Source organism: Lynx rufus, unplaced genomic scaffold, assembly GCF_022079265.1.
Source record: "Lynx rufus isolate CCGP_SWC_20201006 ecotype Redwood Valley unplaced genomic scaffold, mLynRuf1.p SCAF_1, whole genome shotgun sequence".
Taxonomy (NCBI): Eukaryota; Metazoa; Chordata; class Mammalia; order Carnivora; family Felidae; genus Lynx; species Lynx rufus.
Window position 1 is genome coordinate 100495379 of NW_025814823.1, and position 144179 is coordinate 100639557.

Here is a 144179-nt window from a genome sequence, read left to right on the forward strand (position 1 = left end):
CCAATGCCTAATGCCAAGCTCCCAACATGAAGCCACTGAACACAGAGTTGGGAAGAGGTGTGCATCCACAGTTGGTGAAGTCGAGGCAGGCCGGGTCCAGTACTCCTGAGGTAGCCCGAGGCATATGGGGCGACGGTATGGAGTGGAATGATTGGCAGCAGAATTTATGAGTAAATACAGTCGAGGGAAAGTAGCTTGTCCCCAGAATGGAGCATTGTGATATATTTCGCCAACAGAATTCATCCAGAAAGTGAATTAATGCCAGATTACTTGAGCAGTGTGTTTCGGTGCCATTTTTCTGTCCTTGCTCTGTCACTCTCCAACCATACTTAGGACAGAAATTTTTTCCTAGCCTTCTGTGCTCAGGGTAGTGGGGAGGTCCCCTCATCACTTCCCAATTGTCAGAGTGTTTCTTTAATCAGTAGTTTAGAGATTTGGTCCTGGACGTAATGCCTGTGTTTCTAAAAGTGTCGTCTTCCCTCCCTGCCTTCCTCCCTTCCTTCTTTATTCCCTTGCCTACTTCCTTTGAGAGTATTTTCTGTCATCTCTTTTGTAAGGTCAGTAACAACGCCATGAGGTCATCAGAATCAATAATCGTATTCCTGCTTTGTTAAAATGGTAAAGATGCTAGAAAACTGATGTGCTTCATGAACGTGACTTGGTACCGTCACTGGTAACTTGTCATTTTCTTACTTGGAAATCCTCACTATTATTCAGATATGCTACCTCTTTGATTTGGAGAGGGTCATTTCAATCTCTGGCCCCCTTCCCTTTGCTAACACATATTTAATTTTCTTCTCTCCCATGGTTGTTGAAAACTATACCACATCGTATCCAGGAAATTGCATTACAGTAGCTATAAATAGATTTCTGAGAATTTTTAATTAGGTGGTGATACCTAGAACTTCTGCAATCTCGTTATATCCCCGGAGATGATAAAACAGATTCCTCTTGGGAAGCTGTTGTGTTTTCTGCCACCCATCGCTGGAGCAAGCAGGACTCTGTCACAGACCATCTCAGAATTGTCCGGATGATACCAGTTCGTGTTCTACCCTTAATCAGTTTTGTCAACATAGTGGATCAAAAAACCCAGGTCTCCTCACTAAAAAGTCCTCCAAATGCCTAAGGACTTCAGCTTTGAGGAGGAGACATTTGAGAGGACCAGGTTGCTGTTTACCATGAAGCCATCTGCGGACGTCCTTGAGATCACCGCTTGTGCCGTTCTAATCCTTGTGAGCGTTGTCGGAAACGTGTGTTTATTTTTTTCTACAAGGAGATGTAGCCCTGGCCGGTTACAGACATCCCATCTTCTGATGTTCAGCCTTCTATTCGTCCACCTCGTTAAAAACGCGGTGGTGAATGTCATGAAAATTGTTTATTCTTCTGGTTTCGTGTTGGATTCAGCTGGCTGCAGAGTCCTGCATTTCACGGCAAGCCTGACCACTTCCCTGGCCATCTGGTTCATGTTACACTTTGCCTTGTCCTACCACCGGAAGCTTTACCAGACTGTCCACCCCTCGAGTGAGGCTGCCAATCTGGAAAATCAGAAGCATTCTTTGAAGGTGGTGTCCGTGCTTTGGGTGGCTGGTGTGGCAGTATACGTCCCCGTTTTGCTTTATACCAGAAAATCCGAACACCGGAGTGCAGGAAATGATACAGACCCCTTGTCTCCCAACAGGATTTACGTGGATTGTCTCACAGACTTTGGAAACAAGCAGGTAGCCTTTTACTATGGGAAAGTATTTTTGGTTCTGATTGACACTCTTCCTTTAGCCACCTTAGTCTTTGTCTGCTTCTGGATGTCTTTCCTCCTCTTGGAAAGAAAGAAAATGACATATGGCGACATCTGGATTGGAGATGATGATTCAGAAACTGAAATCCTTAGAGGGGCCAAGTTCAGTATTTTATTAATGTGGCTGATCACTCCACTTTGGATTTCTCACTTTATCTTAGTCTATTTCTTAAAAGACTTGGCAGCCTGTGTCTTTTTTCCAGCTGTTCTCACAGCACTCTCTTCAGGTTTCTCGGCTCTCAGTCCTTTCCCGCTTATGTTGGTGAATTACAAAATGAAGTTGGTGTCCCTCTGTGGTCCCAAAGAGGAACAGCCTGCAAAGGTTACCCTTCCTCCATATGCTTAATGGAAAAGAACTCAGTTGTTTGTTTGTTTTTTTTTTGATTATGTTTTTATTTTGATTCCAGTATAGTTAACGTATAGTGTTGTACTGCTTTCAGCTGTACTGTGTAGTGATTCAGCATTCCATACATCACCCGGTGCTCATCACAAGTGCCGTTCTTAATCGCCATCATCTATTTCCCCCACCCACTTCCCCTCTGGTAACCATCGGTTTAAAACACTCAGTTTTGGGGCGCCTGGGTGGCTCAGTCCATTAGGCGTCTGAAGTTCATGATCTTACGGTTCGTGCATTGGGGCTCCGCGTTGGGCTCTGTGCTCACAGCGCAGAACCTCCTTGGGATCCTTTTTCTCCCTCTTCCTGCCCCTCCCCCACTCTCTCTTACTCTCTCAAAATAAGTTAAAAAACATTTTTAAAAATCTTTAAAAAAGCTAAAACACTCAGTTTTAATAGCGGGGAAGCAGGCCCCAGTCCTAGAAGGTGCAGCCGAGGCTTCCCTAGCCCTCATCCTAGACAGTTTCTGCAAGGGGGCTGAAAGACCCCCTTCTCCCCGAAATCAGAGCTCTGAGGGAAATGGTAAGAAGATACACAAACACTTACTTATTAGAAGCTGAAGAAAAATAGGCATCCTAACATTTGTCCTTTGGGACAATGCCAAGATTTTGAATATAGAAATTCTAGAGTGACTCAACAAAGGAACATAGTCTGGAAATAAACTCATTGTAACAATTAATATATAAAGTATGTACTCTCTGCAAGGCGTTGCATTCAAAAACAGCGTACTGTTGGGGTGCCTGGGTGGCTCCTTTCGTTAAATGTCTAACTTTGGCTCAGGTCATGATCTCAAGGTTGGTGGGTTCGAGCCCTACATCGGGCTCTGTGCTGACAGCTCAGAGCCTGGAGCCTGCTTCACGTTCTGTGTCTCCCTCTCTCTCTGCCCCTCCCCCACTCATGCTCTGTCTCTCTCTCAAAAATAAATTAACGTTAAAAATGTTTTTAATAAAAAAAACAAAAACAAAAACGGCATATTATTGACACTGAGGATGATACTTCCTAGCGGAATTCCTGAAGGTGCTTGACAGTAACCTTGTGTTTTCATCTCGTGTTTTTCTTAACATGCTTTGCCACGTATTGAAAATCATTAGTTAAGCATGCAGCGTTCAGTTTTTGCACTTTTAGTCATAGTACCTCATCTCAGCAGGAAACAGACTGTGTTCATTTTCCTTTCTCTAAGTGTCTTTAGTAAATTAGGGATAGATGAAAGCATTGGATCAGAGAATTAGTGCTTGCCAAATCATAGTCTGCGTGTATGCACAGACATGCAAATATTTGGTTGCTGAGCCTACCATGCTTGCTTAATTGCCTACATATCAGAGAGTACTCTTCTTCAGGAAAAAAAAAAAAACATTTATCTTATGGAGAGTTTATTTCCTCTTTTGGTTATTAAATTGGTACATTCTAATTGGAAGAATTGATAAAATCTTCTCAATAATCTGGTTTCTGGACTTGGAGTCAATAAAAATAAGCATAGTATAAACATAATTAAAAATACATGGCCAGGATTTTATTTTTCGCAGTTAGCCAGGACAGCCATTTGGACTGCTTCAGATTCAATGAGTAATTATTTTAAATATCTTCTAATGCATACATATTGTATAAGCATGGAATTTTACACTAATTCTCATTAGATTTTTGCATTTTTTTCATTCTCCTCCTTTATTAGTAGACCTGGGATTTATAATACTGTAGTTCTAGTGACTGGATATCCCTATATTGAGATTCTTGCTCTAAAAAGGCTGCGTCTAAAATTATAAACCTGGATCTCATTAACAGGAGAAACTTAGAACATCTTTGTGGCCATAAAGTGCTATGGAGAAGAGAAATTTTAAAGTAACCAAGGCCTAAATTTTGTAGAGTTTCATAGGCCGGCATCTGTCCCTTGTATAGCATTGGGAATTAAAACATACATACACACACACACACACACACACACACACACACACACAGGCTTAAGACCTCGTAGTTTTCTGGGTGGTCTTCATGGGAAATGCTTACTGGAGTCCACGGAGGCAGTTTAATCAGAAGGGCACTCGGCATGGATCCTGTATAATGAAGTTAACATCTGTGGAGGTGGGGGAGTGGGGAAGAGGTCACCATCTTTTAATTAAGTGCAGATGTAGCCAGGGCTGGGATGAGCCATTGATCTTAGGTAGCAGTTCTCAAATGTGGTTCTGGGACCAGCAGAAGCAGCGTCGCCCAGGAACTTGTTAGAAATGTAAATTCCCAGGCCTCCCACCCAGGCCTTTTGAATCAGAAACTCTTGGGGGGCTGGATCCAGAAACCTGCTTTAATAAGCCTTCTAGATCATTCTCATGTGGGCTGAACTTTGAGAACACTGGTCTTGCTTGGTAGTTTAATCTTTACAAACACTGGAAGGTAGGAGAAGGAAGCCAAGATAACAGGCCTGATGTAGTCCGTAATGCTCTCTGTGCATAGTGCTGTTGCGTCTACTCCTGTCTAAAAGGGAATTGAGATTGTCATCTGTGTTCCATACATTCTCGATAATAATTGCCAAGCAAATCCACTCTAGAAATCAAACAATCTTTGCAAAATCAAGAGTGAAGCATGACCACTTCAGGTGCACCAGAAATTTTGGAACTTGGAATTGGATAGTTTCCTGTACATAACTGAGTAGGGGATCCAGTTCCAAAATTATTCCATAGTTCCTTTCCAGAAGCCGGTGCAAGACACGACTGGCTACGGTCCAGGCTCTATCTCCCAGTGCTAGAAATGTTTCCTTTTTCTTCCCAGATATTTTCTTTTTGTTTGGGCCTCATTAGGTCATAGTTTTGTCCTTGTAGAATTGATAAGTTTTCATCTACCACAAAGAGTAAATCATATTCTCAGTGAATGAACAACATTCCAATTCCCTTTTAAAAACTATTTTTCTCTTTAACTCTCTCTCAACCTCAATAAGTCATTCACATTCCTTGTGGGATCAGGGTGGCAGATGAGACAGGACTGTCATGGAAGGACCCTGGAGAGGGGTCAGAGATGGTCAAGACTGTCCTGAGATCCTGGTTTGATTTCAGGGGGGTTCCCACTGCCGTATCAGCCCACACAGAATCTTCGTGTTAGGAGATCTTCTGTTCCTCCTTCCAAATGCAGGATTCCCATCTTTGGCTCCTGGAGGATCCTTCCCAACTTCTAGATGAACAGTTTCTTGCTGGTGTGGTTATGATCTCAAAAAGCAGCCCTTTCCACTTAAGCCCATTGCAGTCGCCATTGGTAAGAAGTCTTCTGAAATGGGTGTTTCTGAAACTTCCTCTAAGATCTCCCCTTGGAGTCGAATCTTCCTTTTACATGGTGGCTCTTTATAAAATTATGAGAGGGAGAGGATATTCTCTTCTCCAGCTTAGATATTTCCTTAGCGTTGCCACATGAGACTGAGTTTTCCGACCACCGGCTGTCTTGACCTCCTTATTCTGTCTCAGGACATAACAGCTTGCCTCTGGCCTTCTTAAAGGTGGCATGTAGAACCGAATATGTTATCACTTTCTTGTGTTTATGTGTGTGTTACTATTTTTTCTATTATACATTATTTTGTCTTGGGCAGCTACTATAAGCATAGATTTCTCTCCTTCCTCTTTCCAGAAAGAATTTCAAATATTAAATTTCTTTTTATAATATTTATTTACTTTGAGAGATAGAGAGTAGGGGAGGGGCACAAAAAGAGGGAAAGAGAATCTGAAGGAGGCTCCGCGCTGTCAGTGCAGAGCCTGATGCGGGACTCGATCTCACAAACCATGAGATCATGACCGGAGCTGAAACCAAGAGTCAGAAGTTCAACCAACTAAGCCACCCAGGTGCCCCATCAAATATTAAATTTATGTTAAATCTCTCTCTCTCTCTGTCACACACGCATGCACACACACACACACACACACACACACACACAGATTTAAAAGTGCCTCTAGGCTTAAAAACTAAGGTCTTATCAAGCTCTTAGGTTCTAGTGTAAGTTCATTGTCAGCCTTTAGATTTTAGAAATAATGAAATGATCACCCAAATTATTTGCAAGAATTTTGAACTATAAGCTAATGCTCAAAACTACAAAAAGACCAATCTTTATGAAGATTTGTCAGAGCAGCCCTGACCTCTGGAGTTTCTCCAGAGTGAGATTCTCCAATATCTTACCTAGCCTTTGAATAAGACATAAGGAAGGATCATCATAATCATTTCCTTTGAAGATGAAGTCGAAGTATTAAACCAACTAGCTATGCAATATAATGTTTTATGGACCAGTTCAGGGATCTCTTTGGGTAAGGGATGGTAGGTGGAAAAAGATCTGTACCCTTTTCTCTCATGATGATGATCATGCCTGCTATTTTTTCTATTTAGACTCTGCTGGAGAGGAGAAAGGGCAATTTGTTTGGCATTGCAGTTTGTGAGCACCCAAAGTGATACAATTAAGGGCTAAGGATGTGTGGGGAACTCTGACCTAGTTGGTTCAAAGACATGCCCATGTTTCAGAGCAAGCCGGAGGGCAAACTAGAAGAGTCCCAGAATTAGTAGGAAATAGCTTGTCTGAGCTGCCTTTCTCCTACTTAATACTACTTAATTTTGGCCAAACTATTCTTGTATTTTCCCATCTGTAAAATGGAAAGGATATGATTGCAAACCATGATATATACCCTCTGCCTCCTCACAGAGTTGTAATAAATAAAGTCAGATGTAAAAAAAAATTAAAAGTGACTTGAAAACATCAAATGTCTGGGGCGGCTGGGTGGCTCAGTCAGTTGAGCGTCCAACTTCGGATCAGGTCATGATCTCAAGGTTGACAAGTTAGAGCCCCAGGTCGGGCTCTGTGCTGACAGCTCAGACTGGAGCCTGCTTCGGATTCTGTGTCTCCCTCCTTCACTCTGCCCCTCTCCCACTCACGCTCTGTCTCTGTCTCAAAAATAAACATTAAAAAAAAAAAAGAAAACATCAAATGTCTGATACAGGCACAGTTTAACACTGCAGTTTTGGCAAACTGGGAAAAGGGAGAAAAGCCAATTGAACATCAACAGCCCCGGCTGTGTGTCTATGAGGCAGTTATAGAACCTCTCTGAGCCTCGATTTCCTTATCTCCACAAAAGAAATTCTAAAGATATTTGTCTTTCAGAGCCTTTATGAAACATAAGTGGGAAAGTAGATGTAGAAGCACCCAGGCCCTGGGTGTAAAGTTTGTTCCAGACCGAGCACCAGACCTAGACCCCAGTGCAAAGTTTTGCGTCACTACTGTTCCTGTGGGCAAACAGGAAGTATCAGCAGCCCTCCTCTAGGAGCTAGAGCAGCCGGGTCAGTTTGTTATGGTGAAGTCTCTTGCTTGATGGCAAACATTCACTTGTATTTTCTCCAAGCATGCCAGAAAATGTAATACTCTAAGAAAATGTGCTGTGTTTACACTCCAGCTTTGGAAATAATCCCCTGACCACCCCAGCTTACCCCTCTGCCCTTCACCCTTCAAGACCCCTTTTTTTTTGGAGCACAACAGCAGTAGGTGTTCAGTTGGTGTTCTCCATCTTTCTGGAAATTCTGCTCAAGAACTCTCCACCTTTGCCCACACTGTAATCACTGCCTGGGACACCTACCCCCCCCCCCCGCAGTCCTACAGCTCCCCTCACCATTCATACCCTCGTTCCTCAGTGTACAGCTTAGACCTTACCCATCCCAGTCAGACTGCCTCATCTCCAGGGTCTAGGTTGGCTGTCTCAGGATTCCTGTGTATTTATTTCTCTCAGCAAGGACTACATTTTATTGTCAGGAATTGTTTGCTTCTCTGTGTCACCTTGGACTGCGTGCCCTGTACGGGTGTGGAGAACAGTGTATTATTACCCAGAATTTACCTACAGGGATAGTTCATAAATGAAGAAGTGGATGAAATCTCCAGAGCTCATGCTTTCTGCCTTAACCCCTCGTGTATACTTCTTGGCTCTCCTTCAGTTGCCTCTTTCCAGTAGAAATTTCTTGCCTCTATCATTTTTCTCCTTCAAGACTGGGCATTTAGCGACTGCCATGCTTCTGGCCACTGTTGAATCAAAGAGTCAAAGAAACTGAATCCAACATTTGGAATGAGTTGCTTCCTTGCCAACCAAGCTACTGAGCCAAGTGGGGACGACATTTCATATATTTCACTTTTTTCCACCCATGCCTTCCAGTACTTAGTGTATGATTTGGGAGGTGGGGGGGAGCTCTTGTTATAATAAAGGAAGTAAGTCCAGTATCGAATGTGCAAGCTTTCAAACTGAAAATGTATCCCAGTACAGATTTGGCTCTGTGTGTGTGTGCGTGTGTGTGTGTGTGTGCGTGCGCCCGCACGCGTGTGTGTAGGGATGTAGGCTGCTATGTTTTCCCAAGTACTGGTGAGTTAAAGAGCAAAGAAAGCAGCTGTAATGCAAATCGAGTGAGGTTACCTCATCCCCGACAAAGCACTCTGCTCATTTATTTTGACAAGCCCAACTTGGGTTTAATTACCAAGCCTTGTAGCAAACTGGTAAACGGAGCAGTAGTGACTTTGGCAGAAAAGGAGAGATCTGTGTAACGTGAGCCTCCAGAATGAGTCCATGCTGACTCCTTGTAAAATGGAGTGAGGCAATTCATTTTAAGAAGAATTTCGGTAGAGCAGTTTAGGTAACGTGTGACTGTAGTCACAAATCCGTGGGTCTTTTATGAGCCAGGCACACCGGAATGTGTCCATTAAGTCAGGGTAATTTCTCACAGAAATTCTGTTGGCCCTTCCAAGCTTTTTCCACTGATGATGCCATCATCCAACAGACTTTTGGAAGCCTTCATTTTGAATTACTTTTAGAGCCTGTTTTCAAGTCACAACCAAAAAGTTAAAAATATCACCTGAAGATCAGCACAGTACTAGAGTGAGGGAAGGCTTTTTTTTTTTTAATAAATTGCTTGCCTTTTATCATCCAGTTGGTCTTAGTTACTTTGAGCTCTTGCCCCAGATTGAGTCTTCCCTCGAAGGAAACAGTTGGACCATCCCTGAGGTCCCCTATGAGAGGGTGACATGGTGTTGATAGACCCATTAGGGCCATGAGCCCCTCTGTACACTTTAATAGGCACTTGGAGGGACTTCTGTTCCTGGCAGATTATCAAAACGCCATGAGAATAGAAAAACTCCTTCCAGACATGGTGAACAGTTGGTGCTCAGAATGTTGTTCTTTATCTCCTCTAGCTGAGCAGCCACTCAGAGTTTGGGTGAAGTTTCTCCCACTACTTTCGGGGAAGTAGTAAAAGAAGGGGGAAATGTGTCACCAACAGGTTCTGCACAGCCTCCAGGTCCCAGCCACCTAGGCTCGTGTCTCCACATTCTACTATTTCACTTCTTTTTTCCCTCCTGTAAATTTTCCTACGGAAGTTGGTAGCCCTCAACCATTAGAACCTGTTTCCTTTACCTTTCTCTGCTCTGTCACTCACTGACTACCTTCCGTCTTCCATCTTTCCCCAGACCTTAAAAAAAACTAAGCACAGAGCCTACCTGCCTCAGTGAGTAACAAACTGAAAGTTGCTGGCACTGATAAAGAGAAATGAAAAGCCCGGCTGAGACTGAAAGGGAATGATTTCAGCCAGTCAACAGTACCCAAGACGGACAGATCTTGTAAGAGGTGTGTTGGGGCGCTGCTCAGTCGGTTAAGCGTCCAACTCAGGTCATGATCTCACAGTCTCATGAGTTCAAGCCCCACGTCGGGCTCTGGGCTGACAGCGCAGAGCCTGCTTGGGATTCTCTCCCTCCCTCCCCCTCCCCCACTCACATTATCTGTCTCTCTCAAAATAAAGAAATAAACGTAAAAAAAAAAATATTAGGTGTGTGGGGTGAAGGGGGACAGCATTACAAAAGAAAGCCCTTAGGACCTCAGAGAATCTGGGACAGGTGACTGCCGCTTGGAGGGTGAGGGCTGATGGGGAGGGGGAACAGAACAAATTTATAAATGACCGGGTTTTGAGATCTCACAGGGGCCCAAGGCCAACTATGATGCATAGCAATAAAAATTTCATGTAAAGGATTTTAAGCTCGACTGCCCTTTCTGGGGAGGCTGAAAAATATTTTTCACCTAAGTGCAAACCCACTCTGGTCAGCCCTGCATAAGGTTAGCTCTCTTGCATCCAAGCTGCTAGCCTGGCCAGATGGAGGGTGGCCTTGGTTTTGTGTGTGTGTGTGTGTGTGTGTGTGTGTGCTTGCACTTGACACAGCTGGCACCCTTGCCTCTGGTCACAACAGTGAAGTGGCTCCCCGTAAATCTCACGTAAATCTCCAACACCGATTTCAACAAAGCAAGAACCCTTCCTTCCTCCGGGGTGAAGTGAAGGAAACATAGTCCCCACCTTGCAACATTTTATGACCTTGGTGGAGGTTTTCTTTCTCTAGACCTTAGAGCAAATGGAGGCTCCACAAAAGTATGAATCGTAACAAGCTGGTAATTTTTTTTTTTTTGTAAGAAATTGTTGCTGTTGTGGCATGAGAATTTAAAACAATCTCAGAATACAAATTTGATCTTGGAATACAAATGAAATAAACATGATTTGTCAGGAGGCGCTAACAGAAAGGGGTGGTGATGGTCCTTATTGTTTCAAGCTGAATTCCTTCCAAGGATCACACACTCAGATGCCCCCAAGGCCAGGCAGGGCTCAGTGAGGAGAGCAGAAAAGGGGAGCTGGTGAACTGGGGAGCACAAGCCTGTCTCTGAGGCAGCTCAGCTGTAGCCAGTTGTTGTCATGGGGAATATGGATCCGTGTTGGCCAGAACTTCAGATATTTTTAAAGCAAAGCCAGAAATCCAGAATTTTATGTGAAATCACCCAAGGTCTACAAATTGGCAACTAACTCGGTTTTTTTAAAAAACATTGCTAGGGCCAGACACATCACATCTGTGGGCCAGACTCCACTCACGGGGGCATCCTGTGTGTGTCCTCTGTAGCTGTGTATTCCCTTAGAGCATGTGGTCAGGAAAGGGGGCCCACTGCTTTCCACTGTGGGCTGGTGTGTGCGGTGGGACGGTGTCCCTAGAGCAGGATGAGAAAAGCGCCCGCAGCCCAGCTCCGTTTCCTTATCGTGTTGGAAGACTATCCGCAGCTGCTCTAAGCTGACCTCATCCCTTCCCATCTCATCCCGAATTCCTCGGAAGGGAGTGTCCAGCCATGCCAGGTGCCCCGTGGAAGGGCAGATGCAGAGGGCGGGGGCAATGTCACGATCCCTTGGGACAACTGTAGCCTCGATGTCTACTGAAAAGGAGCAATGAACTTTGGGAACGTGGCCGGATCGGTGAACCATGGGCATTTCTGCACTTTTACAAACGAGGATGTAACACTTCCAAGGTGGCCCCTGGGAAGAGAGAAGCACTGAAACCAGACAAGAGGAACTGGGAGGTAGAGAAAATAAGGCATCTTAAGGAGATGACTGCATTTGGAAGCCCATTAGGAGTAGAGAAGGGTCCTGGATGCCTTGACCCCTTGATCTGAGTCTGGACCACCCAGCCCATTGAGATAATTATGTGCAGTGGCTGAGGTCTTCCTCTCATGAGCTGGAACTCTTATAACTTGTGTTCTGGCCTACGGAATAGAGAATCTCACTGCTGGGGCGCCTGGGTGGCTCAGTCAGTTAAGCGTCCAACTTCAGCTCAGGTCATGATCTCAAGGTTTGTGAGTTCGAACCCAGAACTGGGGTCTCTGCTATCAGCCCAGAGCCTGCGTTGGATCCTTTGTCTCTCTCTCTCTCTCTCTCTCTCTCTCTCTGCTCCTCCCCCACTCTCTCTCTCAAAAATAAATAAACATTAAAAAGAAAAAAAGAATCTCACTACCATCTCCAAGTGTAGTGTAAAGATTGTCTGCTTTAACGTCATGCTTTATATCATCCACTGGCTGTGTCCCATTAGAATGGCTGCACTAGAGTAGATATTGCTCTTTATATCATCAGAACACCTCAAATAGGGGCTCACTGATTACTTGTTAATTTGCTTCGGTAAGACGTGTTCATATGCGTTTTATATGTGGTCTGTATTTCTAGGTACTTAGAGATCCACTCTATCCCTGGCTTTGATGCATGGTTTTCTGCTGCTTCTCCCCATGTATCCATGTTTCTGGTGATATGCTTTTGTCTGTGTGCCGTCCTCACCCCCACTATTATCATGTGTTCACCAAGACCATAGGATTAGAGTCCGTATGTCAACAATTCAACGTGGAGCACAGATGTAGCAAAAAGAAATTAGACTGGAAGAAAATCTGTTAGCTGACGAGCTAGAATCCAGATAGCCTGGGTTGTCCCAGAATCCACCAGAATGGAAGAGAAAGTTATTTTGTGTAATTTGCAAGTATGAGTGTGTATATTTTTCTCTGCACATCTTTGTGAGGATTGAAGTGATATATTTTTGTACCAAGCAATTTACTTAAGGACCTCTTTTAAGATTTCTTATAAACATTAAGATTTCTGGATATGTATATATCTATATATCTATATATACATATATCTGGGATATATATATATAACAAAATATTATATTACTAGATATAATATATAAATATATACTAGCAGCATGTATTAATAGTCATTATTTAATGTCCATTATTTATTAGGATAATTAACATAATTATTGTGAAATTATTACAATTTTGTTAATATTAATACGTAATATGTAACCTTGATTTGCAATATTATATATGTATATAACAAATACAAATTAATTTTCTTTTCATTTTCATTTTAAACTTTAATGTGATTTCAGAAGAACTTTTAGGGGTACCTGGGTGGCTCAGTCGGTTAAGCATCTGACACTGGCTCAGGTCATGATCTCATGGTTCATGGGTTATAACCCTGCGTCGGGCTCTGTGCTGACAGACAGCTCAGAGCCTGGAACCTGCTTTGAATTCTGTGTCTGCCTCTCTCTCTGCCCCTCCCCCACTCATGCTCACGCGCTCTCTCTCTCTCTCTCTTTCAAAAATAAATAAACATTAAAAAAAATTCTCAATGGGTAATCTCATTTGAACATGGTAGTAACATCCTAATCCTTTCTTGGATCAGCTCTGTATCCATTATAATTAAAAATATGTGAAAGGTGCATGAGTGGCTCAGTTGGTTAAGCATTCAATTCTGATTTCAGTCAGGGCAGGATACCAAAGTTCATGGGTTCAAGCCCCACATCGGGCTCTGCCCTGACAGCAGAGAACCTGCTTGGAATCCTCTCTCTCTGCCCCTGCACCTCTCATTCTTTCTCTCTCACACACACAAAATAAATAATAAATAAGAGAATACATAAAACTTATAAATAAGCTTAAATATATATGTAAAAATGGTATATGCATGCGGGAAGAGAAGAAGAGGAAATACTGAGAATTAAATCAGCTGATGGTTCTGAGTTATGGATAGCAAGTGATTCCCTCCCCCCATTCATTGTAATTAAACCATTTGTGTAACTTAAAAACAAACAAAAACAACAACAAGAATGCCTCAAAATGAGAAAGCAATGCCCCCGGAGTAAGAGTTCCCTTTTCAAAAACAGGCATTTTTACACTCTCAGTCTTACACTTATGAAAGCCATTTTTATCAGCCTGGATTTATTTCCACTTTCCAATAATGTATTCCTTAGTCGTCTTATTTCTTGGTCTCATCAAGATACCCCTTGATTAGAAAAACGAACGAGGGAAAAACTAAATTATTTCCGACGCTCCAGTCTGCGTACCTAAGATAGTTTCTGTAATACCAAAGACAAGTTCCTGGAAATGCGGTCTTTTTCCATCTCCAAGGCGGCTGTGCGGGAGATGCTGTGCACTAAGGCACCGCCAGGAGATCTATATTTCTGTTCTTGACATCTGTAGGTGCCACTGCCACCGCCAATGGTGATGATGATAAGTGATGGGAAAATGAACTGGGAGGTGATGTATCTTCCTTGACAGATTTAAAGGATTGCCGCGGGCAGCCCCGAGGCAAGTGCTGACTGAGGACATTCTGGCGCCTGCGTGGGTCACCGTGGCACAGACAGGCAAAGCTGTGAAGAGCTGGGAGCAGTGCGCAGGCTCTGTGCTTTCGATCTCTGCCTGGATCCTTTTTGTGCATTGGGGGTGTGGGGGGTGGGGGAACTGGACATTGTACTATAGACTCTGAAGCATCCGTTGCTGTGGGTTAGTTGGTCTCCGTCGTGTACTTGGGTCATTCCTGTGGGGAGCCGGTGTTGACGGCGCCGTGTGCAGCTTCCAAGGCTATGCCCGCAGTAAACAGGCGAATAGGGTGAATATCCTAAGATTTTGAGGCTTTCACCCAGGGTGCGGTAAGTGCTGGTTGTGGGCTGGGTGCCTCCTAATATTGGTCAGCGGGGAAGTGTCTGACCTGAGCTATGGCTCTAGCAAACCCAGGCAAATGCAGACCTAGGTGAAACAAAGGACCCTGGCTGCTCCCTGGGGAGCCTGAGGTGCTGTGCTTCCTGCTTCTGGAAAGCCAGGCCTGGGGTAATATCCAAAGAGAGGAAATGAGCTAGCACCCAGTTACCCTACTCATTTTTCTGGTTTAAACAGACCTAGGATTTTTGGTTGCAAAACAGCTAGTAACCCTTTGGCTTTTCTTTTTTGCTTCTGTCTTTTCCAGAGCTTTTATAAACATTTGACTTTACTCAAAATGTGCAAAGAAGAATAATGGAAGCCCCTGAATACCTGGATTTGGATGAAATTGACTTCAGCGATGACATATCTGTAAGTCGTACTTCTTGCAAACAATGCTTCAGGAGGTTCTGCCTTTACCTGTAATCTGCGGATCCTGAACTCTTCCAATCGCGTTTAGCAGTTGATGGCAGATGGAATGTGGCTTTGGGGTCTCCTGGACCAAGAAGCGAATCTCACTTAATTGTGTGTATGGCATGGTGTGTGTGGGGGCGGGGTGGGAAAGGCATATGACCTCATTGAGCTCCCCCCTTCCTAATTGTTGTCGAAATTATTCACCGAGAAAATTTATAAAATGCCTGCAGAGAGCACATATCAACCCTATCAGTGATAACTCCCTTTATAGGACTGGCTTTACCGCAGCCAGCTTTCTCTGGAGCTCACAAGGACACGACGGCCAAGTTGTTCACTGATGAACAAACAGTAAGAGGAATCCTTCCAGGCACTGTAGGTGTCAAAGCACAGGTTGGATGCTATTGGGGAATACTGGGAGTCATGTGTTGATGAGGACTGGGCCAGCTCCTGTCTGAGGCCCTGTTTAATCCTGTGAAGCTCTGAGCTGATGAACTTCTTCATTGTCAGGAGCCACCACCTTCTTGCTGCCTCCAGCCTATCTCACCGTGGCTCTGAGGGGTCCTCTGTACGCACCCTGCCTAGAAGTGACTGTGACTTATCTCAGGCCACACGGTCATTTCTGCCTCCAAGGCCAGCCAGCAGCCTTGTTGACTGCTCACAACCCCAGATAAACCGGCTCTCAGAATATGTGATGAGAAGGTTGCTCTTTCTAAACTAGCCATATAACTTTTCTTCCCAGGACCTCCGTGGTCACAATTGCTGACCCTACTTTTCATCACTGTCTCAGGGCATGGAGCTTTGGGTCACCACTAGAAATGGTGTCAAAAAAGATAAGCTTCTTTTCACACACCTCTGGCAAAGTTATTTCTCTACTCCGCTATTCGCTATTCACTTTGAAGTAAAACTTGCATACTGTACGCAAGGATTGGATTCCTCGGGTGAGTTTGATGAATGATCTGCTTTATACAACCTTGGATGATTCTTGGTGTGCCAGGGAAATGTGAATGCCGCCTCTCCCTATTTTAGCTTCCAGACAATCTTTATTAATCCTCATTGAGACCAATGCAAAGTGAGTTTCTTCCTTCCCACCTTATCTTTCTGTCTCTTTCTCTCTTTTTTAAGTTACTGTACTTAAAAGTGTTCAGAACATGGTTCTGTTATAGCATTGACCTTGAAGTATTTTTTTAAGTGTATTTATTTTGAGAGAGAGAGAGAGAGAGAGCAAGAGTGGGGAGAGGGCCAGAGAGGGAGAGGGAGAATCCCAAGCAGGCTCCAAGTTCAACACAGAGCCCAACTTGGGGCTCGAGCTCATGAGCACGAGCTCACAACCAGAGCTGAAATCAGGAGTTCAACAGTCAACCAACTGAGCCACCCAGGCACCCCTCACCTCGAGGTATTTTGAGCCTAGTGGGGAGAAGCAAAGAAAGTAAAGAATAATGTGGGGAGATGTAGGGAGTATGGAAGCTGTCTTAGAAAGAAAAACATACACTATGATTAGGAGTTCAGAGTAGCTCTCTTAGCTTTGATAATGAAGCAACATTTAAGGAGCTTGGGGTTTGGAAGGCCCCTGTTGGGCTCCAGCCTTGTTCTGACCTGTGCTGACTGGAGAGCAGTAACTTTGCCTGCCTCTCCTAGATAACCCACCAACTTTTACTGCTGTGTTGAGGATTGAGTGAAATAATAATATATGTGAAGCACGCAGCTTGGCACACTGTTAAGTTGCCCTTAAAAATGGTAGCTTTTGCTATTATTTCAGTGAATAATAGCAATAATATTTATATGGCCAATGGTGAAGAAAGAACTCAAGGGAAAAAACCAGGCATCATGTCAGGACTTTTTTTTTTTTTTTTAAATACAATAGAGCATTTGTACTTACAGAAGAATCATCTGGCAGCAGCCTATAATTTTGATGAATTAGGGATCTCCACTTGAAAGATAATAAACCACGTTAAGCAATAGCCCACGCTGTTTAGCAAATCGGGATACGGGATTATGTAATAGTCGAGCTCCTACAACCTGACCACTCTGAAACATAAATAAAGATTATCCATCTGTAATTGTGTAACTGCACTCAAACCTTCCCCCACCCCTTTAAAGATGTTCTATTGTTTGGATCTTTAACCTGCCATTTAAACTTAAATCAGAGGGGGAAAAAAATGATACTGCGTGGAATGGTTGAAACAATCACGGCTAACATTTGCCGAACACTCACTCTGGGAGAGGCGTTATCTTGCTTAATCCTCACAACAATCCAGTGAGGCAGGAACTTGTCATGATTTTCATTTTACAGACGAGGACTCTGAAGCATGGAGATGTTACCTAACTTATCCAGGGCCACCCTGCTAGTGGGGAGCCATCTGTCTCTGGGATACCTGCTTCAGGCTACAACACCTGACTGCCTCTCTAAATCTATTACAGTGGTCCTCATCAGGGTTGATTTTACCTACCCCCCAGGGGACCATTTGGCAATGCCTGGAGACATTTTTGGTTGTCATGGCTGGGGAGGTGTCCCCCCTGGCATCTAGTGTATAGAGATCAAGGATGCTTCTGAACAACATAAAGTGCACAGGGATCCCTACAGCATCCCTTACAGCAAAGAGTTACCCGGCCTAAAATGTTGGTAGTACTGAGGGCAAGCAATCCTGGTTTTTCTTAAACCACATGAAATTAAAAGAAGCTCTACTTTGGCAACCTCTATAATATGGTAAGTTATTTTATAATACAGTAAAACCTCCGTTTGCAAGCATAATTCATTCTGGAAACATGCTTGTAATCCAAAGCACTCATCTATCAAAGTGAATTTTAAGAGCCGTTGGTTCAGCTGTGATCCTGTGACATCCGGCATTGTGTACAACTCGTACTGCGAGAGATCGCTCATTTATCAAGTTAAAATTTATTAGAGATGTTTGCTTCTCTTGCAGAACACTCGCAGGACAGGTTACTCGCAATCCAGGGTTTTACCATAGTTCCATCCGATCCAGGTTCAAGCCCTTACATGTGCCAGAATCGTATTGTTCTTATATAATCACTTCTTGCAGAAAGCAGTGATGACCTCTTCAATATTGAGATGATATTTCTCAGCCTTTTTAGGTAAACGAGGAGCAGTGAATGTTACAACCGCTTTAAGAGCTAAATGGAGACGATTCCGATGCTGACGTTTAACAAGATGTGTTCAACTTGCTAATTCACTGGCATAAAAAGAATATAGCCTCCCATAAACATGCCTTTGCTTTTAGGATTCCATAACCTCCATCTCTGATGGCGCTTACACCTCTTTCCTGGTAAAGTGGCAGGAGTGGGGAAGAAAATGCTCAATACGTTTAAAAAAGATGCCCAAGTTCACAAGTGTTTTTCTGATTCTCTAGCCGTAGCCCTATTACATCGTCTGAGCTTTCTGTTTCCTGATTTTCCCCTCTGGTCATGAGCCTGGTTCTTGTTTTAATTAAAACACAAGCTCTATATTGGTTCAAAAAAAGCAACTAGAACTTTTTTGCCTTTACCTAATGAGACAAAACCCAGAAGGCAATCAAATTATTTTGAAGTTACCCAGACTCAAAAATAACATTCATCCTTTCCAAAATGCAGGGTTTAAACTAACTACAGGCTCGTCTCCCTGCCATGTCCAAGGAGAGAGCATTGCACATTCCCTGCAGGTCTGTGAAGGAGATGATAGGGCTTTTCTGTCTCTGCAAAAGGGTTTGCAGATTTCTTTCTTTATTCCTGCAGAAGCCAGATGCTTCTCCTGAAAAAGAAAAATGCACTGGGATATTATTTTACCACAGACTTCTTAGTAGCCACGGTGTATTTATTTTATTAAGAAAGGCCAATTTGCAGGGCAGCTGGGCTGCTCAGTCGGTTAAGTGTCCGACTTCAGCTCAGGTCACCATCTCAAAGTTCATGAGTTCGAGCCCCACATCGGGCTCTGTGCTGACAGCTCAGAGCCTGGAGCCTACTTCGGGTTCGGTGTGTCCCTCTTTCTCTGCCCCTCCCCTGCTCATACTGTGTGTGTGTGTGTGTGTGTGTGTGTGTGTGTGTGTGTGTGTCTCAAAAATAAATAAACATTAAAAAATTAAGAAAAAAAAAGAAAGGCCAATTTGCTATTCTTCCAGATAGTATATTATACACAGAACAAAACAAAGCAGAGGCCGAACTGTAGATCTCGTGAGGAGCATCCCTCCCAGCCCTGAGACACGGGCTCTGCCATGTACCACGCTCCACTCTGTGAGTCAGGGGTCTTGTTAAAGACTCCTATCAACTCTGCGGGGCAGGCCCTGTTTCAATACCCAGTCTGGCACATGAAAAAAAAAATTGACCCTTCGAAAAGGTGTATGACTTTCACAACGTTATGGATAAGTAAGTGGCAGGGTCAGGATTTAAATACAGAACTATGTGACCACGTTACTCTTCCCCTTCTGAGCGACCTGGTGGAGTAGAGACTCCGGACCAGTCCATAAAATGCCATCACTATCCTCCATCGGTACTGATGCAGTTGCAAATAGCTGCTTGGAAGTAATGGGGTTGGTATATATTCCAAATAAAATAAAACGAGTGAAAGAGAATGTAGGCAAACCTCTTAATTTTATTGCATGTCTGCTTTCCCATCTGTAACATGATAATTATCATCTCTACCTATTGCCCTGGACTTTATGGAGAAAATACAAGATTTTATATATGTATGTGTGCAAATACATGCCCACATATTTATATAATACACACATACCTATTTGCATACCTGTGTGTGTGTATGGACATACACATATACATGTAAATATACTCCCGCACACGCACACAGACAGAAGTGAGGACACACTCTGTTCCTCATCAGGAAGCTTTGCCACCTTTCTGTACCATTGTGACTACAACGGGTGAAGATGACATTTTTTTGACAGTCTATTTTTTGTGCAAGCCACATGAGAACATAATGAATAAATGCCGTTCCACCTCACTCTAACCTTTGACCCAAGCCCTTGAAGCCTAGACTAATAGCACGGAATGATATGGATTCATTTTCCTTGAGTGACTGAGCCACAGTGTGGTAGGAAAACAACTTCTGGTAAACAAGTCTCCTCTTAGTGGATTCTCACATTTTTCCAACCTTGCACTAGAATGCCTGCCCCTGTCTGGTTTGTGTGCACCACTTTTTACTCAATGCAATCCACTGACACTTCCGAGATTTCATTATGTTTCCACAAAGCCGTGTGCTGTGGTGGGAGGCCCCAAGAAAGGGCACATAGAGCTTATCAAGTGGACTCAAGCAGAGAGTTGATTGGATCAAGAATATAAGTTTTGCCTTGAGTTTAGGAGTGAAAAGGAGTGTACAGCTAATCAAGGTAAAGAGAACCTGGCTTGCCCCTCCTCTCTAGCAAGAAATCTACCTGAGCGAGATCCTAATATACTTTCTTGTGTGCTCCCCTACAAGGTTGCCAAGATTCTCACATGGCCTCTGGCCACCTCCGTCCCTTCTTCACTGTCCCGTCTATCAGCCCTGCCCTTCCTAGCAGTTGCTTGGTTGCCTGCTCTTAACTTCTTAGTGTGTCCCAGTATGATCGACTTTTATCGGGTGTTCACATGTTCTTTCTGCAAATGTCTTGTATTCAAGTCTACATTACCTTTCATTCCTTCCTCCTGTGGTGCCCGTTATCAAAAACCTCATGCCTTGTTCTACTATCCTGCGTCGTCTGTGTTCTCTTGTTTCGGTAACACCTGCCAGGGAAGGACTTAGGAATAATCTAGTCCAGACAAGATGAACGATGTGTTCATGTCCCATAGGTAGTATAAGAGCCCAAGACCAGAACCTGGGGACCCAGACTCAACATCTTGGATTCCATACCCCTTCCTGAGAATGTGGAGAGAAGCCTTATAGATAGAATGATTTCCAAGAATGAACAACTGCCAGATTTTTTCTTTTGCTCTTCTCTTACTCTGCAGATAGCCCTAAAATGTCTTATCTTGCTTATGAGTTATAGCACATATTAGATTGACAATGCAGATTATTCACACAAACTATTTACCATTTATGTACCAGATTTAGTGGTGATCTACTCAACAACATGCATTAAACAGTTACAGTGTTCCAAGAGCACTTCTAAGCTCGGGTGAATGACACAGACCGGATCTATGTTCTTAGAGTTTCCAGGACCCTTTAATAATAATTGAGCATATTGTGAAATGTCCAGTTGAATCCATAGAAGGTCAGATTTAATTACCATATCAAACTCTGTTCTTGACGGCCTTTATATTTTTGTGGTGATTGATAATTGGCTCACAATTGAAACTAGACCATCACTGAGGCTGAACAAGTATTATAGCCAGCCCTGGGTCCTACTGCAAGTTAAATTTCTTTTGTAATTTTTTTGTGACTTGGAATTTTTGCCTCAATAGTTGCCCTTGCTTTGGCTTCACTTCCACATGCTCATTTTGTATACTTGTTAATGTAAGTAATGGCTAGCATTTATTGAACACTTAGTGTGTATCAGACACTCTTACCTATGTTTTACATTATTAAATTCATAGTCTTCACAGCATGCTCTTGATATAAGCACCGTTATTACCCTGCTTTACAGGCGAAGAAACTGGTAGGCAGAGGTTAAGTAATTAATATGAATTATCTGGAAAATGGTGAAGCCAGGATATAACATGAACGGTCTGGCTGCAGAAACCATATATGTAACCCCCGTGTTGAAAATGACTGCTGCTGGGTTTGTTGGTTACCTGTGGTTGGCTCAGTTCATTGAGGTCTCTTCTCATCCATGATCACTTGTCCTCACAAAGGGGGACCACTCATTGCTGTGATATCTCACCACACTTGCAAATGTGGACCTTCATCTTTTGCCTAACTACACATATGAGCAATATAATGCTGTATGTGGTAAACTCTTAAAATGGGCAAAACAGTTACTGAGTTTTCCCAAATACCAGCTACAAAATATGTCTTAGCGTAAAATAATTTGATTATCTTTTTAAATTTTTTTTAATGTTTATTTGTTTTTGAGAGACAGAGAGAGACAGAGCGTGAGTGGGGGAGGGGCAGAGAGAGAAGGAGACGCAAAATCTGAAGCAGGCTCCAGGCTCTGAGCTGTCAGCACAGAGCCTGATGCAAGGCCAACCATGAAGTAGGACACTTAACTGACTGAGCCAGCCAGGCACCCCAAGAATTTGATTATTATTAATTAAAAAAAAACGCTCTCGATAGAATAAAAACAAGGAACAAGAACAAAAATCAAATGCATTTGAAAAGAGGATCATTTGTAATAATTTTCTTTCGCAAAGCCTAAATGGTAGAAGGAAATGTATTTAAAGCCATCTGGGATGAATGTATGAAAACGTAGATCGCCAGTATTTGTACTATGTAGAGATGGTCGTTGAGACTGTGGGCGTCTGTATGGCCACCTGTGAAACATGGAATGTGGAAGGAATAACATTCCAAGAACGGAACTGCGTAGAAGTATGTCCCACATGGGACGAGGGAAAAGAGGCTTCTATGAAAGAGACTGGGAAATCGTTTTCAGAAATACAGGAGGAATGCTAAGGGATCTTAAAAGGGAGAGAGGTATCTAATGAATTTAAAGAAGCAAGGGGTAAATAGCAGGGATTGGGTCATGATAAAAAAGAGAATGGTTGGATTTTCCAGTCAAGACCCATTGGAGGCCATAGTAAGAGCAGGGCCTTTGGGGTAGTGAACAGAAGCCATGTTGTGGTGGCTAGAAGAGCAAATGTAAGAGATGAGGGAGGAGAGAAGAGAATCACAGCAATTCTTGAAAAAAAGATGGCAGTGAACACAAGAGCAAGAAAGGCCATGATTCACTGAGGAGGCAGCATGTCTTCAGGTGGCAGAGCTGCTTGTTTGTCAGAGGAGAGAGCTGATGTTGAGAGGGTGACTGACAAGATGGAGGGACGAGGGATGATGGCAGAGCAAGAGACCTGAAGGGATGGGAGGGGAAGAGACGTGAGCACAAGTGGAGGGCTAGTGGCGAAGGGGTGGACTGTTAATGCCACATCCTCTGTGGGGAAGGCATGAAGTCAGGACACACCTTCCTCAATTGGAAGGGCAGGCCCCTGGAGAAGAGTTCCAGACTTCAGGAAAATACTACATTTCTGAAAACCTCGCTTCAGGGTGTGTCTGCTTTCACTGCCAGCTTTGCATGCACACACGGTCGCTGTTTCACTGGGTGTGTATTGAGATGCCTGCCTGAATTTTGGAAAGCTTTGTGAGAAGTCATGAATTTCAGGATGGTTGTTTGGATGACTGGCTTAATTGTTTCTTTTGGAAACTTAATGAGACCTTAGCTGTTTAAAAGTCTCTAGCTTCAAAAGGTGTTTGGGATTTTAGTTCTTTTATTCTTTCCCTGTGGCTCATTACCGCTTGAGTAATGTCTGCATGTTCACCCAACTGGCTCCAGCTTTCAGGAGTAAGGGCCAAAGCCTTTCAGTCTTGAACAATATCTAGGATGGTCAGAGATCCTTATGGCTTGGTGTAGAAATCATGCACTGTTATGAATCCCATGCACACTCAAACTGTTTTGCATGGCTGAGTGACAAAATTGACTGGCTCAGGCAGGGATGTGTAGGATTGTCTTGTGTCATATCAACTCGAGTTCGCAGAGGAATGTTTCAGTGTCGGCCCTTGGCCATGGACTCTCATAAAGGAGGAAAGACCAAAGAGAAGTTAAGTAATGTGCTGGGACAGGCTGGGCTCTCCTTTCCAGTCCCGGCTCAACCCCGTCTTCTGTCTCTTAAATTCCCACATCTGGATCAACTGAGCTTCAAAGTCAGGAGGGCAATGAAGATGATGAGGGAAGGGCTATGTGCACAGGTGGAAAACAGGTTAGGGAGAAGAGACAAAAACATTCAACATCGTTTCACGGCTTGTAAACTGACTTCACTTGCATTATCCACATATGATTATCTGTGTTCTATAAATAAAGAAAGCAAACCCCAGAGATATGAAATGACTGGTTTGTCCAGAACCTCAGTTAATAAATACCAGAACTTGGGGCACCTGGCGGGGTCAGTCAGTTAAGCATCTGACTTCAGCTCACGTCATGATCTCGCAGTTCATGAATTCGAGCGCCCCATGGGGCTCTAGCTCAGACCCCAATTTGTATCCTCTGTTTCCTCCTCTCTCTTCCACTCCCCTGCTTGTGTGCCCTTGCTCTCTGTCCCAAAAATAAACATTTAAAAACTAAACAAATACCAGAACTGGGGCTTGAATCTGCATCTTCTGGGTCCAGATCCATTGTTCTTTATACAGAAGGCTAAGGCATCAGCCAGTACCCATACTGTTAATCTATTAGAGGTGTGTTTTTTTTTTTTAAATATACCATAATTTCATGGCTAGACTTGTAATAATGAGGGATTTTTTAGGAAGATGAGTGCTATATAACTATTAACTATTACTATTACTATTTTTATTATTGCCACTAAAATCATGATTACATAGGGGAATTCATTTTATTCAAGTTCAGTAAGTACCCACTATCTTTGGTAAACACAATATTGTCCACACCCTCAGGAAGCAGAGAAAGCAGTGACATAAACATATAGGTGAAATATCATGGATGGATTCTGTAATGGATTTATGCCTAAATTATATATAAAGCAGTTGTTCTGAAATGTTAGCATGCATCAAAATCATCTAGTTGGCTTGTAAAAATACAGATTGCTGGGCTCTACCCTCAGAGTTTCTGGGATGGGGCCCAAGACTGTGAATTCCTAACAACTTCCTAGATGGTGTCTGTGCCCCCGGTCCAGACACCACACTTTGAAAGCTGGGATTACTTCCATCTGGGAGTGTGGGAGAAGATTCTATAGAAGTGATTCCCAGGCCGATCTTGAAAAATTAAAAAAGGTTTGCCTAATGAACTGGGTGGAATAGCATTCCAGGTCGATGGAATGGCACGCCTAACAGTATAGACAGGTAGAACAGCAGATATGGCATCCCTAAGAAATTTCATATTGCCACAATCAAAAACGAAGTGAACAATGGTAAGAGATAAGTCTGAGCTCATGGAAGGCTTCCTGTGCCATGCTGAGGCTTTGCCCTGTAGTCCGTGCAGAGCCACTGAAGGATGTGAAACAGAGAAGCACCTTAGTCAAATCTGCATTTTAGAAAGCCAGTTAATTGGAGTGCAAGTATGGAAGCATGGAAGAAATGCCCACTTACTACCTAAGTATGAAAGAAGTCCTTTGAAACGCTGTAATATTCTGCTGGGGATCCATCAAACGTGTGTTTGTCTTGGTATTCCAGTCAAATAGTTAATAAGCCACTGTGTGCCACGTATATATGCAAGTCAGAGACATCATCCTTTCCCTCAGGCAATTGTGGGAGCCAACACTAACATCTAGGAAACAACAGAGCCCAAGGCAAGGCAGTATTTTACCAAGGGCAGTAAAGAGCAAGGTCATTTAGGGCTGAAGCAGTTAGCCAGGGTTTCGTGCAGAAAGCACAGCGCAAGTTGGCCTTGCAGAAAGGCAGCTTTTCCCTGGCCAGAGGAAAGCTTTGCCAGCCAAGGTACAGAAGGTGGAACTAAACTTTGAATGCACACTGCATGCACCCTGAAGAAGTGGAGGCAACTGGTCAACCTGTAGAAGGGGCTTTTCTTGAGACCTGGAAAGGAAGTTTGAATCACAAAGGCTATTTCTACGGGACTAACCTCTGGAAGATTTTTAGAAAAAGAACAAGAGTGGCATAAAACCAGGAGACAACCATCTGCAACCCCCCTCTCTCTAATCACCCAAGGATAAAAGGCATCAAGGGAACAGAATATAAAGGCTGGGGTTGGGAGCAAGAGACAGGGAAGACACTTTGGACTTTGGTTCTGATAGGGCCAAAATGACAGTAGTTGTTGCCCAGGGAGTTGGCCACTGTCCGGAGAATGAGGTGGCTTGGCTATCAGACAGCTCCTTCTAAAAGGCCATCTGTCCTTTGTACTGGGATGAAGGGCTGGGGAGCCCTCCCTTTTAGCTCCCAGATGGTAGGACAATGCACTCACGTGAGAGAGACTTCCTGGGTCATTTGCTTATTCCCAAATGTGCAAATATGAAAATGTTTTCGCATGTTGGTTTTGTGAACTGTATGTTTCTCCGGCCACTCTTCCCTTCGTGACCTGACCGTACAACATTCTCTTAAGCTTCATCTCCTATCCAGAGAGCAGCGTTTGTGCTTACTGAAACAAACACCCAAACTGATTCTGTTTCTTGTGTCTTTATAAAGGATAGTAGATTCGTTCACAGTGTAGATTGGAGTCTTCGCTGAATTTGACATTCCACATACCCTTACGGTTCCCCAAAACTTTGATTGTCTGGCCAACACATCATCCTTTTCTTAGATGGCTGTATTTGTAATTTTCATCACCAGGCACAGCACATGACTTTTTCTTCCAGGTCATTATTCCCAAAGAATTGAGACGTATACCTTCACAGAAGTAACTTTCTGTACGCCAAGGGTGGAGAGACAGAGCTGCTGCGGGTTAACACAGGTTGAGGCGGTGCGTGGGGCTCCGTGAGGTTCATCCTCTGCCTGGTGCTCAGTCCCCACACCATCCGGGCAGCCTGTGCTGCTCGAACTTAAATGTCATTATGTTACAAGTTGCTGCACACTCAGATCTTTGAGGTCACGTAGGAAGAGCTGGGGGTAGAGCCCATAATTCAGAGATTCTGATGTAGCCGACTTTGGGGTGAGAGGTGGCGGTCAGGATGCATGTGGCTGAAAATGCAGGAAACCCCGCAGCCAGTTTAATCAAATACATATAATTAAGCCCCGTGAACAACCTTATTGAGTTTATCATTAACTCCATTTAAACACTAATCCATCTTTAGCTCCCTCTTTCTAAAATTTGCCTTGGGAGAACAACGAAACAAGACAGAAGGAGCAAGGGTGAGACTTTGCCAAAGGGTGCTTTTGTGGGGCGCATGGCCGCGGAAACAAAAGGCCCCGTTTTAATTGAATTGTAAACTGTGTAATTATTTAACCTGTACCAGCTGGTCTCAAGAAGCTACCGGATTCCTTAGAGAGCTTGTACTTGGCCAGGAACATAAGGCACCTTATTAGGAACAAGAAAAATGCCTTCTGTACCTATGTTACCCCCATCCCCCAAAGAACATACTGTAAAAGGGGAAAAATGCTTGAAGTTCAGTTTTGGTTCAAGACTCCCTCTTTCTGAGTATGTGAGTGGATTGACTAGTAGCATCTGTAGTCTCTGAGGACTGGCTAACATAAACAGGATGTTATTGCATCAGACAGGTAGGAGTAATTTCTCTAATTGGTCATTTGAGATTTCATTTTTCACTTGCAAGACCTGCAGATTTAATTTGTTTGTGACATGCGGTTGGCAAATTGACAATACATACAACTGCCCCCTCCCTCTGTCTTGCTGTCCTGCCATCGTGTGGAAAGCACTGGGGGGTCTCCATGTAGACCCTTGACTTCATCTGTCAACATCAAGCTCACTAGAGTACCTTCTTATTGACAAATGTACCCTAATTACACATTCCTCATTTGTAATGCTAGAATAATCCTAATGAGTTTCCCGTGATCATTTTTCTTTCAGATTAATTAAAGGTTTTTTTTTTTCTCATTTCCCCCCCGCCAAATTCTGAGTGAAGTCCTTTATCACACATTCTCATTCCCATAAGAACAGTATTCCCAAAGGTACAGAGCCAAATATTTGTAGGTAGCTGGATTTTATGAGTTAATGTATGATTGAAGATGGTCCTTTGATTAAAGAAATAGTTCATCCTATCTATTTTGTTTTAAAACATCCTTCTCTAAAGAAAGATTGATTGGCATCAGACAGAGCCCCCGTAAATCAGAGCTATTGATTTTCCATTTGTTTTAGCCCTTCTGGTTTTATGCCCCCTTATGTCGTAATTTGTTATCCTGATAGCTGGCCCCTGAGTCGGTGCCCGGTTGATCCCGGGGGCTGGTTTCTTTCAGTTCGGTCTAATCTATACATAAAACAGATTAGCTTCCAGACAGAGAACCAAGTTCCTCTTGCTCTTTATAACATCACCCCCTATGTTTCCCACGGAGCTCACGGATGCCACACAGTAAAACCTCTGGCAAGTGGCGACATGAGGGACGTTGGTGTAGCCCAGAGAATATCAGCACAGGTGAGGCTCCTGGCTACCCTGGGCGCTGCAGGAAGCTGGGTGCTTCTCCCCTTGCCCTTCACAATCGGACTCAAAACGCATGTATTCCAGACACCTTCCGGAAATTCCTCAAGGCCAGAAAATTCTTCCATCTTCCACAAGTCGCAGAAGCAACAAGAGAGAGAATGTCTGCCGGATACACTTTGCATGTTAGAGCAGGGGTACATAGCCCTTCTTGATGTACATCTGCTTAGATGTATACAGATAGGGCTTGGATCACTGCCAGATCACTGAGGAGCCCGTTGAGGATAAAATTCGACCTTTCTGGATCTACATGTTGTACTCAAGTGTCACTTCTCGTGCTTTGCTTTTTCTGGCCGCTTGAATGAATGCAATGCTCTTGTTTTAAATTGTTGTTTTATTCCCTTTCTCCTCCGGCTTCCCATCCAGTACTCGGTGACGTCGCTCAAGACCATCCCCGAACTGTGCCGAAGATGTGATGCGCAAAGCGAAGACAGATCAGGTAGGTCCCTCTCCTCATCCCTCTCCTTCTCCTGACTCTGAGAGAGCGGAGGGCTCCAGGAAGCTGCCTCTCCCTCCCACAACTTGCCCCTGCCTTCTGTCTTTCCTTTACAGCTTCTCCCTTCACCCCCCTACGCACACCCCCTCAACGAACAGATGTTAGGTCACCCTCCACAGGCTAACAGGACAGGGAGGCCCTAATGAGGACTCGGCTGTCTACAAATCAACGTAGGCCGTCATCTCGACAGCTCCAAACCACAGTATACGCGGCAATTTACTGAAAACCCGAGAAACCATTGGTGACAAAACATAATGATAGAGGCGCCAATGAAAAAATGTTGGATGCGTTTACTACCCATATGGCAAGGACCAGCTTGGGGGATGGTGCTTTGCCAGAATCTGAAACCCTATCAGGGATGCGACATGATAGGATCTGCAAGAAGGCATACTGTAACAGTTAAGATTAAAGCAAAGCTTTGGAGTTTAATAGTGTAAACTAAACAGAGAATTATGGCATACAGATGAAAACCAGCTGGTTGACCTTTTCTCCTTGCACACACCCCCACCCCTGACCAAAAAAAAAAAAAAAAAAATACATTCAGGGTTGTTTTTCCCTCTGTAAATCAAATTAAGTTTCTCTCCTTTCCTCTCCATGATGGGCAAAAATGAAAAAAAAAAAAAAAGGATGTTGATGGAAATGATACAATGACGTTAAACTAAGAAAGGATGTTTATTATTTTTCGAAGTAATTGCCCTAAGGTACCACCATTGATCGTGCCAAGCTCACCTCCTCTGATAGTAGCTAGGATCCTGAGAACCATGGGGAATGGAAGGTTCCAGATAATCCTCAGATGATGTGTATCGGGTTTCATAGAGGACCCTTACCTGTATAGCTACTGGAATTCTAGGCCTTTCTAACTGAAGACTTGCCCAAAGCTAATCTACTTTTCTCCTGGACGGCTTGTTTACTTTGGAGACTTTGATTAGAGGAGATGGGGCAAATAATTAGTCTTTCTAGGTTTGTTTATCTCTGTTTTTTGTGTGAGTGAAAGTAGTAATACTTCAATGTTTGGGTCAGAAACGCAGAGGATAGTTCTACATTCGCATAAAAGTCTTCATTTACCTTCAGAGTTTTGGGTTTTTCTTTTTCTTTTTCTTTTTCCTTTTAATTTCAAACAATGTCAGGTTTCTGGCGGGTTCAACAAAGGCTCTAGCCATGAGGCTTTTAAAGATGTGCCTCCTTACAAGCCATTGCCAGGCTCCAAGGTGGGATTGCTGACAGTGGGCAGTGACTTGAGTTCAAGTTAGGGTTCAGTGACTTACCCATATGACGTACAGCCTCAAACTGATTGTCAACAAAATAAAGAAGAAGCTTGTTCTGCCAATGTTACCAGGTGTTGTTAGGATTAGAGTTAGGTGAGGTATCTAAAGTTACTGTTTCTGTGCTAGCTACTGTTGTAAGCCCTTTCCTCACATTAGCTCTGTTAATCCTAAAGTCCCCATGGGTGGAGTACGTAGAATGCCAATGCTATAGGTGGGTAAACTGAGGCACAGCAGAGAAGTTAAATATCTTGCCTGCAGTCACGTAGCAGTTAAGTTGCAGAGCTGGGATTCAAACAGCAGCAAGTGTACCTCTCGAGTGGGTTCTTTTTCCATCGCGTAGGCTTCCTCTCAAATAGCTTGACTTAGTGGCATTAATTTAATTTTAAGATATTATCCTTTCAAAACTTTCAAAATCAGCATTTTTGCCTCGTAGACTGTGGTGAACTGCTCTTCTCTGTTTAATAGCTATTCTTGCTTACTGAGGTAAGTGCATTAACCAAAGCCGTTAAAGATCATTTTTCCTGGGGCTGATTCACTCCACTTTCTCCAGGTCACGTGTCTTCCCACCGCTTGCACAATAGGTGATGTTGGATATTTCCGCTCTGGTTGAGAAGGAGGCCAGTTTCAAGTGTCGAAGCTTTTAGACTTCACCCAGGGCAAAGACCCAGTGCTCAAGGTCCTCGGCAGTAATTAGACCTGACAGGAAATGGACGCATGTGGGCAAGACTCAGGCCTTTTACTAGCATCCCATGTAGGCCTCACTGGGAGGCTGCGAAACTACTTTCTACCAGAGCAAGAGTGATCCTAGAGAAAGAACATATAGAAAAATCCATCTATCCGTAGCATCACCGTAGATAATCTGTGAGCTCCTTTGAAAGGAATCTCAACATAGTAAAGAGTTTTCACAGCTAGTTTTTGACAGCATTGAGGCATTCTCAGTTCCAAGGGTATCCAGATATGGAAGTACCACCTCCTTATACCCCTCCACTCTTGCTCATATCAACTACCCACGAGGATTTGGCTCCAGGAGGCCTTGCACATGTCTACCTTTATGGTAATCTTTTCAAACAGACGGCAGTCGAAGGCACACTGGCCTCTGAAAAGAGTCCACCCCTTCTTTTGGATGGGGCAGCCTCTGGGGAGACTCTTCCCCAAACCTCTCTTCGCTTAGAATACACTCCACCTGATCAAGGCTCTTTTGAAAACCATTTTTGCACAAACAAGTCCTTGACCAGGTGTTCTCGGACCCATTTGTCCTTTTTATTTATTCATTCAGCAAAAAATTGAATACTTTTTGTCATTGACACTCAGGACACGGGAACAAGTAAGATGTAGACAAGGCCCCCGTTCTCACAATGTTTTCATTCCGGGGAGTGGCAAGAAGGCAAGCAAACGAATTAATACCAGATCATTTCACACAGTGGTAAGAGGGGACGAAGCAATGTGATAGAGTAACTTGTAGGAGTTGGAGGAGGGCACTTGGTGGGGCAGGGGAGAGGGGAGGGTCTGGGAGTGTTAATAAAAGACCCGGCCAGAGATAACCAGTGCAGATTGTTGAAGGCAGAGGAGCTATATAGCAAAGTCCCTATGCCAGGAATGAGCCTCGCATGTATGAGGAAGAAAAATAAAACCAGAGTAGCTGCAGCAGGGTGATCGAAATGAAGATGAGGTCTGGGAGATGGTCAGAGTCAGACTCTGTAGGGCTCTATCGATCAATCACGTACGTGGACTTCGGCTTTATGCTAAGTGCTACGGAAAGCACCACCAGCAGGATTTCAATTTTTCTAAAATCTTGTGACTTGGAAAGAAGCCTCGGTGTGTAGAATCCTAACTCTCAACAGAAGGAACCCAAAACCTATCTGGTCTGCTAGACCGTGCAAGTGAACATGCAGGTAATACAGTAAATGAGTAAAATGTGGACAGTTGATGAATACAGATAAAAGGTACACAGGTGTTCTTTGTACTGATTCTTTTTAACTTTCATAAATGTATTTACAAATGAGAAAAATTAATGGCTTACAAATAAAAAGTTTTTTAAAAGGCAAAAAAACAAAATCATGTGGTCCAAAGCCCATCGACGGGGATCCTCATTATCCTTCCTGCTCATTCGAATGACAGAGAGCTCACGGTCCCATGAGGCTACCCATCCATAAAGGCACATTGTTTACTTTCAGCCCAAATAAGCATCCCTGAAATTCCATCCCTCAGTCCTGGTTCTTGTTCTGGATCCATGGAGAAGGGCCACACCTCCTGGACAAGGTGCCAAGGGTTTAGAGTTGGCAGGCCCTCCGGGTCTTGTCTTCTCCAGGTTGAAGTTTCCCTCCAGAGTTTTAAGCGTGTCCTGCTCATTCTTGTTGTCTCGCGGATGACTGCAAATTACCAGCACCCTCCTTTAAATTGGAGCACCCTGGGTGGCTCCACTTGTGGTCTGATGAGAGCCCGTCAGCCCCACGGTCAGCCTGCCAAGACTCACCACCCAACTCCCCTGCCTTCCCAAGTGAGCTGCAGAGACAACACACATGCCTGTCCTTTCTGCCTTTTCCTCTCAAGGAGCCGGAACATCAGAAGAGCCTGCTGGTGGCCTTGGAAGCCCTTCCATGAGACATACAGCCTAGAGCTCACCACCACCCCCCCGCTTCATCCCTAGACCCTGGGGCAGCCCCATGGTGGGCATTGAGAAAGGCAAATGGCAGAGTGTTGTCAGAGGCTTGGGGCGGCGTCCCACTCACTTCCACTAGCTCTCTGATGGGCATGACCGTGTCCTAGAGGTGCCCTTCTGTTAGCCGAGGGCTTCGATTCCTGTTGAAATCTACACTTTCCTCTGCCAGGAATAATATTTCAAACTATCTTCCATCAGTTACACTGCACTGTGACTGAGCTTCAGATTTTTGCAAGAAAAGAAGTTTTGAAAAGCCACGTGAAGGTACTGGAGGTCCCACAACAAGGTCGGAGGGAGGTGAAGTACTAGAAATTGCACCCTTCAGGACAGACTTGGCCTCTCTTTGGAGCTCCTTGGTGCTGTTGAGAGATCCAAGTTATTTCTTAGGTGTTCAGTGTCCCAGGTCCTCCATAAGCAGCTTATTTGTCCTCAGGATAATTCTCTGAGGGAAGACCATTATTATGCCCAATTTAATGGTGAGGAAACTGAGGCTCGTAGAGCATAAATAATTTTCCCAAAATTCTGGACCTGGCAGGTGTCTTTGAAACCAGCTCTGACTCCAGAGCCCTATGAAGGTGAGTCGACTGAGCAGGAATTTTCATCCCAGGAGCCATGGGTGGCTACTGGTGTGAAACAAGGATTAGCAGCAAGGAAGTTATGTGTGAAAACTTGCACCTGGGAAATGAAGTTATTGGTGAAACATTTGCACATATCCTCCGCTTAATCCCTGCTGCTCATGAAGGAAGAGAGGACAGCACAAGGCAGTGAGTGTTAACTCTGCCGTACGGTTTTCTCCAGATGATGAGTAATGTATGTCGACATATGGTGTTCAAATCAGACGTACTCAGTTTCATTGACTTGGAGTTTTCTTTAACTGATTGGACATTCAAATGCACACAGGTTTCAATGCACGGTGCTTTCAGTGTCTTGTGATTCTTTCCAAATACGCATGTGCTAAGCCCATTGGATAATTTTCTCATGAAGGAAGGCAGATAAATATTAATGCTGCTCTGCATATGAGAACTCAGAATGCACCGAGGAGAGAAAACCCAGTTATGTAACAGTAATAAATGGCCCTGGGATGTGTTTGACAACAGACTCTGAAATTAAAAATTTTTATTGTTTTATTTTTGAGAGAGACAGACGGAGTGTAAGCGGGGGAGGGGCAGAGAGAGAGAGAGAGAGAGAGAGAGGGAGAGAGAGTGAGAGAGAGAGAGACAGAATCTGAAGCAGGCTTCAGGCTCTGAGCTGTCAGCACAGAGCCCGACGTGGGGCTCGAACTCACAAACCGCGAGATCATGACCTGAGCTGAAGTCTGGACGCTCAACTGACTGAGTCATCCAAGCGCCCCAATCCTGAAAGAATTTTAAACCCTACATAATATGGACTACAATTTACATTACAGGGAGCAAAGGAAAGCCTTTCTTTTTAAACTTCAAATCTGGTAGATACTTGGTAAAAGGCACTGTGGTTTTATATTTAAACGCATTGCACATTTGCTATAGTTTTAGCCTCTCTGAGAGCAGATTTTGTGACAAACGCCGTACCTTAAAAAATATTTGGTTTTCATGGCACCTGGGTGGCTCAGTAGGTTGAGCATCCAACTCTTTATTCTGGCTCAGGTCATGATCCCAGGGTCCCGGACTTGAGCCCTGCATTGGGCTCCACACTGAGCATGGAGCCTCTTACCATTCTCTCTCTCCCTCCCCATCTGCCCCTCCCCTCAGCGTGTGCTCTCTTTCTCTATCTAAAATTAAAAAAAAAAAAAAAAAGGTGAGGGGAACTCCTGGGTGGCTTAGTCGATTAAGTGTCTGACTTCTGCCTAGGTCACTATCTCACGATTTGTAAGTTCGAACCCTGCATCTGGCTCTGTGCTGACAGCTCAGAGCCTGGAGCCCGCTTCGGATTCTGTGTCTCCCTCTCTGTCTGCCCCTCCCCTGCTCATGCTGTCTCTCTCTGTCTCTCAAAAATAAATAAATATTAAAAAAACAAATAAATAAAATAAGAAAATATGTGGTTTTTAAAGATTTTCAAGGATTTCAGCCAGCAGCAAAAAGAGTAAGTTGACATGAAATTTATCCCCCTGACCCTTCTGTAATGTAGCTGATGGTGCTAAATATATAACCCTTCTATCTTCAATTTTATTAAGGTTTAATGCTAAAAGCTTGTAAGTGAAGGTTGGTGGGGCAGTTTAAATTGGAAGGCCTGCTGATGACCGTATCTCATATGATATAATGCAAAATGGACTCCACAGAAGAGAGAAACGCATTTTCTAAGACCTCAGTTAAGAAAACGAACACTTCAATCCAATATGGCAAAGAATCTAACAACTATGACAAAAATCTCAGTTATCTAACCGCAGTAAAAATGTGCAAACAATAAAACATCTAGATGAGAATGTTAGTCAAGTAAAACAATGATTTTTATTTTTCTTTACCAAAACTACACTTATAAAGGTGATATAATCCATTATGAAAAATGGAAGATAGGGGGGTGCCTGAGTGGCTCAGTTGGTTGAGCGTCCAACCCTTGATTTCAGCTCAAGGCATAATCCCAGGGTCTTGGGATCAAGCCCCAGGTCAGGCTCTGTGCTGATAGTGCAGGCCTGTTTGGGATTCTCTCTCCCCCTCTGCCCCTCCCCCCAGCTGTGCTTGCTTTCTCTCTCTTTGTCTAAAAAGATAAAAAAAAAAAAAGTGGAAGGTAAAAACTACAACTAATCCTACCACCAAAACAAAATGTCACTCTACATTTGTTTCTAGCCTTTCTTTTCCTGAGGCCTTGTTATTGTACGGTTATAATCATAATGCAGGGAAATTTTTAGCTGCTGCTTTTTCCTGCTGCTACAGAATGGGCATGGCCATCGTTCTGAATGAAGCCCAAAACTTACCCATGAAAGTAGACCTGCCTCCCCATCCAGAGGGAGAGACCACCTCTGCCTTTAATCTGTTAACACTTAGCTTATGTTTCTGAGAGGAAGGGTGTAAGTCAGTGCGGGGAAAGATAGGAGCAGGGGGATGATGGAAAAGTTCAAAGTAAACCTCTGGTCATGTTGCAAATAACGAGTCGGGGCTAGAAGGAGCAGAGCTTAAATACATCACACGCTTGCCCCATCATCTCTTTCCATGAACATTTCTTATGTTTGCTTAGCCAGAGCTACAAATACCACAGCTCCCTAATTTTCTACATTTGACTAGCATTGTAGAATTAAGAAATGAGACCGAGGCGCCTGGGTGGCTCAGTCAGTTAAGCGTCCGACTCTTGATTTCGGCTCAGGTCATGATCTCATGGTTCATGCGTTCGAACCCTGTGTTAGCCCAGAGCCTGCTTGGGATCCTGTCTCTTCCTCTCGCTCTCTGCCCCTCTCCCATTTGTGGGACTCTCTCTCTGAAAATAAATAAACTTAAAAAAGAAGAAAAGAAAGAAAGACAATGTTAAAGGGAAAGAAAACTTCGGGGAAGGGGTCTCCTCTCTCGTGTTTTGGTTTATTTTTTATTGAACTCTAAGAAACGTATCCCCCACCCTCTACATTGATAAAGAAATCTTGGTAGAAGTGAGTTCATGGAAGTCTGTGGGAAGGAAGGATGAAACTTTGGAAGTAGGGAGATAAGCATCCTTTAGGCGGGAAGGGAAAGAAGAAACTAAGAGATAAGGAAGAAGCGATACAGAAGCCTCCAGAGTGCCTTGTCCCTTGTGCGGCCTCCACAGTTCCATCCTGTCATAAGGGAGAGTGAGCGGTTTCCCTGTCCCGTCTTCCCAATCCAAGGCACAAGTGTGAGCATGTGCAATGGGGTTGGGGAGGGGTGTGGAGAATACCACTTTCAGGGCTTCATGGCACCTCGGAGAGCTGCCTACTTCTTGCCGAAAACATCCTTTTTGTCTCCCGAAACTAAATGTGCTCCGTCTTCCCATTTAAAATGAGCCCTTTTGGGGTTTCTAGGTGGCTCAGTCGGTTGAGAGTCCAACTTCAGCTCAGGTCATGATCTCATGGTTTGTGGGTTTGAGCCCCGCAGTGGGCTTTGTGCTGACAGCTCAGAGTCTGCTTTGGATTCTCTGTCTCCCTCTCTGTCTGCCCCTCCCCTGCTCGCGCCCTCTCTCAAAAATAAATAAACATTAACAATTTTTAGGGGCACCTAGGTAGTTCACTGGGTTAAGTGTCCGACTTCAGCTCAGTTCAGGATCTCATGGTTCATGAGTTTGAGCCCCATGTCGGGCTCTGTGTTGCCAGCTCAGAGCCTGAAGCCTGCTTCAGATTCTGGGTCTCTCTGTCTCTCTCTGCCCCTCCCCTGCTTGTGCTCTGTCAAGCTGTCTCTCTCTCAAAAAATGAATAAGCATTTTTAAAATCTATATACTTTTAATTTTAAATGAGCCTTCTTTATTCACATACCTCCTTTGTGCTGACTCTTCCCCTAAAAAAAAAAAAAAAAAAAGTCATAAAAGAAACTCAAGTCATAGACACAGAATCGTAGAGTCTCATAGTTGAAGGGTCCTCAGAGAGAGTCAAGTGTCACCTGCAAAAGTCCAACCCTTCTGGGGCATCTCACAGCGTGGCCCAGGGCCAGGACCAGCACCCATCGGCATGACCTATGAGCTTGATAGAAAGGCAGGCTCTCGGACTTTACCTCAGACTCTTGAATCAGGATCTGCATTTTTAAAAAATGTTTACTTATTTATTTATTTATTTATTTATTTATTTATTTATTTTGAGAGCACAAGATAGAGCAGAGAATGGACAGAGAGAGAGGAAGAGAGAAAGAGAATCCCAAGGAGGTTCTGTGCTGTCAGCACAGAGCCCGACGCGGGACTCGAACCCAGTAGTGGTGAGATCATGACCTGAGCCGAAGTCCCACGAGAAGTGAGATCATGACCTGAGCCACCCAGGCACCCCTAAAAAATTTTTTTAATATATAATTTTGAGAAATTGTTAAAATACACATAAGCGTTTTTTTTCCCCCCCATTGTTGACCATAGTGCTTGTGAAGTGCATGGCAAACTGCGCCAGAAGACAGAACGCAGTAGCCCTGCCGTTCATTTACCCCGGGAAAAGCAACATTGTGTGCTTTGCTTAGTTTCGCTCCACCTGTCTGTTCCGAGGGCCATGAACTAAAACCTGTGGCCCAGGTGGGAGCTCTTGAGAACAGACCCCCCGCCCCCCAACCAGGCGGGCTGTGGAGAGAAAGAGTATGCTGCAGGCCAGCACTGGGCCTTCCTCCCATTTCCCCTACCCCCTCCAGACCTTAAACAGTGCCCGATTTCACAGACTCACCGCTTGGCTTCTCAGGGAAGATAGAATTCATTCCGCATTTAGCCAGAAAACAGTAGGGAATACCCTTATGCCCTGAAGACATAACCCCTTCTCTTTCTCTTTTTGGATCTAAAGCTATATTTCTAACGTAAGTACCTAGCTCCATTTTTAGAAATAAAATAATCGGGCATTTGGGGAGTCATCGGTTGGGCTGGGGAGTAGGGGGTAGCGTATGGATTTTCCAGCCACCACCCCTCCTCCATCTGCCTCCTCTTTCTCTGGAAAGAAAGCTCGCAGGAACCTGGTGTTCTTTGTCTTTGACTGTAGATCAGCACTGTAAAACATCGCCACCTTCAGTTAAAACTGGTGTGTGTCTGCACTTTGCAAAACCACACTGAGCTTCCTAACACTTTCCAGATACCACCCAGAGTAAGCTCTCCCTGGTTTCAGTGCTTCTTTGCTGGGTGAGCCTCTCCACTGTCCCTTGACATGCATGTCTCTCTCTCCAATTCAGCACAGGAAGGGAGGGAAAGAAAGAAAGGAGCCTGGAAGATGGACCTGGAGTGAATGCAAGACTTAATGCACTCACGAGGTTTTGCTAATGGCAAAGTGAAGGTCAGCATACTTTTTACATGACAGAATAACTCTGAAACCATATACTTTCTTCAGACCCACCAACTCCTGTTCTGAAACGTAAACTGTACTTTTGAAGCTCAAAGTTTTAAACTTGTCAAAATATTGAGTGATTTCCTGATAGAACGTGCCTCTTTGGTGAAGCGACTTTCCTACCTAGTGTAGTAAGGGCTTGAGTATTAAATGAGTTTTCACAGAACAAAGGGGTGGGTAGAGATAGGGCACAAATTTATAGGAGCAAGTCTTCACAGTCCTGGGAAGAGCTGGAAATAATGAAACATGAAACTGACCCTTTCAAGAGCTGCCTGATACCAACAGCCACTTGAAGTCAGAACTTTAGAAGCAAATCAATGAATCTTTTCCAATAGTATTTTAATGTCTTAATGTGAATAAATCTTTGGTTGATATTTTTATAATAAGGACATGCTCAGTATTTCCCCTTCAGACTCACAATACCCTCAATAAAGGGCTTACGGCATCAATGAAAGCGATGAACAAGCCACTCCATGGGAACATTTCAGAAACATGCATTCCTCACACGTGTGCCCCCCAATGTAAATGGCCCTACACACTTCTCCAAATCCAGAGTTAATGCCACCCTTGTTCTGGATCAGGTTACAGTCTAGTCTCCGAGGATGGTGTGGGGAGGAGTACCCAGCAGATTGTCCACCCTCAAGACTCCAGACCCCGTCTTCCTCTCGTTGTGAGATGGCATAAGTCACCTGTCACCCCTCCTTACAGAGCATCAGGTGTTGGCAATAAGCAGGCCCACAGCAGACTTCAGTTTACTGTGGGTTAAGGGAACTCTTGACTCTAATATTGACACCTCCAGTCTTTCAAAATGTCCCTCCCTTAAGTGTAAAAATAGAAGGAAGTGGAATGTTGGAGAACTTAGCAGCTATGTCCGTGAAGGTCCTCAGGCTTCCGGTAGCTATAGATGTAAAGCACACTGTTAGGCACATTTTAAGGCACTTACGAGTAAAGCTGACCATTGTGTTTTCCATGGAAGATAGAATTTAACTTTTAACAGTGAATAGTAGGGGAACACTATTTCATCCTGACCATTTCTTTCTCCTCTTGATGTCCAAAGCCAATTTTCTAAGATGGACACATAACTCCATATTTAGAAGAAAAATAAATGGGCATCTGGGGAGCCAGCATTGACGTTCAGCCTTGAAAATTGAATCCACTGTTGCAATAGCAAACTGTACATTATCTTCCTAAGAAAATACTAATTTATCAGTCCCAAGAGCCAAAGAGTTGTTCTGTGTCAGCAATCAGCTTAGCCTCATAATTATAAATTTGTAAGGATCTGTTGAAAGACATGGATCCAGAAGAATTATAGTGTTTCATAGTGAGTCACTTAGAAGAGAGAGCCCTGTTATTTGTAGACATTCCATATAGTCATAGAAATTTAGAGATGGATCCGGTCTTAGCAATCATATAGTCTAGCCCTTTTATTTTACACATGAAGAAATCAGGCCTTGGAACTTACTGTAGGAGATATATAAAAAGATTTCCATATGCCGCACATCTTCTAAATGTCTATCTTCAATACATCACTAACACCGCCTTTGGGATGTTCATCATGGTGTTCCCAAAATATGGCGAGATGGACTCATTGTTACAAGACTCTGATTTATGTACTATACTTTGCACCTTTGGTCTGGCATATTCCTTTCTTCCTTTTCTCCCTCCCCCCTCCATTTATTCATTCATTCACTAAGAGAGAGGCCCCTGAGCCCTATTATCTGTGAGATGCTGTGCTAGACAGATGGCCAGTTATAAACACAAGGAAGCTCATGAGCAATCTGTGCCTTAGAGGAACTTGTCGAGACAGACGGTGAGACTGATGAATGGGTGAGTAGTTGCAAAAGAGCTTCATAAATACCCAACTCTAGGCGTGGGCAAGTGTATCTCAGGGTGTTGAGAAGCAAGGGGCAAGAGTTTCCTGTGAGAGTCTGAGGAAGTGTACCATGGACGTAAGCCTTGAGGGGAATCTTGTCAGATGAGCCTTGTCTCAGGCAGAGAAAGCAGTGAGGGCTTTGCTGGAGAGGGGGAACTTGCCCAAAGGCAGGAGCACTGAAGGAGGAACATGGTGTATCCAGAAACAAGGAGTTTAGCAATGACAGTGCAGGAGGAATTGTGTGATGTGGGAAGATGAGTGTTTAGATGAGAAGATAAATTAGAAAATAAACACAGAGGCACCTGGGTGGCTTAGCTGGATGACTTCAGCTCATGAAGTCATGATCTCAGGGTTCGTGAGTTCGAGCCCCACATCAGGCTCTCTGCTGTCAGCACAGAGCCCACTTCAGATCCTCTGTCCCCATCCCTCTCTGCACCTCCCCTGCTCATGGTCTCTCTCTCTCTCTCTCTCTCTCAAAAATAAACATTAAAAAAAATAAAATAAATATAGGCATACCTCCTTTTATTGTGCTTCCTTTTTATTGAGCTTGTCAACTATTTCATTGTGTTTTTCAAGTTGAAGATCTGTGGTAGTGCTGTGTCGAGCACGTCTCTCTGGGCCATTTTTCCAACAGCGTTTGTTCGATTCATATCCATGTCACATTTTGGTAATTCTCACAGTTTTTCAGTTTTTTCCATTCTTATTATGTTCGTTATGTTATCTGTCATCAATGATCTTTGATGTTACTCTTGCGTTTGTTTTTGGAGCGCCACACTCCATGGCCGTAGCAGATGGTAAAGCTAATTGATAAATGTGGTGAGTGTTCTGACTGGTGCACCGACCAGCCATTTTCCCATCTCTCTCCCTGTCGTTGGGCCTCCCTATTCCCTGAGACATTCCAGTTTCAGAATTTGGCCAATTAAGAATACTACAAGGACCTCAAAGTGTTCACATGAAAGGAAGAGTTGCATGTCTCCACTTCAAATCAAAGCTAGAAATGATTATGACTTCACTCATCTGTGGAATTTAAGGTACAAAACAGATGAACAAAAGGGGAGGGAAGCAAAAATAATATGAAAACAGGGAGGGGGGCAAAATGATAAGAGACACTTAAATACAGAGAATAAACTGAGGACTGATGGGGTGGGGGTAGGGGGCAGGGAAAATGGGTGATGGGCTTTAAGGAGGACACTTGTTGGGATGAGCACTGGTGTTATACTCAGGGAATGAATCACTGGGATCTATTCCTGAAGTCATTATTGCACTAGATGCTAACTAACTTGGATGTAAATAAAAAATAAAAAAGCTGGAAATGATTAAGTTTGTTGGGAGAGGCATGATCAAAAGCCAGGATAGGCTAAAAGCTAGGCCTCTTGCTGCACCAAAAGGCAGTCAGTCATGAAGGCAAGTAAAAATTGTTGAAGGAAATATAAAGTGCTTCTCCAGTGAACACACGAAAGATTCGAAAGCAACACAGCCTTATTGCTGATATGGAGACAGTTTTAATGGTCCCTTCAGAACATCTCCTTAAGCCAAAGCCTCATCCGGAGCAAGGCTGTAACTCTCTTCAATATGTGAGGGCCAGGAGAGGTGAGGAAACTGCAGAAGAAAAGTTTGAAGCTGGCAGACATTGGTGCATGAAGTTTAAGGTAAGAAGCTTTCTGTCCCATAGAAGTGCAAGGGGGGACGGCACATGCTTAGGTAGAGGCTGTAACAAGTTATCCAGAAGATGTAGCTGGGGTCATTCACGAAGGCGGCTACACTAAGCAGCAGATTTTCAGTGTAGATGAAACAGCCCTCTAGGGGAAGAAGAGGTCATCTAGGACTTTTCATAGCTAAAAAGAAGTCAGTGCCTGGCTTGAAGGGACAGGTGACTCTTTTATTAGGGGCTAACATAGCTGGTAACTTTAAGTTGAAGCCACTGCTCATTTGCCATTTTGAAAACCCTGGGGCTCTTAAGAATTCTGCTACATCTACCCACCTTGTGCTCTGCAAATGAAACAACACAACCTGAATAACAGCACATCTGTTTACAGAATGAGTTACTGAATATTATAAGCCCACTGCTGAGACCTACTGCTCAGAAAAAAAGATTTCTTTGAAAATATGACTGCTCGTGGACAATGCACCTGGTCACGTAAGAGCTCTGATGGAGGAGTACAATGACCTGAATGTTGCTTTCTTGCCTGCTAATACAACATTCCTTCTGCGGCCTGTGGATCAAGGAGTCATTTCAACTTTCAAGTCTTGTTATTGAAAAAATATATTTTGTAAGGCAATAGCTGTGATAGATAGTGATTCTTTTGATGGCTCTGGGCGACGTAAATTGAAAACCTCCTGGAAAGGATTCACCAGCCTCGACACCATTAAGAACATATGTGGTTCATGGGAGCCGGTCAAAATATCAACATTTACAGGAGTTTGAAGACATTGATTTCCACCCTCATGGACGACTGTCAGGGTTTCTAGACTTCAGTGGACGAAGTCACTGCAGATATGGTGGAAACAGCAAGGGAATTAGCATTAGAAGTGGAGCCTAAAGATGGGACTAAATTGCTGCAAATCTCATGATAAAGCTTGAATGGATGGAGGAGCAGAGAAAGTGGTTTCTTGAGATTGAATGTACTCCTGGGGGAGATGCCGTGAAGATTATTCAGTTACAACAAAGGAACTAGAACATGACTTGCACTTAGTTGATCAAACAGTGGTAGGCTTTGAGAGGATTGTGTCCAATTGTGAGAGAAATTCGGCCGTTCTGCAAATGGTTTCAAACGGCATCACGTGCTACAGAGAAGCCATTAGTGAATCTATCAATGTGACAAACTTCATTGTGGTCTTACTTTAAGAGAGTGCCAGAGCTTCCCCCAGTCTGATCAGTCAACAGCCATCAACATCAAAGCAAGAGCCTCCTCTAGCAAAAAGATGGTAACTGGCGCTTTGCAGCAATAAAGTATTTTTAGTTAAGGTCTATATACTGTTTTTTGGGCATAATGCAGTTACACAATTAATAGAATACAGTATAGTGTGGATGTAACTATTATATGCACTGGGGAACCAAAAGATTCACTTGATTAGCTTTATTGAAATATTCCCTTTATTGTAGTGGTCTGGAACCAAACCCACAAAGTCTCTGACGTTATGTCTGCATAAAACTGCTGCATCCTATGCTAAGGAATTCAGTTTCCCAAACTTTAGTAATTTAAGTGTTAATTCCACCATATGTGTCATATCCAAAGTTGTCTTATGTTATTTTTGCTCTACCTTTATACTACTCATACTATTATCTATCTTACAGTTTCCTAAAATGCCTTACTTTGAAACACACCTGTTTTCAAAAGAAACTTCACATTAGTATTGTAAATAGAAAACCAGCGTCAGGCACCTGGGTGGCTCAGGTTAAGCGTTAACCAGGTTAACCTCGGTTAAGCGTCTGACTCTTGATTTTAGCTCAGGTCATGATCTCGCAGTTCATGAGATCTAGCCCCACATAGCAAACTGACAGTGCAGAGCCTGCTTGAGATTCTCTCTCCTTTCTCTGCCTCTCCCCCACTCATTCATGTGTGCACGTGCTCTCTCTCAAAATAAATAAACATTAAAAAAAAAAACAAGAAAAATCAACGTCAATTGCAATAAATTAAAGGTCATCATTAAAATGAATGTGATGAAAATAAAACGTTCCTGTTAAGTCTTTGCTTGTGAAAGTCTCCGAGCCTGAGACCTGCTGTCTCCTCATTTTTAAGGGAGATGATAAGTTTTGGAGAGGAGTTAAATTCATTGTAGCACCAAACTGAGATTCCTTAAATTAATTAGGAGGAAAAAAGGCAGTTGAATGGCATAAAGCTTCCTTACTTTCCTTTTTAATTTTTAAATGTTTATTTATTTTTGAGAGAGAGAGAGAGCATGAGCAGAGAAGAGCAAAGAGAGAGGGAGACGCAGGATCTGAAGCAGGCTCCAGGCTCTGAGCTGTCAGCACAGAGCCCATCGTGGGCCTCGAACCCACAAACCGTGAGATCACGACCTGAGCTGAAGTCGGACACTTAACCAACTGAGCCACCCAGACACCCTAAAGCTTCCTTATTTTCTAAGTCAGGAGTATTCATCATGGTTCCTGTGTGCCATCTTAGATACTACAAGGATATGCATGTGACATAGGGGGAAATGTCATAGGCAATACAGGGCCGTCTGAGGATTTTGAGCTAAGAAGTGACAAAATCACACCTATATGAAAGGGATAACTCAGGACTACAAAGGGAGACCAGAGAAGTAGCTAGAACTTTGCAGGGCAAGGGTCCCAGCGTGGACTAGTCAGTGTAACAGGATGGACAAGAGGGACCAGACTTGAGAGAAATTTGGGATCAGGCCACAGCCAGATTTGGTGCCTGGAAGGATGAGACCCACAGGTCAAGGGAAGTGAAAGGCCAGCGATGCTTTGCAGATGGATGGCTTGAAAGACTGCATGAGTGGTCATGTGACCCAGGCCAGGTTTACAAAGACTACGCGGTCGAGTGTGTGTGCCCGATGAGGAGAAAGGGAGGGAGCAAGTAAGGAAGGAGAGGGGTAAGACCTCAGCTTTGGAACATCTACCTGTGACAAGTATGCACCTATCCTAGGCTCACATTAAATGCTTGTGGCAGAAATGGCAACGTGTGGATGGCAGGCAATTGGAGGCCACCTTGCTGGAGCTCAGGGACATCCCCACTGCCAGTTAGATTGGAAGAGATCTATACTGGTCTGTAAATCAGCATCAAAAACATTTGCACTTACCTACCAACCATTTTAGAAAATTGGTGACATAATCAGGTAGACAGGTTTAAGGTGTATTAGACATGTTTACTTTCGTAAGATGTTCAAAATGAATCCATCCAACCAAGAAGTCATTAAGAACCTAGTTCTATAAAGCAGTTTGCTGAGAACTTTGAGCCAGAGAGAGATAAATTAGACACAGACCCTGTTCTCATAGAGCTTGTAAAGATCTAATAAGATAAGAGAAAAAATTTTCAGGGATTTAAAGCTTAACGTACGAATGCTTTATTCATGATTTCCAGAAAACCTATTTAGCCTCAAAATCTTGCTAGTAACTATAGTTAGTCTGAACTGTATTTCCATGTGTTTTAAGAAATTGATTATGGGGGCACCTGGGTGGCTCAGTTGGTTAAGCATCCGACTTTGGCTCAGGTCATGATCTCACGGTTTGTGAGTTCAGGCCCCGCGTCAGGCTCTGTGCTGACAGCTCAGAGCCTGGAGCCTGCTTTGGATTCTGTGTCTAACTCTCTCTCTCTGCCCCTCCCCTGCTCACGCTCTGTCTCTCTCTGCCTCAAAAATAAATAAAACATTTAAAAAATTTTTTAAAAAAAGAAAAAGAAATTGATTATGGTGTTGGGGTAGAACAATAGTATAAATGAAATTTGGAGTAGACTTACAGAACTGTAAGTTAAAATCTTTTCAATCATAAGTATTCCTTTTTCTTATGTTGTGCTTAAAATGCTCATTTTCCCAGCTTAGGAGAAACAATATAAAGTTTTGTTTTATGTATAGAATAAAATTTCCCTTCTTCCTCAGATGAGTATATATAGTAATAAATTAGAGCCGTCTCATGAGAGTCTCTTAAACAATCAGTTTTATGTAACTGGGATTTTTTTTTTTTCCTGGTCATCAAGACACAGACTAGAAAGCATAGAGTTCACCCTCCCAGCCTAAAAAAGAGTCATACGTTTAAATAAGAGGAAGGACAACAAGCCTAATGTTGATGCCTCTTCTTCAGTTGCTAGACCCTTCTGTGGAAAGAAGTGTTTTTATAAGACTCAGACAGAATTCATTTCCATAGAGCATTCTTAATGGCTCCTGTCAGTACAAAACAGCTGGGAAACATATGGTATCCATTTCCCTGTATCACTTGGAAAAAATTTCACATGTAAATAAAGCCAACATAAAAGAGTAGCCCTTTGAACCCACGACCTTATACAGTACATAAATGTATTGGCACAATGCACTCGTTGTATTGGTCCGCTAAGTTATGTGACTTTAAAGGTTTTTATCACATCTTGAGATGCACATTTTCAAGAAGTTTCAAAGGAATCAAGGTAATTGGCAAAATATTAGCAAATACCATGCCTAACAATTAGTATGTATTCCTGAAATGTTAAAGGATGCACACACATGTGCGCATGCGCACACACGCCACCGTATTTTAAGCTTTTTAGAAAAAATAGTGGATAAAATTAAAGGCATATTTACACATTGTAAATTCTGTGTCTGCTATCTCTCTGCTATTTTAAAGAAGTAACCATGTGTTCTTGAAAAGAAGAGAGAAAAGCTTGGCGGAAGTTTCTGGCAGACAATTTTTCATAGCTTCACATTTTTAGGGAAAAATGGACCTGTAAAGGATAGGAAACCTTTCAAATATATAATGGACCAACTGGAATTAGGCTTTGCCTTTGCATATTTACTTTTCATAAATAACTTTAGAAGATCCAACTCTTATTGGTGATTATCACTCCTCTGAGTTTATTAACGGGGCTTTCATCCCCTGTGATATTAAGCTGTAAATCCCTGAGAAGGATGCGCTTTGGGCACTTCGAAGGAGATTTAATGCGTTGCGCAAAGTGAGATTCAAATTCAAATACTCGCGTTTGTTAATTGTATTCTCTGTGCCAAGTACTGGGTACAGCTTAGAAGCAGAGCCAGCGAAAAAGAAGAGGTGCTGCAGCTTAACAGCATCTAGATACCTCCCTTCCCTCCTGGACCATTCCTCGTTAATACCTGTCCCTTACTGGACAGAATCCAGGCTTGTCGCCACAGCTCATAATGTTCTCTTCTTAGACGTTAAAAGTCTCAGAGCCATAATTCCGCTTAGTGCAGACCTTCTGAAAACCTGTGCGAAATTATGGTCTCTTTTGGAGGAAAGAACCATCCACCAACAGTTACATCGCATTCAGGCTCAGAACACTTTCTCTCACCTCCTTAACTTACTTCCAGAACTTCTCTGAATCCTTTTAGATATATCCCAGTAAGAACAAGAATGACCAGCGATCTAAATTTGGGGAGCTTTTAATGACTTGTATGCCACTTTCACCCAAGATTTAGTGGGAGCTGGGGACTGTCATAGAAGTTACAGACCTGAATACACCCCACCTCTTTAATTCTTTGGTTGTGCCCAGTAGCAAAGAACAGACACAAGCACATGCTTTGGGATTAAATACTTCCCACCAATTGTTCCAGAAGAGGAGAGAGAGAGCTCCTAGTTGGAAGGCATGTCCTGAAACCTCCCCCCTTCCAAGGGGGATGGTGTAAATGTAATGGAAGAGGAGGAGGAGGGGTCCATAAATCAGTGACCTACAAGTTTCCAAGAGCTGGTTCATCGGTCTAGTCAGGGGAGTGTCCCAGAGAGGAGGCAGGATCATCACAATGGAGGAGACTGGTGTCCTGTCACCCTGCACCACGAGAAGGCACGGGGTTGCCTTTCATGAGGCTGACTGGGAGAGATGGTGTTCTTATCTTCAACGTCCAGACACATTGCTTTTTCACTGGACGCTCCATCTCAACCAGACCCTCCCTCAAAGACAAACCATGCACTTTTTATCTGAGCTTCGCAGAGAAATGAGAAGGAAAAACAACAACCACTAACCTGCACATCTCACTCTCCCTTTGTAACTTCCTCTCCTCCTGGTTCTTCCCAGCTTTGTCAACAATGGAGGGCAGCTTTGAATCTTCCCGCGTGTTCCGTTATAAAGTACAAATACGTTATGTTGCTGTGTGCATATGCCAGAAAGCATAGTGAAATTACCCGAGCGACGGTTCGTTGGGATACTCATCTGTGGGAGAAAATCACCCAGTAGGTCACAGTTTGAGTTTGCCCAATATTAAATAACTTACCCCTTCTTTATATGAGACTTCTTAAGCTTTAAGGATGTGCATGTGTGTGTGCACGCACATATACGCATGTGTGTACGTTCATCCCTTGTCTCCCTAAACTAGTTTGGAAGTTTATTTAACATAGAGGATCCTATCTCCAATTCTGCTTCTCCAGGTGGTGACAAGTCTCATAATACTTCCAAAGAGGTATAGCCATCCAGGGAATGAACCTAAAAATCTGTCGGGGTTTGTTTGTTGTTTTGGCTGTCTCCTTTTCCCATGCTTCCTACTTGAGTTCATTTTGAGCCAATATGCCATCACTTTTATCACTCACTGTTTTCTAGTGGTAAGTATGAACCGTTTGTTTTGGGATATCTTGTGTTTGATTTGCCTTCTCCCTACAGGTGTCCCCTTAGACAAGGGCTTTCTTTGAACATAACCTGAGTGGTCCCTGTCTGGCCTCATGGCCAAGATACCTTCAGTGTTTCAATGTAATGCTCTCCTCTTTTATATATTTCAAAACAGTTTCTAGTTCGAGCTGGAATTGCAGTGTGTCGGCTCTCATCACAAACACGCAGAAGCCCACAGGCATCGCTGACGTGTATAGTAAGTTCCGTCCCGTGAAGCGAGTTTCCCCACTGAAACACCAGCCAGAGACTCTGGACAACAATGAAAGTGATGACCAAAAGAACCAGAAGGTGGAGTGCCAGAAAGGGAGTGATTCAGAGCCAGGCCCCCCACCTGAGGAGCTCAGCCCTGGAGATGGAGACAGTGGCCCCCAAAGTAAGAGCACCGAGCCCAGCACCTTGCTGGGTGAACTGGAGCATTATGACCTTGACATGGATGAGATTCTGGATGTGCCTTACATTAAATCCAGTCAACAGCTTGCCCCTTTTACCAAGGTGACTTCAGATAAGAGAATTTTGGGTTTGTGCACAACCATCAATGGCCTTTCTGGCAAAGCCTGTTCTCCCGGAAGTGCCGAGAGCTCACCGTCCACCCTGACACCATTCTGTGTTCTTTCTCCCGTGAAAAGCCCTCACTTGAGAAAAGCGTCATCCATCATCCGCGACCAGCAAAAGCTCTCTGCTGAAGAATCTGAGAGCTCACCGCCTTTGGTTAAGTGTGGCTCCGCATACGAGCCTGAAAACCAGAGCAAGGACTTCCTAAACAAGACCTTTAGTGATCCTCATAGTCGAAAGCGCGAGAAGGCAATGCCAGACTGCCAGCTCAGGGACTTCCATCCACAGTCCTCCGCAACAGAACCCAAAGTGGAAGAGCAGATCGGGGGTGTGAGCTGGACCAGCTCCCAAGGCCCAGAAGAAAGGAGTGAGTATCTGAAAAAAGGGAAAAGCATCTTGAACATCGTTAAAGAAGGACAGATATCTCTCCTGGTGAGTATGATCTAATTCGGTAATCTAGAGACTCCAGTTTTACCAACTCCTTCATGAGTAACAGAATGATGAGTGTTTGTTCCCATCCTGCCTTAATCTTTACTCGTAGCTTTAGTTTGATGATGTGCCTTTTGAAGTTTAAAATCCAACTTTAGATTAGTACCAGGGAAAATAAACAGCTATAGAGGGAGTGTTATTCCCCTTTAACTTTGCAGGACTTTGACTGAAATGGGACACATAATCTAAAACAACACAAGTCTAGGGGCACCTGGGTGGCTCAATCGGTTAAGCGTCCGACTTTGGCTCAGGTCATGATCTCATGGTTAGTGAGTTCGAGCCCCACGTCGGGCTCTGTGCTGAGAGCTCGGAGCCTGGAGCCTGCTTCCGATTCTGCTTCTCTTTCTCTCTCTGCTCCTCCTCCACTTGTGCTCTGTCTCTCTCTATCAAAAATAAATAAATGTGAAAAAAATAATTAAAAAAAATAAAACAAAAACACAAGTCCAGCACTTGCTTTAACATGACTCTTTATGTCTTTGTTTTCCCTTTTCAAATGGTCCCTAATGTTCCCACTCACTTACTCGTGGGCATGTGTGTGTTCCTTGTTGATGGCGGACCTGCCAGATCCATGAACAGAGGGTCTTCTGTTTTATCCTCATCATTATTCAGAAAAGTTGGACCAGGAAGTTTAAGAACGTTTGCAGATAGAGCTTACCCTAGAGCTTGGTTGGCCTCTGACCTACATGGGGCTTTTACTCAGTCCAGCTCTGCATGTCTAGGGAGTGCAAAGAAGCTTTTCCAAAGACTCTACTCACAGAGTTAACATGATGTGTAAGAAAAGCCTGTTCTGCCTAGGCTCAGAGAGAGCTCAGCCGAAATCACACCCCATCTGCCTGCATTGTTCTTTTCTGGCTTCCAGACTTGGATCAAACAGTAGCAAGCCTGGGCTGATACCATGATGTTAATTAAAGTCTCACTCAAGAAAATCATCATATCTTGGCAGTGCGATTCCACTTAGGGTAAAGCCATACAGAGATAAGTACAATGTGCTTGGTCCATTATCCCAAATCTCACTGTTATGGGATAATAGGATTGAATGGTTTTACCAAATAAAGTAATAAAAAAATGTTTTCCTGCTGAAAATAGGTTTTCCATTTCTCCTGGCTCTTTCTCTCTTTTTCTTTCTGGTTCATTTCTTCCTTTTGTCCATCCCATGTTTTCATGTTTCCCGAGTGATAATACCTCTCAGTTCACCCAACAGTCTCTGTCAACCATGGAACTAACACAGGGAACTGAGCTTCACTACAGGTGAGAAAATCAAAGTCCAGGTAGCGTCCAGGAGTCTGTCTGGGTGAAAGTATCTAGAAGAACCCCGTGGCGGCGCTAGTCATGGCAGCCATCATGAGGTTGCAATGAAAGCCAATTCTCTGTAGTTCAAGGCAGACGAGATGCTTGAGAGAAGTAGTTCCTTCATTCAACAAACCTACAACAGAGAATAAAACACAGTCTGGCTGTCAGCACGTAGCAGTCGAGTGGAGTAGACAGAGAGGGAATTTGCCAATTACCATAAATATCATTGCAGTTGTTTAGAAAGCCAGCTCGGAGTCTCCGCAGTCTTGTTGACCTATCCCAGTCTCCATGTCTCCCATGAAGATAAGTCTCTTGAGAATTCATGTTCTCAAGGGTAGCAGAGCAAACTCTGTAATGGGCAATCATCAGAATTGATGGTAAGGAATTTTGACTTACTACATCCCCAGGATTGGCACCAGAGCTTCTGGAAGATCATCTCTTCTTACCAGTGCCCACAGCAGAACCCCCACAGCATCTCGTTCTGATTATTGACTTAAGTGTTCTAATCTTAACTCTTTGTACAGCCCCACCTAGCTGCTGACAACCTAGACAAAATTCACGATGAGACTGGCAACAATCTCTTACACGTGGCCGCATCGCAGGGACACGCGGAATGTCTGCAGCACCTCACGTCTCTGATGGGAGAAGACTGCCTCAGTGAGCGGAATGCGGAGAGATTGACTCCAGCAGGCTTGGCCATCAAGGTGATCGGTTGGGGCTGCACCCTCCACCGCTAAAAGTCGGGTTGTTGAGGTTTTTGGGTTTTTTTTTTTTTTTAGGTCTTATTTCCATTTATTTTTGAGAAAGATACAAAGAGCAAGTGGGGGATGGGGGCAGAGAGAGAAGGAGACAGAATCCCAAGCAGGCTGCACGCTGTCAGCGCAAAGCCGGACATGGGGCTCGAACCCACACACCGCGAGATCATGACCCATGACCCAAGCCAAAATCAAGAGTCAGACACTTAACTGACTGAACCACCCCGCTGCCCCTGATTGTTGTTTTAAGATTCCTAGTGAGCTAAGTCAGACACATGAGTGTAGGGTGGGGAGGGGGGAGCACAGTATACCTAGTAAACGGCAAATGAGCATATGACATTTAAGATAGTAATCATTTCAGTTACTAACTGCTTTGAGATTTGGAGACTACATTCCAGTTTATTGTGCAATGAGGGTAAGCTTCGAGTCAGCTAATAAAGAGGAAGTAAAATGATCTATTGCAGTTCTCAGAACTTTTGTTACTGCTGGTGACTGCAATTCAGATTCTTAACCACACCTGGATTTATCTGAGACGGTTTCATTTTTTTCCTAATGTGAATATAATGAGCGAAACAAATGAGGAAAAGGTGTATTTTAAGGAATGATAGCTCTCAGGAGTATTTCAGATCATAAAGCAGGCTTCTAATGGATCACATCTGAAGTTTAAATGTCTTCAGGACCCAAAGTTGTTTAGAGGGTCAGTGCCGAGTTTGAGTCTAGCTCTTGGTGGAGCACAGTATGCTGTCTGTCAAAATCTATACAAATTAATGCCGACGGGGAAAGAGTTAAAACCTAGAAATTGTGAGTCAGGGAAACATGGTCTTTTATAGCACTGCAAGTGAGTGCCTCTGTAAAATATAACACATCGCTAGAAGGTTAGCTATTAAACTAAAATTACTTTTAAGATCTTTGGCAAATAAATGTAGAATTCAGTCATATTTATGAAGAAGCCAGAAGTGAAGTTCAGGGAAATGTAATACAGCCTGTGCTTCTACATATGTGTTTTGCTAGTTATGTCTTCTAAAAGCTGAATGATCATAATTTTTAGAAATGGAATTACTTTTGAAATTTACTAGGGGAACTTGCTAGTTAAAGAAATCTGTTTGTGAATTCACCGAAGAACATGTTACATTTGAAAAACAAGTGGTTGCTGGCCTGCCCCTCACATATCTTTTAAGCAAATCTGAATTTTGCATCGTTAATTTATTTACCATGTGGTAAAGTTTTACGTATTACAAGTTGCTTTCTGTTTTATTTAATTTTACTCAATGATAATGTACTATTGCAAAGATGCTATAGAAAATAATATTTTTTTTTATAAAATAAGAAATCGGGGCGCCTGGGTGGCGCAGTCGGTTAAGTGTCCGACTTCAGCCAGGTCACGATCTCGCGGTCCGTGAGTTCGAGCCCCGCGTCAGGCTCTGGGCTGATGGCTCAGAGCCTGGAGCCTGTTTCTGATTCTGTGTCTCCCTCTCTCTCTGTCCCTCCCCCGTTCATGCTCTGTCTCTCTCTGTCCCAAAAATAAATAAACGTTAAAAAAAATATATTAAAATAAGAAATCTATGACCTTGGTAGATATCGCTTTCCTTTAGTGAATGTTGCCGTGTCACATTAAGAGCGGAACTGAAGGCAGCCATCATGAAGAAAGAGAAATTAGATGCGAAGTCAGGGTGCATCATAGTTGAGTTCGACAATGTGTACCGAGTCCAGTAGGTACTATGTTAGATGAAGGCAATTCAGATTTGAATGAGACGTAGTCCCTTTTCTTAAGGAGCTGATAGCCAGATAGATACGGCAGGTAAGTTACCAGCAATTCAAGTGTGGGGTGGCGAATTCAGGATCTAGTCCTAGATCCGAGTCCTGCGGGAAGGCAGGGGTTGGGTCTGGTCATCAATGGACAGGAGTCAGTGATGAATAAATTATTGTTGCATGGCCAATAAATATTGACATTTGCCTTGCTGTTTTAGTGTTTATAAAATACAGGTCTTATTAGTTTTTCTAACTAATGTTAGATTATGGAGTATATCTTAGCTACATAGTTGGAAGAGAAAGATTTTTTTTTTCTTTGTTTCTATCCCTTCATGCTTGTTTTCACAGATTAAGAGTCTTCAGAGTAGGACAGTACAGAAGAAACTTGGTGGCATTTCAGCCACCTGGGTATAAACTCTTTCTATGGTTTCCATATTGTTAGTCCATTCTTAATAAACTGCTTCAGTCAACACACTGCTGTCATATAATCGGCATGGAAACTTAAGCTGCAGGGCATTTTGGGACATCTGGCTGGCTCAGTTGGAAGAGTGTGCAACTCTTGATCTTGGAGTTGTGAGTTCAAGCCCCATGTTGGGTGTACAGATTACTGAATAAGAAGAATAAGAGTAAGGGTAAGGGTAAGAGTAAGAATAAGAATAAAACTGTAGTGCATTTTGTTTTTTTATTTTAATGAAGAACACATATCAAACCCATAAAACTTGAAAGCTCTTATTTGCGGTCTCAGACTTTTCATATTTTTACTTCCAGGCAATGATATGAGAAAGGGAAATCTTCTATTTCTTCCTTTAATCTAGAATTCACAAAAGCAGTAAAGACAGATATTTTGTGAGTGCCACCCCCTTTGGAAATTGGTCCCGACACAAATCCTGCCTCAGTCCATTCAGTGTAATTTGACAGACGTTGGTGAAGTTGAGGGAGTTCTAAGAAGTCATCATTCTTTTGTTTTAGGACCTTGTTTTGAACACCAGTGACCAGCCGATGGTGTTTCAGCTCATTAAACATAGGTCTGAGAGCCCTGCTGTTATTAAAGAGAACAAACTCGGTACAAATGGCCAAAGTTGCTGAGATAATACGACTGGGCTGACAGGAAGCAAAGTCAGAGATAGGATATCACATAAAAAGATTACCTGAGGAAAGCGGCTTTGAAGGCTTAAGAACTCCTCTCCCCTCCACTTAAACTCCTTAGATGGAACGTAATAAATTCTTACCAGTTACATGCAGAATTTATTGAGGGTTTTCTGGGGAACCCAGCACTAAATACTGTGGCAGTTCAGCGCATTACTGAGTCCCCTTTGGGAACAGTTTGGCAAAAATAACTGGAAAGAAAGATTTCTATAAGGTGAGAGCAGTGTGTTTCTCAAATAGGGCCAACACGATACATTATTTTAGGAACTAAACAGACATGGAATGAAATACCCTTAATTTCTTTTTCATTTCTCATTCAGTCCTTTCTGATCAAGCTCAAAGACAACATGTTGGTCTGGTGAAAAAATGACTTCAGAGACATAACCTACTGGCACTCCTTTTTAACATCCAGTGAGTGACCCCAGTCTCAGAGATTTCAGGCAAACAGTCTCCTGCCAGAATGTAATAACATTTTGTTTGTTTGTTTTCTTGGTATTTCTATTTACGGCAAGTGATGCTGCGTTCAAAATCATAGTAGCAATATGTTTCCTTCCACCTTTGTGGCTGCATTTTGTCACTTAATACATTTATTTCAACATCACCTTGTGGAATAACTAGACCTAACAGACATCTAACAGAACATTCTAGCCAACAACAGAAGAATACACATTCCCTCCCAAGTACACATGGGACATTCTCCAGAATAGACCATATGCTGGGCCAGAGAACAGGTCTCTGTAAATTAGGAAGGATTGAAGTCATACAAAGTATGCCCTTTTAACCATAGTGAAATGAGGTTTAGGAGTCAGTAACAGAAGGAAATTTGGGGTATTCACAAGTGTCTGGAATGAATAGAATAATTATTATCACGTATCCAGAATAATCACTCCAGAATAATCACTTATCAAAGAAGAAATTACAAGAGACCCTGGAAAATATTTGGTGGTGAATGCAAATGCAATATATTATCATTTAAGGATGTAGTGAAAGCAATGCTGAGGATGAAATGTATAATTGTAAATGCCAGAATTAAAAAAAAGAAAAGGAAAATGGTCTAAAGTAATATCTTAGGGGCGCCTGGGTGGCTCAGTTGGTTAAGCACCCCACTCTTGATTTAGGCTCAGGTCATGATCTTGGAGTCACGAGGTCAAGCTCCTTTTGGGCTCTGTGCTGGCCGTGGAGCCTGCTTCAGATCCTTGGTCTTCCTCTGTCGCCCCTCTCCCCTCTCAAAAAATTGTTTAGGAAGAGAGAAAGAAAAGAAAGAAAGAAAGAAAGAAAGAAAGAAAGAAAGAAAGAAAGAAAGAAAGAAAGAAAGAAAGAGAAAGCTAACAGCTTAATCTTCTATCTTAGGAAACTTAAAAAAAAAGAAAACTACATTTAAAGCAAGCAGAAGAAATTTGAAAATTCAAGCAGAAATAAATGCAACAGACAACAGGGGGGGAAAAAAACCAACAGAGAAAGTCAACAAAACCAATTCTAGTTCCATGAAAGGATTTTTTCAAAAATGAGTAAGCTTTTAGTTAGACTAAGACAAAAAGAGACAAGACTCAAATCGTTAAAGTCAGAAATGTTGCCGTATACTCCCGTGTTCTGCGTACGTGCTGCTTGCTCTGAACGGTCTTGCCTAGCAGATGCTCGCCACTATTCTCCTTCCTTTGTCCATTCAGAAGGAACGGAATGCAACGCATGGTGTCAGTGGCTTGTTGGGTGTTGATTCATCCTGGTAGGGCACAGTTGGCTTGCTCAAAGCGTGCGGTTTGAAAAACATCTGTAATGAAGGATCCATACACGAAAGGATGATGGGTGGGGTATAGGGAGCCCAAGAAGAAAAGTGCAGTGTCCTGGACTAAGAGCAGAGCACTGTTACCGTCTGAGAGCCGGGGGTGCCAGCAAGACAGGGCTGAAGGAAGGAACTGGCTGATTTTTGACCTTTGACTGGTAGAGGGACTCAGCAGCCAGCGGCAACCCCATAGGGGTTGAGGAAGCCAGGAACAGACGGGACCTCAAACTCCCTCTCTTTTCGTGGTGTCCCACTACCACTCTCCATCAGCCAAATCTGGGGGCAAGGGAGTCGGCCCATACAGACCAACCTCCTCTGGCAGCAAGGAGGGCAGCAGAGGGAGGAGACAGATCAGTGGGGGCACCTGGAAGCTACTCGGCCCACACCTGGCCCTGCTAGGTTCCCCCAGGGGAAGAATGGTCTCTGCCTGTGAATAGTTGTGAGTTGACTACTTGAAATTCCAATATGCAAATAGGTGTAGATGAATAATGAGCAGATTACCTCCTGCATCTTATGTTTAGAATACGCTTCCCACCCTCCATGACGCGGTGGCTCTTTTCTCCTGGTCTGAGGCCCCACCCTGGGCAAACCGGGAAGGCGGCTGAACATCTCGCTGGTGTTATAGAGGATCTAAAAGAGCGTGCTGCTAGTAAGAGGTAATAAGTGTTGTGTGCCAAGGACTCTCACATGCTCTGTCTCATCTACTGCTCCCAGTAACTGTATGAGGTCATTACTACTATCCCTGCCATTTCACAGAGGAGAAAACGGACTATCAGAGAGGGGAAGCAACTTGTTGGAGGTCTTGTAACTAAGTAGTGGATTCAGGATTTAAATCCATTCCAAAGTCTGGATGCTCGTGACTAGCTTATACATGTCACGGCTGCCTTCCTGGTTTGCACAGTTTGGGATCTCAGCACTGGAGGAAAAAGCCAGTGCGCTTTGGGGACGGAGTCCCCAGAGCCTTCAGTGCAGGTAGCATTGGAGCCAGTATAATAGGATTATTTTCTTTCTTTCTTTTGGAATCCTGCCATTTCAAATTGTCAAGGGTTAAAGCCTATTCTCAGAATTAATGAATAAACGGATATTGGTATATTCATACAATGGAATACTTGGCAGCAGTAAAAAAGAACAAACTTTTCATACAAGCAGCAGCACGGTGGACTCTCAGAGGCATGAATGCTCATAATAAAATAAAATCCTATCAGTGGTTGCCTGGGGCAAAGATGAGGACCTGAGACCCTGGAGTCCTAGAGACTGGGGGGAAGGGGGCGCTGGAGATGTTCTATATCTTGATTGGAGCAGTAGTTACAAGAGAGTATGTATCTGTTGAAATTCATCAAACCACATGCTTAAAACAGGGTAGGGTATGTTTTATAGTATTACAGTATTGAATACCTCAATAAAGTGATTTAAACCAACTGATTAAGTTTATGAAACTGCATTTACGTAAAAATTCCCCAACTGATTTTGAGTCAGAACCACAGATCAGAAGTATAATACATGATATGCTTATACTGCAAATAAATTAAGCCAAATACAAGAACCAAAATTCATGTGATTTTTTTCCCTCGGCAAAATTACTGTCTGTGAGGTTTTGTTTTGTTTTGTTTTTGAGAGAGAGAGAGAGAGAGAGAGAGAGAGAGAGAGTGAACATAAGCAGGGGAGAGGCAGAGGAAGAGGTTGACAGAGAGAGAAGCCCAAGCAGGCTCTGTGCTGTGAACACAGAACCCGATGTGGGGCTCAAACCTGATGTGTGAGGTTATGTCCTGAGTCAAAATCAAGAGTTGGACACTTAACCAAGTGAGCTATGCAGGCACCCCGTGAGGCTTTTTTTTTTTTTTAGTTTGTTTTCTTTATTTTTGAGAGAGAGAGAGGCAGAGAGAGAGAGAACCTGTGCAAGCAAACAGGGAAGGGGCAAAGAGACAGAGACACAGAGTGAGGGAGAGAGAGAATCCCAAGCAGGCTCTGAGCTGCCACCACCAGAGCCTGACACAGGGCCGGATCCCACAAACTGTAACATCATGATCTGAGCCGAAATCAGGAGTCAGACATCCAACTGACTGAGCCACCCGGGTGCCCCTATGAGGTATTTTTCAAACCTGAATTACTTTGAATTTCTTTCTTCTTTTTGTCAATCTAGAACGGTCAGTTGGAGTGTGTACGTTGGATGGTGAGTGAAACCGAGGCCATTGCCGAACTGAGTTGTTCTAAGGATTTTCCAAGCCTCATTCATTACGCAGGTTGCTTTGGTCAGGTATGAGGAATTTTTAATAATCAGATTTATAAGCAGTCGCTTCATTGTAATATTTTTAAATGACAAACATGTTTTAAACAACCTAAATATTCCATAATAAGATATTGGATAAATAATGAAGCTACATACATATGATGGAATTTTATGGGAAAAAACATTCATTATAAGATATTGAAACGTATGCTATAAAACCATTCCTGTAATTTGGTACCAACTTTGAATTCTAGAGAAAGGAAGAGACGTAAATAATAAGATTAGAAAACAAGCTGTGTCACAACATGTTCACAGCTGTTACCACTCAAGGCGGAATTACAAGTGGCTTTTATCTTCTTTTTTGTATTTTTCAGTATTTTCCAAATTTCCTACAACAAATGCATTTAACTTTCGTCAAAAGGGAAAATGATACATTTTCTCGTACCCAACATTAAAAGGAAAATCTTCAGTCAGATATTAATCAAGGAAATCTCTAAGATGAGCAAACACACTAACTAGATCAGTCGCAGTTACAACCAGTTTCTACCTTAGGAAATCCCAGTATGAGTAGTTGATGTACACAGATCACAATCCAGGGTGTGGAGTACAAAAATCATGAGTAACTCCCTTTGAGAGGAGTAAGTATAAATTATATTTTCTAAAAAATTGGAACCACAGAGTGCCAATCTCAGCCTTAAAAAAATAAATAAAGTCAGCACTGTATTAAAATAGATTTAATCATATTTGTCTGTGGCAAAGAAAATTGCTTCTCATGCCTATAACCATATCCCCTTTGGCTTCATGAACCATCCCGGTGGCAGTAAATTGTGGTATTGTCAACAAGAGATTAAGCTTTTCCGAGCATGACAATCTCAAGTTCAAAAAATACCCTTGGAGACTATGACTGCAGTCTTTCTTTAGTGCAAGTCCATGTTAGGTGATAGTTTATGTTGTACCATGGTAACTTCAGTGAATATAAATTATACACAAATACGTATGTATGAGTGTGTGTTTGTATGTATGTATATATCCCATATATATAAATACGACATATGTATAACATGTATGTGACACACATATACAACATATATGTATATGTTAATATGTAACGTTCACTCTATGTGCCAGGCACCAAGCCTTTGGAGTTTGTGTACATTATCTCGCTTATTCTTTAAAATAACCCTGTTGGATCCTGTTGTCTGTACCCATTCTGGAGGTGAGAGTCAAGGAAGAAAGTTAAGTGGCTTACACTTGTCTTGTTCCAGTGCCTAGTAAGCAAAGAGTGCACCTCAGCTCAGGCCCTCCGATTTCAGGACCAGATTCTGTTTTGCATCTGCCTGTGTAGGCAATTCCTATAGCCCGTTCCCAGCGGCATTGACCTGAGGAAGACTTTCTTACAATTCCGTCTAACAACACATGGTGATACACAGGTCATCAAAGTCAGTACCTGGTACTAAATTTACGACATGAAGAAAAGAGCAGAAAGAACACTGACAATTTGTCAAAGCTACTGTCTTTGAAAGAATTACTCCATTTTCTCAGTGTCCTGTCCTGGCGAGCCCCAGTCACAGTATTCCACAAACAACCATCACAGTTCCTAAACAATTGCTGAGGATGCCCTTTTTTGGCTTGTACTGGCAAAGGGGAGAATCGAGTTTTCGAATGACCAAAAGAATGTAATCACCGTTGATCTTCCTAAATCATTTTCAGTATAAAACTGAATGTAATTTATTCCCAAACCGTCTGAATAATCGTTTCGTGTTCCTGATTTCATCGGCTTATCTAAAGCCTAGCAAGGAATTTTCCATCCCCGTAGAAACGCTACCTGTGCTTTTGGTAGAGCTTGCCAAAGAAAAGGAGGAAGGGATTGCATTGCTGTTCTGAGACTCTAAGTAAATAATTGGGCCCCTGGCATTCTTTGTTTCGGGAAATGCTGCTTATGTGTGCCAGCTTCTCTGTTCGCCTCTCACAGTGGGTTTCTTGCAATCGTGAAGCCATCAGGACCAAAGAAGCGCACATGTCCTTTCTGGGACTGGTTGGGTGATGCTGTGGCTTACTGGACTGGACTAGAGGAAAATACGGAAATCAGGGACCTCGCAGAAGAGCCACGTCAGACGTTTGCCTCACGCTAGTATCAGTCTTCAGGCTGTTATTTCAAGCTGAGAGGCCTTTTTAATGACCCGGAGTATGGCTCTGAGCAGGGCAGCCCAGCAGCGCCTTTCAGAGAGCACTCCTCCCCAAGTGGAAGGCATCGAGGCCCTTTAGAGCCACGAGTCCTCCTCTGCCCAGCCATCCCGCATCCGCCGCAGGCACTTATGTAACAGGTAACCTGTGGAGATGCTGAACTTGGAACCGTTACAAGGCTAATATTTTCACAAGGAAGACTGTTATTGAACATTTTTCTAATGGATTCAGCACATGCAGGTTTTTCTGCATCAGGCAGGCACTTGAATGTGCTCTGCTTTTGTTTCTTCAGTAAATACTGCTGGAAAGGATAGAACAGAGGAAAATTCCTCCCTTGGTTTATTTTAGTTGCCCTCTGCCCCTCATATAGATTCTCAAAGAAGGGGCTCTACGTGACTCCCAATTTGTGTCCTTTTTCTCGCAAAAATTACCTTAAAGACTCCGGTACCGCAGGGCAGCCGGCAGATTTTAGCGGACTCCTGGAGTGATAGATCTTGGGGTGATAAGAATTGATTTTCCTCCTCTTGACACATGAAGTCTCAGAGGGTGCAATTATTCCATTGCCTGATCGTACGGAGCAGCACTAGCCACAGGGAGCACGGAGGTGAAAACTGCAGGGAAACTCCCGGAAAAAGCAGGGATGTCCTCCAGTCGGCCTGCTTTGCTGTCCCTGGAGAGAGTTGTTGCCGGCCAAACAGTAGAGACAGCATTGTCTCAAGTCAAAGCTACCCTGTGTCACGGGCGCTGTTTTATTTCACCACGAAGGCTCTGAGGGTCTGGCCCACGCTCCCAGCAAAGCTGTCGTGCCCTCAGCAGTTTGGGGGCTTCAGCCCATTCTGCACCGGTCATTGGTTCAGTGGGTTCTGTGTTCCTTGTGACCGTTGTGTTTCTGAGTCTCCCCTGTCACTTTTGGTAAGGACATCCTGCTGTGAAAACAACCTCCCTCATAGCACTCAGCGTGTACCAAGAGCACCTTTGTCTACACTGGGTGCATTCTGCATTTTATTTTTTGTGTTTATTTATTTATTTTGAGAGAGAGCAGGGGAGGAGCAGAGAGAGGGAGACAGAGAATCCCAAGCAGGCTCCACACCGTCAGCTCGCAGCCTGACACAGGGCTTGAACCCACGAACCATGAGGTCATGACCTGAGCCAAAACCAAGAACAGGATGCTTAACCAACTGAGCTACCCAGGCACCCCGCATTCGGCGTTTGAAATGTTGGCCCTGACACAGATCAAAACAAAACAAAACAAAAAACAAAGGGATAGAATGATCAGGGACAAGTTTTAAAAAAAAGGAACAGAGCAGCAATTCCTACAGCGATAGGCATGCAGGCAAGAGGCTACATGCGATTGTTTTTCCACGATCGACTTTAAAAAAGCAAAATATTCTGTGGACTTGATTGTTTCACTGTCACCGGATAGAAATAAGAAAACAACACGCAAAGTACTGAGATTGCAGACAAAAGCAAAATAGAAAAATGTCTGATTAGCCGAAGCACCCATCCGCTCTCCAGGGACTGATCTTTGAAACAGCGTAAGCAACACAGAGCTCCATAAACCCATAGACTGATGGGCTGTTAATTGTGCTTTCTGTGACCCAAGCGTGCAAAATGAGTGTGTCCATTACGGATTCAGGGGCCATGGGTCAGTGAGTGGCTGCGGATACTCATACTGAGTAGACAGATAGCAGAGGCCTGGAGAACAGTGGCTCCGTGTCTGATCTTAAATCCTAGCCCTGCCATTTACTACCTCAGGGGTCTTGGAGACGTTTATTATTATTTTTAAATAGAAAAGATCTCTCTGGACCTCAGTTTGTTCATCTCTAACATGGAGATAAAAGTGGTTTATTTGCCAGGGGGCAAAAAGCCACATGAACACTGCCCGTTGCTGACACATAGTAGACATTAGATAAATGTTGCTTCTTAGGATTATTGGGTATCTTCCAATTTCCTGTTTTATTGATCTCAATATTGTTCAATTGACTTATTTCACCATAAGTAAAACATAAGGGAAACTTGACACTGAATTATTTAGGCCTTAACCTGTTTAACAAGTTCTCGGATACACTTTTTGTTCACATTTTACCGTCTCTGGATTCTGCATTTATCTTACAATATATGACACCCTGAAATTGTGGCTGGCCATTTTTTTACATTTTAACATCTCAAAAACCAGACTGAATTCTACCTTTGATAGTATATTAGATTCGATGATCTCTGATTGCAGAAGAAGGTGCCTCCTTTGGAACTTACAGTCATAATGAAAACTGTAGACCCTTTACTGATTGAGGCCAACAAGAGACCTGTGGAATGCTTTGCAGTGACATTTTTTTATTAGACTTTGTCCAGCAAATCTCATAAATTACATGTATTAATTGCCCCATGAAATGACTTGCATTGCCTTTAACAACACACAAAACGCCCCAATAAAACAGATTACCAAAAGAGCAGAAAATCCCCAGAAGAGGAAACCAGGACATGAAGGAAGTTTTCAGTCAATAGATAAAAACCGAACGTCTAGATGAGTGTGTGGGCGGCTGGGTAGAATGTTAAGTTGGAGAGGCATTCTGTAAAATGGAAATAATCCAGAAGGGCCTCTCGATCCTTACAACTTCACTGGATGTTCTCTGAAAGCAGTGAATTACAGCAAAATGAAAATCAGAAATGACATTTTTTAAACATCTCCCTGACACACACAACACACAACACACACGCAGGCGTGCACAGAAAGAGAGCGCTTAAATGTCTAAGAAGAGAGGTAGCCATCACTGCATATGTATATTTAATACACATGTATCTCATAAGGCCCTTCTCAGTTGGAGAAAATAGCTGTATTTTTTCTCCTTACTAGATATTGGTCGAGTAAGTCACTCTTTACGTTATAGTCCCATCGATTTCTGCTGGCATGTTCTCCCGAATCAGAGCAGAAAACGGCATTTTCTCTGAGACTGGATGCTGACCATGCTTTTACCCAAACCCGGGAATTCAAGACCTTTTGTTTTCATGAAGTTTATCAAACAACAGGCTGATTCTGTAGCTTCTTATTAAAGTAAATTGCCCACTACCAAACACAAAACTGAAATTTGAGGTGCTGGGCAAAGACCTGCCTTGTTCTGAACAGTAGAATAATGGTTCTTCCTTTATATAAGTCTTGTGTCTTGAATTGGAATGTAATTATAAGGGAGAGTTATCCATGGCATCAGAAGAAAAGAAGGCAGGTTATCGAACAACGTGGATTGAACCTGACTTGAAAGACCATCAGGAGCCAAGGCAGCTCTTGCCTTATACAGACCGTGGCCTGTCTGCCCAGATTTTCAAGCCCCTGCAAAGTCGAGGTGTCCAGATTCTTCTCCCTATTTTTACAGGGGAAAATGTCTAGTCGTATGAAATGCTATATCCCATTTTCTACAACCCTATCATTAATAGAAGAATAGACTTCTCCATTATGCTATTAATTGAGTCTGAAAAATATGAAAATGTGCCTGACGAGAAGGTACGTATAGGATATTTCTATCTTGCGTTCCCCTGAACTTTACTTGCTAAAGAAGGGAGCTGCTAGAGTATCAGAGAATATATACTTGTCTTCTTTGGCTTTCTGATTGGTAAAACAAGGGTGTTCGAATGGGATGACTCCTAAAATCTCTCCTACTCTGCCATTTTAACATCCCATGATTGAATATCATAGAGCAAACCAGGTCACCACATACCTGAGAATGACCCACCGAGATGACAGGGCCGTCTTTTTCACCAGTCGAATCACGACAGCCTGCCCTCTTGATGTTTCCATGTCTTATCCATTGACTTCAAACCAGTTGGTTATGTTTGTTAACCTGAGATATGTCCACTCACCCAGGTCTTCAAGATCACACGGCAGAATCATCTGGCTCCAAATAAAAGTAATACCCCTTCCTCATTAGGAAAAATAAAAATGTTCTACCTTGTGCCTTTGAAGCATCACCTGCTCTGATCCAAATATCAGCCCCAAACCCCCATCCACGTTTGCCTCGGAAGACGAGGACAAGCACTTTAGTCTACCCTTATCCAGATTGTAGCTCCCAGCCTGGCCTCCAGGGCCTTCCTTCTCCACCTCATTCTCCAGGGATGTTCAGGGTTGATGTTCTACAAGGTCTTTCTGCTTTTGCCGCTGACACCCTGCTTTCCCTGGGTGCCCTCTTGGTAGTTTATAGGCATTCATTACATTTTTCTCTTCTTGCTCTTTAGGGGTCTTACTCTCTGCTTGCTCACATGGGAAGAGTGTGGTGGGAATATTCATTCTGTCCCTGATGTCACCAATGCCTTCATAAACAGTGTCCTGCTTCCCCCGTGAAGGGCGAAGCCCTGAAGGGGTTGGCTGTTTTTATCCAACATTCCTTTAGCAGATTAGTTGGCATGTTCAGAAGGTGAAGGCAAATTTAATCCAGAAAAGTATAAAAGTTCATGACCAGTCCGAGCAAGTAACTGGAAAAAAAAAAAAATCCTTTAGAAGGCTAAGGAGAGGTTCAAGGCTATTTCAAACACATGATCATCCTTTTAAATGTCAAATTCCACTCACTAAACTTCACGCTGTTGTTTTTACCACTCTCTTATTTTTTTTTTAACATTGTATTTAATTCTTCTATTTTAAAACAGTGAAATCCCATCCCCCTGCTTTCTCCTGAGGCCAAAGATAACATGAAAATACCACAAAAGACCCAGTGGGTAAAATGCAAACGGATTTTGGCAACACACTGAGCACTCTGTGTCTTTGCTCTTGAAAAGTTGTGCTCAGACATTGGGTGAATAACACAGAATAAGGGAAACCTTTACCTTTAAAACCCCACCAACATTTGGTCAGAAAAATCCAAAAGGTCCTGGTTTTATTTTGGTGAGGTTCTTCTGCTTAAGCAACTTAAGCTGTTGCCTCTCTCTGACAGCCTGTTGATTGCAAGAGGTCTGGGATTAGGAAGGCATGGTTGAAGCATTATCAACTTCAAAGGATAAGTTGCTTATCTCAGTGTCTGAGGTTTTATAATATTCTTGAACCCTGAAGACGGTGTAACAAAATAACACGAACATTGCCTTGGCATCAAAAGACTTCGATTTTGGCCCTCACTTTGGATCTGTCTAGGTGTGTGACTTTGAGGAGGTACTCAAATTTCTACAAATCAGTTTTCCATCTCTAGTGGATGTCAGTGCGACAAGAACATTTCGGACATAACTTCCTGCTCCTAAGAGTCTCTGAGCATTCCTCTTACGTTGACTTGAGTCAGAGAGAAGCATGGATTTTCAGTTCACAATGAATGGGTATTTTCTGCTGATAGGGTCAACCTGGTGGTATGTAAGCTTCCCAAGTTAGAAGTTTTGCTTGCCTCTGTGTTTTACTTTAGACTTATGACATGATATTCCATTAATTGCAACTGTCTGTGTGTTTATAGGAAAAAATTCTTCTTTGGCTTCTTCAATTTATGCAAGAACAGGGCATCTCGCTGGATGAAGTGGACCAAGATGGCAACAGTGCCGTCCACGTAGCCTCACAGCATGGCTACCTCGGGTGCATACAGGTACGCAGGCTCTGCTGCTTTGAAGAGAGAAATGAGTTTATCAAGCAATGAAACAAAAAAAACTGACGTTTTGTTTACTGGAAGAAATATGTGCGTGAAGTCAGCTTTTTCCATTATAGTCAATAATAAGGAATGAAGTAGATATAGTTGTATTTCCAGAAATCCACACAAATGTTGGCTTAAAGAGTCCTAGAAGTTTCTCCTTGAGTGTTGAAGGCTGTCAAAAGGGACTAGAGACAGAGGGCTGTGGTTTGCCCGCTTGCTCTGGGGCAGGACTGAGCTTCTCAAATGCCGTCAGAAAGGCCCAGAATTGATTACAGGGAGGCCTCCAGAGGGCCATTGCTCCCCTCAGCCCTCAGGCAGGCCAGGCAGGGTCTTGGTTGGCCAGCCACTCTACCCAACCGCCTCAGGAGGCCTCATCCATGTAGCCCTACATGCCTCACAAGTATTACCATGGTCTATGTGTGCAAAGGTGTACGAAGGCTGGGGAGCAGAGCCACTGGAGAGGTGAGGAGGCTCTTCTCCCTGCCCCCCAGCCACCTGAGAGAGGATCCAGGAGGGCTGCTTAGAACACCTAGAGTTCCCACAAGAAGAGGAGTCGGAATCTTCCCCTCAGCCGAACGCTCTGTTGCAGGAACCTGAGCCAGACCCAGTGCCGCCATTGTAATAACACATGACTGAAAGCCCAGCGAGGGTCCTCAGAAGTTCGGGGCATATGTGCATGTAAAACCAGATAAACCCTTTTCTTAAAAAATGCTAAGGCCCTGAGTGATAAAGCAAAGAGAGACAGTAACCAACGAGAAAGAGGGGTGACCCTGTGAGGGAAGGAGAGGCTTTGCATTGGAAACAAAGTTTGAATTTGGCCGGGAATTTGATGTATGAAGGCGTAATTACCAGAGTCAGACCATTCACCCCATTCGTATCATGGACAATGACCCAGTATCTTTGGATGTGTTACCACATCTTCTTGAAATGTAAGAAAGCTCCCTCCTGACTGACAGCATATGACTGAAGGCTGTGATTAAAGAAAGTACCTTTAACCTCGATGAGTTCACAACATTCAGAATAAGCTCGGCGTGTAGAACCGCTCTAAGGAAGCCCCGGTCTTTTTTTTTTTTTTTTTTTTTATTTACCTTATTACACGTTGTTTCTTTTATTGCAACTCAATGTGCTGATTTAACAGGAACTTACTGATGTCCTACTGTGTGCAGGATAGGTTGTCGCCAAAAGACAAAATCTGATGGGGTGCCTGGGTGGCTCAGTCTGTTAAGTGTCCGACTTGGGCTCAGGTCACGATCTCAGAGTTCATGAGTTAGAGTCCCACATCGGGCTCTCTGCTGTCAGCATGGGGCCCGCTGCAGATCTTCTGCCCCTGTCTCTCTCTGCCCCTACCCCTTTCTCTCTCTAAATGAATAAATAAATACATACATATATACATACATAAATTAGAGAGAGAGAGAGAGAGAGAAAATCCGGGCATTGAGAACCAGTCACTTATGAAGGTAGAAGGGACTCTACTCTGGAAATGACAGGAGAAGATCTGGAAAAGCTGTCAGTGTGAAAGGCAAGAGGTTCATAAAAGCAAAAGGCAGAGGTAACAACACAATGCTCTCTGGAGCGTCCGCTCTTTGGAGAGCAATGTTGAAAGGAAGTATTCCGAGTGTCTGGAAGTTTCCCCACTAATGTTGGCAAAGTGTGCATCTTCTCATTTAAGGTGCCACACTGCAAAAGCAGTGATAAGAAATGAGAGCAAAGAGAAAAATTTAAATTACTCCCAGGATCTCTGGAAGATGAAAGGACTGTAGCAGGACTTTTTTGTGGAGCAAAAGAATAATTGAATAAAAACCAAAACCTTCAATTTTTCCATTTAACAAAACCCTCAAATATTTAATCATCTTGAACTTCTTTCATCAGCTAATAAGTGACCGACAGCCAAAGAAAACCAGCTGATATCACTAATTCTGTTTGGGATCTTGGTTATTTTTCTTTTATATGTGAACAGAGGCTGTCTGTGCTTTTAGGCCATTCATCTCTCCACTTAACACAAATGATGTTTTTGGCACTAGATACCGTGGCTGTAGAAACTTGGATAATCTTGGAAGCGGGTCTGTCCACTGGGTGTGAGATTTAAAAGTGGGGAAAAAAAGATACAGAGAGACTGAGGGTAGGCTGGGGTCGGGGGCGATCGCAAGGGCCCTTTTGAGGTGAGGTGGAGACTGAGTATGGAAAACACTGGGTGGAAAACTGCAGAGGCCAGAGGCTGGGATCAAGGGAGTGGTAACAGCAGGTGTTTACAGGGATGCCCTGGGAGGGCTGCAGGAGCTCAGGGCCGAGGTGATCTGCCTGCCACTTCTGTCAGGCTGGTGGCAGTGGCTTCGGGGCAGATCGGCCTTTCGTGGTGAGTGACCAGGGGGCTCTGAACCGTAAACCAGGAGGCTCCAAAGTTCCTCATGACCCCTCGGTGTAAGCCATCTAGGAATTTGAAAACCACAGGTGTTTCGGGGCGCCTGGGTGGCTCAGTTGGTCAAGTGTCCAATTTCGGCAAAGGTCATGATCTCATGGTTCATGGGTTTGAGCCCCGCATGGAGCTCTGTGCTGACAGCTCGGAGCCTGGAGCCTGCTTCGGATTCTGTGTGTGTGTCTCTCTCTCCTCCCCCCCCCCCAACTTGTGCTCAGCCTCACTCTCTGTCTGTCTCTCTCTCTCTCTCTCTCTCTCTCTCTCTGTCTCTCTCTCAAAAATAAATAAATGTTAAAAAATTTTTTAAAAATCACAGGTGTTTCTTTTGGAAGCAATAGTACCTTTGACTCATATAAATCCAGAGATACATTTCTTCTTGATAGTGTCAAAGACTATGTCAGATTGTGGCAGTTGACTAATACTGATGGGACAGCTTTTCCAATGTCACCACAGTATAAATAGAAAAGAAGTTTGATTTTTTTTAAGGTTTATTTATTTGCGGGGTGCCCGGGTGGCTCAATCTGTTGACTGACCGACTGGCTCAGGTCATGATCTCACGATTTGTGAGTTCAAACCCCACATCGGGCTCTGTGCTAACAGCTCAGAGCCTGGAGCCTGCTTCAGATTCTGTGTCTCCCCCTCCTCTTCGTGCTCTGTCTCTCTCTCTCTCAAAAATAAACAAACGTTAAAAAAATTTTTTTAAAAAGTTTATTTATTTGTGAGAAGGGGTGGGGGACAGACGGCGGGGGGAGAGAATCCCAAGCAGGATCTGCGTTGTCAGCACAGAGCCCGATGCGACGCTGGGTCTCATGAACCCGTGACATCATGACCTGAGCCGAATTCAGGAGTCAGACACTCACCCAACGGAGCCACCCAGGCACCCTGATTTTTTTTTTTTTTTAATTACTGGTGTCAACCATGGTCCATCAAGTCTCTCTTCTTTACTAATGATGACCTTGGCCGGGTTCCATAACTTTCTGCTTGCTTGTGACGTAACATTGCTCCAAACCAGTTTAAAATCTCAATCTTCTATACTCTGGTTTCTCTTCAGATCGCATAAATCTTTCGCCTTTTAAAATCTCAATCTTCTGATTCAAAGTATTCTGCTCTCCCACCCAGATTAGACTCAGGGTTCAAGGGACTTGGCCAGGAGACAGAGGCATGATTGGCTTTGTACACCCCTGTCTCCTATCCGGATCCCCTATTCCTATTCTCCTCTCTCTTCTGGGCTCAGTGTTGGAGACAAGGAAGAGATAGGAGAGAAAAGTCAACTGACTCTTTGCTTAACGTCAGAGGTCATGGCACTCTCCCTGAAAGCTGTCACTGCTTCTTTGGCTCACTGTGGTTGGCCACTAATGTCCTCTGTGGCAGCCTTCAGATGCTGACCCTCTGCTGGGCTTGGTGGGTGAGGCCTCTCTGGAGCCTCCCCACTGATACCTGACAGGGGACATCTGGCCCTAGCATCACATCCTTGTCCCCCATACACTTCCCTCTGGCTGTGTAACACCTCCCTGATGTTGCTGCTGGAGAACCCTCTCCTTCTCTAAGTGGCACGATAGCCAGCTCACCGCAAGCCCCTTCTGTAACGTCTGCTCAATTTATGGGTCATGTTCTTGCCCGACACGTGGTGGGAGTGTGGGTTGCTTCACAGCCCCTCCAGATAATTTTTCTCGAGTTCTTTTTCTTTCTGCTGCGGTCGGCTCAGCCACAGATCACGCGTGCTTCCCAAGCAAATAGGAACAGGTAAACAAAATTCCACTCTGTCCTCTTTACACGCATCCCCAACTCCTTAAAAAAAAAAAATTGTATTTATTTTTGAGAGCGAGAGAGACAGAGCATGAGCGGGGCAGGGGCAGAGAGAGAGGGAGACACAGAATCCGAAGCAGGCTCCAGGCTCTGAGCTGTCAGCACAGAGCCCGATGCGGGGCTCAAACTCACAGACCAGACCACAAGATCATGACCTGAGCCGAAGTTGGGAGCTTAACCGACTGAGCCACCCAGGCACCCCTCGCATCCCCAACTTTATGGGCCCACACACTGAAAGGGACAGAGCAGCTCACCACCGCCTCTCCCTGCTCAGGAGGCAGCCTCCTGGGGACAGCGTCAGGCCCGCCCCTTACAGCTCCCTGGAGGCTCAGTGGGATCCAAAGCAGTGACATTGGCTCTCAATGTCATTGAGAGCTCTCAATGACATTGGCTCTGCTGCACTTTTATAGGCTCTGGGGAAAGTGATAGCAGCTCCTGCAACCTCTCCAGAACCTCTCTTTTGCGTGTCATGGTCCCCCCTCGCCCGCTACCCCAGCCCGCTCTGGGCTCCCGTAACTGGTTTGGGACTAACAGGAAAAGTTCCATTCGCCTTTCTGCTACAGTCCTATGAAAAAACAAAAATGCTGCAGGGGAGGTCTTGGAATGACACGTGCCTTTGCATTTTCTGACAGACATTGGTTGAATACGGAGCAAATGTCACCATGCACAACCACGCCGGGGAGAAGCCCTCCCAGAGCGCCGAGCGCCACGGGCACACCCTGTGCTCCCGGTACCTGGTGGTGGTGGAGACCTGCATGTCGCTGGCCTCTCAGGTGGTGAAGCTGACCAAGCAGCTGAAGGAGTAAGTGACCCATTCTTGCCGTGACCACCGAGACTGGCTTGTCCTCACTTCGCTTAGGTTTGAGCCAGGTGCTTTGGTTGTACCAGTCTCATGCTGGTTGTACAGGGAATTCCTAGCCTTCTTCTCTCGGCTTTTCTTCTTCTGTCCCAGGTCTTCCCGGCCAGCACCCGTGCCGCAGGTACCAGAGGCAAATTGACGTTTAAACAAACAGTGCAGAGCAAACTTCCTAAGCAGGGAACGTAAGGTGTGTGGGATGACAGATGGGCTCTCTCTGTGTGCATATCTCCGGGGCCAACTTCTTGGCGGTCATAGAAAGAACACACAGGCAGCGTCCCCAGACTCCTGTCCTTTACGTGCTAGGAAATCATAAAGTGCCTGAGAGAGAAAAACAAAAAACAAAAAAAGCAAAAAACTAGAGATAGACCCATTTCCCAGCTTTGCAAAAGAGAAATGTGTATTTGAGGAATTACAGACAGATAATCTGGCAACCATCACCAGTAAATTTATTAGAAAAATTAAGCAGACGATTCGTGACTCTTCAGAACGCAGAAGAGTGTTCGGTCAGCGTGATGTTACTTAAAAGCTTCTTGGGGGGCGCCTGGGTGGCTCAGTCGGTTGAGCGTCCGACTTCAGCTCAGGTCACGATCTCACGGACCGTGATTTCGAGCCCCGCGTCGGGCTCTGGGCTGATGGCTCAGAGCCTGGAGCCTGTTTCCGATTCTGTGTCTCCCTCTCTCTCTGCCCCTCCCCTGTTCATGCTCTGTCTCTCTCTGTCTCAAAAATAAATAAACGTTAAAAAAAAAAAAATTTAAAGCTTCTTGGTCTAGATGGAGTTAGTTCTGTTCTTGCCAAGATTATTGAACGGCTACCCACTGCTTACCTAGACATCAGGAACCATTTGTGGGAGGTTGTCAGGATAAGCAGGAAGAGAGGGGGACAGTGGAGAAGCTGTCAGGTAGGTCTCTAGCAGGATGAAGATCAAGGTGCCGACAGCACTTTAGAGGATTAAAGTCAGACTTTGGGAAACACCAGCCGAATGACAGTTACCGTATTGGGGAGGGAATCACTAAAAATCGGAATGAGCATTCAGAGTCATGTTGACAGATTAGGAGGATGAACCCTAAAAATTAAATGTTAGAAGCAAAATACGAAGTGTTTTAAATTATTTTTAAAAACCTTCTTTTTCCCATTTGAAGAGAGACATATGGTGGATGGGAGGCCTTACCTGATTACAGGTGTAACCAGGCCACAGTCTGGCACGTCCCCGGACCCTCCAGCTCTTCTCTAAGCTTGGCAAAACCTTGGTCTCCCTACTTCCCCCGCTCTTTCTCAGAGGCCAGGTCTCTCTGTACCCTCCTGCCCTCCCTACTAGAATGCCCTCTTTAATGAAAACCCAGTTAGGTTTTCACTGGAAACAGGACTTAAAAATTGAGGATGTTTGTTGGGATGAGCGCTAGGTATTGTATTATATGTAAGTGATGAATCCCTGGGTTCTATTCCTGAAGGCATTGTTACACAGTATATTAACGAAGTTGAATTGAAATAAGTAAATTTTAAAGATTAAAAAAAATGTTTCTTTTATGTATTTTGAGAGAGGAAAAAAAAGAGCATGAGCAGGGGAGGGGCAGAGAGAGAAGGAGAGAGGGAATCCCAGGCAGGCTCCCTGCCATCAGCGCAGAGCCTGACTCGGGATTTTGTTACAGACGGTGAGATGACCTGAGCTGAAATCAAGAGCCAGACGCTTAGCCAACTGAGCCACCCAGGTGCCCCTAAATAAGTAAATTTTAAAAAGAAATAAAATAAAAATTATAATGGGAAGAATAAAGCAAAATTAAACATTAAAGGGGTTCCCTCCAAGTATCCTCTGCCCAGTTACACAAATCTCCACAGGGGGAGGGAGCAAAGTGAGCTTTAAGAACTTCTTGCAACTGAGGGGAAAATGCCCACAAACTCACAACTCAGTAAGTTACGTTTCCATAGCGAACATCCTTGTACGCATGTCTTTAGGTACATGTGTAGGTATTTCTAAAGCTAAGCTCCTAGAAAGGCAATCGCTAGAACACAGGGCATAAGTATTTAAAATGTGGATAGATGCTGCCTAATATCCTTCCAGAAATATTGTAGCAATATCCCTGCCCCCCAGTAGAGTATGGGCGGGGGGGGGGGGCGCCATTCAGAGGAGCTTTCAAATAATCCAGTAGAATTTTTTTTTCTAAAGATTCATACTCGGAAAGACCAAAAAACATGGTCCTCAGTCTCTATACCGTGGAGTTGTGAGCTTTTCATGAGCTATAATAGCTGTTTTATTGGTGAGCAGTTCAAGGTCAGGGTCTTGGCTGCCTTCCCTGTTGATGGGCCTAGGATAAAATACACATGTATGCTAATAGATAACAGCTCTTCTGCTGTTTCCAAAGCTGAATGCTGTAGACAGTTATCGTTAGGCCAGTGACAAGATAAAATATGAGAAGTTATGTTGTAGACCCTGGTCTTTTACTTACCATGTTCCTCAGTGAGATGGGTGAAACTAGAAATGAAAAGGGAAGTCCACTTAGTCTAGCCACAGCACCCTATACCCTTCAAGCTCCAGGGAACCAACAACACAGAAAGGTGAAAAAGGAGGGTTGAAAAATAAGAGTTTTTCTAGTCCAAAATTTTGAGTGAGAGACAGTGCTGAATGCCTTTTCCTACTAGAATAACTTTACTAACTCTTTATCATTATAAAGATAATTACTATTTTAAAATGGCAACCTCCAGGGGTGCCTGGGTGGCTCAGTCAGTTAAGTGTCCGACTCTTGATTTTGGCTCAGGTCATGATCTCATGGTCCATGAGTTCAAGGCCCACAGCGGGCCCTGTGCTGATGGCGTGGAACCTGCTTGGGATTCTCTCTTCCCCTCCCCTGCTGTCTTTTTATCTCTCTCTCTCTCTCTCTCTCTCAAAACAAGTAAATAAAAAATTAAAAAAAAAATTTAAATGGCAACCTTCAGCTCTGTTAGAAGTCCTCATGTACAAGCCTAGGTCTCCCTGGTTGAATTATGTCCTGTCCTAAAAATAAAAGATCAATTGAAGTCCTAACCTCTAGTACCTCAGAATGTATGCCTGTTTGGAGATGGGGTCTTTATAGAAGGAATCAAGTTAAAATGATCTCACAAACCCTGAGATCATGACCCGAGCTGAAGTCGGATGCTTAACCAACTGAGCCACCCAGGCGCCCCTGCTGTCTCCTTCTTTAGACAATTACATTTTCAGTAGGTGAGTCACAGAACGAGTGAGATAAACTGAGATCACAGACTTTGCTTTTCTTAGGGATGAAATGTTAGGACTAAAACTGACCATGTCTGAAAAACAGAGTACTTGGGGAGATGGCAGGGTATCCTCGTGGTCTGATCTCACAGAACTAGGTTTAGGTGGCCAGTGGTTGTTGAGTATGTGCAGTGACACTCAGCAAGGAGAACGCTAGGCTTCCTCAAGCCTGTATCTAAAGTCTGGCGGTCGTCATAAGAACACTTGTAATTCATTCATCTGGTTCCACACCCTGGCCCATGAGAAAGAGTACCATTTTTGATGCTACCTGTATTCATTTTCTACTCCTATAAGAAATCAGCACACACCTAGTGGCTTAAAACAACACAAATTCATCTTGCAACTCTGTAGGTCTGAAACCCGGAATGGGTCTCCAGATTAAAATTGAGTTGTCTGCAGGCTATGTTGCTTTCTGGAGGCTCTAGAATGAGAGTCCGGTTGCAGAATCAGTTCCTTGTGGTCGTAGGACCAAGGTTCCCTTCTTTTGCTGGCTGTCAGCTGAGGGTCACCGCCAGCACCTAGAGGCCGCTGCATTCCTTGGCTCCTGGCCCCTTCCTTCCTCTTCAGAGCCAGCACTCACAGATGGAGTCCTCACACTGAGTGTGTCTGACCTCATCTTCCTCCTCCTCACTGTTAAAGACGTGTGGTTGGATGGCATAACCAATAATAATAACCTAAGATAGCCTCCCTGGTTTCCTGTCAGCCAATAACAACCTTAATTCTATGTGCAACACTAATTCTCTTTTGCCACATAAGATAACATATATTCTCACCTTCCAGGGATTAGAATCTGATGGCCATCCTTGGGGGGTGGCGGGTGGTCATAAAACGAATAAAGAGTTCAGTAAATACTGCTTATTCTTCTAAAGTCAGAATCAGTTGGATTTACTTTTTTCAAGTTCTCTAATTATGTTTTCTAAACAGATGTTCATTTCCGTCACCTGCAGCATTTAACTGATTTTTCTTAAATTTAAAGCACGTTCTGATGCCATTTAAAGTACCTTCCGCTTTTATGTCCAGAATAAATTGAGCGTTGCCATACCAGGTTTCCCTTTATGTAAGAAAATGCTAAGTTATTTCATTGTTTTTACCCCCTGTGGAAATAGTCTGCTTTTGTTGCTCTTATTCTGCTCTTTTCTGATCACTGCATTAATACAATTACTTTAAAGATTTAAACAGTGTGGAAAGAGTAAATAATACATATAAGTATGATATAAGCATATATGTTATAAGTAAAGATTTAAACAATGTGGAAAGAGTAAATAATCCATAAAAGTATGATATAAGCATATATGTTATTAGTAATATATATTTTATATAAAGAGAGGGATTTCTTAAAAATGTTTCTTTTAGATTTCTCTCATATAAAGAAATTTTTATTTATATTCTTTTATGTTTCTTAAAATATAAAAAAAATTGTACTACACCCACTATTTTTATAACTTCCTTTTTTACTTAATATATGTATGTATATATATATATGTATATGTATTTCTATATCTATATGTATCTACTTTATACATATATGAGGGAAACTTTTTCTATGTCATGGCTACTGGAATAGATCATCATTTTTAATAGCTGCCTCTATGGAAGCAACTAAATTATTCACTGAGTCTTATTGATGAGCATTTAGGCTACTTAGAGTTTCTTGCTAATGTGAATAATAAGCATCCTTTTGGGTAATTGACTGTGTGCTTCGAAGGTTTCTGCACGGTGAGGACGAAGGACATGCGTATTTGTAAGGCTTTGGGATTTATTGCAATTTATTGCAAATTATCATGACAAAATTTATACCTACTCATTTATAGTAGTGGCCATGTATCAGAGAGCTTATGTGTCTCGCTTCACTTTTCCCAGACAGACAATGGAACGTGTCACACTGCAGAACCAGCTCCAACAACTTCTAGAAGCCCAGAAATCAGAGGGCAAGTCCCTCCTTTCCTCACCCAGGTAATACCAGGAACATTAACGGTTAGAGTTCTTAGGTGTCTTTAGTCTCTGAGCCTTCTTTTGGACTTTAAGAAGACAAAAACAGAACATATTTTATGTTTATAAAGAGGAATAAATATGAGACGTTACAGGGGGAAAACGCCCTGGACCTGATGTCAGAAGACCCGACTTCATCTCTGGTTCTGCCATGTCTTCATTCTCTGACTACAGAAAAGTCACAGTCAGATTCCTTCATTTCTTCACCTGTGAAATGGGAATAAGGATACATAGGTGTATAAGGTTGGTGAAGATGAGAATAATGAATGCAGTTGGCACAACATTGATGTGTAAACAGTAAAACAGTAGACAGATCTCTCGTCATAGCGTTAGGTATGAGGCCCACTACACTGTGGTCATGGTTACCTCTCTGGAGTTATTTGGAGATTGATGAGCACAGACATTAAGTGATTTTTCTTATTCCAGTCCTGTCGATCTGTAAGTCGTTAGTGGCAGTGGAGGCAATCAGTGATAGGAGATCACCTCATATGTTCTTCATCATCTTTCAGTTCGCCATCCTCCCCCGCTTCCAGAAGGTCCCAGTGGAAATCTCCAGATGCGGATGATGAGTCTGTAGCCAAGAGCAAACCCGGGGTCCAAGAGGGGATTCAGGTGCTCGGAAGCCTGTCGGCATCCAGCCGGGCCAGGGCCAAAGCAAAAGATGAAGATTCTGACAAAATCCTCCGCCAGTTACTGGGGAAGGATATCTCAGAGAGTGTCTGCACCCAGGAAAAGCTGTCCTTGGAATTCCAGGATGCTCAGGCTTCTTCTAGAAACTCGAAGAAGATCCCTGCAGACAAGAGGGAGCTGAAGTTGGCTCGGCTGAGGCAGCTGATGCAGCGGTCCCTGAGTGAGTCCGACACCGATTCCAACACCTCTGAGGACCCCAAGAGCACACCCGTGAGGAAGGCCGACAGGCCCAGACCGCAGCCCATCGTGGGAAGTGTGGAGAGTGTGGACAGCGCAGAAAGCCTGCACCTGATGATCAAGAAACACACGTTGGCATCAGGACGCAGGTTTCCTTTTGGTATCAAAGCCTCCAAATCTCTAGACGGCCATAGCCCATCTCCCACCTCCGAGAGCAGCGAACCCGACTTGGAATCCCAGTGTCCCGCCTCAGGGACCACTCCCCCAAGCCAGCCCTCCGGAGACCCTACTCAGCCCAGCCCTGACAGCACCGCCACCCAGAAAGTGGCCATGAGCCCCAAGAGTGCCCTCAAGTCTCCGTCTTCCAAGCGCCGGACATCTCAGAACTTAAAACTCCGAGTTACCTTTGAGGAGCCCGTGGTCCAGATGGAGCAAGCTAGCCTCGAGCCCACTGGGGAGAAGGACAGAGATAAGGGCAGGACCCCCCAGAGGACCTCTACGGGTAGCGAATCGGGGGATCAACTGAAAAGGCCTTTTGGAACCTTCCGGTCTATCATGGAGACGCTCAGTGGCAACCAGAACAATAATAACAATTACCAGGCAGCCAACCAGCTGAAGACCTCCACACTGCCGTTAACCTCACTTGGAAGGAAGACAACAGATGCCAAGAGAAGTCCCGTGAGCTCTGCTAGCAAAGGAAAGAATAAAGCGGTGAGTGCCTTTTGGAGAATATCCCATTTCTTGCCTGTGAATTCACTGTGCTGTTCCTAACACTACAGATTGCTGACCTTTGCCACCTTGAGGGAATCCCCAGAAAATTCCAAAGGGATGCATGGACAGCTAAGTCCATGTGTTCTTTAAGGAGATATGTCATATTAAACTATATACGCTTTGCTCTTCCTTGGAAAATATGCTAAAAGAGAAAGATGAAAGAAATCACAGGAGGTTATATTCTGGTCCCCCAGTTTCCCAAAATAGTCTCATCCTTGAGTGTTAGGAGTCCTAAACTGGAAGGCATTTCTGCAAGATGAGACCACCAATCGATGTGAAATCAGGCCCTTCCTTGGCACAGATTCTGCCTCAGGAAGAGTTTGTTCCCCTCATCTGACCGGATAGTTTATCCTCAAGCCCGATTAAAGAGCGCATAAATAGAAACTCTATTTCCAAAGACTTAACTACTCCACTTTGGAATGACCTTTGAAATGAATACACCGCAGGGACCTCCACGTTGGCGTTTTTTTGATACTCACCCCTGAGTGTTGATCAGGCTGCCATAGCAGTCTAAAGCACTTGGCAGTACATAAGGGACGGCAGAGTGTGGCGGGAACTATATCTTATAATTGCATTTACTAGAAAACCGGGGACTATAATCTGTGGTTTCAAACTGGTGAAGGGGAGATATGAATGTCTTTGTAGGCTGTAGGCAATGTGTCCTGTATGCTCTGCACATGCCATGCCATCCAAAAAATGGTACAGTAGCCAAAATGCGAAATGCTGAGGGGTAGAAGGACCTAGAATATCCATCCTGCGATCTAGAGAGTCACAGCCTGCATAATTGATAATTTGCCATATGGTAAAATTCCATTACAGAGCGGTTGAAGAACTGTCCAGATTCCTTTTGCAATACCAAAATCGAGTTTCAGTTAGTATCTAATGAATTGAACACCGATTTCAACTACACGTTGATTTCCAACGTCAGTTGCCTTTGTTGCAAAGGACTTCCTCACATGTATATTTCCGCGAGAAAAGTCACACCCCTGCCCCAGAGCCCAGCCCCTCTGGGTTTCGTATGCCCAAACTTACCTTGCTCAAATAAGACTTTCCCGAGTAACTTAATGGGTTCTGTCACTCAGGAGTAAGAGAAGGACCCCACCAGCTCCCCGTGCCCCTCGAAGTATGTATGAAGCTTGCGTCCACTAATCTGCCTCCTGCATGCTTCCTGTTTATCGAGACGCGTGCATGTGCTGAGCTCGTTGCATGTTTTCAGATGATGTCTGATTGCACCTCTCTAGGAGATGTACGGCAGCTGCGTCACCCTTTCCTCTAACACGCTGACCGAAGAGCCTCTGCGTAACCGTGCACGGTACGTGGTGCTAGCGGGTGCCTTGCGCGGCAGGGCCACGCCTTTGCTTTCAGTTGCATGACCTCGTAAATTACGGTACCAGAGCACCCTTAGCAGGAGCCGAAAGGACGAAGAAAATGCCACCTTTCCCCCCGCAAATAGAAGCAGCCAGTCTTATAAGATGGGCCTTAGGAAGGGAACCAGTGCCCTATTGGAGGGGCTTTGATCCAGCCGCAGAGAGCGGAGGAATCTACTCAGTTTACAGACGCGCTGTGTCTCCCAGTTAGTTGACTTTGGCTTTCAGGCTTTGTTTTAATGGAGTCAAGTACCAAGTAAGTCTAGAAATTAAACTTCCTGTCACGGGTGGAATGAGCCCATCTCTGATCAGAATCAGCACTGCGAAGCAGAGGTGAGGTTCGGTTTCATCGCTGATCCTCAGGCTGAAAGCGTCATCACCGTGCTTGGGAGAAGCAGGGCCCTGCCATTCTGAGATTGCGCTAGCTTAACACCCGGAACCGCCGCACCCATCAGTGAGCCAGTCTGTGAGCCCACCAGTGACACAGGGGTCTTTCGCAAACAAAATGTTTACGGTCCAAAGTGCATGGGCTGTGCACCTAAAAGGATCATGTCCGAAGGTCCCCGGCGGCTCAGGCACTTCCCTGGGCCAAGTCCTTCTGCATTAGGACTTTATTTCCTCCCGAGGGAATGCGCACCACTTCCTGACAAAGCAGGAAACGGAAAAGGAGAGTGGTCCAGGGTGAGTGCATGCAACCAGTGCCCTGTGACTGGCTTCTCTCGGAAGTAACCCCCAAATTCATCAGAAGGGAGACTATCGCTTGTAAATCACTCAAACTTAATTTAATTTAATGACTTAAATTAAAGGAACACAATGGCATCTCCTCCAGCACCCTTCCCAAACCCTCCACAATGTTTTGGTGAATGTATGCCTGTTTGTACGTATAATGATAAACACACATGAATAGGGGTGTGTTTGTTGTTGTGAGGGTAAATTTCAGGTCAGAATACCAAGGTGCAAGAAATGTCGTTCTCCTTTTTTCCCCCCCTTTAAATCAAATGTAAGGCTGGAAGAAAGGTAAATACCCATCATTTCAGGGAGTGCCCCTAAGGGTCTCACTAAGTCAGTGTATTGAAGGAAGCACCTTGGAGCCTGGGTATTAACTGGTCACCACCATTCAGTTTGGGTCAGATTCACATGTGGCCTGAGTCTGGGCTGCTTCTGTCCACAATGGAGCAGGGAATCGTGGCCAGTGCTGAGAACCCATTGCTTACTGGCTTTTTTCTTTTCCTCTCAACCCATCTTCCCCACTCCTATACCCTTCTCAGTCCCATATGAGGTCCAATGTGTCTTCAGGTGCCTGGAAAATTCTGCTTTTGTCATTAAACAGACGTCACCAACAATACCCTCAGGAAAGGCAGCACAAAGACTTGGCAAACTCTTGGGAGAGAGAAGGAGAACATCTCTCCTCTCTTACAGGTTCCTCCAGTACCTGGAAATAAGACAGTTGTTATCACAGTAGAACCATCCTGCCAGAAATATTTCATCCTGTCTTTTCACAAGCAAAGGAGCAAAGCTGAGCTGTCTTCTATACTATAATTATAAAAACGCCTGGGTGCTCAGTTGGTTATGTGTCTGACTCTTGATTTTGGCTCCAATCATGATCTCACATCTATGAGTTCAAGTCCCGCATCAGGCTCTCCGTCAGCACAGAGCCTGCCTCAGATCTTCTCTCTCCCTCTCTATCTACCCCTCCCCCGCTTGCATATGCAAAATAAATAAAAACATTGAAAGAAAAAAATCAGAGCACAAACGAGGTTTTAGGGCTACTCAGCTGTCTGACACTAGGGTACCACTTTTGTACTCCGTTTAAGAAACAGTCCTTCGGGGGGCGCCTGGGTGGCGCAGTCGGTTAAGCGTCCGACTTCAGCCAGGTCATGATCTCGCGGTCCGTGAGTTCGAGCCCCGCGTCGGGCTCTGGGCTGATGGCTCGGAGCCTGGGGCCTGTTTCCGATTCTGTGTCTCCCTCTCTCTCTGCCCCTCCCCCGTTCGTGCTCTGTCTCTCTCTGTCCCAAAAATAAATAAACGTTGAAAAAAAAAATTAAAAAAAAAAAAAAAAGAAACAGTCCTTCGGAAGGTTCAGTCTTGAACCTCAAATTCACTGGCTTTAAATATTAACAGAGCTTGAGTGCAGTGATCAGCAGAAACCCCAAAATAAAAATATTCAGTGTATTTTATTAAGTAAGCATCCCTGGGGCGCCTGGGTGGCTCAGTTGGTTAAGCGGCCGACTTCGGCTCAGGTCACGATCTCGCGGTCCGTGGGTTCGAGCCCCGCGTCGGGCTCTGTGCTGACAGCTCAGAGCCTGGAGCCTGTTTCAGATTCTGTGTCTCCCTCTCTCTGACCCTCCCCTGTTCATGCTCTGTCTCTCCCTGTCTCAAAAATAAATAAAATGTTAAAAAAAAATTTTTAGAAAAAAAGTAAGCATCCCTTACTGACCCCTTCCCCTCCCTACCTTATAAATTAAACTCTCCTCGATCATGGTTGCAATTTAGCATGTGTTCCGTAGAAAGTGAAAACTCACCAGTTTGCTCAGGCTGGAGAGGAGAGGTTCCTGTGACTCACTCATAATTACAGAGGCAGAGAGAACAAGGCCGGAGTTCACTCCTTAGATAAAGTAAGGATGGATAGCTGTAGTTGAAATGAAGCTTCCTCAGAGAAATGAAATAGCATGAGATTGTGAGCATGAAAAACACCTAAGTGACTCTAATGCTTGCTCCATTTTGCCTTGGGGACCATAGAAAGAACATCCCACAGAAGGACGCAATATGGAAAGAAACCCAAGTGTTCATCCATCAGGGACGCCTTCAAATCTTGGCCCAAGAGTTTGCTTGAAGGCTAAATGACTCCTCTCGGGTAGCAGGGATTCCCCAGGATTATATAACTTTGGAAACCACTGGGGGTCATTGGGTTGGAGTTGGTTCCAAACATTATGCCCATGAACGGCCCTATTGCTGTGCCCCCAGAGAAAGAGTGGGGGCAGTGAGACCTAGTTCCAGGCAGATGCTGGAACCACATTTTAGTTCCTAAGAAACATCTGTTTTTCCTGGTAAGAGAAAAATACGGGCAATAAATGCATTTTAAAGAATATCACCTCTGTATGGTAGTTCTGTTTACTATTTATTTTTCTAAATTGGTCACAGCTTGATAGCAAAAAATCTAAATTTCTTTTCAATGTCCTTTAAAAGTAGATTCAACTCCATTACTTTGGACAGCTTTCCCAGTGTGTTTTCAACTGCAGAGGATGACTTTGTTTATAACAAGCAGATTTATCTTTACTTTTCCTTATAAAGGACAAGTTGGTTTTGAGTTATTACAACTCCAAGGGAATGTTTGCAATTATTTGTCTTAAAATGCCAATAAGACATTCATTTCCCAGACTTTAAGTCCATGTGAGACCTATAACACAGGAAGTGAGATTTGATTCCAGCTACCAATAGGCAGAGAGCATTATCCCCTGGCCACCATCAGTCACACCCCCTCTGACCACAGTGACATTGTGGCCTGGAACCCTAGTCGTAGCACCAGCACGAGAGCAGACTTGTTAAAAAAACATTAAGTAATGAACACCATTAGTGTTCATTTTACTGCCAAGGAATTAGCCACACCGGGAATTACACATCCAGAACCAAGAGCTAGTATCAGATATTTTGCATCGATGTCAGCGTTGTTCGATAGCCACTTCAGCGGGAGAGGTGTATTTGGCCTGAGATGATGTGAGGCGTGGCAGTGGTCATCTGCCGTGCCCAGAAGGAGGTCAGAGTTCAGGGAACTCACCCCCGCCAGCGCGTGTGCACGCACGCACACACACGTGTATGTCCTTAGTGTCAGGGTATCATGCTAAACAGAAAAATGAACAAAGATGTGGAAGCCATTGGAAAAGGAGAGGTGAGGCCCCGGCGTAAGGCTGTCCCAAGTACAGCGTACCCTCAGCCCCACTGACGAGCCCTTCCAGAGCCATGACAGACAGATGCAGTCAGCACAAAAAAGGAATCCCTGATCCTGCTGAGTAAATACACCCTTGCCGTAGTCGCTCTGAATACAGTAAATTAACCACATTCTAATCTTGTCTTGAATTTTTTAGCGTAAAGTATTTACTTTTAACCCATATGCTTTTTTAAGGATTCTTGAAGGGATGTTTCTGTAATTACTCAGTCATTGTTGCGTTACCATGCTCTCTGCTACATGTTGACTGCAGAGTTCTAGAATGACTTCCCCAGGGCAGACAGAGTCTTAACCAATGTAACAGTTCAGAAAAGTTGGTTCAAGCGCTAATACTAAAAGGGGATTTAGTAGTTAGAGACATTAGCAATATTATTGCTTAAAAACTGTACTTTCCACTTCTAAGCCCTGATCTGAAGTGTGTGTTCTTTTTTTTTTTTTTTTTAAGTTTATTTGGAGAAAGAGAGAAAGAGACAGAGAGAGAAAGCATGCAGGAGGGGCACAGAGAGAGAGAGAGAGAGAGAGAGAAAATCCCAAGCAGGCTCCACACTTCCAGCACAGAGCCTGATGCGGGGCTTGAACCCACCCACCATGGATCAGACACCCCACCGACTGAGCCACCCAGGCACTCCAGTGTGTGTTCATTCTTAATATACTAACTCTGGGACCTAGAGCCAGTCCATCAGTAGGAATTGATAGCAGGCCCCTGAGGTGCTTTCCTCAGCCCCAGAAACCCCTAGAACCCACCTGGTCAGCTTCCCCTTCACTCCTCTTCATGTATCCCCAGGTTCTGTGTTCCCTGCACAACTCTTGTCCCTCCCACCTTCACCTTTGCTTCCATGAGTTCGTACTAGTTTCAGAGGGAAAACCCTTATTTCATACTGAAGCTTTGTCCCTGTGACTTGGAGGAGAGAGAAGACCCCAATCTTGAACATTTCTCTAAGGGAAGGTCCTCCTTCGTATAGGCCACAGTACTGCACTGTCATTGGCTGTTGCATAGTACAGTTGGGTGTGTATAGAAAAATACCCATGTGTGGGGAATAGTTAAAATGATCTGACCTTCCCAGTGTCTCAGCACAACTTAGCAAACTTTTTATAAAAGCTGCAAGAGTTCCCAAGGATGACCAGAGCATGATTCACAAATGGAGGATTTTTTTTTTAATTTTTAAAAATTTTTTAAGTTAATTTTTTTTTTTTTTTGAGAGAGAAAGAGCACATTGAGGATGGGGAGAGAGAGAGGGAGAGAGAGAGGAGAGAGAGAATCCCAAGCAGGTTCCACACTGTCAGCACAGAGCCCAGCAGGGGGCTCGATCCCACGACGGTGAGATCATGACCCGAGTCGAAACCAAGAGTCAGATGCTTAACCGACTGAGCCACCCGGGCACCCCAAAGTTTCTTTTCATATGCCCCATATACCCACTGGGAAAGGAAAAGGCACATTCCACCACAGGAAGACAGTGAAACCTAGTTTAGTCTCAAAGCCCTGATGAGACCTAGAAAAAGCTATTGCAACTAAGATCCCATGTTCAATCCCCCTGCCCTTGGAAGGCAGGAAATGAGCGTGTGGAACAGCCGTGAACTATAAGTAGGAGGGGTACAGAGGGAACACCTGCCTTCAAACCCAAAATCACCCCACCTGAAATACATTTTTCCAGCATGTGAATTCTTGGATAAATGTAATCACAAAATTTAAGAGCAAGCAACTCCCTTCTCCCACATCCACCCTCCTTTCCTCACCTCCCTCCAGGGTCCAGGTTTGAACTGTGTAATGTTCTGTTAGTGTCATATTTGCACCACCTCGGCCACCACGGGGTGTCTCCAGACATTAAAAGAGAAATGCCTGGGGGAGCCTCAGTGGCTCAGTCGATTAAGCTTCCAAGTCGTAATCTCAGCTCAGGTCAAGATCTCATGTTCCTGAGATCGAGCCCTGCATAGCGCTCTACACTGGCAGCACGGAGCCTGCTTGGGATTCTCTCCCTCGCTCTCTCTCTGCCCTTCCCCTGTTATCTCTCTCTCTCTCTCTCTCAAAAATAAATGTATAAACAACAACAAAAAAAAGAGCAGTGCCTGTTTATCAACTCTTAGTAAGGCTGGAGTTTCAGAGAAGCAGCAATCTGTTTGAGGCTTAAAAGTACCAGACTTTACCAGACAACTTCCAGTACCTTCACCAAGCTTCCCTGCTCCAGCCACAGTCCTTTGGGATTTTCCTTCCCACACTGAGAACAGTGCAGATACATTACCGAATGCCACAGCCTTGGTTTGCCAGTGCACTCACTGCAACGTCTTTAGCAAACAGCCACGCATTTTGCTGTGCCAGCACGAGGCAATGCTGCCTTCATAAAAGAGATCAGGGTCCAGAGACAATTAACAGAGGACACGGTTAAAATACCAGTAAACTCCGTAAAACGTATACGGTGCTTGACAGCCTCCCCATATTGCCATCTTTACCCCCAGTGTCTCGCTCAGTGCCTCGCACACGCTAGCAACCTCCTAAACATTTGGCGAGAGGGAGAGTGGAGAAAGCTAAAGAGGGAAAAAGAGAAATAATAAGGACTGAGCCCATCACCCCACAGAAAGAATGGTGTCTTCTGTAAAAACCTAGGCCTTGGGGCGCCTGGGTGGCTCAGTCGGTTAAGCGTCCGACTTCAGCTCAGGTCACGATCTCACCGTCCGTGAGTTCGAGCCCCGCATCAGGCTCTGGGCTGTTGGCTCAGAGCCTGGAGCCTGCTTCTGATTCTGTGTCTCCCTCTCTCCCTGCCCCTCCCCTGTTCATGCTGTGTCTCTCTCTGTCTCAAAAATAAATAAACGTTAATAAATAAATAAATAAATAAATAAATAAAAACCTAGGCCTTTTGATTACAACCCACCTACCTACAGTGAGTTTTAGTGTGAGTGTTTTAAGGGCAGGTTTTCATTCTTTGAACCAGAATCCCATCTTTTAGTGGGTGGGATTTCTAGATTTGCTCTCGGTAAAGTTCTGAAGGAGATCACAAAAAGTTACAAAGTCTCCCTGTTTTGGTGATCAGTGAAAATGTAATGCATGCCTGAGGGCCATTTTTGACTAATCCTCTAAGTAAATTGCTGTCTGGTCACCATGGGCTATGGAAATATGGAATCCAGGCCTGGATGAATCAGCAAGTTAGATTACTTGAAAAACTGTTACTTAAATTTAAGCCTTTCTTCTTTCCAATTTTGGTCACTGAGAATGTGATTTCATATCCAAAAATGAAATCAAGGAACAGCAAATTATCTGAATAATTCATGCCAGAATTACCCAAACACTTTTGTTCTTTTGAATACTGGTAATTCAGGACTAGGTAATTGAAGGATGCAGAGAGGCTTGAATTATCCTGATATTATTCAAATAAATGCCTCAAATTAACATTTTACTTGCTCTAGAGTCAGTCCTCTTCATGCTGGGTTTTGTCCCATGGAAAGTGTTCTTTTTTAGTATTTTATGACCACCGCACCCCTCATATCAAAGCAGAAACACTTTGTTAATGTCTAAATGATGATATTATCTTTAGACTATAACCTAAGCCTTCTTTTTCACTTTTATTTATTTTTCATTTAATTTTTTGTTGAACTGCTCTAGGTACATACAATAGTCCTACAAGCATTATAACAAAAACTAGCTGTCCTCTGCCCAACCTACCGTGTCCTGTTCCCACTTTCCTGAATCAGTCATTTGGCTTTCCTTCAGATGTATTCTCTCGTATCCTGTACGGCTAAATCATATGCTCCTACAGGTTTTCAATTTTAGATATTCTCTCTGTTATATATTGGCATTCTACTATAGAAGGTAAAAATGACAGCTAACAGTTACAAAGCATTATACGACTGTTGTAACCTTCACAACAACACAATATGGTAGATACTAGTATTACAAGATTTTGCAGATTGGAAACCAAGGCACAGAGAGATTATGTATCTTGTCCAAGTTTATACAGTAAGGATAATAAATTGTGGAGCCAGGATTCCAAAACTCAGTATTCTCCATGATGAACCAAACTTGTCTGTCTCTATTTCAGCACCCAACACTGCCCCCCACCCAACACACACACACACACACACACACACACACACACCCCTACCTACATCCTCTTGCCACCATTAATATAGTTGGGATTAAACATATCTTTGAGATTAAATCAGTATTTGGTGTTTATTATTACTGTGGCTATCTAAATACGATTCACAGTGAATGCATGCAGTATGCTATATCATATTCCCTTTCTAATTATAACATTACATTTTCTGAGGAGAAAATAATTTGGACTTCTTAGTTTCCAATTCATTTCTTAACATTTTTCTGGAGACAGAAATCTTCTTTCAGTGCATTCAGACGAATCAGGCGTCTCTCAGTTTGTCTGTTCATAGAGACAACCTCTTTCCTCCTGCCCTACTCTGGACTGCTGCTATCTGGCAGTGCTATACAGCTGCCTTCCCAGAGTTTCCCATATACATCATTCTGGGAATTTCTTTTGCTTCTCTCCTGTCTAGAGCCCTATTTCCTGAATCTGTCCTTTCTCATTTTTGGTGTATGCTCTTGTTTTGGTAAACAGATCTCCTTCTTCCTAGGGAGGTGGATGCTAAATTTGTTGAGACTCTGCCTGTCTGATAATATCTTCAATTTGCTCTCATACTGGATTAGGTGTGTTTGGCTGGGTATAGAATTCTAGATAGGAAATTATTTTCCCACAGAATCTTGAACACATTGGTTCCTTTTCTTCTTTTTTCTAATGTGTCTGTTGAGAAGCTCCATTTCTAATTGCTAATCCCTTGGAAGTTATTACGATTTTCTCTTTATTTCCCAGTGTTATGATTTCTTGTTACTTTGTCATGATTCTATTTTCATTCCTGACCTGTGGCACTTGGAAGGCTTTTTCAGTCTTGAAACCTATATGCTTCAATTCTGGGAAATGTTTTTATACAGCCTTTGAATGTTTTCTACATTGTAATTTCTCTGTTCACTCTTTCTAGAAATCTTATTATTGTAATGCTGGACACACTGAGTCAACCCTCAGGTCTTTATCTTTATCCATACTTTATCCATCCTTTTTATCTTTACCCATACGTTTGCTTTTTCTAGTTCTTTCTAAGGTATTTATTGACCTGTACCTTCCAATCTTTCTAATTTTTTTTTTATTTTTGCTGTAATAGTGTTAATTTCTAATAGTATCTTATTGGTTTTCTCTTTGTTTCCTTTTTATAGCATTATACATGCAAGACTTACTTAAATTGTACAATCAAATATAAATGTATATTTTTGTCTTTTCTTCCTTTTTGCAAAAAAGGTGGCAAGCGATAAACACAGTTTTGTCTCCTGCTTTTTCTCACCTGACACATTAAAGTTCTTTATGTATTCATGTATAAAGAGTTTCTTTATTCTTTTATATAGCCACATATTATTTCATTGTATGAATGTACTATTTTTTTTTTTTTAATTTTTTTTTTCAACGTTTATTTATTTTTGGGACAGAGAGAGACAGAGCATGAACGGGGGAGGGGCAGAGAGAGGGAGACACAGAATCGGAAGCAAGCTCCAGGCTCTGAGCCATCAGCCCAGAGCCTGACGCGGGGCTCGAACTCACGGACCGCGAGATCGTGACCTGGCTGAAGTCGGACGCTTAACCGACTGCGCCACCCAGGCGCCCCTGAATGTACTATTTTTAACCCTTCATTTTATTGACATTCTGGTCATCTCCTTTTGACTTATAGCAGCTTTTTATATTTTACGTATTAGAAAGACTAACCCATTGTAATATGAATTGCAAACATTTTCTCGGTTTTTCTTTTCTTGTTAAAAATGTTTAAAGTTCTCATTGTCTCCCTATGTTATCTCTGTTAACTTTGACTTCCATTTCTCTGTTTATTTTGGTCCCTGTCTTCCATAGTAGCACTTTACTCAAATGTCTGATGATTCCTAACTCATTTATATTAAAGAACAAAACAGTAAAGCTGAATAGAAGCTCTGATTTTATGGGCGAGGCTCTCTGACTGGTAGATGTTGCTTCATATACACACTGGCAAGGACTAGGCTCTTTTTTTGTGAAAATCCTGAAGTGGCAGTATTTGTAGGTCTTTTCTCTTGGCCGGTTGATTTATCAAGCTAAGGCAACTACAGTCTCCTGGTAGAGTCAGTAACCTGAGTGCCAAGAATCCATGAGTCAGACCAATAGGAGATGGGTTGAGAATTCTATTCTCACTTTCTCACTGAGGGACATGTTCATTTAATCTCATGGTTTCCACCCCCTTCGGCTGAATTCAGAGTCTCTCTGGTTCATGCCTTGCAAATTGTAACCTCCAGTCTTCCTTCACATTGGGAAAGGGACAGTCACCTGGCCGCATTGGGTTGGAGAGGTAATCTGGGATATGAACTGTTACTTCCACAAATTTTTCAAATCAACCTCCCACTCTCAGCACCCACTCAGTACCCACTGTCGCCAATCAATTTGTTGGGTTCCCTGACTGAAAGTTTAGATTTCTGCGTCTTCTCCTCTACTAAATCAATTCCACAGGTCCATCAACCTTCCTGTTTCTGAAAGTGTTGATATTTTGCCTGTTATCATCTCCTCGCTCACTTCCCTCATTTGTTGAGATTTATACCTTTTTTTATTTCTTTACTTTCCTTTTAGCATTGTTTTGTAAGAAAGGGGTGGCAAATGAGTGTATTTAATCCACCGTGTTTAATTGGAAGTCCCTCGGACATCTTTTAATCAGCCAGGGTTTTTTTTTCCATTTCTTCCCTTTCTTGTCTTTGGAAATGCTCCAAAGTTCTGTTTAGGGGCACCTGGCTGGCTAAGTCGGTAGAGCAGGTGACCCTTGACCTCAGGGTTTTAAGTTCAAGCCCCCTGTTGGGTATAGAGTTTACTTAGAAACAAAATCTTTCTTTAAAAAAAGTTATATTCAGACAAATAAATAAAGTAAGAATTAGAACTTTCAGATGGTGATGAGGATCAAATATTTCCTAGAACCCTGAGAGTAGACTACATGGTCTTTGTAAGCGAGCACATTTCTGAGGCCGTAAAACTCCACCTCGGGTTCTCATCCACATATGTCCTCATGTTAGGAAGTAGCATTCCCAGAAACACTGTTTTTGTCTGATGTACCAACAAGAAGGAATTTATTAATATGTAGGCTACCCACCTTCAGGAGAGAACTCTTCTCTGGAAGATTCTTATACCTAGAGTGTGAGTAATATCTCATGAAAATGAATGCATCTACCTAGAGGGAAATTCACTTAGGAAACAGAACTGTTCCAGGGCTTGACTTGTCCTTCTTCCCATAGGCTCACTAAGTATCAGTTATTGATGGGAAAACAGCATTGCTGCTCCCTAGTTTCTTCTTTTTCCTCTAGACTTACCTACTTAGGGTCTTCCAACATGCTGCTACTCAGTAGTCACATCCCCTTAGCATCTTCTTTATGTGATTAAGGTTCAAGCTTTTTGGAGATTCAAGATATCACCAGGGAATCCATGTCAATCAGCTAGAAACAGCTCTTGTTTCCACTCGACCAGCATTACTATGCTTATTATCTTATTTGACTCTGATAAAATTCACTGGACTAGAATTGTGCCTGGATTCCAGTCAGCATGCTTGAGAAATTACTTCCAGAACTGAATTAAAAGTGTTCAATAAATATGCGTTATTACATGACTATAGCTTTTATTGTTTAAAGAGTGGTTTATATGAAAAGAAAATAATTTGCCTACTGGAATGAAGTGTTCTTCAGTGTGGTTTGTATGAGGATAATTTCCATTTTTGGTGAGCTGTTTAGTGGTGTTGTCTTGTAACTTGACCACAATTTTATCTAATTCTGGCCTTTATGGTTTCTCTTCTGCTTAGGCATAATGACATCAACAGAAAAATGAAGAAATCCTACAGCATAAAGCACATTGCTGAGCCAGAGTCAAATGAACTCTTCTTGTAAATCACTTTTTTATTATCTCTCATTGCTGCCCTTGGGACACCGTTTGGAAGTTTCTGGACTATCCACTATGGAAATAGAATCATGAGAACAATGCCTCACCAGCAGAAGAACAATATCAGGATGCCTTAAATTTATAGTAGTAGACTCTATAATACACATTTTGGGGTGATATTTGTATATATAACTTGTTTCTAAAGAGATGCTGTTTAAAAGCATGATCGGGCAAATGTTATGTTGTTTTGAGCGTGGATTGGTTCAACCTGCCCACGCAACGTCCACCAAGCCACCGGTACCATCTTTTATGTCATCCATTGCATGGGTGTTTGCTAATGTTGACTGAACATTCTTTTTCCAGTAAAATGGGCAGTTTGGCTCAGCTCCTCAGTGAGACCAGGTCAGTGGTACTGTTTTCTGTCAAGAGCGTTTTTTCTGTCATTTCTACTTTTTGTATAAAGGAAATAAAACAATGTTAACAGCACCTATAAGCTCGAGGCACCTACTTTCTAATCAGCCTATGATGTTCTGGTCTCTTAGGGACCTTGAGAGTATTTTGATTGCTGATATTTTATTTCAGGAACAAACTGCCGGGTTTAGCTATTTTCCCATAGGGGTGAAATAAAACATTCTAGTTTTCATTAAGTACTAAAGGATCAGACAAGTATATAAAGTAAGTCAATTCCTTCTGTCTTCTCAAATCCCAGCGTTGACATGAGAAAATGCTAATGACAGCTAAGGATTCAGCCCCTGCTTGGGTCACTTTTTCTGTCTATAACACATTATGAGACCTGTCTAATCCCTTTAGGAGACAGTGTGGAGCCTGAGTTTATAACAACCCTATTGTTGATACAGCTCTTTGAATGCATGTAAGCAGTAAGTTCCAGATGGTTTCGTCCTATCATGTAAGAATATATTTCTGTTGAAACTTCAAGAGTTTTATTTTCAAAGTGTTGGCATGGCCCATAAGAGGCCTGTCAAATTTGAGTTGGGAAGTCAAATGTGTTCTTACCAGTAGGAGGGAGTACTGTATGCTATTCACAGTTACTAGCAGTGTTTCTGCGGTCAACTGTGGACCATTCTGTATCCTGGTGGGCACCAGAGGCCTAGAGACTGAGTTGAGAGGCAATCTTGCCAATGTGGATCGTGTGACAAACTTAAGCTTGACAAGACGAAGGAAGGTATAGAAAAAGGGCCTAATATTCAAATGCCTTTTATGTACTAGCCACACTTATGTGGAGATATTACCGTTACCCTTTTATAGCTTCAAAATTAAAACTTTGGAAAGCTTAGGTCCTACGTCTGAAGTCATGCTACGTGTCACTAGCAGAATTGGCTCCGGCACAGGTATGCTCATTATCACCACAGCACTGTCCTACCTGTCCTGCCCCATGTCCTCTCTTTAGTGCGTTACCCACTGGACTAACACACAGGAATCATGAGTTGTGGGTATGGATTCCACTTCTGGACAACTCTGGTCGTGGCAAGAAACCTTGCCTCCTCGAGAAATCTGGAAAAGAGCAAGGCCAGTAGGTAAGTTCCTTTCCATCTAGGCATTTCAACCAGTTTGCTCTGTCCTTGTTTGGGTCTTATGAGTTCCCCTGGTTAGAGCCCAGTGCCCTGTGTGGTTCCGCCTTGCTCACCTTGTCTTCTCCTCGAATGAGATGCCCTATTTTGATTTGGGCCCCTTGGACTCAAGTACTCTTTCTCCTTCTTCACATTTCCCTGCTGCATCCTGGTGTTGAAATTCTAATAGAGAATCTATGGCCAGCACGTGGGAAACCTAGATTCCCGTGTTTTCCGCCTGTTGCTGAAGAGATGACAGTAGAGTGACACAGCCAACCTTTTGGACTTAGTTCTAGAATGGGGCTTGCAAAGGAATGGGGACCCAGAGAGTGCTCTGTCTGTCCCCCTGAGGCACCCTAGCTTTGTTCTTAGACAGACTGGGTCTTTTAACTTAAAAGTTGAAGGGGGCTGAGCATTGTATAGCGATTTTGTGAGCCAGACACCGAGTTCTCAATGAAACATAGCAGAGAAAACCAAGAGTTTGAAAGAAAGAGATGCTACCTTGACCTAGAAAATTGGCATTTCAGTTGTTTATTGATGCAAACATTTCATTTATTGATTTTTTTGAATGTTTATAGATTTTTTTAAGTTTTTATTTATTTATTTTGGAGAGAGAGGGAGAGAGAGAATCCCAAGTATGTCCTGCACTGTCAGCACAGGGTTCGACGTGGGGCTCAATCTCACACACCACGAGATGATGTCCTGAGCCAAAATCAAGTCAGATGTTTAGCCAACTGAGCCACCCAGGCGCCCAACGCAAGCATTGCAGATACCACAGTACTAAGCCCAGAAGAGAAAAGAATTAAAAAAACAAAAAAAGGTAAAATCAGAAAATCAAGGAAATGGAGACTAGCCAGACTGCTGAGGCAATGCATTCTGTGTCTAATGATGTTGTTAGGACACCAAAGATGCTGATCCTTAAATCAGGCATGTTCACCATCTTTACCATCCAAGTTCTTTATGAAATGGGTAAATTATGCTTGCTTGAAATAAATAGAACTGATGTGTTCCTTACCACAAGCTTAGTTTTGTGCAGACTTTGTAAAATGAACACACAAAGTCTTCTATCTTTACAGAAATGGAGACACACTTAGATGTTAAAGAAAGAGACAGTGTGTTTCCTTTAAGTAAGCTGAAGTCTGGGTCCCCTGCCCCACCTCCCTCCCCCTGGGCTAGTAAAGTGAGTGAAGCTCTAACTGCATGCCTAATTATATGCAGCAGAACAGGAAACTCAGCCCCACTGTAAAAAACTCTCTCAGCATCTGTCTGCATCTTTTAAAGACCGGCTTGTTTTATGCCACTGAAGGGACTCGTATTGCCAAAGTTCAAACATCAAATTAACCATGTTTCTCAGAAAAGATAACAAGATACCAAACCTTCACCACTTTGACTGGATTGAATTCCCACTCTTTATTCTCATAAACTAATGTTTATTAGTTATCGAGACCTCACCTCTAAGAAGAAACTTCTAGAGGTGCATCGTGGCATTAGGAGTGGGGATGAGACTCTTAAAGGGCATCTTCACGTAAATTTTGAAAATTAATTCTTTTCCTCAAAGCAAATATTCGCAGACAACATACTGGATCATACGTGCTAGAAGAAATAACTATAAAATATTTAAATAACTGCCTGAAAGACTCCCTGATACCGAATGGGTTAAATGTTACTTCTTCAGTAGCCACCTATATGCATAATTGGAGTTGAACTGATAAGGCCGAGTAAGAATAAGGGATCCATTGCAACAGGATTGATACCATTTCCCCACGTAAAAATGGAGTCTATGCTGTCTATTGCCTTATAACTCATCTGTTGATCAGTCTCTCTAAAAGTCCTGTGTTATCTCTGGTATTATTCCCCCTTTATTCTTCACTGCACAGTTTAATGTAACTTTTTCAGTGCTTGATTCCTGTCTCCTAACGAGACCCTATGTTTCTTTTTTAATGTTTATTTATTTTTGAGAGAGAGAAAGCGGGCAGGGGCAGACAGAGAGGGAGACACAGAATCCGAAGCAGGCTCTACGCTCTGAGCTGTCAGCACAGAGCCTGATGCGGGGCTTGAACTCATGAACTGCAAGATCATGACCTGAACCGAAGTTGGACGCTTAACCAACTGAGCCACCCAGGTGCCCCTATGTTTTGTTTTGTTTTGTTTTTTTCATCTCAACAAGAATCTTTATGTCACCTCTCATAAATGGTGGCTAAATATCTACTGGCAATTTTTTTCAGTATTTTTCAACGCCTACAACCCTTATATCCGTCTCATTTTCTTCTCATTTTTCCCCATTCTTCTTCCACCCCTTCCTCCTCCTGTTTTTCCCTTTTTCTCTCTTGCTGACATCTCCACACCCCATTTTTTCTCCTTTGTCTGCCCTAGGCTCCCAAGATCTGGAAACCCTTTTCATAGGATCTTCCTTGGAAGAAGCCTGGCAGAGGGGTTGCAGTAAATAGAAACGTGCTAGACCCATACTTACAATGAAAAGGAAATCTCTCCTTTCTTGCCACAGCACAGAAGCAGAAACAATCCTCTTTCTATATGCCGATGTGGTCAACAGATTCTGATGGAGCCCGTGCCAAGAATGGGGTCCTGTGCTAGGCTCTCTCTTGGAATAAAAATAATTAAAAAAAAAAAAAAAAAAAAAAAAACACCCAGAAGTTGGCATTAACTACAGCGGGAGCATACAAGGATACATAAGTTAACAAATTGTGTATTTGGAAGGACCTGTGGGGAAAAAAAGTATTGTAATTGGTTCATAGCTTATTGGTTCTCAAACTCTGCTGAACATTAGAATCTCCTGGGGGAACTTTTAAAAACTTGATGCCCAAGCCAACCCTATAATAAATAAATTCAATTCTCCGGGTGGAACCCAGACATCAGTATTTGTAAAAACTTATCCAAAATTCCAATTAGGCCACCAATCTTTAAAACCAATGCCTTGGGGCGCCTGGGTGGCGCAGTCGGTTAAGCGTCCGACTTCAGCCAGGTCACGATCTCGCGGTCCATGAGTTCGAGCCCCGCGTCGGGCTCTGGGCTGATGGCTCAGAGCCTGGAGCCTGTTTCCGATTCTGTGTCTCCCTCTCTCTCTGCCCCTCCCCCGTTCATGCTCTGTCTCTCTCTGTCCCAAAAATAAATAAAAAAAAAATAATAAAAAAAAAAAAAATAAAACCAATGCCTTGCTACTCAAAGTGGGGCCAGGCAACGTGGCATTGGCATCAGCTGGCAGCATATCATACATGCAGAATGATCTGGCATCCACTGTGGCCTCTGCTTCTAATTTTGTGATGCTGTGAATTGTCCTTTGAGACAGTACTTGAGAAGACAGACAGAAAAAGACCCTTCCTCAAGGAGAGGGGAAGAATGGAGAGCCCTTAACCCTGGAGGTGGATATGGAGAGAGTATTAGGTGTTTTAAAGAAATATCAGTGGGCCCATCACACTCTTCTTCTGTTTAGTGTGTCTGTGTGTTTAATGTGTAACTGTGGAAATCATATTCAACTGTAATTTCCTCTGCAGAAAGTTAAAAATCATATAGAAAGGGAGACGTCTTTTCTGAATGGGATAGGTAGAAGAGAGAACAATATTTCAATAAGGGATCTTCGTTTTTAATTTTTATTTTTATTTTTGAGAGGGAGAGAGACAGAGCATGAGCAGGGGAGGGGCAGAGAGAGAGGGAGACATAGAATCCAAAGCAGGCTCCAGGCTCTGAGCTGTCTACACAGAGCCTGACGGGGGGCTCGAACTCATGAGCCATGAGATCATGACCTGCGCTGAAGTCGGACGCTCAACCGACTGAGCCACCCAGGCGCCCCTACTTTTTAAATCTTAGAGTAGCTTTTCCATTGTTATTTCTCAACATTGCCTAAGATCTATACATAAAAAATCAAATTATCCAGAAGCTACCCATCTGACAGTGTTGTAATGAAGACCAAACACAGCAAAGCAAGGACTAAAAGCCATCCTCAGTGTTCCTCCTCAACCACCACTGGGGGGGCTTCCCATGAATGTCAGCAAGACACAGGATATATTTTATGACTTCATGACTCAGTAGAGTGCCATAATGTATGCCAAAGACATTCCTCCGTTTACACAACACGCATGCACACACACACACACACACACACACACACATGAATACACAGTGTCTACCACGTGCACAGCTCTGTCCCACGTGGTAGAAAGGCAACCATAAATCTAGGGTAATAAACGTATATAGCTTTTGATGAAATGTGGAAAGTCTGAGTTAAACCGGATAAATTTGGAAAATATAGCCATCTGTTGCGACGTTGTGCTCATATCCATAGGAATATCGTATAACTGTATTTCTTTTCCTTCTACGGTATTTGTTCTTACAGTTGACCAGCCAGTCAGGAACAAGGAAGGATCTAACAGCTATTATTTGTGGTCAGCAGTGCTAGCTGCCTTCTCAGGATCCTTTCTCTTGTTCTTCCCAATTAGGAGAAGCCAGTTAAATGTTCTCAGGTAAAATCACTTTACCAGATGCACTGGCAATTAGGAACGGTCACGTGACTGTTCTGGCGAATGAAAAGCCAGTAGAAAGCATACGGTGCCTCTGAATGTTTTGTGGAGGAAGAAGCTTGCCTGGCATTTATCCTTTGCCGCTTTTCCCTTTCGGGCAGAGCAGCACCTCTTACAGCCATGAGAACAAAAGTTACATGCCAAAAAGGGACCAGAAGAAAAGAGATAGAACCCGGTTCCATGAGCAGCTACACAGGCCTTGGACTCTCCCCCCAAATTATGTGAGTAAAATAAGCTCTTTTCATTGACTAAGTCTCTTCCATCTAGCTTCTGGGAAGAGTAGCCCAATATAAAACCGAAACGAGGTACTCATCCTAAAGAATAAAGAGTCTACATCTGGTCATTGGAATACAGCAGTGTTTCACAAATTATATTTTGTCTACCATTAGGTTTGGGAAATATTTTAGCTGTGCTTCGGGATAAAAGTATGTTTTGCTCTTTTGGAAAAAGAAAACCGAAAACAAAAACACTGTGCGGAGAAAATCCTTTGATAGATTATGATGTGCCACCTTCAAAAGTCTGGGGCTTAGTCCCCAGTCATTGGCAGTGCTGCTGGCCCAGAGCCCTGAGATGTTAGCTTTCTCAGAGAGTTGCCATTTGCTAAAGAAAGCCACCTTGCCTAAGAGCACACCCTTTCCGAGGACAGCTTGTCCCCAGTGAGTGGTCTTTGTGGGGGTGTACAGACCCAGCTCCTTATCCAACTGGATACAACCCCAAAAAGCCATGCAAATTCAGAGCTCCCCATGGCTTTCACCCAACGTCCTCCTCTGCTTTATCCTGCTCTCCTCCTCTCCCTTCCCTCCCCCTCCTCTTCTCTCATCTTCCTTAGGTGTTGTTTCCCCAAGCCATCTGCAATAAACTACGCACTCATAGCTAAATCAGAGTCTGTTTACCAGGGAACTCAATCTGTGAGAGCATATTAGCACATTCAAGTCTTGAAGAATCTCCGAATTTAAAAGCAACTGGTTCCTCTGTGTTTGGTGCTTCAACGGATCTGTAAACGCAAGGATTTTTCCTCTGGAATGTTTGTTGGTCACATCCTCCAGGATTTGTCTTAGTAGGAGTTCGGGTCCTAGTGGAATCAATTTTAGATTCTTGTACCTACATGGAGTTTGTTATGGTAAAGGCCCAGTGTCAAGTCAAAATGTATGTGTCAGGGCAGAGCTATTTAGCCAGATTAAAAAAAAAAAAAATACAGCCAAAGTTATATTCTGTTTTAATACAACTTCATTTGTTTGCTAATCATCTCAAGTTGATACTTAGCCTGTGGGCATTATTACTGTATCCCATGGTTCCCAGGCTACAGGCCCAGACATAATCCATCAATCTCGTTTCACTGCTGAAGGTTGAACTACATCCTAAGTCCCCAAAGAAATGTCCTCTCTGAACTATGGCATTTATCAAAAATCAATATAAGAAATGGCCATACAGGAAAAACAAAGTTTCCCTATATTTTTTTTTTATAAAACTGTTATTGAAACCATCATATATTTTCAAAGTCGATGGCTTTATAAGGGACCATAAAATAAGTTCTTCTTAAAGTTAGTGCTCGAAAAAAAATCTGCCTGTATAGAAAAACTGGCATGCTTTTTTTTTATTAGCTAATAAGAACCTTATATAACTTGTGTTTTCCTTTTCCTCTTGCCTGCCAGGAAAAGGTCAGAAGTAAAGTTTGCATTCAATCTCAGTAGCAATCCTTAGCTCAGTGATTTCTCATTGTACCCATGCCAACTTCACCCCTTTCCTTTGTCCTTATTTCTTTATTCTTTCTTTTGAAATATATTTGACATATAGTATTATATAAATTGAAAGCATTATATACATTTATCCTTTTTCATGATTGTGACACATCTGTGTCTTCTATTATAAGTCACTGCTAGAACCTTCTGAAAGTAAAGTAGGCTGAAATAAATGTTTCTTCAGGTTTGTTTTTTTTTTCCCCAGCTTATACCCCAGGCTGCTCAATCCCTTTGTTTACCTGATGTCAAACCCCAAAACAACTATGTGTGTAAGGCAATGCTGATTCAAAGTGTAAGACAACTGTTACTTTCAAGTTGCTCGTTGTCTTTTGAGGATGGGAGAAGTCATAGACACACAGAGGTCAAGTGCAAGAGAGAAACAGTATGTGTGGGGCTCCTGGGTGGCTCAGTTCGTTGAGCGTCCGACTCGATTTCATCTCAGGTCATGATCTTGTGGTTGTGGGTTCGAGCCCCATGTTGGGCTCTGCACTGAGCAGAACCTGCTTGGGATTCTCTCTCTCCCCCTCTCTTGACCTCTCCCTGAGCACATGCTCTCTCTCCGTAATAAATAAACCAAGAGAGAGAAAGAAAGAAAGAAAGAGAGAAAGAGAGAGAGAAAGAGAGAGAGAAAGAGAGAGAGAAAGAGAGAGAGAGAGAGAGAAAGAGAGAGAAATAGAGAGAGAAAGAGAGAAAGAAAGAGAAAAGAAAGAGAGAAAGAAAGAAAGAAAAGAAAGAAAGAAAGAAACTGTATGTGTAGTGGGGGCTTAGTTCTTGAGACTTGGGAGAAATCACTTTGAGTTTGGCCGAGGCCAGGCAGGTGCCCTGTAAGGTTAAAATTTAATAAAGGTGGACAGATACACTCAGATACACTGATTGACCACCCCTGTCCCCATATAATTCTATTATCAAAATGACAATTGCAGATATGAACACAGCATTACATGTCCACAGCAACTGGCCAGTAGCTTGTCCAACTCAGAGAATTTTGGAAAATGTTTAGTGAGCCCATAACCTGATCAAGTGGTATTTTCCAACCCACAGGCAGGTGGGCAATGATTCAGAAGTGAGTTCTCTGTATAATTCAGCTTGTCTTCTTGCTCTCACCCAGACCCAGGGCCAAGGTCATAGACCCTTAGACCTCCACTATGACCCTTCCTGTGACAACACCACGTGTCCCTCCTGTGGCAGCCATGACGGTAACCCCGCTCAGCTGTCTTCAAGAGAAGCTACCGTGGGACATGCCTCCCACACCATTGTGGTGCTCACCTCAGGGCCACATTCCCTGCCCTGTTTTTCTTGGACAATGACTGGGCACAGAAGGGGTATTAGAGCCCGAACATATCTTCCTGCCAGCTGGACTGGGAGTCTCCTTAATCTCGCCATTATTTTCTCCATGATATTCTGCTGTCTGAGGCTCTTCCCATGTGATTTCCGGCCCTTCCCTCTCTCCTTCCACACATGTCAACACTGCATCCCAGTCTGAAGGCTCCCCCTGCCTGATCCTGCCCCCTCTCCTTTATCCTTCAGACTTGTGTCCCTCAAGGAAGTTCTTACACATCTAATCCCATTTAGGTGGTCGCTTCTCAAACGACCTTAACTCACACACTCCTTGACCCTCCTCCTAGGTCTTCCCCCTGAAACTTCCCCCTACCACTCAGTTCAAGGCTCAGCCCCCTCTTGGGTTCAGCATTCAGCATGGCTCTCCTCTCTTGCCCCATGAGGCAGGGTGTAGAGTGGGGTGAGGATGGCATTAAGGATCTTCCACGTGGAGGTGGGTAGGGCTACCAGCCTTCTCTTCTCATGGCAAAGATGAACTTAGTGCTACCATGGATACTGTCTGTAACTTACACTGAAAGAGTAACTTGAGTTACTCTTCCTTCCTCGTGCAACTTGGGTTACATCACAAAAAATCCTATTCTGTGTCCTTAGCCCCCGTAAGTTCCAAATGCACGGGCCAGGTCTTGGCTTGGTGGGAGAAAGAGCAGGGCCAGTGGGGCAGGGAGAGGTGGTATGTGATGGAGGAAAACTCACCCTACAACACAGGTAAAGCATGTTCTCTGAGTTCAAAGAAAAGAATTGTCAATAAGAGGTGGAAGATAAGTTCTCTTTTACATTAAGCTCCTCTCCCTCAATGCTTTTTTTTTTTTGCATCCATTTCCCATTGCTCAAAAAATCTTGAGGTGCCTGGGGGGCTCAGTCCATTAAACATCTGACTCTTGATTTCAGCTCAGGTCATGATCTCATGGCTCATCCGGTTGATCCCCACATCAGGGTCTCCATTGACAGCATGGAGTCTGCATGGGATTCTCTCTCTCCTCTCTGCCCTTTCTCTTCTCACGCACATGCACGCTCTCTCTCTGTGTGTCTCTCTCTCAAAATAAATAATATTTAAAAATCTTTTCACAGGTGACTAACTCACATTCCCTTCTCTCCCCTCAGGCTCCTCCTTCACATCATCAGCCTCCACATATATACTAACTTAGCACAAAGAACATGTAAGCAAATTACTAGAGTTACTCATCACTGTAGTATTTATCTCCCTTACATTCATCGCTATTGAAAGAGCTGTATTTTTAAACATAAACATATTTAAAACTTCCATGAACTTGGTCCAAGCAGTAAATTGCAGGTACAGGAAGTAAACATTGAGTAAATTGAGAAGTGACTAGTTGTTACTGATGGTGGTTGCCTTCTTCAATTCATGTGCAAGATTTATAGTCACAGCCTATTTCCAAAACCTGTCCAGTCTTTAAGGAGAAAAGAACAATTCTATTTGTGCCTCATCTGAATAGATTCTTGGCAACATGGCTGCAAACCTCGAGGCGTATCTGGATCCGTGCACAAATCTGCGAGAACAATCCTGTCGTGTCACATTCCCAACAGTTGCTGAATGGTAATGATAAGTCTCCAGCAGGAAGTAATTTATCCTTAAGTTTCGGAGTGGTCAGAAAAGGATGGAACACCCTTTCTGCTTGTATCTATAAGAGCAGCTTTCCAAGTGAATTCCTAGGTATCATTCCTTCCTAGGATTACATTCTGAAAAATCACACCTCTGATTTCAGCGCCATTTTGCTAGAACTTTTCTTGGTCCAATGGACACTTGAAAATAGTTACTTTATTTGAATATCCTTCATACTCCTTCTAGACAAGACTCAAAGAATTGAATCCCGTGCCCCTTCTGTTTTTCAGACATACCACAAACCCTAAGGAGCACACACAGCCCATACCGTAGAAAATGTTCAGCAACAGAGTTTCTCAATTGGCTACCTAATCAAGTAAATGGCCTTGCTTGGAGGAAACCAAGTTAAAATAACGTTGAGGTCCATCCCTAAGCCCTCAAAAGAGAATAACATTAAAAACCAGGGATGAAAATGTCTTCTCTTGGGCAATGAGTACTGCAGAATGTGTCAGATGAAGTTTCAAATACGCGTCAGCATTTTCCTAAACACAAGTTCAGACCCCACGGTCTCCTTAAACATTGCAGGTCTGGCTGACATTCGTTCCTGGAGGATTGTGCTGATAGAAACCATCACCATAGAAGTGGCTCTACCAAGTCTACCTGCCATTACATCTTCTTATTGTAAGGTAAGAGCACACTTTCTTCTGCTTTTTGGTAATAAACATGTGGAAAGCAAAAGCATGGTACTCTGAGCAGAGACTTGAGAGGTCAGCGCCCCGCCCCCCATACTTGCTAGAAGTAGTACATGTATACCCTCTCAGATAATGGAAGCATGGGCTAAGTTTATTAACTCTCCAGAGAATGAGATTCCACCAACCCTCTCAGTAACTTTTGTTTCTGAGTTAAATTAATGCCAGCCATTTCTTCCTCCAGGCCTACTCATTTCAGTGGGCCTGCCTTCCAAGAAAAGCTCTCATTCAGACTGATCGAGTTGACCATGACAAGTACCCAACCCCGTGCAAATACAGAAAGAGGGAGGAAGAATCAGCTCTGGAAGGAGATCATTGAAAGAGAGGAATCAGATAGCACTTTGAGTGCCAAGTCTAATAACCCTAAAAGTACTAAAATAGGTTCCCTCAGCAAGCCATGTTTTACTAGCATACATGGGGGTCAAAAAGATGAGAACCACCTGAAAGCAGATAACTAGCTTATATTCCTCTTGACTCATGGAATAAATAGTCATGAAGGACAGACTTCTCGGGGTCATACATCAACTTGTTGGAGTATTTGTTGTAATTCAGTGTTTAAAGGCATCACACCTACATAGCCAATTCTTAGTGACAAGTTTGTACTCAACAGGCAGTACTATATGCTTCTAGTAATAGATACCCTTACATGAATTTAGTATAATACGGCTAAAATCTAGTTTAAGTACACCTCTCCTCCCCGCCAAGTTCCCGCAAAAATCTTTTACATTGGAATTACCTGATTCATTTCCATATTAGTGTGGGACATCCAATATGGCTTGTTAACATGGCTTACCATATTTTCTGGGCATAAGTGTTTATGGGAAGAACTTGTGTACAAGACTTTGGACATGTGACTCATATAAACTGGAATAACAGCATTGTTGCTAAAACCTAGGGCTTGCTTTGAAGCCTCATCATAGTGTTCCTGGGAAACCATTAAGCAAAATGCCCTGAAGGATAGGAAAAATTGCACTGAGCAATAAAATGTCAACAGACTACAGAATTTGAACATCAAGCACTTTCATCTAAACATGCCCTTCTCTCCTTTCACTTGGCAGGGGTTTGGTTTTTAAAAAGTAATAAACTCTAGCACTCCAGTTGACCTGGGGATGTGTTTAAGAAATCCAACCCCAGAGCCAGAAGCATTGTGACCTTTCGTATGGACTCCCTACCTCAGAAAAACCGTTGAATGAGAAATATAAACAGAAAAGGAGAACAGAAATCTGTGTCTTGATTGTCTAGGTCTTCGATTTTTTTTAAGAACAGGGTGCACAACAAAACTCTCGGCCAGAAGGAACAATCTTAAAATCTGTTGAAACAGGTGGCCAGCACTTACTGTCTCATGAACAGCAAATTAATATAACCACAGCACAGTATAAGATGGATATGAACAAGGAAAACCAATCCACAAGCCTGTGTAATCTTATAAACCTGGGGCAGACACAGTTGGGTCTCAGAGCAAGACTGCAGTCAAGAAACAGCTTCCCGCAACCAAAAGTAATTTCAATAACTCAAACCCTTTCCTTAGGTTTCCTGAGAACCATAAAGGGGATACACATTCAAATACCATAACAATATTTATTAAAACCCCCTTCCTTCTTCTACTCTGCACCCCCAGCGTCACACTTGGTGCCAATACAGAGCCTTTCCATTCACAATTCCCTATAATATCTCTCAACACATAATTCTCCTTTTTCTGCCTTTCCTCACTATTTTTTGTATCACTTCATCATGCATATTGACCTTACCTCTCTGTTAGCAGGGAAAAAAAATTTTTTCAGGAAGAAAAACAATCTGGAAATTGATTTGGTAATTAGAGAATTCTCTTTGGCTGGATAGAGTAGAGGAATGACAGCAGTCATCCCACATTAATAATTTGATCCTAACATAACTGTGTCATGAATTAAAAATGACAAGTGGGGGAGGGCTATGCTTTCAATATATCCTTAAAACTGAGACCTGAAAAATCTGACATATGTTTGCCTAGTTCTAGAGATAATGTTCACCTAGAAAAACTCATTGGATTAAAGCACAGAGAATATCTCTGTGCTCTATCTCAAAAGAATGAAGTTTCCTCCTGGAAGGACAAATCTGATAGGTTACCAAGGGGAGGTCTAGAATTTCCTAGAGAAAGAAGTGGAAGGAGGCAATCGTACCCACTGGGAAATGTCACGTGGTTTGGAATGGTAAATTGGGGTTTGCCTGTACATGACTGGCCTGAGTTTTCAAGGGCTGTGAACCCAGATCCTGTTAAGAGTCAAGCCGTGGCCTAATCAAGTGACAAGGCTAGGTAAGAGTTATGACAAAGTGGAAGGAGCCTACCCTTTCTAAAGTAATTACTCCTTTCCCACTAATTCTTACCATGTAGGAATTTTGGCTTAGTGCTGTCAGATTCACACTTTTCCAGGAGAATCTGAAAATCCAGATGCTATATGTAAGACCCTCCCCCCACAATCTTGGGTGTTGGCACTTGACTATTTTTCATCTCTGTGAATGCCAAATCACCATGCCTAAGGGCTGCTGCAGCCCACAGACCACATCAACTCTGGGGGGAAAAATTAAACACGTAAAATATGTAGGGGTAGGCCCAAGAAGTCGGTACAAAATGGGAAACTGCTTTGAAAGAGCATAACATAACAACTTACATAACAACTCCACTTTTAGAAAGCTATACAATGAAAAAATGTCTTCCTTATACAAAAGTTAATGTATGAGGATAGTTATCACAACACTTTGTAACTGAAAAATTGGAAATAACTAAGCTAGCCAACAACAGCGATTTAGTTTAAATAAATTTCGTGTGATACTTCCGTAATGTACTAAACTGTATTCACTAAGAAAGGTGCTGCAGGGAATTATTTACCAGAAAGGTGTTCTTGATATTACCATAAAGGAAAACAGCAGGTTAAAAATACAAATAAAATATAATTCCGTTTCCTTATATGTTTAAATGTTTGTGTGTGTATCTTTGGTTCAAAGAAATTACGAAGGCAGTTAGAAAAAAGCTTTAAAATGAAAAATAGGGAAAACACAATCCCACAAATTGTGGGATATAGCATCAGCAATCCTAAGTGGCAAACTTTTAAATTTAATGCATATATTGAAAAGAAGAGGGGCGCCTGGGTGGCGCAGTCGGTTAAGCGTCCGACTTCAGCCAGGTCACGATCTCGCGGTCTGTGAGTTCGAGCCCCGCGTCGGGCTCTGGGCTGATGGCTCAGAGCCTGGAGCCTGTTTCCGATTCTGTGTCTCCCTCTCTCTCTGCCCCTCGCCCGTTCATGCTCTGTCTCTCTCTGTCCCAAAAATAAATAAACGTTGAAAAAAAATTTAAAAAAAAAAAAAAAGAAAAGAAGAAAAGTCTAAAATCATTTATATAAGTTTCCACATTAAGAAGCAATAAAAAGAGGGGGCACCTGGGTGGCTCAGTCACTTAAGCGTCAACTTCAGCTCAGGTCATGATCCCACAGTTCGTGGGTTCAAGCCCTGTGTCAAGCTCTGTGCTGACAGCTCAGAGCCTGGAGCCTGCTTCAATTTCTGTATCTCCCTCTCTCTCTCTGCCCCTCCCCTGCTGTCTGTCTGTCTGTCTGTCTCTCTCTCTCTCTCTGAAAAATAAACATTTAAAAATTTTTTAATGTTAAATAATATATAATTTGAATTAGATATTTTTTTAAAAACTTGGTGAAAATTTCAGATCAAGATAGTTCCACTAGTGAACTCTGTCCAGCGTTTAAGAAATGATGCTGATTTCACAGAAATTCAGAAAATCAAGGGAGGGGGGTATATTTCCTAATTCATTTTATTACCCTGATATCAAAATCAGATAAATACATAAAAAGAAAACTGCAGATAAATATTCCTTGTGAAGATAGAAGCCAAAAATCTTCAACAAAATTTTAGCAAACTGAAGCTGGCAATACAGAGAAGAATAATACATCTTTACCCAATGGGGCTTATTTCAGGGATGCAGGGTTGATTTTTACAATTTTTAAACGATTCAATACGATGTACCACAAAAAAATAAAATAAAATAGAAAAACATATGACTATATTAATAGTTATAGTAAAAGCATTTGACAAAACTTAATATCCCTTCACAAGTAAAAACTTGTAGACATTGAGGAAAAACGTACATTTTTAACACGATAAAAGCCATCAGAAAAGCCTACAGCTAATATTCTATATAATGGTGAAAATGTTACTATCTCCCTTGAGATTAAAATTAGGAATAAAGCAAGGATGAGTAATCGAATTGCTGCAAATTGTAATGGAATTCCTGGACTTGTATTAATGCAAGGAAAAACAATAAAATGCCTGCAATTTGGAAAAGAATAAAATTGTCTTCATTCACAAATGTCATGATTGTGTGCAGAGAAAATACTAAGGAATATACAAAGTAAACTACTAGAATTAGGAAGTGAATTTTGCTTGGTCTCAGGATATAAGGTCAATAAACAAAATAAATTGCATTTTTATATAGTATCAGTGAATAATTACAAAGTGAAATTTTAAAAATATTTTGCAATAGCATCAAAAAGGAGACTACTTAGTAAAAAATTGAATACATGTAAGACTTGTACACTGAAAACTACAAAACATTGAAGACCAGAAACACAAGAATAAAGTTTGTTTATGGATTGAAATTTCTATATTGTTAAGATCTCGATTGTCCCAAATGGGTCTGTAGCTCCTCTACAATCCCAGTCAAATTCCTGAAAGAATTTTATTTTTTAAGAAATTGGCATGTTGATTTCAAAATATATAAATATAAATATAAAAATATAAATATATAAATATTAAATAAATAAATATATATATATAAAATATATAAATAAATATATTAAAATATATAAAATATATAAATATATTATTATATATAATTAAATATTTAAATATTTATATTTATATATAAATTTATATATTAATAATATTTATATTTATATATAAATTTATATATTAATAATATTTATATATTAAATAGATCAATAATTCTATTGATTCAATTCTATTGATTAAATGATTATATATAATTAAATATTTAAATATTTATATTTATATATAAAAATAAATATAAATATTTAAATATTTAAATATTTAAATATTTAAATATTTAATATATAATATATATTTATATATATTCATGTATTTATAAATGTATATATATACATTTATAAATGTATATATTAAATATATATATTTAAATATTTATATATTTATATATTTAAATATTTATAAATATATTGAATATTTAAATATTTATATTTATATATAAATTTTTTATATAAATATATTTAAATATTTATATTTATATATAATTTTTTTATATAAATATATTTAAATATTTATATTTATATATAAATTTTTATATAGAAATATATTTAAATATTTAAATATTTAATTATATATAATCATTTAATCAATAGAATTGAATCAATAGAATTATTGATCTATTTAATCAATAGAATTAAATATATATTTATATATATAAATTATTATATATAAAAATGTAAAAATATATAAATATATAAACATATATAAAATACGTTATATATAAATATTATAAATATATATAAATATATATTTCAAAATATATATATAGCTATATATTTACATATATATAGAAATGCAAAGGATATAGAAAAGCCAAAATACCTTTGGAAAAGAGGGGGAAAGTGAAAGGATTTACCCTCCCTGAATTCAAGATTTGCTGCAGAACTACAGAACTCAAGACTGTTGTATTGGTAGATAGCTATATACATCAGTGGAGCAGAATAGAATCCAAAAGTAGAGAGACCCACACATATATGCTCAGCTGAGTTTTGACCACGTTCTCAGGGTAATTCAGTGGGAAAAGGACAGAATTTTCAACAAGTGGTCCTAGGACAATTGGATATCTGTGTGGATGTGATGGTGAAATTATGTGTCAATTTGGCTGGGTCAGTTTGGCAAAATAATGTTTGTCCAAATATGTAGCCAAACATTATTCTGGATGTTTCTTTTAGGATTTTTGTTTTCATTTTCTGATGAGATTAATATTTAAATTGGCGGACTTTGAGTGAAGCAGACTGCCCTCCCTAATTTGGGTGGGCCTCATCTAATCAGTTGAAGGCTTTAATAGAATGAAAACTGATGTCCCCTGAGCCAAAAGGAATTCTACAAGCAGACAGCCTTTGAACTGCATCTCTTTCCTGAGTCTCCAGCCTCTGCATCAGATTGTGAACTTACCAAGCTTCTGTGACCACATGAACTCACTCCTTAAAAGCTCTCTTTCTCCCTCCCTCCCCCTCCCACCCTAGAGAACCCTGACTAATACAATGGATAAAAGAAACTTGAATGCTAGAGCATAATAAAAATGAACTCAAAATGGATCGTAGACCTATATATAAGTCTAACGTTTGAAATTTCTAGAGGAAGTATGAGAAAAATACTTGTGACCTTGGATTGGAAGCAAGGATTTTCCTGGACAGGGCGCCCTAACAACAAAAGAAAAAAATAACTCGGAATTAAGCAATGTAAAAAATTTGCTCCTCAAAAGACACCACCAAGATAACAAAAGATAAGCCACAGACAGCATAAAATAACCACAGTACATATTTCTGTGGCAAACACACAGTCACCTTCATCATTAATTAGGGAAATGCAAATTAAAGCAAAATGAGACACCACTGAATGGAACATCATATAGTCACAAGAATGGCTAAAAAGACTGACATTAATACCCAGTACTGTCGACGGCCTCAAGCACTGAAACTCTCTTACGGTGACGGTGGGAATGCGAAATGGTACAGACAACTGGCACTTTTTTTATAATGTTAAACATACACCAACCACATTTACTCAGGAGAAGTGAAAACATAGCCACAAAGAGCTTATACCAAAATGTTTACAGAAACGTTATTCATCATAGCACAAAACTGGAAAAAGCCCAAATGTCCACAAATGTCCATCAATAGGTGAACGGTTAACCGAGTCTTCATACTTTGATTCAGTGGAATACTACTTCGTGACAGAAAGGAACAAACTAGTGATATATGCAATGTAGATTCATCTTAAAAACATTATGCTGATGGGACGCCTGGTGGCTCATTCGGGTAAGCGTCCTACTCTTGGTTTTGTGAGTTCGAGCCCTGCATCAGGCTCTGCCCTGGCAGCATGGAGCCTGCTTGGGATTCTCCCTTTCCCCCTCTCTCTCTCTCTGCCCCTCCCCAGCTCATGCTGTCTCTGTCTCTCTCAAAATAAATAAACTTAAAAACAAATAAATAAACATAAACATTGTGCCGAGTCCGAGGAGGAGCCTGACATAAAAGGATATATGCTGTGATTCCTTTACACAGATTTCAAGAACATTCAAAACTAATCTACCCTGACACAAACGAGGAGTGTTGCCTGGTGGGTGGATCTGGGCAGTAAGGGGGTTGCCTGCAAAGTCACATGGTGGAAATTTTACGTGTGTTGGAAACGTTCTATGCCATGACTGGCGTGGTGGTTTCACACACTGGACAGTACGATTGATGCATTTCATTACGTGCAAATTGTACTTCAATAAATTGAGAAAGTAGATTTTGGGAAAACATTCTCTTCGGACGGTTCCAATTCCACCGCACAGCTGCTCAAGATCTTCTGCACACTGCGGTGTCCGCCTGCAAACTCATGCAGGGCTTTTCCCCGTTTTCTAGGGATCTCTGTGCTATGATTCTAGGGATCAGCACACACATCCCCCAGCCCTTGTCTGCTCCACTAGAAGAGGTGTTTATGTAGGAGGTGATCTCAGGTCTGGCTCGCTGGGCCTCAGAGTCACCTGGCGTGCCTACTAAAAACACATGTTCCCGGTGGCGCCTGGGTGGCTCAGTTAAGCGTCCGATTTTGGCTCAGGTCATGATCTCATGGGCTCATGAGATCCAGCTCTGCGTAAGGCTCTGTGCTGCCAGCTCAGAGCCTGAATCCTGCTTCGGATTCTCTGTCTCCCTCTCTTTCTGCCCCTCCCCTGTTCGTGCTCTGTCTCTCTCTCAAAAACAAATAAACAGCAACAACAAAAATTGTTAATGCATGTTCCTGGGCCCTATCCTCGGAAACTCTACTTGAAGTCCAAGACTAATGCCACAGTGCTGTCCTGTGTTCATCGTTCACATTCCTAACGATGCTAGATTTGAGTCACTGCTACAAGGCTCTGTTGAAACTCGATTCCCCCTTGTGTCCAGGCTGGCCTTACTGGACACTGGCCTCACTTTTTAATAACAGCCTTTCTCAAACTTCAGCATCTTAAGGGACAAAATGATGTCATTCTGATCATTCATGTAGCAAATTATGAGGGCTCCGAGACAAATTAACAGCTCAGTCTTTTTGTAGGGTCCCCATCCCTCAGTAACGCCAAGAACCTCCAGGGAAGGAGGTTACCTGGACTCAGGAATCAGCCCTACTCATCATCACTGCTTGTCAGGAGAAAGGGAGTTCACACTTCCCCCTGAGATTCAGGATTAAGGGTAAAACCCTTTAATGGCAAAGCGAAAATGAGGGTCGCTGCTCTGGCTCTACGTCAAAGCGATTCTAAGGGGTTCTTACTACTCAACTGTTTTTGTGAAGTCAGAGTATGTTTCTCTGCATTCTGTGCTTCAAGACCGTAAAAATTGCACTGGTTCAAAAACATCTTTGTCTGAAAGCCTTTATTTGCTAGTCTGGTCTGGTTAGAAAAATATCAAAGATTATCCCTGCAAACCTGTGAATATCAGGATATGCGTGAGGCTGCTCAGTTAGGATTTCTACCAACGTAAGGTTTTGTTTGCTGCCTCTTACCTTCCAGGGTAACCTTCCAGGGAAATAGGGTGGGAGGGGGGAGGGAGTGTGGAATGGTGTGCTCTGTGCATGTGTGCATGCAAAGAGAACGTATCTGAGATCTCAATTTTAATTCCACGCATTTAAGGTCCTAGAAGACCAGGTAAGACACTGGACCATTTTTTTCAAACTGCAAAAGCTCTTTAGGCCTCATTGAAACTTCGATAGAAGTGTTTTTAATCACTTGGGCTACCATGAGAACCCGGGGGATTGGAACTCTAGCTGAATGAGAAGGAAACAAGATAAATCTCTGTGCAGAGCAGTAGAACAGTCAGGGAGGGGAAAGATTTAGAAGCCAAATGACAGCACGAGGAAATTCAATAGCTAGAGTCCAATAACTGGGGTGAAAAGTGGACTCAGAAAGAAAGAGACAGGTTGGAATGCAAAATGCAAGCTTGACCTTCTCTGCAGCGTTGCCTGGGGCCCTGGTGACAGCTGTTCACTCTCAAACTTCTCTCCGTGTTTGCCAACAAGGGTGCTTTGGAAAATACAGAGCACACCTTCCATCGTTTAGCCCAGTTTCCACTGTTGAAACACTCTGATTCTTTATTATGTCTTCCTGATTCTCTCTAGTGGAAAAGAAAAAAGAGACAAGCCCATTACTTCCCTAAACATTCCCTCTTGTCAATATGATATTGACAGAAATCCCCCTGGTTTAGAATCTCCTGGGAATTGCCAAGGCATCCTATTTTACTAAATTGGTGACACTTGGAGGATTTTAAGGACTCATACAATTTTAGAATTAGAAAGGACACTGGAAATTGTATAGTCCCAACTCTTAATTTGAGGCATTTAATCATGTATGCAAATATACATATTGTCACGCCCCCTACTATGGAGCCAGGAATCAGAAAGAGCCCAAGACTTGTCCTCAAATACCACCATCTCCCTCATTTAACCCCTCTAACAGGTGGCTGTTAATTTCCCTCAATGTGGGGCTGTGAGTTCTTTAGGTAACTCCCTGCCATATTCTTTATCTTCATTCCTTATGTTATTCTTAAGTTCATCTCCTTTGGACTCTAGAGATAGATCCTAGGGATACAGTCATGCATAAAACAGATAGAAATCCTGCCCCAGGTGAGCTTATATTCTAATAGACAAAGCACTCAAGAGGGAGAAGGAAGGGGAGACAGAGGATCAGAAGCAGGCTCTGTGCTGACAGCAGAGAGCCCGACGTGGGGCTTGAACCCATGAACCATGAGATCATGACCTGAGCCGACTAATCTACCCAGGCGCCCGAGTTATCATGCATTATAAAGTAGACCACCAGAGTAAAAGCAGATTGCGAGCAGGATGAGTCATCCCCAAAAGGAATATGATGATTAACACAATTTTATTTTTTTTTAATTTTTTTTTTCAACGTTTATTTATTTTTGTGACAGAGAGAGACAGAGCATGAATGGGGGAGGGGCAGAGAGAGAGGGAGACACAGAATCGGAAACAGGCTCCAGGCTCTGAGCCATCAGCCCAGAGCCTGACGCGGGGCTCGAACTCACGGACCGCGAGATCGTGACCTGGCCGAAGTCGGACGCTTAACCGACTGCGCCACCCAGGCGCCCCGATGATTAACACAATTTTAAAGGAAGGGTACACTTGGAGAGATCTAACTGAGACTTTTCAAACGATGAAGGATGTAATAGGGTCTTAATGCAATTATGTTTATCGTTTGTTAAGGATGTTTTTGTGCTGAAGTCTAGACAATTCTAGTTTTTTACAGATCTGTAAAAAGAAGCCTCTGCAAAGCCAGTCCCTCGTGAGCAATCCCCAAATAGTGAACCCTCAAGGGACGGTCAGAGGAGAGCCCAGGGTAACTGGTAGAGGTGAACTGCAAAGGCAGTGCCCAGTCTGTCATGCAGAGTGGGTCCAGTGACAGGCCAACTGGGCAGAATGAGTCAGGAACCTGGCACCTCTTAACCCAGGTTGCTCTCCATCTTACAGGTCACACTGGTAAAATATAAATAGGTCTCGTTTTCCACAAAGTAGACAACTTCTCAAGTGAACTTGATTTTGTTTTCATGTTTATTTATTTTGAGAGAGAGAGAGAGAGAGAGCATGAGTCAGATACTGGGGCAGAGAAAGAGGGAAAGAGAGAATCCCACGCAGGCTCCACACTGTCAGTACAGAGCTCCATGTGGGGCTTGATCTCATGAACTATGAGATCATGACCTGAACCGAAATCAAGAGTCGGACGCTCAACTGCCTGAGCCATCCAGGCATCCCTCAAGTGGACTCTAAAAAGCACTCTTCCCGAAGGGCTGTCTGTCCAGTCCCACTGCACAAGAGTGCCGCTCACTGAGAATAAGTGATTTTTTTTTTATCTGAAGTTTAGATAATTTAATATGCTTCCCAAGAAACTAGTCCAGAATGCGGAAATTCCAAGACAACTACAAATCAATAAAAAGGAAAAACAAGTAATTTTACATGCTTTGCATGTCATTGAGTCTTAATTGAGCACTAATAAAGAGATATACAAGTTTTATTAATAAAAAGTCAGTACCTCCTCACTCCTACCATGTAAAGATTAAACAAGTATACAAAGAATGTATCCATTTGAAGGGATACCAAGTGATTTACCTTACATGGGGCCTTGTATTTTGGGGTCCAGGCTGGCTGTCATGTTGTTTTCTCACATGTGTGGCTCCCCGTTGCCTTAAATGGAAATGAATATTTGATCCCACTTGAGCCTAAAAATGTATTTGGATAAGAACCAACAGTGCTGGCCAATAGGTAAATGGAAGACTTGTTGTTGGAGATGTTTTCCCTCATCTGGGACCTGGAATATGTAGGGATTCAGATAAGAATCTGAGAGTCCAAAAGAGGTTAGAAGAGTTAGAAGCAGTATAAGAAATCACTACGTACATAGCAGGTAAAGAACGTAACCCTGCACTGGGAGAAATTCATGGCCACCAGTTTAGAGGAGGTAAACAAGGTATGTCTCTCACTCTTCCTGGTCCCATTAGGAGAGAGAGCTGAGCCCCTTCACAAGGCATGCCTCGGTCTCTCCATCAGACACACAGTACCCAGTACATAGGCAAATCTTAGGCCTATATTTTAAGAATACATAGTTTAAGACCCTAAGAGGCAATGGTTTTGGGATCTTCTTACATTATCTTGATACTTGAAGAAGCTCAGAAGAGAATTCTAGCAATTCAGAAGAATTCACATTTCATAGATGGTTGCCTGAGGAGTGTTTATCTCTTAGAAATATTTGTTGTTGGTTAAACTGAGACTTCTGTTTCTACTCAACTACTTGGCATTTGTGCCTCTCCACATGATTCAAGGAGTTTTCTCTGACTAACCCCTGGCCTGGAATCTTCTCTAAATTCCTGAAGAACTATCTTTGCCCCTCATTTGTCATTGAATGTATACAATTCTATAGGATCCTCCGTTCCTTCTTTTCCTCCCTCCCTCTTCCTCCCTCCCTTCCTCCCTTCCTTCCTTCCTTCCACTTCCCCTTCTCCCTCTTCTAAAATTTCCTGACTGCTTATTCTGTGAGCACTGTTCTCATCTCTTTTCAGTCAATTTTGTAATATAATCCTCTCAGGAACTCTCTTATCTAATCTCTCCCAGTTAGATTCTCTAATTCTTGGGTATAGGTACTATCTTACTCCTCTTTGGATATTAAGTACCAAATACTCTTATTCATCCAAAATAATAATTGACCAAAATCTGTGTACAACTAGAGTCCACTTAAGTTTCACATGTCTCTCAGTATAACTAAAACATTAATTTTCGATTATTCATCAGTTCAGTTATTATGTCTTCAGTCTGTAAGTATCATCATTCATGACAGGTTGTAAAACAAACAAAGATTTTTATAGAAACAAGGAAGGAAGGAAGGAAGAAAGGATAGAAGGGAGGGAGGGAGGAGAAGTGGGGGGGGTGGAGAAGAGAGAGGAGAGATTGGAACAGGACTGACGTGATACCTCATACTTTGATAAACTGCAAAATAGGTCTCCTCTTTATATGCGTCTTCCCCTTCTGTATCTCATAAGTCAGCTGAGAGAAGATGGTTAATTTCTGGGAGAATGCTTTTGTATGTAATTGTATAAAAATGTTCCTATATCCAAGAATGTATATGTCCGGATGGTGGAGGCAAAGGGAGAACATTCCGTAAATCCTGATCGGCAGTCCTAAAAAGGCCATTTTCTCAAAATTACAAATTTCCAAGGACTGGTTCCCTCTTTACAACTATTTAAAAACTCTACTACTAAATTAGTTTGGATTGGTTCTAAACCCTGAATCCCAAAGGCCGGGGATTCAAACTTTGGCTTCAGAAACCATCAACAACCTACACACTCATAATGAGAAGTGAAAGAGGTTGTTCAAACCCCAGAACGGGCCGTAAGAAGGCCAAAATCCCTAAGCTCCTGGGGCTGCTGATCCCATTCTACAGGAATGTTGAAAACACCAGCTTTCCCGGAGAGAGACCCCAAACTATACTTTTAGGTGATAGAATCCAAGCCAAGCCATCCTTACGTGGCCAGAGACAGAGCCAAGGACATTTCTGTCAGTTTCTTCTTGAACTCATTGGTCACCAGAAATCTGTAATTACAACAACCACAAAAATTATCCAAGAAAATTCACCATAGTAGTGAAATGGTAATAACTGTTGCCCTTTGAAGACCTACCACATGCCAGGAATTAACCAGCTGTACATCTTTTTAATTGTTACAATGACCATAGAAAATATTTTTATCAACAAGGATATTGAGACTCAGAGAGGTTAAGTAACTTAATATATAGCAAACCCAGAATTGGGACCCAGGCCTATCTCAGTGTCTCTTCACAAGGGGAAGTTTTACCCCCTTGGGAACATTTGATAATGTCTTGGGATGTGTTTGGTTGTCATGGCCAGGAGGTTGCTCAGGGAATGGCGTGGGCAGAGAGATGGCACTCAGCATCCTTCAGTGCACAGGACAGCCCCTACCACCCAGGATTATCCAGCCCCAAGTGTCAGTAGTGCTGAGGCTGAGAATTCCCCCATCTCACTCATTCTAAGGCTGACTCGGTGCCTGGCAGAGCATCCAGCATCTACATGTGCAAGGAAATACAGATGCGAGAGTGAGGATGTGGCTAAGAACAAAAAGAAGATGAAGGGAAGACACGGGCTTGAGGTAGAAATTTCCATTCATTTGTAATGGAGACGGGGAGTGAACAGGGAACACAACTCAAGCCAAGAAATTTCCCATCACTCTAATGACCTGTCCCCTTCGTCAGCTGATTAGCACCACCCAGCAGGGTAGATGATACAGATGATCCATGCCAATGGATCCAGACAAAACCAAGCATTCCAGTCCAGGGAACCTTAACTCTGGCTGCCTCCTGACCACGGTCAGCCTGTCTTGAGTTTGATGGAATAACCAAGGCAGCCCACGGGGTCTACTTATGTCAGCACCATAGCTGTCTGGGAGTAAGGCCGGGGCCAATATCTGCTTCCCCACGGCCCAGCTGTGGCTGTCAGCTCCTGGAGCTGGGTCAGCCAGGGGACAGGCAGGGTGCCTGGTACCAGACACCCAGTCCCATTCTCTGTCCTCCCTCTACTAAGAAATGGCTTCCCTGGTGCTGCCAATGCATGGATCATGGAATCCGTCAGCAAGACACCCGTTTTTCTATGCCTGCTTGGAGCATGAAAAGCAGAAGGTTTCTTGGACTGTAATTTAGTGTAGATGCTCTCTCTCACGTTTTCTTCACCATTAACCAGTCATAAATCATTCTACTCAGCAACTTCTGTACCTCTCCATGTCAATTTCGTCAACCCTTCTGAAATTTGGGAATTACATACGGAGTTCCATAAGAGCCTCCTGTCTGCCCCAGCACGCCTTCCCTTCCAGTCCCAGGACAAGCTGTGGCTTTGTCCAGGTCCCAGGGCTTCAGTCCTTCTCTAGCACAGGACCCCCCCTTTGTGTGTCTAGGGGCTCCCAGCTCTGTCACCTCCTGTCACACTGTCAACACACTGGCAGGCCTGGTACTGATGGCTGGATCAGATTACATTAGCAAAATGAATAAATGAGAGTTATATCTGGGCAGATATCCTTGGTAGCAGTTGTCTTACCACATTGTCACTTTCGAATGTCTAGCTGGTCTACAAAACAGAAAGCTCCTTGAAAGCTGGGGCTGTGTCTTTGCTCCTTTATATTCCCACTGCCTGGTACATAACAGAAGCTGAAACAGTTAACTGAGTGAAAAGAGTAAATGGAAGCAACTAATGAATCTAGTTTTGAGAGTTTCCAGTGTCGAGAGATACTGCAGCTGCATACGCTTGATAAAACTGGGCACAAAATAGAGTGAATTTCGCTGGGGATAAATTAATTTTTTTAATGAGAAAGAATATAAGAAATGTACCAGGAAAAACAAATCCCTTTAATATGTCATTGTGACCATTATAAAATTTAAAATCAATGTTCTCTGGGGGTGCCTGGGTGGCTCAGTCAGTTAAACGACCAACTTCGGCTCAGGTCATGATCTCACGGTTTGTGAGTTCGAGCCCCACGTCGGGCTCTGTGCTGGCAGCTCGGAGCCCGGAGCCGCTTCTGATTCTGTGTCTCCCTCTCTCTCTCTGCCCCTCCCCCACTCATGCTCTGTCTCTCTCCATCTCAGAAATCAACATTAAAAAAAATTTTTTTAGAGCAATTTTCTCTTTTACAAATGTTCTAACAGGGGCACCCGGGTGGTTCAGTTGGTTAAGCATCTGACTCTTGATTTCAGCTCAGGTCATGATCTCACCATTTGTGGCTTCAAGCCCCATGCCAGGCCATGCACTGTGTCAGCACAGAGCCTGCTTGAAATCCCACCCCACCCCCCACCACTCTCTCTCTGCCCCTCCTCCACTCATGCTCTTTCTCTCTCTCCCACTCTCTCAAATAAGCATAAAAAAACTCTTTTTAATGTTATAACAAAAAAGATGCATAGTATTACAGAAGCATCCCTTCCCTGTCATATAAAAAAGGAATTATTTCCTAACTGTCTTCTAATTATCAGTGTAATCTTATTTCATATACAAGCTTTTGGTGAAAATGAGACATTTTCGGTTCCTGAAGGCAACATTCAGCTACGAATATGTCTTTTGAGAGTAAACGTTCTTTGGGTAGAAGGTAACTCTACTAGATCCTTTAAATGTTATGTGTTAACATTCCTGAGTTGTAAAAAGTTTATTTCGCCTGAAGGATCGATTTACGTCTATCCCAACATACTACATCATAAAGAAGATGTGTGAACTGCCAGGAAGAGCTTTCTAGGAACAGAGACATAATATGGCCTTAGATTAATAGAATATTATTGAAATTAAAAATATTCCATAATTTAAAATTTTTTTTAGAATGGGAAAAATGAATAATAAACAGGGCACCAGAGGTCACATCTTTGACATAAAGCAACAGAATTGTCACATTCCTTCTCACAGTCCTCCACGACTCTTCCAGCTTTTGCCTGGATCACCTACCTCTGAATTCTTTTGGCACTTTCTGTTGGCATTTGTTGAAATGGAGATTGTCAGCCTAAGGCAGATTCCATATAGACCACATGTAGAATGAATCCAGTAAGAGTTTAATGGATGTGTGTTATTTTGTTTGATTTGCAGTTTTGTAAACTTTTCAATTTGTGAACCTTTCTACCAATTGGCCAATGTCTCCTATGAATCCATTTCTCTTGAAGAATCAGAAAGATCTGGTAATGCTTAGTCCACATTCTCAAGTGGCTGAAGCCAAGTGGTGGCTAGTTTCTGTAAAAATAGCAGGTGCTTCTCGTTTACCAGTGTCTCCACTGTCCTGTGTGTTTCCTCTCTGGCCTCTGTGGACTTTGAATATACAAGGCAGCCCACAGGCACGGTAAGTTGTATGAGACATTGGTGCAAACCCACTAGACATGGGAAAGCAGGCCAAGGCAGCTGCTGAGAACCTCCTAACCAGTGGTGGATCAAAGAACCTGATTGTTAGTATGGCCAAATCCATAAAGCTTCAGGAAAGGCTCTCAGGCTTAGAGAATCAGGACATATCTATAGGGGTTGCAGATGCCTGTAGGATGGTCTACATGACAGTGGGCAGGGGTCCCCTAAGAGAAGAAAATGGCAATTGCATCAACAACACGCTGGTATCATCTGGGACCCACGGGTCATGACCTTTGACAGGCTACCCCTTGGCAGTTGCCTTCTACAAAGTTTCCTTCTGCAGAACCACAGGGTAGCAGGGATACCAGAGGAGTTCTCCCTGCTTCAAGGGGTGGAGGTTCTCATCACTGTCACTGCTCTCTTCTGATGCTGGGGCAGGCATTCTGGCCTCAGAAACCTTCACAGAGGCCTCATTTTGACAACCGCCCATATCCTATCTGCTATTGGCTTTCAATGTATGTTTTTACTTCTTCAATAAGGTAGTTGTTTGTGAGCCAGTGAAATGCCTTACATTTCTTTCACCTGTTACCATGTCTGACAAACTACTGTGTGTTAGCCAAACAGCTCATGCTCCTTATTTGTTTCGAATTGAATCAGTCTTCAGGGCATGAGTTAGACAAAATGGCCAAGCAACAATGGGAACAAGGCAGGTGCCTGCTTTGCCCTCCATGGGAGCCAGGATCTCTTTGGCCCCTGCCAGGCTGGAGATTCCACAAAGAGAAAAGACTCTTTAAGATGCACATGGAGGGCTCCTGGGTGGCTTCCTTGGTTAAGCGTCAGACTCTTGATCTCGGCTCAGGTCATGATTTCATGCTTTGTGAGACTGAGCCCCATATTGGGCTCTGTGCTGACAGCATGGAATCTGCTTGGGGTTCTCTCTCTCCCTCCCCTGTGCTCTCCCTCTGCCTCAAAATAAGTGAACTTTTTTTTTTTTAAAGATGCGTATCTGGGAGCATTCCAAAGTAACTCTCAGGCAGAAATGGAAGAGGTCTTAGGGCTCACCTGATTACACCTGAGAACAGGTAGTGCACAGCTACAAATCTCCATGGGCTTTTGAGGGCAGGTCTTCTTCCAAAGACTGTATAGTTCCAAACAACTCCCACCAGACTATCAAAAGGGATTTGTACCCTTACTCATAAAGGATTCTAACAGGAATGAGCTCAAAGAACCACAAGAAGGAGAATTCTTCTGTGGGTGTAAACACTGGTTTATCAGCCTTGCTTCTCATTAGCATACATCCTGCCTTGTAATTATGCCCTAATTTGTACTGTGCAAACATCTAACAATCCCTCCACCAACAGCTTCTCTAATTAGTCAGAAAATCAGTGGCAGATGTGAAACTCGTGGGATGCTGAATATAAAATGTTAATTAATTTTAAAAACTTTGAAGCCTCTTGCAAAACCTTTCTTGAGAAAAGTTTATATGAGGGCTTCACTAACAGACATCCTTACACAGTTTTTCTGTCATCATACTACGTTTAGCATCTGATTTATACTGTTTCTAGACTCTTCTCTGGGCCGGAGCTTTTTGGTAAATCCATTAACCATTGCTTGAGTTGATGTGGAATTGGTTACTCTAACACCTCTGGCCAAATATCTGACTGAAATGTCTGACTCTGACAATCAGCAGGGACCTGCCCCCCCAACTCCAGGGTGGTATGAGAAAAGTCATAGAGTCGGGGCTCCTGGGTGACTCAGTCGGTTAAGCATCCAACTCTTGACCTCAGCTCAGGTCATGATCTCAGGGATGAGTTCAAGCCCCACACTGGGCTCTACACTGGACGTGAACCCTACTTTAAAAAAAAAAAAAAGTCATAGAACCTGTCAGTATGTCACGGCAAATGATGAGGGTTTGGGTGTCTCCTTGTGAATTTCATCATATCCCACATTCAGATAGTTCCCAAGACCTCTGGGGTTGCTCTTGAACTTTCGTGCAGCAGGATTGCCCCCAAAGATGATACAGTGTGAGGAGTTGCTCTGCCTTCAGATTTAATAGCCCTCACGCTTCAACAGTCATTTTCAGTCACCCCAACAGCAAAACTTAGAAACTTATCCCTATTCCTGCTTCCCAACATAGCTGGGCATTCTCCTTGAAGCCCATAAAGTTCTACTTGAGGTGAAAATTTGTGGCTCTGCCTCTGTTTTTCCTGCAATGTCTCTGGCTGTCACTTTGGAGGACACCAGCTAACTTTGGCCAGGCTGGCATTCTCTTCCTAGTTTGGTTTCAGCCATTGCACCTCCCCAACATGTCTAAGGAAGGGTCCTCATTGCAAGGGTATAAAAACTCTCCGCAGGGGCACCTGGGGGGCTCAGTCGGTTAAGCGTCTGACTTCGGCTCAGGTCATGATCTCATGGTTCATGAGTTCGAGCCCGGCATCGGGCTCTGTGCTGATGGCTCAGAGCCTGGATCCTGCCTCAGATTCTGTGTCTTCCTCTCTGTCTGCCTCTTTCCCCCTCTCTCTCAAAAATAAATAAATATGAAAACAAAATCTCTCCACAAACCAAAAATTACTCTCTACAGTTTTGCTTTTTAATAACACTTTCCTTCTGAAAGACTTAAAAACTGTTTCTTCAGAGCTGGACTGGAAGTCATAAAAATACTAACACTTACTAGGTCCCTCAGCATGTCCTAAACACCATCCAAAGCACTTCGCATGGATTACTTTATTTAACCCTCTCACCAAGTCAGTGAAGTGAGTGCTACTATCATTGCCATTTTACAGATGGGAAAACTGAGGCCTTGCAAAGTTAAGTAGCATGCTGGGGTCACAGAGTGGTAGAACTGGGATTCAAACTCAGGTAATCTGGCTCCAGAGTCCATGCTGCGTGAGAAAAGGGACACCTCATGGTTGTATTGGAAAGTTTCCCTCCATCCAACTGCTAATTGCTGTCCCCAGACTCACTAGATATGTGTCCCTCTGTCCCCTCAGGGTGGACATCTCTCCATGTGCCTGTACTGCCTCAGCTGGAAAGCTGTATTCTCCCCACCACGCCAAACTCCCCTTCGCCAGAGAGGCTCATGCCTGAGGGCTGGCTGATGGCCACCTCCCTACCCTCAGTTATTTTCAGATGGGCTCTGGGTCTCGAACACATAAACACTGGGGGGTTCCCTCTCCCCTTCCCACGGACCCCCACCCTACCCCTTTCAAGCTTCCCTCACTGTTGGCTGTTGACTCAGGTTGACATGTGCACATGTACGTACAACTGACCCCAGCTTTTAGCTCTCCAAGGGATAGCAGTGGCCATCTGCCCTCTGTGTAAATAAAGGGGGGGCTTGAGAGAATGGGGCACATTTATGACCCCAAAGAGCCTCACAATTTGCACAAATACTTACTGGAACCTCGGTGTCTGTTTCCATTGCTTTACATGATCCTTGAAGCCAGTCACGCTGCTCTAGCTACAAAAACACTCTGTTCTTAACATTTTGCTTTTTAGCTTGTACACTCTAGCAGATTTTGCATGAAGGTGCAAAAAAAGGTCTTTTTCTAAAAAAAAAAAATTTTTTTTTCAACAACCTAATATCATGCAGGTGTATAGAAAGCTACACGCTGCGTTCCCAAACTTGGGTGCATATTTTCATCATCTGGGGGAACTTTTACGAATCTCAGTGTCAGACCACACCCCAGACCAAGTTCACCAGAACGTCAGAGGGTGGAGGGAGCCCAGGTACTGACATTTTTTTAAAGCTCTCCAGGCAATTCCAATATGCAGCTAATTCTGAAACCCCCCCCTTTTTTTTTTTTTAAAGAAACCCAGGCTTCCTTCCTGCTAACCCCGTTGCTTCCAAAATTTCTGTATGGTTAGCAAGCTTTCTCCCTTGATGCTGGGCTCAGATCTTCCTTGGAGAGTGAAAAACTCAGCTTGCATTGGAGTTGATAATATGTAACATATGCTGAGGGCTTCCTCTGCACGAGCAGATACTAGATGCTTCCTGTGGCGGGTCGTGTGTAATCCTCCCAAGAACACAGTGGGAGCCGACAGCAAAAGCAGTCTTATTCCCACTTTAGAGAGGAGGAGGCTAAGGCTCAGAAAAGCCAAATCCCTTGCCCAAAGTCAAACAGCTGAAAAATGGTGGGATCAGGATTTGACCCAAAGAGTCAGACTCTGGAATCTCCCCGAGACAGAAATCTCTAAATTCTTCTAACGACCAGGCTCGGGGGGTGGGGATGGGGGGGGTGGGGTGGGGGAAGGGTAATCCGTTTTTTGTCTGCTTTGTACCACCTACGATTTGATTTGAAAATACTAGCTGTGAATTCCCACAAGGAAACTGACTCCTAATATAAAGACTCGCCCCCAGCCTTGCGTAGCCAATGCCTCCTTTGCAGATGCTTTCGGCTTGTTGGAAAAGCCATGCTCCCCAAAAGACAAAGAGTGTCTTCACCCACCCCACTTTCTGGGTTCCCGGAACCACAGAAACATGTGTTCCCTCTGCCAGGCGAAGCGCCAAGTGCTGACAGGGGGTGTCTTGTTCGGTCCTCACAGCAGCCTCTGGTCTCGCACAGTGCAACTCACACCCTCATTTTGCAATGAGGAAACGCGCAGAGCTTCAGGAACACCCGATGCTTCCTAGTAGCTGGCAGAGCTGGTCGTTGTTACGCGGCTGCCCCCCACCCCCCCCCCCCCCGCAGCCCCCTTTCGAGTCTTCGGAGGGGAAAAGTGAGCATTTTTATCAGTGAAGCTGCTAGAAAAACAAGGATGGCCGCGGACTATGCCGCAATCTGGAGATAGTAAGAGTGGTCACCAGAGGGAGACAGAGCTTGAGACATGAGCAGGCGAATGTCTCTTTCAGCAACAATTCACAAAGCCCAGAGCCTCCGGAGGAAAACAACCAGGGTGGAACTCTTTGTTTGGGTTTAATTTCTTCTTCTACTGCTGCTGTCTTTCTTACCTCTTCCTCCACCTCCTGTCCTACGTCTTCCTTTTCCTTGCCTGTTTCTAAATAGTAAGGAGCAGCTTTACCGAGTGTGCAAGTCCGAGGAGGATGTTTTCACGTGGTCCAGCCCCTGCCCAGAGCCTCAGCTCGGGAAGCCTGAGCAAACACACCGTTGTCTGCCTGTGAAGGCATGAGTTTCCACATCTCCTCCGTCAGATCCTGGGGCTCTTGACCGAGACACAAAAGCAACACTAGATAAAATTTCTTTTTTTTCTTTTTCTTTCCTCTTTTTTTTGGAGGAAAGCAATTGAACACAGCCAAGGCAAAGGACAGTTTGATTGGAATTCATCTGCAGGATTTTTTTTTTTTTTTTTTTGCCTCAAAAGTATGTTAGATTCTTAAATGACAAAACACTGCCTGTAAGGAACAGATACACGAAGCTATTCTGATATCTGGCATCGTTTTTTAAAGAACTAGTTTCTAATTTCTGGATTTTAAACTCTCTGAAGGCTTCTCCTTACAATATGTGCCACAAAGTGGGAGCGAAATGAATTTTTTAAATTCATAGGATGGGGGCTCCTGGGTGGCTCAGTCGGTGAAGTGTCGGACTCTTGATTTCGGCTCAGGCCATGGTCTCACTGTTCGTGAGTTCAAGCCACGTGTCAGGCTCTGTGCTGACAGCGCAGAGCCTGGTTGGGATTTTCTCTCTCTCCCCTCTCTCTCTCTCTCTCTCTGTCTCTATCCCTACCGCACTTGTGCATGCGCTCTCTGTCTCTCTCAAAATAAATAAACATTAAAAAAAATCTGTATTTGGTGTCTTGAGCCAATTGCTGTTGGGGAAAAGAGACTCTGCTGTTGGGGAAAAGAGAATTATTTTTCTGCCAGTGCCCCCACTAAAACAGTAACTCATTGTCCTTGGCAGTTGGAGATGCCTACCAAGCTCTAGTCCCCTTTCCCTTGGCCCACTGTCCTCCAAGTGGACCACCAATCAGGCTCATTCCACTGATGAGATCTGTGACCAACCTGAGTCCTGAGGCCCTAAAGTGAGTCCTCAGGAAGGTGGCAAGATGAGAGGGCTAAGAACCCTTTGGTTCGTTTGGGGTTTGCTGTTTTTGTTTGTTTGCTTACCTGTGTGTTTTGCTCTCTTCACTTCGGGAGGAGGCATTTTGTCTCGCCGCACAGACTAAGGTGAGAAGCTCTCCATTTTTCTTTGCTCTGGAAGGGTTTCTAAAATACGTGTTTGGTAATATCTCTCCTATAACTCTACAAGGGCTCTGACTGCCTTGTCACCTATTTCCAAAATTATTTGTGGACTCACACTTTTCTTGATTTTAGCTCTTTGTGGTTTTTTGGATATATTCTTGAAGGCAAGAGTCTCGAGCTTATTATGAAAGGCTTCTTGATGAAAACGCTTGTGCAGACCCATAGTTGGGGAAATAGAGAGGAGTGCCTCTCAAGAGTGGGGCAAGGGGTATACAAGACTCTGAACTTTGGGCTCTAGACAGCAAGGCGTTTGAAGGAAACATAATGCTTATGTAGCCATAACTTGGCAAAGAGGTTAGAGAAGGGCAGTGAATAATCAGGAAAAACACTGAGGCTTTAGCTCTGTTTGTCTCTCTCAGATGCTCTCCCTTAGGAACATGGCACACAAAACCGCGGTGAAAAGGAAAGTGACCCAGTACTGTTGAAGAGTTGCAGCTTAGACATCCCATGTTCGAACTGTACTGTGCCTTCCATTTGCTGCATAATCTTGGTCAGTTGACAATCTCACTGAGTTTCAAGGTGCTCATGTAGGAAACTTGCGGGCCCCAGTTGCTAAGATGCCTACAGGACAGGCTCTCCGTGGCCACGACTAGCATTTGCCCTGTGTCCTCAGGGGTGGTACGTACATATCTTCCCACAGGCCACCAATTGGTGTAGCTATACTTAGCTGTAGTGAAAACGAGGCTGGGTCATGCCCAAACCTAACAGAAGGGAGCTTCATGACTGATTGACAACTCTGTGCCATGAAGGACTTACTTATTGGCCGTCTCTCTGCCAGATTAAGAAACCAGCTATGACAGTTCAGTTTTCCATTCTGTAAAGTGGTGGCTTCCTCCTTCAGAGGTCATATAAGAAACAGAAGGTATGCTTTAAGACCTTTAATGGAAGGGCAGTAAAAGAGCTGAGGGTGTGGCCACGGGGTTGTGCTTTGAGCCAAAGTTGAGAAAGTGCCTGTATGTCAACAACTCCCTTGATATATTTAGGCCACTTTTTTTTTTTCCAATTTTTGTAACATTTATTTATTTTTGAGAGAGCATGATGAGGGGAGGAGCAGAGAGAGAGGGAGACACAGAATCTGAAGCAGGCTCCAGGCTCTGAGCTGTCAGCACACAGGGCTCAAACTCACCACCCGTGAGTTCATGGCCTGAGCTGAAGTCAGATGCTTAACCAATGGAGCCACCCAGGCACCCCTAGTCCATCCTTTTAAATGATCCCGTAGTAAATCATTTTTCTTTTTAGTCAAGACACCCTGTTCATAACAGGATTCTAAAAGTCCTGTACCAGTTAAAATCTCCTGAACACGCTAAGTTAAATAGGATAAGTTAGATTTATTTCTTGTTCAGTTAATTGGGCTCTGATTGATTTTCCTCAAGTCATGCAACAAGATAAAAGTAATTCTGGGTAACAGTTGACCCCTCAGTGGCGGATGGACAGAAAGCCTCTGTCTCAGCTCTGTCCGCGCACCCCGTCGTGGCAATGCTATGTTGGAAACCCTGCACAGCGCAGAAGAAATAGAAGAACTGGGTAAAGGAGGCAGGGTAGAGAGAGCAATTCAAGATGGAAAGATTCAAGGTGATGGTAGCAGCTTTAGAGTAGAGTCCTCGTCCATGGGGGAGACCCCTGCAGCTTACATCAAGGATGGTGGTCCTTTGTGGGGAAAGTAAAAGTCGGGTGAGGTGGTCCTCTCTTGAAGGATTATGGCATGGAAGCTTCGAACAAGTTCTCCATCTGCTTCTTTACTTTGTCATTTATTCATTTGGCAGATGGTGATCATCTACTGTGTGCCAGGAATGGGACTACTTGGGAACTGAAGAAATGAATTAGACCCCTTTCCAGGGGGTTCATAGTTGAGACAGGAAGAAGGACACATAAAGAGCAGTAAACGCTCTGGAAAAGTTATGAAGGTCTCTTGGCGAACAAATCTTCAATGCCTAGACTACTCATTGTATGTGCACATAGATCACAGACTAAGAGCTGAAACTAGAGATAAACACATATTTATTATGAGCTTTGGTTTTCCATGGTTTTTAGGTCATTGGATTTCCAAACTATTTTTATGACTCGGAAAGCAAGTTTTAAAGGCATCCTGGCCAGTGTATCTGGTTTAATTCTAGTCTCATTTGCTTCCTGACTCTTTAAATAAGCCTTAGCAATATTGCATTCACATTTAGTGAAGTAAATATAATTTGCAAAAATCCAGGTCTGTTTATGTGAGTTCTCATGATTATGTCAGTGCTTCTTATTTTTGGTTTATTTATTATGTTTATCCAGGGCCCTTTTCCCTCCATAAACAAAGCTATTTGCTTTGCTGCCATTTCACTGATTCCGGGGATATTTTTTGTTTTACCTCCAGCTGTTTATCAGTAGGCAAGTGCCCGCACCGGAGTAAAACCCTTCCCTACAGCCGCATGTAACTACTTAGCTGTGGAATCTTCAACAACATTTATAACCACTTTGCACCTGGTGGAATTTTTCAGGTAAATGAAAGAGATGATATCTCAGTCCTCCTTTTGCCTCAGATCCATATTCTAGATCCAAGTCATGGTTTATCATTCTGCTTATCTGAATTTTTATAGGAGCAAATGCTAATACCAGAACTGACAAAGTTTTTAAGAATTTATTTATTGTTTAATTTACATCCAAGTTAGTTAGCATATAGTGCAACAATGATTTCAGGAGTAGATTCCTTAATGCCCCTACCCATTTAGCCCATGCCCCCCTCCCACACCCCCTCAAGCAACCCTCTGCTTATTCTCTATATTTAAGAGTTTCTTATGTTTCTTCCCCTCCCTGTATTTATATTCTTTTTGCTTCTCTTTCCTTATGTTCATCTGTTCTTTGTCTTAAAGTCCTCATATGAGTTAAGTCATATGGTATTTGTCTTTCTCTGACTGACTAATTTCACTTACCATAACACCCCCTAGTTCCATCCACATAGTTGCAAATGGCAAGATTTCATTCTTTTTGATTGTCAGCTAATACTCCATTGTGTGTGTGTGTGTGTGTGTGTGTGTGTGTGTGTGGTATATATCTTTATTCATCTTCTTTATTCATCTTCAGTGGACATTTTGGCTCTTTCCATACTTTGGCTATTGTTAATAGTGCTGCAATAAACATTGGGGTGCATGTGCCCCTTCAAAACAGCATCCCTGTATCCCTTGGATAAATACCTAGTAATGCAATTGCTGGGTCATAGGGTAGTTCTATTTTTAATTTTTTGAGGAACCTCCGTACTGTTTTCCAGAGTGGCTGCACCAGTTTGCATTCCCACCAGCAGTGCAAAAGAGATCCTCTTTCTCCGCATCCGCGCCAACATCTGTTGTTGCCTGAGTTGTTAATGTGAGCCATTCTGACAGGTGTGAGGTGGTACCTCATCGTGGTTCTGATTTGTATTTCCCTGATGATGAGTGATGTGGAGCATTTTTTTCATGTGTGGGTTGGCCATCTGGATGTCTTCTTTGGAGAAATGTCTATTCATGTCTTTTGCCCATTTCTTCACTGGATTGTTTGTGTTTTGGGGTGTTCTTTATAGATTTTGGATACTAACTCTTTATCTGATATGTCATTTGCAAATATCTTCTCCCATTAAGTCAGTTGCCTTTTAGTTTGCTGATTGTTTCCTTTGCTGTGCAGAAGCTTTTTATTTTGATGAAGTCCCAATGGTTCATTTTTGCTGTTGTTTCCCTTGCCTCTGGAGACGTGTTGAGTAAGAAGTTGCTGCAGCCGAGGTCAAAGAGGTTTTTGCCTGCTTTCTCCTCGAGGATTTTAATGGCTTCCTGTCTTACGTTTAGGTCTTTCAACCATTTTGAGTTTATTTTTGCATATGGTGTAAGAAAGTGGTCCAGGTTCATTCTTTTGCATGTCACTGTCCAGTTTTCCCAGCACCACTTGCTAAAGAGACTGTCTTTATTCCATTGGATATTCTTTCCTGCTTCGTCAAAGATTAGTTGGCCATATGTTTGTGGGTCCATTTCTGGGTCCTCTATTCTGTTCCATTCATCTGAGTGTCAGTTTTTATGCCAGTACCATACTGTTTCGATGATTACAGCTTTGTAATATAGCTTGAAGTCCAGGACTGTGATGCCTGCTGCTTTGGTTTTCTTCTTCAAGATTGCTTTGGCTATTCAGGGTCTTTTCTGGTTCCATACAAATTTTAGGATTGTTTGTTCTAGCTCTGTGAAGAATGCTGGTGTTATTTTGATAGAGATTGCATTGGATATGAGGATTGCTTTGGGTAGTATTGACATTTTATTATTTTCTAATTTTTTTTGAAGTTTATTCATTTTGGGGAGAGAGAAAATGTGAGTGGAGGAGGGGTAGAGAGAGAGACACACACACAGAATCTGAAGCAGGCTCCAGGCTCTGACCTGTCAGCACAGAGCCCGACGTGGGCCTCGAACCCAGGAACTGTGAGATCATGACATGAGCTAAAGTCAGATGCTTAGCCAACTGAGCCACCCAGGTGTCCCTTTGGGTAGTATTGACATTTTAATCCAAATCATACAAATCTTCTTAGAGGGAATCGGGAACTTTCTCTAGGCCTGGTACATGGTGGTGATAATACTGTCGAGATTATTTGGTGTGGCAACTATGAACTTGGCTGCAAGCTACTGGGCAGAGCCATGTGTCAACTTGTACCCTCTGCACCTGTCCCCCATGTGGCATGTGATATAAATGCCAATCAGTGCTGAACTGAATGTACTCTTTAATTATGTTTTAATATATTTCAAAGCAGTGAATAATAGTGGAAACAATTTTAAAGCATCTGTCGTACTATTTTCTCACTTAAAATGTTTTGTTTACTTGCTTTTAAGTCTCTGTAGTAAAAGATCCTAGACCCTTGGTCTTTGGGCTTAGATTTCTGGAGTCATAATGCAAATCTAGTGCTCTTAGTAAGCATAACGTTCCTAAAATGTTTCTTTGAACCAGGATGTCAAGAAAAAGCTAGAAGGGAAAAAATTTTTCTTTATGAGCTATCAGTTGGCTTTCTGTTACTAAATAACAAATTATCCCAAAGCTTAGTGGCTTCATAAATATTATCTTACAGATTCTGTGGGTCATGAATCCAGACACAGCTCATCAAGGTGCCTCTGGTTCGTGGCCTGTGAGGAGACTGAGATCAAGCTGTCAGCTAAGACTGTAGCCTTCTCTGGGGCTACATCCAGAGTGTAAGGCTTCACTGGGGAAGCATCATTCACTTGGAGGCCTCAGGTCCTCACTGGCTGTTGGACGAAGGCACTTGTCCTTTACCAAGTGGGCTTCTTCTTGAGGCAGCCCACAACATGGCCGCTGGCTTCCCTCAGAGGGAACAAGTTAGAGAGTCAAAGGTCCGCAAGACAGAAGCCACAGTCTTTGGCACACAAACTCAGAAGTGATGTCTCTTCGCTTTTCTATTTGCTGGAATCAAGTCACGAGGGCCCGTCCACACAGAAGAGTGGGTGATTTTCACAAGGGCAAGAATTCTAGGGGAGGAGGGATTATTGCAAGCCCATCCTGGAGGCTACCTACCACAGACTGAATATGTATACGTGAGTATATGTGACTTCGGAAGCTGATCCTTCCCTAGTCAAGCCTCAAGATGGCTAAAGCCTCAACCAACAGCTTGATTGCAGCTAAGTAACAGACCATGAGCCACAGCCATCCGGATGTGCTGTGCCTGGGTTCCTGGGCTACAGAACATACAAGCTATATTTGTTGTTTTAAGTCACTAAGCTTTGGGATAATTTGTTAGGCACGTACATATGTGAGTGTGTGTGTGTATACGTACGTATATGCCTATACACACACACCACACACACAGGAATTAAACACAAATATCCTTCAAAACAAGATTCCTCTTCCGATAAGATGATTCCCGTAGCTTGAGCCGTCTGTTTTGTGTCACCAAACACATTCTTGATAGACAGGTTTACATTTTCAGGATCACTCTCTGAGATATTTCTCAAGTTTGAAAATAAAATATTTGGGGCGCCTGGGTGGCTCAGTCGGTTAAGCGTCCGACTTCAGCCAGGTCACGATCTCACGGTCTGTGAGTTCGAGCCCCGCGTCGGGCTCTGGGTTGATGGCTCAGAGCCTGGAGCCTGTTTCCGATTCTGCGTCTCCCTCTCTCTCTGCCCCTCCCCCGTTCATGCTCTGTCTCTCTCTGTCCCAAAAATAAATAAACGTTGAAAAAAAAAATTTAAAAAATAAAAAAAAAAAAAAGAAAATAAAATATTTACTTCTGTGGACTGAAGGAAAGAAGGAATCCATAGCTTTAGTTGTTGTTCCTGGGAAAGGCAAGTGCAACCCTCCTGCCTGTTGGATGAGCCAAGCAACCTGGGTTAATTTGCTCAACTCTAATCATTGGAGTTTTCAAATGTGTCATTATAACGCCTTCTCTGGGCAGTCAAGAAAATAGGCTATTGTTAGGAAGCAGTTAATATTAATAATGATATTGATGCCGGTACTGAATAGAGAAGGCAGAAGGAATGCCGGGATAGAGTTCCTTCAGAGGCGTCTCTAACCCAGACAACACGAGCTCCAGCTGTTGGGAGGCTTTAAGATCTCCAGGATCAAGGAGAGGTCACATGACAGTCACGAAGTAGAATAATTTTCAAGGTCGCTGCTGGATGCAGATACTTACTATGACTGCGCCAGGTGTAAAAGAGGCGAATGAGAAGAAGCCAAGAAAAAAGAAAACTAACTATGGTGGCCTCGTCTGGATCTTTGGCCCAAAAACCATCGTCATTCATTGAGTGGTCCTTCCCGTGACCTTGCAGATCCTGCCTGCACACATGAGCTGACTCCCCCGCCTTGCCCCCCTCATTCCAGCCATGCTCGCCTGCTGTCGCTCCAAGTCTTAGCACGCACCTGCTTCCGAGCCTGGTATGTGCTGATCCGTTTGGAACACTCCTCCTGTGGTTATCATCCCCAGGGCTTGTCTTCCGCAATTCCCTTAACGCCTCTTCCCAAATGCCGTTTTCCCAGAGAAGACTTTCCTGTCAAAAAAACAAACAAACAAACAAATAACCAGAAAAGCTTTCCCTCTGTCAAAAAGTGCCCAGGTCATCACGTAGCCTTTACTCTTCTTTTTCCTTCACAGTGCACCCCTCCAGATGTATCTCACAAGTTTAGCATCTGTCTCCCCCAGCTAGACTGTGGGCTCTCTAAGGGCAGGATGCTGGCCATTTCATGCATTCACCACGGAATCCCCAGAACTTGGATCGGCACCTGGCACATTGTAGGTACTCAATCAATTTTTGTTGAATAAAGATTAAATGCTTATATACTTTGCCAGATATAATTACCAGCAGTTCCACACATTTGCTTCTACAGACCTTGCGAGAGCTGCTGGGAGAAATCTTGTTACCATTATCACTATTTGAGCGTTGGATTCAAAGAAGTTAAATTATCCAAAACTGCCCATTGAGTGGGTGATGGATGTGGCTGTGATCCCAGGACTGTCTTAGTCTGCACTCTTAGCCTAATAACCCCTTTCAGTGAAATGATTATATAAATACAGTCAGCCTTGAAGTAGTAACAGAAACTCCTGTCGAATTGTATACATCATTGGGACTTTGCCTGGTCCCTGCTCGTGAAAATAAGACGGAAAACTGCATCCAGGCCGGTATTGGCAGGTTCTGTCACTGCTATAATTGAGCTCCTTTCCTCCCTGGAGCCCCATCTTCCTTCCTTTTCTGGACGAGAGCTCTCAAGGAAAAGTTTGGGTGAATTATCTTTAATTTGAAAATCAAGGGCAGAAAAGCAAACTCTCTTGGTAATTGCAGGAGGATTGAAGGGAGGGGATATTTAAAATCACAGGTTTGTTTCTGATGCCAGGAGAAGGCTGTTGAGGGCAAGGGATTGGAGCTTGGGATGAAATGACCAGCAGCCAGTTTCTCTTTCTGAGACCCTGCCAGCGCTCAGTCTGTAGAAGGAATTTAGGAGATTGGGGAGTGTGTGCTAGTCCCGGGAAGATAATGGCTTGGTTTTGTCTTGTCTGTTCTAGCACCTCCTGTTTAATTGCTTCCTGAGTGGCAGGCACCATGCCGTGCACATAACCTACTCTGTCCCTGCAAACTCTCAGTGAGAGCAGGGATTTGACTATCCGTGTGTTCATCGCTTAGAAACACCAGCACTTGCTCAAAACATTAGTAACTAAATACATAGTGGTCGCTGAATACCATCTATTTTATCTGTGGAGTTAGACGCCAAAAGATTCTGGGTTTTTTCATTACAGAATATATGCCTGCACATCTGTTTAGCTTGGTGGATACAGAAGTACGAAACCTAGGCTGGAGTCAAACGTAGCCTTGTATGCTCAGATTGGTTCTTCCGCATGACTTTTGCAGTATTGAGACGAGACAAACTCTCCGCCATAAACTTCTCTCTTTACACGGCTCGTGTTCCTGGTACGGCCTCATTCACCAGCACACCTGAAACTAATGACATTGGTTAGCGTACTCACCGAGGTAGCGATTGTCAGTAACAGCGAGCCAGGCGGTTGGCGACAGCCTGCTAGAATCTTAGATGACAATCAGAGGAACCCCCTAAGATTGGGTCCATCTCCTTGGGGGCAGGATCACAGGGTTTTCAAAGACCAAGGATACATTTCTAGTAAAATAAAATAAAGACATAAGGGCACAAGGGTTCCCATAAAAATAAAAAAGTGAAAATGAAAATGAAGAAAAGCAAGGAGGAGGACATAGTCCTGGGCTGCGGAGACAGCAAGGTTACGGTAATTATCAACCGTCCTCAGGGCCCCATGCAGTTCCCTTGATGGCCAGCAGAGAGCGCTGTTGGCATGCACATGTAACCTTGCATCTCCAGCCAGGCCAAGCTTCGTTTAGTCTTCCTAGAACGGGGTTTGATACGGGGAGGACAGCTTAGGTGAAGGTAAAAAGCACTGGACTCAGTGAATCAGTTTGGGGGCTGTCAAAGGAGGGGGTGGGCTGGACTAGTAAAAAAATATCCTTTTCCATGTCCTGAGCACTTACTGCATGCCAGACCCCATGCGAGGCCCTTCCATCAGCAGGGGTACCAATCCTGACTCTGCTGTACGTGGGGGATCTCTGTGATTTGGGTCAAGTTACTTACTCTCTTTAAACTTCAGTTTCCTTGTCTACAGATTAGCTGGAACAAATCTTCCTGAAATTACCCTGCGGATTAAATTAAGTGGATGTATACAAAGCCTTTAGACACATCACCTGACCTGTCAACAAAGGGCAGCTACCATCAATTACCGATTTCTTTTTTTCTTGTTTTTCTTTAAGTCTATTTATTTATTTATTTTGAAAGAGAGAGAGCACGAGCAAGGGAGGGGGAGAGAAAGAGAGAGAGAGAGAGAGAGAGAGAAGGGTTAGCACAAGATCCAGTGGGAGGCTCAAACCCAAGAAGCCAATCGCAAGATGATGCCTGAGCTGAAATCAAGAGTCTGGTGCCCACACAGGCTGAGCCCCCCAAGCATCCCCAATTACGATTTCATTTTATCTCCACAATCATCCTGCAAGGCAGCGAGTCCATGTTTTCTATTGTATAAGTAAGGACTCCTGAGGCTCAGTGATGTTCAGAATGTAGCTGTGGTGACCTAGTGTAAAAGTAGCATCACCTGGGGGCGCCTGGGTGGCGCAGTCGGTTAAGCGTCCGACTTCAGCCAGGTCACGATCTCGCGGTCCGTGATTTCGAGCCCCGCATCGGGCTCTGGGCGGATGGCTCGGAGCCTGGAGCCTGTTTCCAATTCTGTGTCTCCCTCTCTCTCTGCCCCTCCCCCGTTCGTGCTCTGTCTCTCTCTGTCCCAAAAATAAATAAAAAACATTGAAAAAAAATTTTTTTTAAAAAGTAGCATCACCTGGATCAAAATCGAGCAGTGATCTACTACACTATGCTAAGCATTCTTCAATCTTACACACTAGATTTGGACTCCTCCATCTCTTGGACTCTCACTTAGCCATGGGACTGATGCAGGTAGAAGCAGAAACAGCGTGACATTCACAAGATATACTAGGCTAAGCGAGCCACCCCCTAGGATCAGAGCAAGCTTACCATGTAAGGAGAGATGGAGTCCGCTCTGAAACTTGCCAGTTTGGTACCAGCCGCTTTAACCTGATGTCTTGGCAACTTTTGTGGTTGTTGTTTCGGCCGCTTCCTTTCACCCTTCAAAGTATGTGTGGAAATTAACTTTGTAAGGGGGTATGAGTCATCTTTTACCTAGAGATATCTGAAGGAGCAGTGTTAAATCAAGGGCTCTTGAATAAAGTCTCACAAAACGCCACTTGGGAAGCTTCTGCTTCCCCAATGTGTTGCCCTTCATCCAAGTAGATGGAACCCTCCCCCACACCTGCCCCCCTTATGGACAAGGACCTTCCCGCTGCTGGATTGTATCACGCCACACTTAGCGCCTTAAGAATAACACAAGCCACCATCTATGTCTGCCTCCCTGTTGCATTCTGTGCTCAACACCCAACACATACTGTTCTCTGTTCTCCCAACAACACTGCAGTGTTTGTATTTTTTTTTTTTTTTTTTGCCTGTTTGACAACTGGGGAAACAGAAGCCTGGAAGGAAGGGTGGTGAACTCCATAGTACATGACTGAACGGGGATGTGAACTCAGGATTGTTGGACTCCAGATGCCACTGCCCTTCTACCCCTCAATTTCCCCTCCCCAATAGTCCTCGCTATAGAAACGGACTCTCTTCTGCACCTCAAGCTACCTCATGTCTTTGGAGAGTCACAGGGCTGTGTTCTGGCTCAGTTTGGTTGGTTTTTGTAAGAAGCATTCACTCTCCCGTCCCTTGTAGGCTTTCTAGTAGGAGGAGCCTGGGATACGTTTCTTTCTCTTCCTTCGCACGTGGGTTCTGGGTAAAAATCTGTGCTCTGGACGCAGTGGGATGCATTGCATTGGATTTGGAAAGTTGGAAGCTCTTCTTTCCCCACCGACAGTGGCAACAGAGGTGTGGGCTGTGGAGAAGAGTAGCCTCCGTGCCCCCCTACCGATCACCAGCTCAGTGCTGAGGTGGTTCTCCAGGATCACAACGGTTTCTGCAGCTCTCTGACTCCGTACCGCAGCTATGGCAGTGAACCCGGAAGCTAGTCACAGACGCCTAGCCTTTCTAGTCCTTTTGTCAGCACTTTAGTCTCTGAAATACTTCTAGTTATTTCTCCTTTCCTGTCTAAATCCTGACCGGTATTATTCATAGCTTCTTCTCATGCTCCTTTTCTTCTAAATACTCCTTAAATACAAGGGCGCTCTTAGATTCCGGATCTTCCCTTCCTGTCTTCTTACTTAAGACACTGTTTGGGATACCACTTGTATCCATGTTTTCACCTACAATCTTTATGCCAGTGATGTCCAGTTCGGCATTTCCAACCTAGACCTCTGCTGTGAGCTCCCGCGCATGTAGCCAAATCTTCAACGAGCACATTCATGTGAATATCTCACGTGCGTCACTGGGCACATTCACATGAATATCTTGCGTGTGTCCTAGTCCACATACTTTTGCTAGGTAGCAAACCACCCCAAAACATAATGGTTTAAAACACCCATTTTAGGGGTGCCCGGGTGGCTCAGTTGGTTGAGCGACCGACTTCGGCTCAGGTCATGACCTCACAGTTGGTGAGTTGGAGCCCCGCATCCGGCTCTGTGCTGACAGCTCAGAGCCTGGAGCCTGCTTCCGATTCTGTGTCTCCCTCTCTCTGTCCCTCCCCCACTAATGCTCTGTCTCTCTCTGTCTCAGAAATAAATAAACGTAAAAAAAAATTAAAAAACAAAACAAAACAAAACAAAACACCCATTTTACTATGCTCACAGATTCTTTGGGCCAGGATTTCAAGGGGGATACATGAGAGCTGGCTGATCTGTGATACACCATGTCAGAGACCTCAGTGGGGACAATTCAAGGTTCAGGCAACTTGATAGTTTGGGCCTAAAATCATGTGGATATGTTTGGCGGTTGATGTGACGTGTTGGTTGAAAGCTTGGTGGAGCTGTTTGCTGGGAAAGCTCACGGAGCCTCTGCATGTGGTGTCTCCACCTGGTGCCATTTTGGACATCCTCCCAATATGGCACCTGCATCCTGAGAGTAAGCATCCCAAGAGGGCAACAGAACAGGAGTGCGTGAAATTTTTATGATACGGCTTTATAAATCACATGGCATCAATTCTGTCATATTTCGTATTTGTCATGGCAGTCACAAAGTCCCCACCCAGGTTCAGAAGGAAGGAACATAGACCCCCGTCTCTCAGCGGTGGACATATTGAAATCCAAATGTGATAAGAGCATGTGACCATCTCTAGAAAATACGATTTGCCACATATGAAAAACTCAGCATGTCCAAAACCCAAATCATCATCTTTCCTGCCCTCCTAATCTACATGCCCTTAGTGAGTAATGCCATTATCCTTCAGTCACATGAGCCAGAAACTTGGGAGTTGAGCCAGAATCCTACCCAACCCCCTCACACGGAACCCTAGTTCCCACCCACTTAATTTGTTATCCAGTTCTTCTAGTCTTGCATTCTAAATAGATCTAGAACATATCTCTGTTTATGCCCATGGCTTTGGTTCAGGCCATCCAATTAGGCTCCTGTCTCTCTCCTTGTTCTGGCTTCCCCCTCTCCACCCATCCCCAGCTTCACACCTGTTTTCTGAGCTGCTGTCAGGGTCCTTTTCTGAATTCTAAATCAGAGCTCAGTACCCTTCATGGGCTCCCCAAATGCCCTAATTTACTGTGTCGAGCCATCAACATGAGCTCTTCCTCTACCTCACTCTCATGGTGACCATCTTTACCCTCCAGCTATACCAACCCATTTCTGGGTCCCCAAAGTCACTGAGGACCTTTCCACTGCTGCAGAGCCCTTGTGCACAGTTGCCCCTTCTGCTGTCCTTCGTCCCCCCCTTCCTTGCCCTCCAAGACTCAGACAAGGAATTCCCTTTTGCAGGAAGACTTCCCCACATCTCCTCCCCCAGGCTGAGTAGGCGGCCACCTTCTTGATTTTCGTTCACTTCTTCTTTATATTTAGCTAAACCATTAGTTTGCTTTGATTTTGGCAACCTTCCAATTCTGATTGTTCTGCAAAACATATGCGATATGGAACTTCAAAGCTGAAAGGCAGCTCGCCTATATGTTCCAACTTATACAGCCAAACTTGGATGTTATCATTTTGGAAACGAGAACCGTTGTCAGCCAGGTTATACAGATCAGACGTAGGCAGGTTGGGAACTTTCTCTTTGGACCCCTAGGAAGACTTAGCCCCTCTCCTCCAGGGAAAGAGGAGGCAAGGAGATTGTTTTTTAGCTTTTAAAAGATCTTCAGTTTTCTTTTACTGATCTCTCCGGTGAAAACATCCTTCATGAATGAATCAGGCATTTTCTTTCTTCTTTCTTTCTAATTTGTCTTATTTTACGTTTTCTGCCTAAAGTGAGGGAAAAAGCAAACTCACAGGATTCACCCTATCGAAGAAGTAACTCCAAAACATCCAAACTAAATCAGAACTTAAGTTCTCTCTTTTCTTCTCAAGAGTATTTACTTCCTTCTTACAATGCTGCTGAAGGCAGTAGTTGATATGGTTCGAGAAAACCAGCAGACATCAATAGCCCCGATAAATAAAATTGTCACAACCTCTTCAATTCCACATCTAGCTCCTTGATCTAAAACACTTTCTTCAGGAAGCCAAGGTGTTTTACTAGTAAAGTGATGTGTTTGCTCCCCAGAATGAGGAAGAGGTGAAATGTTTTTTAAAAAGACAGAAGAATATAGTAATAGGAAGCTGCTGTTTCTTCCCCTCTTCTGTAGGGGAGGAAAAAAGCAAAGATCATCTGTATTGCGACCTCCAGCATTTATCAGTTTTGTCTGCTCTCACTGCAATCAGGTGCAGAGTTCTAAGAAGCAGAACCCCGGGAAATGGCTTCCATCACTCTCTCCAGTAGAACGAAGCAAGGGGTGACGTGTTTTCCTATGGCAACTTCCATTGATGCTTTAAATATAACAGGTACAAAAATACTTAATTCTTGCAGGTAAGGGAAGGAAAGGCCAAGAAGTGTTATAGTGGCTTTGAAACAAGTCATAATGATTTGGCCTCTGTGAGACAAAGATGACACTACCTCGTTGTAGAAACTTTAGAACGTATCACCTACAAACAGAAGGAACATCTCCCATGGTCCTATCACTCAGAGATAATCATCGCTAATATTTTAGTGCATATCCTAACAGTTCCTCTCTCTCCCCTTCTCTTTCTCCCCTTCTCTCTCCATCCCCCTTCTGTGAGTGTGTGTGCGAATGTGGGCGTGTAAACGTGGACTCAGATACACGTGTTAACAGAATGAGAGCATACTTTAGTTCTTGTTTCATGACCTGAGTTTTAACCTACTTTTTGGAAACGTTTTTCTAAAATTGTATTTAATGAAAACATAGAACACCAACGTGAAATGGTAGAGGATGTACCCAGTACTCTGCTGGTGGGTGACAATGGCCTTTGAATTATAGAATTTGGGGCATCAGTGACTGGCTAAGAAGGAAGCTGCTTTGGGTAGGAACTGGAAGGAGAATGAGAAACTCAATGGTGCAAAAAAGCTCGTTATTTCTACCCAACATGGACTCCACCAGTGGACATTCCGTGCAGAGCCCCTGGTGACCTGACTCCGTCAGGATGGCATCACTGTCTGACGGCTTCCCCACCCAGCTCTGCTTCTTGACCATCCCTTCGCAGGCCTCGCTGCGGCTTAAACTTTGTGTTGCCAGCTCTGTCTCAGCATCTGCCTCCTGGCGAGCCTACGGACATAGGCCCTCCTGTGAGTCCCAAGAGCGTTCATTTGCACATTTGGCTTAGGAGTAGGATTGCCCAGTAGACTACGGAATACTCAGTGAAATTTGAATCTCAGGTCAACAAGTCAGTGTAAGTATGTCCCAGGCAACACGTTTAGGATATACTTATCTAAAGAAAGTCATTCATTGTTGATCAGAAATTCACATTTAACTAAAAATCTTGTATTTTTATCTGCTGAATCTAACAACTCACTTCTGGGGTTATCTTTGTGTCTATGAAACTTATCTCCTTAACTAGATCATAAGGTCTTTGAGAATATGGGCCTCAGGTTTTAGAATTTTTTGTTTCCCCAGAGCCTCCTCAGGAAGCAGTGATTTCTAACTGAGGGGTCCTTGAACAGTTCCTGGAGGGCCACAAACGTCCTAGAAAATGAAAGCTATGTTTTGTAGTTTTGTGCTCTGTAGATGAAAAGTAGCATGTACAATTGCCTGTAACTTACTCAGTATTCCTCAGTCCTCACAACACTGTGAAGTAAGCTTCCTCAAGAAAAAAAAACAAAACAAAACAAAACAAAATTGCTGTTTCCATTTTACAGATTAAAATTAGAAAGATCTTGTGCTTGTGTGCACAAGATCACACAAAAGATAAATGAGATATTTAAGTCACATTCTCAGTCCAAGAAATCCTGTAGTCCTTCCTTCCTATAGGAACAACATGGCATAATTTTGTCAATTGAAAGATACATACGTTCATGGGGCACCTGGGTGGCTCAGTCAGTTGAGCGACTGATTGATTTCGGCTCAAGTCGTGATGTCATGGTCATGGGTTGGAGCCCTGAGTCAGGCTCTGCACTGAGTGAACCTGCTTAAGATTCTCTCTCTCTCTCTCTCTCTCTCCCTCTCCCTCTCCCTCTCTCTCTCCCTGCCCCTCCCCTGCTCACAAGCACTCTCTTTCTCTCTTAAAAAAAAAAAAGACAGCTTCAAGTTAGCTTTTGTGTAGAAATAAGTCTGTTGTTAAAAATGAATGACAGACAACAGTGTGCCTTTGTGTGGGAAGCCCCCATGGGCCCTTCTCAACTAAATAGGGAAAATGACGTTGAGTGTTATAGTCTAAATGTTTGTGTCCCTCCCCAAATCCATAGGTTGAAGCCCTAACCCCCAGTGTGATGATGCTACAAGATGGGGCCCTTAGGAAGTAATGAGGTTTAGATGAGGTCATGACAGTGGGGCCCCATGATGGTATTAGTGCCCTTCTGTGAGGAGGAAGAGACACCAGAGCTTTCTCTCCGCCATGTAAGGTTAGCACAAGAAGGTGGCTGTCTGCAAGCCAGGTAGAGGGCCCTCACCAAGACCTGAATATTCCAGCACCTTGATCTGGAATTTCCCAGGTTCTAGAAATGTGAGAAAAAATATCTGTTATTTAAGCCACCCAGTCTGTGGTATTTCATTACAGCAGCCTGAATGAAGACAGTGAGTTTCAGATTGTCTCTGAGTCTTGACCAGCACAGCATTGTAACATTCAATACAACAAAGACTCAATGGCGAACGTTAGGGCAACGTTCTTTGAGTTTTAGCCACATGGGGCTGTTGGCCAGGAGTCCAGTTGCAGGCCTGCCATCACTGCATTTTCCAGAACTTACACTGCATTTTACAGAACTTACACTGCATTTTACAGATGATGATAAGAAATCAGAAGAAGCAGTCCTACTGGCCCACCCCCGCCTGAATTTCTGTCATGCACCCTAGAACTTGGCTGGTCTAACCCGAGCAGATTGTCTAACTCTGTTGTCAGCATTCCTATAGAAAAGGGGCATTTCTCCCTTTCTTATAAATACAAATTGTGCTACTTGAAAATAAATCCAATACAGGGGCACCTGGGTGGCTCAGTCAGTTGAGCGTCCAACTTCGGCTCAGGTCATGATCTTGCAGTTCGTGGGTTTGAGCCCCACATCAGGCTCGCTGCTGTCAGCCTGTCAGCATGGAGCCTGCTTCCGACCCTCTGTCCCCCTCTCTCTACCCCTCCCCACTGTACTCTCTCAAAAATAAACATGAAAATAACAATAATACATCCAATACACAAAAGCATGAACTCATAAAACATAAAGTTGGAGATGGATATTCACATTACACAGTGTCCTTCATTTAGATCCCTCTTTTCTGAAAAATCTTCCACATGGCACTTGCTCTTGACACAGAAGTCCTTAATATCTCATCAGGGCCTTCACAATCAGGTTTTTCTCCAGCCACTCTCATCTCCAAGGGCCCAGTACCCTGTATTCAAATTACAATCAGTTACTGGCTGTTTTATAGAAATACCACAAGCATTTGTACCTTCTTTCCCTTTCTTTTGCCCCATTGGCAACAATCCCCCTCACACTTTAAAGCTTGATGTGTATCATAAAGAATTTAGTTTTACCCAGAGACGCCTGGGTAGCTCAGTGGGTTGAGTGTCTGACGCTTGATTTTAGCTGAGGTCATGATCCCATGGTCTTAGAATTGAACACCACGTTGGGGTTCACCCTGACAGCATGGAGCCTGCTTGAGATTCTCTCTCTCTCCCTCATCCCCCTGCCCTCGCCTCTCTCTCTAGAAATTGAAATTGAAAAAAAAAATTAGTTCTGCCCAAAGAGAACTCTTGGCCTTTTCCCTCAAGTCCTCAGAGGTCATCTCTGGGCTCTTGTAAGTGTCATGCTTGCTAAGAGGTTCTTGGTTTGCCTGGGGGTTTTAGGTAATGCTCTATCTGGCAGTCTAACAATGTGATTTAGGATGGGACCGTCCACACCATGTGGTATTTGGAGTGGAGACTGGCCAGGAAGATCGATAATAGAGGTAAAGTGGATACCTTAAGTAAAGGGGCATCAGTTGACTTGGAAACTGAGGTCAACCATGTGAGCAATGAGTTAATCAATCAGTTGTGACTGCATGATGGAATCCCAACAAAAACTCTACTGAGTCTTGGGTGAGCTCCCCTGTTTGGCACTGCTATGCACCACACACCAATATTGTCACACATCAATGCCAGCAAAGTGAGGCTGTCCCCAAGTCAACAAGGAGAGAACAATGAAATATCTGCATTGGATAGTTCCTCCCACTCTGCCCTATGTGCTTCCTCCCTTGGCTGATTTTAATCCATATCCTTTCCTTGTAATAAACCGTGATGATGAGTATAGTAGCTCTGAGTGAGCTCTGTGAGTCCTTCTTCAGAATTATTAAAACAGAGTTGTTTTAGGAACTCCCTGAACTTAAAGTTGGTGTCAGAAGTGAGAGCAGTCTTGTATGGATGGTGCTCCCAGTAACCTGACCAGCCCTTGGAGAGACTTTCTGACTCCTCCAGGAGGCCCCTCCTCTGGGGCCCCACATATTTTCATACCACATAATAACACAATATATCAGGGTTCCTGTGTGTATTAGTATCTGATTGCTGCTGTAACAAATTACCACAGGCTTAGTGGCTGAAAGAAACACTTCTATTGCCTTACTCTTCCAGCCCTCACAATTTCAAAATGAATTTCACTGGGCTAAAATAAAGGTGTCAGCAGGGTTGTGTTCCTTCTAGAGGCTATAGAGGAGAATCTGTTCCTTTGCCTTTTACAGTTTCTAGAGGTTACCTCCATCCCTTACCTCATGGCCTCTTC

General features: G+C 43.3%; 1 protein-coding gene across 1 annotated transcript; it reads left to right on the forward strand.

Moving 5' to 3' along the window:
• The first annotated feature begins 14758 nt into the window (after window positions 1–14758).
• SNCAIP (synuclein alpha interacting protein) lies at window positions 14759–91952 on the forward strand. The gene is made up of 11 exons (XM_047083811.1): window positions 14759–14860; window positions 28442–28514; window positions 48653–49521; window positions 51393–51572; window positions 58439–58552; window positions 66124–66249; window positions 71146–71315; window positions 76477–76569; window positions 77115–78183; window positions 79485–79555; window positions 91399–91952. The coding sequence occupies exons 1-11, from the start codon at window positions 14804–14806 to the stop codon at window positions 91481–91483; spliced, it is 2907 nt and encodes a 968-aa protein (XP_046939767.1). The 5' UTR covers window positions 14759–14803; the 3' UTR covers window positions 91484–91952.
• The last annotated feature ends 52227 nt before the right edge of the window (window positions 91953–144179 follow it).

Bases quoted from the DNA above. Each gene is read 5' to 3' on its own strand.
- SNCAIP (XM_047083811.1), top strand. From the start codon at position 14,804: ATGGAAGCCCCTGAATACCTGGATTTGGATGAAATTGACTTCAGCGAT. The intron at 76,570-77,114 runs GTAATACCAGGA...ATCATCTTTCAG, and splicing joins TCCCTCCTTTCCTCACCCAG to TTCGCCATCCTCCCCCGCTT. The intron at 79,556-91,398 runs GTACGTGGTGCT...TCTTCTGCTTAG, and splicing joins CCTCTGCGTAACCGTGCACG to GCATAATGACATCAACAGAA.